Source organism: Pygocentrus nattereri, chromosome 26, assembly GCF_015220715.1.
Source record: "Pygocentrus nattereri isolate fPygNat1 chromosome 26, fPygNat1.pri, whole genome shotgun sequence".
Lineage (NCBI taxonomy): Eukaryota > Metazoa > Chordata > Actinopteri > Characiformes > Serrasalmidae > Pygocentrus > Pygocentrus nattereri.
The window spans coordinates 18,825,067-18,949,590 of record NC_051236.1 but is presented as its reverse complement, the minus strand read 5'-3'; the positions used below and the strand labels follow the sequence as shown (position 1 = coordinate 18,949,590).

Sequence of the window (124,524 nt, the reverse complement as noted above, 5' to 3'; positions counted from 1 at the left end):
CTCTCTCTCTCTCTCTCTCTCTCTCTCTCTCTCTCTCTCTCTCTCACTTTTACAGTTAACCCCTTAAAGACCATGCTGAAAATTTTATCACACACTTCTTTAAGCTAAAAATAGGTTAACCATTTTACATTGGAATCCCTGTAGTTACTGAATAATAAACCTTAGTATGATTTTAAAGGGTTAATGCTAAGTCATATCCAGTTCATATGAATGAATGAATTAACTTGTTTTTTTGTGTTGCTGTGTGCATTTTGGGTGGTGGGTAAAACATACATAAGCAACCATCTCTCTCTCTCTCTCTCTCTCTCTCTGTCTTTTGTCTATCACACATTCACACTTTTTTGCACAATGGCCTTCATACACTTTCGCTGTTCAGTTTTTGCATGCATTACAATCTTTGTAGGTGGTTGTGTGTGTGTGTGTGTGTGTGTGTGTGTGTGTGTGTGTGTGTGTGTGTGTGTGTGTGTGTGTGTGTGTGAGAGAGAGTGTGTATGTTTGCATGCTGAAAGTTGGGTGTGGTAAATACTACCTGTCATTCCAGAGGTTGCTTTGTTTGAGCTTCAGTAGGGAAAGTAAGGTCACTTTCTCAGCCATAGTGTTTAATAGCAGCCTGCAAAGCTGTGAAATGAGTCACAGTTTATTCACTCAATCTGTTCCCAAAATGTCTCATAGGCCCCTTGGACATGCCACAATCTATACTAAAAACACCTTCAACAATGGGAAAGGTCATGCATTGACTTTAAGTTACATTTGCAAATTTGAATCAGTTGTACACAGTTCTACCATCATGCTCTACAGAAAGATGGGTGCAATGCATTGCATTTGACTGAGCAGATCACAGAAATAAAAAGTTACAAACAAACTACTCAGATCTCACGTCAATGATGAAGTCATTGAAACGGTGATGGGAAATGATATGATGGCCAGGGGCAAGGTGCATGTTACAAATCAGAGAAAGTATTAACTGCTAGACACACTGGTATGATCATATGATGTAAAGTGTAAAACAGGTGTGAAAATGTGAAATCAGAAAGAGTGAATCACTGCCTTGTGAAAGCCTCAGTTGCGTTTGTGCAATGACTAATATACTTGTGCCAAGTCTCCTCTTGCAGGCTGAGCCCTCTCAAAATAAAGAAAGAGAAAAAAGTACAGAAAGAGAAGCTGCATGTCTAGGCTGGCTCCCTGGGCCATTGTGGAGGGAGCTTGTTATGGCCCACCTACAGTGAAATCATCAGGCAAGTCCTTCATGAAGGTGGAGGCGTGCAGGCCTACTGCTAGTCTTACACGTCTTAATGAACCTTGGTTTAAGTTATAGCAAAACTGATAAACTGTAGTTTAAACATTTCTGGGGCAGAATTTTTGTTAATTTCTTGTGAAGAGATAAAAGAATTTGATGCGGCCACCCAGTAACTTACAAAACAACGCACTGGCCTAGATCTCCCCACACTGTGTGAGTGTGTGTGAGTGTGCATATGTGTGAGATTACTAAGGTGTGACCATGACTGTGAAGTCAGGCATACAGTCTAAAACTCAGTGTAGTAGTAGTAGTTGTAGTAGTTGTGCATGTTTTACATGCAAATCTGTGATGGCTACATAACAAAAAATGTCAAAACATGATTTACAGAGAACAATACTTTGCAAATGTCAGAGGTCAGCCTTCATTTATTTAATCTACAGTCAGAATGGCCATTAAGTTCAGGTTACCCAGTTTATGTCTGAGGAGATGAAATAAGACAAAACAGGAGTTTCCAAAACTGGAGTTTAGGAAAATGGGATCCTAACAACTATGCAAGACCTGGAAGACCACAAAAATGTAACCCTGAGATAAACAGTACTTAAAGCTTTCATCTTTAAGAAAAAATCAAGCTCCAGTCTTCCTTCAGAACTGAAAAAACACAAATGTTTCTGCGCATTCTTCTCAACAATGTGGGTAGCAAAAAAGGTGCATAGAAAAATGGACATAAAAGAAAAAAAATTGCAAATCAAACAAAGAAGCTGCTATCTATTGTCAGAACAATGTAATGACCACCCCAGAGTCCAGACCTCAACATCATTGAAGTTGTTTGGGATTACTTAGATCGTGAGAAGCAGAAACTTCAACCAATTTCTAAGACTGAACTTATATATGCAAGTGTCCTAAAAAGAATGAAAGAGTAAAAGCTAGTGATATAATAATAAAAATAATAATAAGAAGTAGAAGATTTTATATTTACTTGTTGAGGCTCCTGTGTAATTTTCTGTTAAATATATGCTTTCTGTTTTCTCCTGACTCTGACAAACAAATAACAATAGCTGTTTGACCATAAATATATTATTAAACACATTAAATAAATAAAGAGAGGTCTTTAATTTTTGCACAGTACTATGCAGAGCATGTTAATCCACTCCTCCGAGTTGTATGTAAATATACACTATGCAAATGAAATTTTCAAATGAACTAAATGTATAATTACACAGGCATGCTTAGCAATGTGAAAAATGTAGCCCAGCCAGCTGTCAGTCAGACAGACAATAAGTTCTTCACAAACATGTTCTATCTCAAAAGCTCCCACACCCAGAAAAAGAGCATTCCTCAACAGTCTGTATTAATGTGTACAACTCTGTTTTATATTATATAGATCAGATGTAAATAATTGATAGAAATACGTGTACCTCTCCCTCAGTGTGCACTGACTTTAATGGTTTATTTAAGTGCAAAATATGCACAAGTTATCACATTTAAATGTTTAAACCCAGTGTTTATCAGTTGATCATGTTGTTTAGTTCACCAAAAAGCCTCATGGCTGTGTGCATTGATGGCACACCCATTAGATCTGATATCATTTGTGGGAAAACATTAAATCTGTGTTTTCTTTCTAATCTGTTTATCAGTGTTACACCCTAAAGAAGGTCAAACTCATGGAAAAAACAGCACTGTTCAATCTGCTCATTTGCTCATTACATTACATGAGCAATATAGCAGTCCAAACAGTCTGTCAAATGTTTGAGGAGTCTATCAATATGTTTCAATACACCTGAACATGTGATTTTCATTTGACATTAGTGTAACATACACTATATTTCCAAAAGTATCTAGACAGCATTCCAGTCAGTTGCACTTTAAGGTGCACCCATTGCTGACAAAACCATTCTAATCGTTCTATCGCCATAGAAAAGCATTGTTAATAGAATGGGAAGCTCTAGAGTCTAAGATCACCAAGCATTGGCTGAAGGGGTATAAAGCATCCTAGCATTTGGCTCTGGGGCTGTAGAACTGCATTCTCTGGAGTTTTGGTGCTCCAGCCAATACCTTTGGGATGTGTTGCGATGTGTATGTCCCAGAATCATCATCCAACATCAGTACCTGAACTCACTGATGCTCTTGTGACCAAATGCAATCACATCCTCACAGCAGTGTTCCAACATCTAGTGTAAACCCTTCCCAGAGGAGTAGAAGCTGTAGCTGCAGTAAATGGGGAACAAACTCTTTAGTGAGCAGCTGTCTACAAATAGGCAGTTTCCTGGACAGGGATTAAGCCTAGTCCTGGACTACTAGGCTTATGCCCCTTTTAAGAACAGTGTACAAGTTGGCAGAACATTAACAAAGAGCTCTTCAGGAGCAAACTCATCTCAGGCTAATTCTTCTCCGGTCACTGCTACTGTGCAGCACGCGCAGATGTGAGATGTTTGCCTTAAAGTTAGAGCGGCATGCCTGAGTTTGGTGGAGCTAATGTTGGTTTGTGTGCTTTACATAACTCTGAGATGCCACAGAATCAGCTAGCCTGAGAATGCTTGCCTGTGCTTCAGCACGGTTGATTTAACAGACATATCGATTGACAGATCAGGGTGGAGGGACATGGGTAGTTGTTTTAGTTTATCCTGATGTTTGCACCAAGTCAAAACCATGTAGGACAAAAGAGGGCATTAACAATTCTATATGCTAATGTTAGGTGCGCAAAGAGAAGCATACTGTTTGTAACTTAGTGTTTTTTTTTTTTCAGGTTGCATAGGCCACAGCTTCCCAACCCTGGTCCTGGAGTACCCTCCACAAAGAGCGAATCATGTACGGTTCCATGCCTGAGGCTTTTAACGTGCAGGGAAGGTGCGCAAATTCATGCTAACTCTCCCTCAAGGTTTTGGCACAGATAAACTAATCTGTGCCAAAAACTAATCCGTGAAGAATAAACAATTACTTAGAAAGAAGACATGTTCCATGATATTTAAAGTAAAAGCAAAAACAAATGAAGACACAAAAAATGACAGACAGGCTCCATTTGATAAAGACCCTTATCGTGACTGTCCCAAAATCTCTGTTTTTGTGGAAGAGGAAACCAATCCAGTCCAAACTATTTACTATATAGTCCTGTGCAAAAGTCCAAGAATTCCCTTTATTTAATTTATTTCATTTTTCAGTTATTTAATTTTCAGTTCAAAATGGCCTTTATGTACAAGTTAATCAGAAAACATGTTTAACAGAAAATTACAGACAAGCCTCAATTACATTTTCCAGTCTTTAGTGTGTCCACCCATTTCCTTTAATATAGCTCCCATTCTTTTCAAAGACTTGTTTTCAGTTTTCCAGAAATCTGCAAGGACATTTTTAAATACCTTCAAAGTTCAGTCTTAGTAGCTGGTTGCCTTTTCTGCTTTTCACAATCCATAATTCCAATCACAAATTCAGACTCATCAGTTTGTAAAAACTTTATTCTTAATCTCAGATGTAAAATTTTGGTGTTCTAGTGCAAAAATTATTTTTTGTCTATTTCCTTTTCTCAGTAACAGCCTCTTGACAGCTACACATCCTTTCAGACATTCAGGTGTTGAGTTGTCTTCTCACAGTGAAGGATGGACAGAAACACCTGTGGATTTTTTCAGATGTGAAGCAAGAGCTTCTCAAAGATGAAAGCACTATGAGCTGTTTACATGATGGTAACTACTAGGTCTTGTACGTTTGTTAGGAGACCATTTTTTATATCTTATAATATTTTTTAACTCCAGTTGGAGAGACTTTGTCCTTCCTTATACAAGTGGATTATCATATATCTAATCTCTAAAATATCTCCTTTACCCATTTTAGATGCACATGAGAAAGTAATATACAAAGCAGCTAAGGTATAATTGAGTTGTTGCTTGTACTTTATAGTGACTCCTTTGGAAATCTTTTGCTGAGAGGACACAGCTATAACTTGTTGGTTTAAACAGATGGAAGAGTTAAAGATGCAGTAGAGTGCAGAATAGTAATTAATGGACAAATTAAATACAGATAGATTTTAGTGTTTATGGCAATCGTGTACTTTTCTGTTAAATATAAATTTACTGCTTTGTTTCTGACACTGAAAAATGAATGATTTTTCTTTACATATGTTTGGAATGAGCATAAGTGAAAACCTAATTCCTCAAGTTATAGGTTGTGTGAGTATGTGTAAGTGTGTGGGTGTGTGGGGGGAGGGGGGTGTTCCTTGCAGGAGAAGGTTTAACTACTCTTCTTTTTTAAAGTGAGGAGCTTGCCAGGTGTGTAGCCTGAAAGAGGCCTGTTAAATATGGAGCGTGCCTTACTTGTTTGACTGCCTCAAACTTGCAATCACATGTCTGCCCAAATGGCAGACCACACTGTACACTGAGGAGTTGCCTTTAGCACTGAACAAATTACAACTAATATTTCCGTCTTCCATTGGATTTAGGGTTGAACATGATCCAAAGGAGATTTGTAATGTCATTCAAAAGTCTAGTATGTGTCTATATTTGAAGTATGCCTCAAGCTTACTCATTAAAACACTGTCTGTAGGTTAGCAGAAACTGGAGCTAAAACCACTTGCATAAGGAAGGCAGAGTCAACTGAAAATAAGTGAAAAACAAGAGTTTTCAAAAATTAAAAAGTTCAAAAAGTTATTTAACAATACACAGAAAATCCTAACATCCATGCAATACACTATCAGATAAACAGCGCTTAAAGTTTCCATTTTTGAGAGAGGAGATGATCAAACTTCTGAAAAAGCCACAGCTGTTTATGCCCATCCTTCCACTGTGAGAAGATGCCTGAAGAACAGACACAAAAAAGGAACATTCAAACAAAGAAGCTGCTTGTGTTCTTAGAACAATGGACTGACCAGAGTCCAGACTTCAGTGTTGTTGAATATATTTGGGATTACTTGGATCATGAGAAGCAGAACCTTGGAGGTGTGGAAAAAACAACCCTGTCAATTTCATTGAAAAACTAATAGTCTCCTGAAATGAATAACTAAATTACTAAATGAATAATAGCTGTTGTTTTGATTGGAAATTAAATAAATAATGACTGGTCACTGGCTTTTGTACAGTATTATATAAGTCTAATCTGTAATGTAAAGGAAGTGTTGAACCTCATATAGTAGTAGTTCTGCTATTGGTCTTTGCTATTTCTGTATTGCAGTTATCTGAAGTGCCATTTCAGATCAAATACCATTGAAATCAGACCAAATTATTATTGTGACAAGTCATTTTGGATCATTTTTATTATTTATTATTATATAAATATATATATTAGGGCTGTCAAATGAAAAATTTTAAACACGATTAATCTCAGAATTTCATGTAGTTAATCGCGATTAACCACAATTTTTAAAAATCTGCATAAATGTTATAGAAAATATGGCAACACATTTTATGCTAAATGTACTCATGTTAAAAACTGCTGGGACAACAGAAAACTAAGGGAGTTTTATTCAATCACATACTAGGCAGTAATACTGAACCTACAAAACACAAAGATTTGGATTTGTAATAGATTGGGGAGCTGTAGTCTCAAATCTAACACACGTAGTCACATACTGCTGTGTCTCATTTCAGATACGTGTAACAAAAGAAAATAAAAACTAAATAAAACTTTAACTGTGCTGAAGTTGTATTTAGTCACAGCCTAAAGGACTTCACAGTACTGCGCAAAGATAAATTACACAAAGTTGGACTTCATTAAAGATATGTAGTGGTATATCACAGTGCTGCAGCACTTTAAACAGCATGTAAACGTGCCTCACTAGGAATAGAATACGTCCATGTAAACACCTTAATCGGAATAGACTAATCCGATTGAGGTAATTCGGAATACAATTTCTATCCGATTGAACGAGGTGGGTAAACCTCTAAATAATCCGTTAAATATTAGAATAATAGTCGTGTAAACGCCTGAATCGGATCTAAATAATCTGTTAAATATTAGAATAATAGTCATGTAAACGCCTGAAATGGATTTAAATAAACCGTTAAATATTAGAATAATAACAGTGTAAACGCCTGAATCGGATTACACTCCAATCGGACGGTGTAAGAACGTTCTGCGCATGCGCGGCGCGTCACAGCGAAAGGTTTATACCGTTCAACATGGCGGAGCAGGAACTGATCTGCAGAGGAGACGAGGTTTATACTCGGAGCTTTAAAAGACGGCGGTGGGACGGACGGCCAGCTTCTGTGTCTCAGAACATGACGTCTTCCTTTATAAGTGCATGTGAAGGACGTTTTTTGAGTCTGACGTCAGCCATTAAAAACACGCGTGTGCCAACTGGAAACTCGTCTCACGGCGACTGGACCTCACGTGATGCTCGCTGTCATGGTAACGTTCTCTCTCAGCGCTGCTCCACGCATGCGCGTCACTTTGCATCGGATTACTTGTAGCGAGCGTGTAAACGAAGATTTTCATCAGACTTTTGAACAGAGTGAGAATAAACACCTCAGTCTGAGTCTGTAATCTGATTGTTTTCAATCGTATTGGCAAAAATCTTCGCATGTAAACACAGCCACTTAATCCTTTACTCTTAATGAGAGACGCCGCGCGCGGTCACGTCTCAACATGAACTACGGATGACTCGCAGGGTCAAATAGAATTTCCGTTAACAGCACTATTTTTTTGATCGCGTTAAATTGAGATCGCGTAAATGTTGAGAGAGAGAGAGAGAGAGAGAGAGAGAGAGTGTGAGTGAGTGAGTGAGTGAGAGTGAGTGAGTGAGTACATCCCTGCTCTTGAAGGTCAACTCTCAACACACCTAATGCAGCTCACAAATACATTACTGAGTTAAAGTGGGCAGTGGGCATGTTAGAGCAGGGAAAACACTAAAATGTGCTTGTGGGTACTACAAGATCAGTATTGGGAAGCCCTGGCTTAGAGAATCCTTATTTCAGGCAAACTCATAGTTTACTTTAGGGCCTTAAATCCTATGCTGTTGCTAGCAGAGCATGCTTACATTCCCTCTCCAAACATAATTTATGCTCTTTACCTGCAGCACACAATAAATGCTTTATGTGTGCATGGGTGTTGTCAGTTTGCTGAAAGCCATCTGCCAGAATAGGCCTGAAAATACCTCATCACTCCCTGTCTGTGAAAACCTGCTCTGCAGAAGAATGCATGAACCAGCAAAGTAAATACTATCAACCAAGGCAAAAATGCCTTCATGGTGAAGAATCATCTGAACAGGTCTTTGTGGCTTTACGAGGACTCTCTTTCTAAAACCAAAGGGCTATTTAACAGCTGTTAACAATACACAGTTTATCATAACAGCTGATTGCTTATACTAATGCAGTGGTTAAAACTTGGTGTGAACACAGCACACAGGCTGCACTCAAAGAAACCACTTTTTTGAAAAGACTAATGGTCAAATGTACACAGTTGCTCAGAAGAACACAGGGGTAGAGGAGTTTCATGTCTTGCATATGCCTTTTTATAAGAGCACAATGATAAATTGATAATGATAAATTGCACAATGCTCCTTAGAAAAGCGCTACATTTGCTACATAAGACAATAAATAAAAGTGATGTACAGTAAATAAGATTAGCAAAATGAATATTTTAGCAGTAAAGAGCTTTCATCTAAAGAGTTCAGAAGTTCATTATGTATGTCTGTTTTTTTCTGTTCATCTACATGACTCATTTTTCTTTTTACTAGTATGTGATTCATTCATTCTAGAAGATAGCCTACCATGAGAACTTTGGCAGACAGAAAAGGGCTAGATTTATTGCTGTCTAAGCTTTATTGCTGCTGCAGGCGGGATGTTAAAGACAGATTATATACTTTGCAATAATATGACATGATTTATTAAAAGATTACTGCCACTTGCTTGCGGCCACCCGCATCCGTTTGAAAATTATTACTACACAAAGCAATTACAAAGTGCATTACACCAAGAAAATCATGTCATAACCCACACTCTAGCTGCAGAACTGCCTTAACATAACTTCTAAGGTGCATTTTTTTTAATGTATTCAACAAGAGGCGTGGCAGGAGAACCAGACAGCACAGAAACCTGAAGCAGCATGAGCAGAATTATTCACCACCTGAAATCTGAGCAACTTCACATGCAGTATTACCGAGTGTTAGAGCTATGCCAGGTGACACAACAAGAGTGAGAGTGAGAAATAGAGAGACAATAAGCATGTTTGTGTGAGGCCTAGCTTGCCTCTGACTGGACTTGTCCCAGGTTTTGAAGACGTATGCTTTAGCCTTACGCTTTTGCTGTTGTTACTGTTTTGCCTGCCTGTGCTTAGCAACCACTCAGTATGGGAGTGTGTGTGACTTCCTGTACACGCTTGCACAGTGAGCTTTGATCCAGACACTGTTTTCACTCTCCCTGGAATTAATATCAGCAGATCCAGGGTGACTCAACCTCAAAAGATTCCTCCAATCTACAGGCCAAGTGTGGCTACTGTCTGCTGCACACCCAGGCTATAGTTCAACTATAGTTGTCTTCGGCCAAGTCAGTTTCTGTTTTTCAGAAAATCTTCCAATTCTTTGAAGAAGTATTTGCTGTTAAGTGATCACCGTAGGGTGAAGTGACCGTTAGCTGACAGGTTCTATAAAATGCTGAAATCACATTTCAAAGCAATGTTCAAACAAATGAAACTTACTTGGCTAACAAAGAATGAAAGCCAACAGTTAGCATATTGAAATATAGTTTGGCATCCAACACATGCCCTGCGATTACAAGAAGGGGAGCTGCACAGTGTGCCCCACCCCATCTGTAAAATTAATTTAAGTGTTCTTGTTTAATGATCTTAATATTGTTCTAACTTAATGTTGTTCTAACTGTGAAGCGAAAGTATGTGGATAGAAATTACTTATGTAGGCATGGTACAAAGCCAACAGCCAGTATTGGCTGGACCTGATCTTCAGACCATTAGGTGGCACTGCATTAAAAAGACACACAATTTTGTAAAAGAAGCCACTGCATGGGCTCACTTTTGAAAACTACTGTCTGAGAACACAGTTTGTCACTGTGTGCACAAAAAACTCTGCCATGCAAAGAACAAAGCATATATAAATAGACTCCAGAAGTGCATCCACCTTCTCTGGGCCTGAGCGCATTTGAATTAGATTGAGGCAATATAGGTTAGGATAGGTTAGGATGGATGGATGGATGGATGGGAGCACTGAACTAAGACATAAATATGAACACTAAGTGAGTTATTTTCAATTTATGTACTATACAGACACTGAAGACATGGAAAAAAAGTTCATCCAGAATATACATTTGTTCATATAAATAAAAATACTAATATAAGGTGCATAGAATTTTAATGGAAATGTAGAGTGTCAGAAACAGTGTGCACTTTCCTAATAGTTCCGACACAGGACAGATGAATTATACAGTCTGATGGCAGTAGGAAAGTAAGACCTCTTGTAGAGCTCCTTGCTGCAGCATTGTTGCATCAGTCTGGAGCTAAAGGTTGCCAGAGCATGCTCTCAGGTAGTGGATGAGAGTCATTGTCCAGGATGTGCAGTAGGTTATATTCAGCATCCTCTCCTCACCACAGCAGTTCCAGGGCATCTAAATTGATCTCCAGCCTTCCTGATTAGTAATTAGTTTTTTTTCAGCTCCTTAGTATCCCCAGCATTCATGCTGCTGCCCCAGTACACTGCAAAATGAGACTGCAGTCTCTACCACTGGCCCTGCAGCCTTTCCTGGGTGTAGTCTTAACAGTACACCCGTAACCTGCCAGTGTGCAGTAACAGTTAGCCCAGGGATGACAGGATTGTGGGGAACCTGCTTTTCATAGCAATATTGGAGCAACATGTGCTCCCACGCAATGTCTAATCACATCCTGCACATATTACAACAGCATGTGTTAGTAGTAAAAGAGTCCTGGAGCAAAACTGCACCAGAGGAAAACATTAGTTTAAAGAGGGTAAACCACCAGCAGTACTGGCTCACTAATGCTGCAGTGGGATGAGTATAAAATGAAACTTGAGTATAAAATGAAAGAGTATAAAATTAAACTGAGTAACTTATGCAGGAGTGACAGAAAGACAGAATATTTTTTGACTATTAAAGTTATAGTGGGAGCTCTGTTTCCACTCTGTCTCAGCTGTTCCAACACAGAGACCTTGAACAGGGTAGAGGGGGGAAGTAGCAGGAATATGCCTCAAGAAAGCAATAAAGCTAAAAGGGCTAAATGGCACCCCAATGAATGTAATCCTGTTGCTAGTCTATATCAGTATTTTATACTGAAGTAACTTTCTGATTTGTTATGTTCAATTATGTAACCCATGCATATTATGTAGTGTACACACTTTGTCCTCACAGACCACCTCCACCCACAAACCTGCACAGCAGTAAGTATAGCAGCTTAACCAGAGGGCTCAGACATTTACACATATGCATTTCATAACAAGTACTTGACAAGCCTTGAACAATGTGCTCGTTGAGTAAAAACAACAGATTTGCAAATTGATGTGTCCAACTGGTAAAAAGAATGCTTTCAATTTGTCATGTTCTGCAACACTGACAAACGTGTCATAATCTTTTAAAATGTTCAGCATGCTGGATTTTAATAGCCTTTGTGCAACTTGCATACAGTGAGGATAATGAATGCACCATGCATGAAGAACTGTGTAAGCTAAATTTACCATCAGTCATGGTAGAGTGCAGATATAAGACAGTAGCTGGCAAATTACGAAAGTATATAGAAGCACAGATTGAATACCAATGACTTTAGAGCAAAGAAAACTCAGTAACCCCCTTCTGTTTACCACCTAAAGGTTTAGATGTTATCACACCTTGGCAGATTGAATCAAATTTGAGTATCTACTTGAATCTATATTTCTCTGTAAAGACAGTCTTGGATAGATCCTCCATTTGTATTCCCTTTTGACTAGATTAGAGCATAGTTCCTTCAAATACAACAGGTTATAAAAGCTTTTTGTGGTTGTACAACAGCAGGAATGTCACTTATGCTTGCAGGGGACACTTAAGTATACCCTGGCACGCTTTTCAACCTAGACTAGTCCTGTTGAGCGCTTTGTCACTCATGAGCTTTATCTCTGTGTCACTTTCAGTCAAACTGCTTACTGATAAGTCCCTGACATCTGAAGAAAGCAAATGGACAGAATTGCATCCGTCATAAGCACAATGGCCTACTTGTTAGAGCACAGTGATCACTTACTACAACATTATATTATTATGAGCCATGTTTTGAAAACTTGACAAGTTTGTCAACTTGCCATATTCAACTGGTGCTGGAACTTAAAGGGGAATTCCACAGATTTTTCAAAATGTGTGAATAATTCAATCATTGAGATGTAAACGAGGTAACTCAGAGAGGTTGGTTGTGAAAAAGGGGCATTGTAGAGAAACATACCGGCCTGCATTTCTTTACAGTGGTAGTGATTAGAAACAGGGATCGCAAATGACTGAAATGTAAGTATAGCCACTTTATTGGCCATTCAAAGTGATAAGTGAACCTGCATTGGTTTTCAGTTTTTCTTTGCAAAGTTTTTATATCATACTGTTTACCTTATAACAACCTTGCATGTACTCTTCCACGATGAATGGATTTTGAATGTAAAACAAGGTCCCAGCCTTCAGACAATGCATTCATAATCATTTTATGTAACAGCTTTCTGTGAGGTAGGTTTTAGAGGCATTGAACTGGTATGAATGTCTGGTTCCTATAACCACAACTATGAAAAAGTCTGGCTCGAAGTTTCTCTAGAATGGAGCATTTCACGTCAAACTACTCTGAATGACTTTGGTTACATCTTACATCGGTAGAATTTCTCTTTTAAAATACCTGTGAAATTATTTGAAATGTCATCTAAATGGCAAGTAAGGTGTGTATGTGGTGCAGAATTGCTGGACCTGCTGGGAGAGTCAAGTTGTAGAAAGTTCAAATGTGTCACACCACACAGTACTTTCAATATAGCAAACATGCACACATGCACACCTCCACACCTCATGGGTGTGTCACATTTCTGTTGAACAGATACCTCTCCTCATTACAAACCTGCTTTCTTAACATACGGTTCCTTTAAAAAGTACAGTGCAGGCTACTTGTTCAGTAAGTTCTGCAGACTTTCCTTATATAGCTACTTAAAGCCTAAGGGCCTGCATGTAGTACTTCTTCATTCTCATAACTGCATAACTAAGGCTAGGGTTAGGCAATATGACACATTTCATGTAATCATTTAATCGATAACATAAATTAATCACATCGCTATAGACAATTCATGGATATCAGTATACTGACCAATTGCATATTCCATTACAAAGAGAGCATAATTAAGCCTGTTTAACTAGATTGAGCACAGCACATTAACTCGTGCTAAACTCTGTGTCTTTGATAGTATTTTTTAAATGTGGTCCTACTGGTGCATATTTGTGTCTGCATTCTGTGCCAACATATCAAACATCTGAGATATTAAATATATTTTATGAAAATGTATTAAAATAAAGTATCATGATGCTGTATATTTACCACACCTCCCACCCATAACTTAAGCATTAGGCTCATAATGGTTACTGAATGCTATGTCTTAAGATAAATAACTGAATAAATGTTTTGATTCTGATTTACTATAAGAGTAAATGGTCCTGCAGCTTCTTGGTTAATGCAGCATATGGTCCGAGATGTGACTTTCCTCACATACTTCAAACACAGATCTCTACTGCAAGTTACTTTGCAGATTATGCATAAATAAGCATTAGTTTATGCAACTAATTACAACTTTTGCTAACCTTTTTCTTTTCTTTATTTTCCTTCAGTGCACATCAGTACTGGCTATAATTTGCACAACTGATAAGTGTTGTACTGTGAGAATATGGATCAGTTAGTGAGTTGAAATTCCTGCTTTCTTTGTTTTCACAAGTAACAAACCGAACTAGACACACCTACTCAAAGTATCTAACGGCTGATATAAAGACAGAGTATAAAGACTTCTTATGCAAGACCGAAAAACTACTTGCATTCTTTGACTTCCAACGTAAAAAGGAAGACAATGACTACATGGATGATTACCGTACAAGTTGCAGTTTTAAATTATCATTTGAACTCACCATGTCTTGGAAGCCAGTGGACCAAAACTTGCAAATCCTTACATGCTAATAACATTTTGATTTCCAATGAATGCAAGAACAAAAACATCACTCTAGGCCAGGCATGTCAAACTGGGTTCCTTTCAGGCCACAGCTCTGCAGAGATTTGCGTTTTCCTCATCTAGTGTTCTATATTCAATTCACAAAGCCCTTGAAATTAGCTGATGAGTTGGGTCAGGTGTGTTTAATGAAGCAGAACACTGGAGTCTGCAGCATTGTAGCCCATGAGGACTGGAGCTTGACACAAGCCTTTTGGAAGTTCTAGTTGCAAAACTTACTGCAAATGCAACTGGTGACCTAACCAGTGCATTTCAGTCAGTTGTTAGGAACGGAAAACAGTGGCAGCCACTCTACAATAGCGCTTTTTACTGAAAACTCACGTAAAATATATATAAGATATTAACATTTGTTCTAAGCTTCAAATGAAACATGGTGAGTACTTTAAAAGCTTCAAATGTTCCTGTTTGTACATTTTGTTTGGAGGTCTGTAGCGATCGACTGCAGAAAGTTGATGACCTCTGCACACTATGCGCCTCAGCATCCGCTGACCCCCGCTGTGTCATTTTACTTGGCCTAACACTTTGTGGCTGAGTTGCTGTCGTTCCCATTCGACTCCACTTTGTTATAATACCTCTGACAGTTGACTGTGGAATATTTAGTAGTGATGAAATTTCATGACTGGACTTGTTACACAGGTGGCATCCTATCATGGTACCACACTGGAATTCACTGAGCTCCTGAGAGCGACCCATTCTTTCACAAAAGTTTGTAGAAGCAGTCTGCAGGCCTAGGTGCTTAGTTTTATACACCTGTGGCCATGAAAGTGATAGGAACACCTGAATTCAATTATTTGGATGGGCAAGTGAATACTTTTGTCATACATATGGTTTCTTCTTTGTGTTTAAGAGTTTTAACTTGCAATTGTGGATGCAGTGACGAACTGTTTTCATAGGCAGTGGCTTTCAGAAGTGTTTCTTAGAAAATGTGAGTGAGTTTCAACATTTGAAATGTTTTTGTACTATTTTCAGTTAAACATGGTTTACAATTTGCACATCTTTGCATTTTGTTTTTATTTACATTTTGCACAATATCAAACTTTTTTGGAAATGGGCTTGTACTTAAAACTTGTATAATATATAGATCTCTCTCTTATTTACTCACACAAGTAATTTTTTCACAGTAGTCTTCATCTCTGGACTGTCCATTCCATCCATTCGTGCCATTGCATCCATCCATCCATCCATTTTCTAAGCCGCTTCTCCATCAGGGTCGCGTTAAGTTAACTTAATTATTATGCTAATACTTTTAATAATTTAATCATCACAATATGCTCAATTAGTTTGCATGTTACTTTACTATGCTAATACTATCTATTATTGTATTACTGTTCTTGTAATAGGGCATATTACTGTACTGCCTTTATGTGTTATTTGCACCATTTTACTGTACTGTATGTATAGCATTGTACTGCTCTGTTTTGTTTCACATAACTAGTTTTGCCTTATTTAATTGTCTTGTGTAGCTGAACCATGTGTATTCCCATATATATAATACTATGACCTCTTCTGCTAAAGGTTGAACTCTATCACTGCTGTCAAAGTAATGTTAACCCCTGTTTACCTGCAAAACATTTCCATACATGCTAATCCCCTGAGTTTCTGTTACTACTGCTGAGGATTATGCCTGTTGAAGCTTGCGCTGAGAGCCAAAAAAAGGGGGGAGAGAGAGAGAGAGAGAGAGAGAGAGAGAGAGAGAGAGAGAGAGAGAGAGAGAGAGAGAGAGAGAGAGAGAGAGAGAGAGAGAGAGAGAGAGAGAGAGAGAGAGAGAGAGAGAGGAAATAGACAGAGAAGAAAGGGTGAAAAGGGAAAAAAGAAAGAGCAGTCTTGCTGTTCACCATTTTCAATATTTTTCCTTTATACAAATTCAAAGGATTTTCATAAGTTACTCAACAACTTACCTTAGGGGCCTGTTGGGTGGGTTTCAGGCAAACGTGTCACCATCTGTCTCCAAAATCACTGCTCTGCCCTGTTATGGAAATGTGAAGAATGTTCTAGCTTGATGTCCATTTCTTTCTTATTCCCTACCTTTCTTCACTGTTTCACCACACCACATCATTTCCAAGCCTATACCCTCACTCAGCTCTGTTATTTTAGCCTAAATGTAGTATAAATGTAAAATAACAAATACCATTATTATACGTGCTGCCTAGGTAGCTTCTCATCTCAATACATACAATGGCATGCTTCTAAACTGCAAGGAAGCATAATTATTGTCATGTTTTATGGAACTAAATTTTATTGAAAATAAGTCTGCATGAGCTTATATTCTTTACTTGTTGATATAAAGCCACTCATGTTGTAGTGTCTCTCTGGTATTCCCTTATTCTGCTGTTTTATATCCAAGTGATGCAAAAGTCTGACACAGCAGTGCTAATAATATCACCTGCACAGACAAAGACACAGTCTAAATCATGGATGTCAGTATTTTCCCAAGGGGCCACTACCAAGCTTGAAATGAGTGTTGAAATGTGTCTTTCCAGTCCAAAGAAATTTGGAGTTTGCATCATGTTTGCACAATACGATCTGTTGCAAACAAAGTTATACAATATATTCCATGAGCTGACTTACAATGATTTAACTATAAGAGTGAATTTCTATGGATACAGATATGTGGAAAAAGTCAGAGGTTAATAGTCAATGCAGATTAATGTGAACTGTGAAATTCAATGTGCAGCATTTAATAACATGGCAAGAAGAATTCAATAACAAGAAGCATTCAAGTATGCAGTTGTATGCAAAACTTTCTTCAAAGTTTAGTGCACTTTCTATTTATTTGCTGACACATCAGAAAAAACATGTTAAATGTGCCATAACTTGCCACATTTTATACTGTTTTCCCAGTATGTTAAATTAAGCAAAAAAAACAATAATTGCGCTTAAATATGTACAGAAGTGTGGTCTCTGTAGAGGATGTGTTAACTTATTGTCACTCAGTAAATCAACAGAACATGTAACGTGACCAGGGTCATGTTTTTGCATCTGACTATTAGTTATGATCAACCTATAAAAACTAAAAACTCAACTCCATGGTATTTTCTAAAGACACTTACTTAATTTCTCTCCAAATGTATGAGAGCCAGACAAGATTAGGTATGAGAAGGACTTCTGTCTGGAAGCGTAGGCTCCAGGTCTAATTTCAACAGTCTTAAAAAAAAGTTTAAGACCTAACACAATTAGATGTCAACTCAGTTAAGTCCTAAAAATGTTAAGGAATGTGCAGCATCAGTGACACCTGATTATAAAACAGTGGCAAACAATGCTGGATCTAAAACAACTGGGAAGAGATGTTTAAGATGTTTTATTGTGAGTTTTTTTCATGGACAAATAATGAATAAATATTATATAAGCCAAATTGTCACTGTAATAATTTGTTGATGACTTGATTATTTATAAATAATAATATAAATGTTGAAATTGTACCTTTATGATCATACTTGTAAAATGAAATTATTATCTAGCCAACAAGCTCCACAGTATACCTTTTCTGTTTGACTTGTATGTAAATTGTATGTTATTTGACTATTAAATAAGGCAATTCAAATAATCTGATAACTGGCCTTAATGGATTTGAAGAGTTTTCTTAGTGCTCCCTCTTCTGTTTTAAGAAGGCAATGCAAATAAATCACTTCCCTGTTAGCACACAGATGCTTTCAGATATTACAGTATGAGAATCAATTCTTATTTAAGATAGATGCTTATTATAGATTTATCAACAGCTAAGGAAAACAAATACTGGCATGTTTGTACATTTTTATCAGTTTGACTTCAAAGAAACCCATTAATCCTAATGTAATAAAAGAAAGAAATGAGATTACTGTGGTGTGTCATTGGGAACAGCTTTATTGTTGGGTTCCACAATGGAAAACAAGTTGTTGTTCAGTCTTACAGATTTTCAATCCCAATCTGTTTACTTTCTTTCTCTCATTGAATTTTTAAAACTGGAGTAAGAGAGAGAAAAACAAGTGATATAATTGCTGGTTGAAAGTGACAGTTATTTACTGTCAAAGAAATCATATCACTGGATCTAGATGCTGCACCCAGGCACTGGGTTTTAGCTGTATTGCGATGGCATAATTACAAGAGAAAAATAAAACAGTAATGGTGTGTAGAGTAATACTACATTACTATTATAATAATTTTATAATATTGAGTTTAGAGTGTAAAAACTTCAAATATCAAATAATCTTTCTTTTTATTAACCAATCGTTCAATAAAATGAACATAATCTCTACTCTGTAATCTCCATTTTTTCTTCAGTGTTTGCTTTCACATCCTGAGCTGTGATGATGGTTTTCTTGGTTTCGGTGACTTTAGTGATACTGGTGGAACTAGTGGTGCCAGCAATTTGAGGACGAGTCCCAGCACTGTGAGATGAGATGATGCTGCTTTCTAGCAGATAAGGCTGGTATTTTAAGGCTGAGAGATATAAAGCGATAGGTTAAAAGTATGCTGATAACAAGATTAAATTGCACAAAGAGCAGGAGAGAGAGAGAGACAGTAGAACTCACAGCTCTGTCTGGAGATACTGACTGCCTGGACTCCACGAACCAATCTGGAAAAACACGATCAGATAATTGTTCATTTTTCAAAGACATACAGACAAGATGGCCAACAAATATTGTTTTAGTTAATCTACTGTATTTAGCAAAAGATCTCAAAGCAGAATAATGATCCTTCCTACCTGCTTTCCTCTCCTTCTAGTAGTTTCCTGTAAGTGGCGATCTCTATGTCCAAGGCCAGTTTGATGTTCATAAGTGACTGGTACTCACGCACCTGCCGGGCCATGTCATGCTTAGCCCTCTGGAGGGCGTCCTCCAGGTCCTTAATGCGGAGCCTAGCTTCTTTCACAGCTAGTTCTCCACGCTCCTCTGCTTCTGTGACCTGACTCTCCTGATTAGAGCGCTGGAACCATGAGGGCAGAGAACAAATGCCATATAAGATGAAAACGTTCCTGTTGTCCATCTTATCTGACACTAGCAGTTGTTTTCTCATGTTTACAACCTTCTTTTAGGAAACTGCTAATGATTTATGGTTTACCATCAACCTCTGTATTCCTGAACTTTTATTAGATGTTGTGTTTGTGGACTGTTTTGTATAAAACAGTCAGAGCCTAAAAACAATAAGCTGCCTTTATGGCTGCTTCTACACAACCCACAGATATCTTGGAAAAGTCAACTGTTCTCATCATATGGAGATATTTGAGGTCCATAGAGTGCTGAATTGACTGTCCCACTAAGGTGATGCACTGCTATCTGGGGATGACCAACATCAACATAAAGAGACACCTGAATGTCTGGCTCTATACCAAAGCCATGATTCTACACTGGCCTTGCAAGAGAGTCTCTGGTGATGTTGTCCCATTCAAGATTCTTAAGAGAATAAATAAGGTAATGCAGCATCAGAAACTTTCTCTATATTACTTTGTTTCACTGTCCCTTCTTATTTATATCCACAGGCCCACTGTCCTTGGCCCTCTGCTGGGTCTTGAATTCCTGGACTCCCACCTTCTGTTCTCTCAAAGAATAGATTTGGCCTCTGTAATGAGGGCTGTCCTGGATTCTTGTTGGAGAAGAGATTGGCTGGAAAACCTGGTCTGAAACACAGGGCTTGGGTCTCTGCTAGAGATGTCCTGAACCCATGCTTAAATAGGACCGTCAGCAGCCACTGGGACTGTACTTTGATAATTTAAGACTGTATCTGAGAAGCTTATTTCAAGCTTCAGTGTTCAACAAGGGGAAGATTAGAGAATACACAAATGAAATAAGTTTAGAGTGTGTGACATTCATAACTCATACAATAAAAAATAATTACATGCCTGAAAACATCCATAACCACCGTTAGGGTAAAAATTAAGAACCTTAAAACAGCCAGAGCTCTAGTGAACAAGCCTGAAAGTGGACTCAAGTGTATTGCACTCCTACACACAGCTTGAAATTTGCAATATATGGTAGCATTTTGTGGTCATAATATCTTCAAAGCTACAACTATTTCTATTCAAAGCAACAATTTGGAAGATGTGCCAGAAGAAAACAATGTATTTCATATAACCAAAAACTCCTGGAGTTTTCTAACTGCTCCTAGTCAGATGAGACAATAATAGTTGGATTATTGCTTTTTGGCAAATATTCCAAATAATTCCAAATTTTTTACTAAAGGTGTCATTAATTATGGAGCTGGCTTTATATGAAGCAAAATGCATGTACTGCTGACCCTCACATGTATGTGTACAAAAATACTGTTTGTATACAGGAAGGAGGAAAGAGGTGGTTTTGTATAAAAGGAGCTCTTACCAGTCCCTTGATAGCATCAATCTCAGACTGCATACGTTGAACTTTGCGAGTATACTCAGCAATCTCAGCTTTAGCGCTTCTTAAGTTGTCACCATGTTTAGTAGCTGACACTTGTAACTCTTCATACTAAAAAGCACAAAAATTTAGATGGTATTTGAGTCAGGGAAAATTTTGATACAGTACAAAGTTTAAAAACATATGCATATTTCATCTGTGCTAATAACATTCCAGACTCAGACACATGAGCTCTCTTACCTTCTGTTGGTACCAGCTCTCGGCCTCAGCACGGTTGCGGTTGGCAATTTCTTCATACTGAGCACGCACTTCAGCCACAATGGCATCCATGTCCAAAGTCCTGCTGTTGTCCATCTCCACAACCACAGATATGTTCTTGATCTGAAACTGCAGCTCATGCAGCTCCTGTCCAGGTGAATGAAGTAAAATGGCTAAGATAATAATCAACAACCTTTTATCATCATGGATGAAGCAATGAACATGTAAGATATGAAGCGATGTGTATTCATGTTTTAGCTCAATAAATTCTACAAACCCGATTCCAAAAAAAGTTGTGAAAGCAGATACAATACACGAAAACAAAAAAACAAAAGGCAGTTATCTGTAGGTTACCTTTTTACAGGTATTTATATGAAAAAGCACAAAGAAGAGATATTTAATGGTTTACCTAAACAACTTGTTTTTGTAAATACACAAACATTCTAAATTTGATGCCTGCCATTCCAAAAAATTGGGACAGGAGCAATGGGAATTCTGGTAAGCTTGAATGATCAAAGCACCTGTTTTGGAACCTTCCCCAGGTAAACAGGTGAATAGGTAACAAGTGCTGCTAACATGATTGGGTGTAAAAGGAGCATGGCTCAGCTGCAAATGGTGTCCTCAGCTCCCAAACAATTACCAAACATTGTTAAAAGAGGAAAGGTGACACATTTTTGGAACGTTATGGATGTCAAATTTAAAACTAAGCATACATATATGTATGCTTATTCTTAATTTGACGTGTGTGTGTGTGTGTATATAATATATATGCTTATTCTTAATTTGACGTGTGTGTGTATATAATATATATGCTTATTCTTAATTTGACGTGTGTGTATTTAGTCAGCCACTGATTGTGCAAGTTTTCCTACTTAAAAAGACAAGAGAGGTCTGTAATTTTCATCATAGGTACACTTCAACTATGAGAGACAATATGAGAAAAAAATCCAGGAAATCACATTGTAGGATTTTTAAAGAATTTATTTGTAAATTATGGTGGAAAATAAGTATTTGGTCAAAAACAAAAGTTCAACTCAATACTTTGTAACATAACCTTTGTTGGCAATGACAGAGGTCAAACGTTTCCTGCAAGTCTTCACCAGGTTTGCACACTGTAGCTGGTATTTTGGCCCATTCCTCCTGCAGATCTTCTCTAGAGCAGTGATGTTTTGGGGCTGTCGCTGGGAAACACTGACTTTCAACTCCCTCCACAAATTTTCTATGGGGTTGAGGTCTGGAGACTGGCTAGGCCACTCCAGGACCTTGAAATGCTTTTTACGGAGCCACTCCTTCGTTGCCCGAGCGGTGTGTTTGGGATCATTGTCATGCTGGAAGACCCAGCCATGTTCCATCTTCAATGCTCTCACTGATGGAAAGAGGTTTTAGCTTAAAATCTCATGATACATGGCCCCGTTCATTCTTCCCTTAACACGGATCAGTCGTCCTGTCCCCTTTGCAGAAAAACAGCTCCAAAGCATGATGTTTCCTTCAACTCAGGTTCAGCTCAGCATTCTTCTTCCTCCAAAAACGACGAGTTGAGTTTTTACCAAAAAGTTCTATCTTGTTTTCATCTGACCACATGATATTCTCCCAATCCTCTTCTGGATCATCCATATGCTCTCTGGCAAACTTCAGACAGGCCTGGACATGTACTGGCTTAAGCAGGGGGACACGCCAGGCACTGCAGGATTTGAGTCCCTATCAGCGTAGTGTGTTACTGAGGATAGCCTTTGTTACTTTGGTCCCAGCTCTCTGCAGGTCATTCATCAGGTCCCTCCGTGTAGTTCTGGGATTTTTGCTCACCGTTCTCATGATCATTTTGACCCCACGGGATGAGATCTTGCATGGGGCCCCAGATAGAGGGAGATTATCAATGGTCTTGTAGGTCTTCCATTTTCTTACAATTGCTCCCACAGTTGATTTATTCACACCAACCTGCTTGCCTATTGTAGATTCACTCTTCCCAGCCTGGTGCAGGGCTACAATTTTCTTCCTGGTGTCCTTCAACAACTCTTTGGTCTTGGACATGGTTAAGTTTGGAGTCTGACTGTTTCAGGCTATGGACAGGTGTCTTTTTTATATATATATATATATATATATAAATTATTTTAAAATCCTACAATGTGATTTCTTGGATTTTTTTTCTCATATTGTCTCTCATAGTTGAAGTGTATCTATGATGAAAATTACAGACCTCTCTCAAGTTCAGGAGAACTTGCACAATCAGTGGCTGACTAAATACTTTTTTACCCCACTGTATGTATATATATATATATATATATATACACACACACACATATATATGAAAAAAAGCAAAAAATAATAGTTATTTAGTTGAAGCGTTAAACATGGAAAAGGTTTGTACTTCAACACAACATTCAGTGTCATATTAATTAACTCAAAGTGCAAATTAACTATGTAGACCAACTGAATTCAAATAAGAACAAATAAAACTATACCTGTTCATAGATCGTTTTCAGGAGCTGAATCTCCTCTATCAGGCCATCTAGTGTAGCCTCCAGGTCTACCTTAGCTATGAAGGCCTCATCAGCATCCTGACGCACACAGACATACAGAAACAGTCATCTGGGTCCACCCTTCATGTTCAGCCATTGCTAAAGCAAACTTTTCAGTACAAAAACTGGTAAAAACAATCCCTGTTGTACTCTGGAGGTTCACCAGTTCTGTGACAGACCTTTTTGATGAGCACAAAGTTGTTCTCACACTCAGTGCGCTTGTTGATCTCTTCTTCATACCTGATAGAGAGGTAGGTGAACAGACATACAATATATAAATCACATGAGCACATTCAATTACATATTTTCTATAGACCTCTGTTTTTAATGAAGAATTTCCTTTTAATGTAAGTTAACAAGATGAGATTTTATTCAGAGTAACTTTGGACCGTTTCTGTTGAATTATTTACATTGTGTAAAGGGCAGACATGGCATAGGTTTCCCATGACAGCGACAACATGCTCCCCCAAAGCTTTCGTTAAATATTTTGTAGGTTGTTGTGATTGCTATATTTTAAAGGCCTTCATACTTAGTTTTGAAGTCTTCCACTAAGCCCTTCATGTTGTTCAGGTCAGACTCCAGGCGCAATTTCTGGTTTCCCAGGCCATCCAGCTGTCTGCGCAGGATAGCGATGTAATCCTCATACACAGAGTCAATTTTGGAATGGGAGGTTGTTTTCTCCTGCAGAAGACTCCACTTGGTCTCCAACATTTTGTTCTGCTGCTCCAGGAAACGCACCTGTGGTGGAAGATCAAATATACATGCATACCTTTATTTATAATAGCAGATAGTGGTTCTCCATTTTCGGAGACCTCAGCCAGTCTACACTTTAATTTTATCACAGTTCTCTGTGTGTTAATGTGCAAAAGTAGCTAAAATGACAAATACATATTTGTTTGCAGTGAGCAAAAACTAAAAATAAGCACATGCTGGAGAAAAACAGTGCCATTCATTGTAGAAACGTGCAATTCACCGGGAATAGCTTAGACCGGGGCTGATCCTTGGCAACCTTGAGTAGCCCACAATTTTGCTGTTAGCTCAACTGTAACAGGTATTCTGTGTTCTTGCTTGGATTACTTGTGTTGGAAGTTGGGATGGAGTAAACCATATGGAGCATATTGTGTGAAATTTTGGTTTATACCCTCTCTGCCTTTCAGGACAAATTAGAAACTCATTGAGACAAACTGCAAATAATTATGGTACATGCAGTTATGCACTCTAATGCATGCACATTTCCAGCAAGGTGTATTTGTTCCAAAAAAAAGTTTTAGGAACAACAAATAAATAGAGTAACTGAGAAGGAGGTAGATAAGATAAGCAGCGAGAGTAAACTGATTGTGAGGCTAAGGGGAGAGGGGTGGATTCATAGTGGAATGTGCTGGGAACTCTGATAACTATGTTCATTCTTGGAATCAATTCATTCTTTCACATAGATTTTAGAGTGGGATGTGTCATCACTTGGCCTCATTGCTGATAGGGTGTGAATTTTATGGGTTACAGAGTCAGGAAAAATAAGTGTGTGTGCGAAAGCATGCATGGGTGGTGCTTTTAAGCTGATAGTGAACTTTTACAAAGATGTACAGGTGGGAGTTTATGACCAAGTGAACATTAGCCCTTTAGGTGGATGGGTGCAGTACAGGGTGTGGTGTGTCTATACAATGAGTTAGAGATTGCTAAGCCATTAACAATTAATATTGGAAGGAATGCTTGAAATATGAACAGATACCTCAGGTCAAGCATCAGTCTTCACTGTGAATGCTACTGTACACACTCTCATTACACAATATCAGACATGGGAAGCTGAATTAATGACATTAGCTGAATTAATGACATATATGAATGTTAATGAATTGTATCCATTGGAAATTATAAACAGCCAATACATTTCTCCATATTGCTTATCTTCTACTATTTTTTTCTGTGAAATTCAATATAGTTCTGCACATTTCTACCCATGCAAAAAGCAAATGCAGATCTGAATTTACGTGGAGCATCTGTCAAGAATTAATAAGGGCGAACCCTTTGAATATTGTAAAATGAATATTGTATATTGTAAGTATTAAGTATTGTTTTGCTTCAGTATGATCACAAACTTAACAGGTAAAGCCATTTATACCATTCTACCAATTTTATCACACTGGGGATGAGAGGTTATAGTTTAAATACAACATAATTGTGTTGACCAGTAATATTAGGTTGATCGATAACATTGTGAAAAATGTCCAATTTCCAGTTTAGAATTAATTCTAAGTCTTGTCATCTGTCATTTGATAATAAGGGTTGATTTAACATTGTTTGGATATGTGAGAACAGTTCTAAAATAGATTTTATTGTGTGGAACTGGACATTGCATCACATCACACTCCTTCTACTCAGACTCAGACTGACACAACCATTCATCACAAATATACATTTAAACAAAGCAATGGACTGGTCCAGAAAGGTCAATATGAAGGCAGAAGAGCATAGAGAGTAACAGGGTGAGATTTTTTTTAACTTTCTTACTTTATCGATGAAGGAAGCAAAGCGGTTGTTGAGGACCTTGATCTGCTCTTTCTCCTGAATTCTGATAGCCTGGATCTCAGGGTCAATCTCCAGGTTCAAGGGAGCCAGGAGGCTTTTGTTGATGGTGACCGCTGTCACTGGAAGGCACACAGTGGGACCAGCACCCCAACCTGCCCCACCGAAGTAGCCCGAAGAGGAGCTGTGCACATTAAAGTTCTTGATGAAGGGGTCTCTGAAGCCATAGCTGCTCTGGGAGACTGATGAAAAAGACCGTACTGTTTTCTTCGTGCTGGACATCGCCAAACACCAGAGGAGAAAGCAGAAACAGTAAGAAAGTGGGTGGGTATGACAGGAGCTCACTGGAGGAGACTTGAGCAGATGGATAGAGGGGAATGTCCCGCACTCTTTTATCTGAGGGAGGGAGGGGAATGAAGCCTGCAGATTGGTTGATTCTTAATGAGGGTGTGAATGAAAAGAGTGTAATATAAATGTTACACATTAACCATCTCACTGCAATTAGTATCAGCTACATGTCTCAAATATCTCAAATCTTATAATTACTTGCTATTTTATAGAATTATCTCCCAAAAGGTTTATAGACTATTATGTAGAATTAAGATTAATCAGCAATAGTCAGTATACAGTACATGGTATTAAAGTGACTGGGGCTTAAAGAATAATGACAGTAAACTGTGTCACACCAGGAAAAAGAAAATACTGTCACAATAAATGTTCATGTTGAATTTGTATTATTTTAAAGCAGCATTTCTAGTGAGTGCAAAACTGAAACAAAGGAGCTCAAAAGCATGTTAACTTAAAGTTTCAGAAGTGATTGGCTTTGCAGGTATCAAGTGTACATAGACATGAGATTATGCAACTCAGTAAAACACATGTTCAGCAAATGACCTTCAGTATTGTCTCAAACCTGTGTAACCATACAAGCTACATAAAAATCTTTTTTATTAATTATAGAACATAATTAATAAAAAACAGAAGCTTTTCTTCATGCAAAGTCTGCATCCCCACTAAGTTAGGATTCACACATTTTTATGTGGTTCTCTGTGGAAAAAATAATGGTTGTAATGGGTGTGTATACAATCATGTGGAGATAACAGCTCACAACCCTTGTAACTTATTTTTCTTTGAAACTGTAACAGTGGCAGCAAGAATGTGGGTGGGAGTCTAAGCAGTAAAATAAGTTATTATATTATTATATTATATTATTATATTATATTATTATTATAATATTATTATAAACGAAACACCAGCTTCACTTGAATTTTATTCAACGCATAATTATTTAAGTATCCATGAAGTTTCACAATGGGTAAAATTATGTATTGTAGCTGTGGGATGGTGAGATGCATTTTGCAAATATTTGCTAGCTTATTTTGAGCAGGTATAACACTTCAGACTTGTCTTCTGAAGGTACTCAAATGCCTGATATTCAAGTTCACTATCCTGAACCCATGTCTTCAGCAGATATTCGGGTATTCAAATGGCAGTCAAATTCAGCAGACCCATTTCTTCAAGTCACTACTCAAGTGCTTGGCACTCAAATCCGGTATCCTGGACCTATGTCCTCAGCAGATATTCGAGTATCTGGTAGTTATATCCAGAATCCTGGACTCGTCTTTGGCAGATACTAAAGTGTCTGGTATTCAAGTTCAGTATCCTGGACCCACATCTTCAGCACATCCTCAAGTACCTGGTAGTCAATTCCAGAATCCTGAAACACGTTTACAGCAGATACTCAAGTGCCTGATGTTAAAGCCTAGTATCCTGGAACCAAGTATTCAGCAGGTAGCCAAATAGGTATACAAGCGCAGCATCCTGGACTCCCATCTTCAGAATATACTCAAGTGCTGGGTATTCAAAATCAAAACCCTGGATCCACATCTTCAGCAGATATGCAAGTTCAGTGTCCTGGACCCACATCTTCAGCATATTCTTGAGTACAAAGTATTCAATTCCAGAACCCTGAAACATGTTTTTAGCAGATACTCAAATGTCTGGTATTCAAGCCTAATATCCTGGACTCATATTTTCAGCAGATACCAGGTATTTTGAGGTCTAGATTAGTTTCTGTTTTATGGATCAACAACATTCCAGGAAATGCATCAAATAGGTTTATGTAAAGGCAATAGCGGGCGCTGGTGTTTGATAGTTTCAGGTTCATAGGTTCAGAGATCATATCACTACATGGACTGTGTGTATATTTTATACAAATTTATATTTACCAAAATAGCCATTTTATTCAGCACATTCAATCATTCACACAACTATCTGTACATATTCTTCCTTTTTAAGTCAAACTCTTGTGGGTGCAGCTATGTTGATTCCATGGCTGTTGCTAGGCAGCATATGTCATAAACCGCAGGTGAGTATGAACAAACTACAAATATGACATTTTTACAGCAGAGACTCCCCTGGTCAAAGCTCAGGGTGGGCCTCCTTTTGTTTAATCTTTTATCTTCAGGTAATATGTCTACTACTGGAGCTTACAGTATATTTAAAATACTCTAAATAAGGACTTTTAGATGTATCATCTTTACAGCTACACATGGATTCAAATAATGCCAATGTACTGACAGCAATTGTGAACATTCACTCTAATAAATTATTTCAAGTGTATTACACTGTAGTCAGATAACAAAACACAACAAAAACATATCCAATAACTACATTTTAGGTGTGGAAATCAGCTAGTGTAAGTACTTAGAAATTATTATGAAATTAAGAGGCAGGATATTAGCTTTATTCTGAGTGTACGATATAGAACTCACAGCTTGTAGGGGACTGATATTCCTGACTATTGTAGTACTTGACTACATGTACAGGAATGATCCATAACTATATATATATACAACTACATATATATATATATGAGATACGGAGAAAGAATGAAGTGGAAGAAAAATGTATTTGTGTGTGCTAATCTGTGTTGATTTCAGCATAGTGGCTCAAATGTCTGACTCTGGCCTTCCCTGAATATTTTGGTGTTTTTCCTGCTTTAGCAAACCTGATCCTAGTCATTAACAAGTACCACATGAGTTGAAGTGGGTGTTTGAGAGCAGGGCTGCTCCCAGACCAGGGGTAGGGCTGGAGCCCTCTGCTGTGTGTCTAATCTGTTACTTATTCTGTCTGTTACTTATTCTGCAGCTATTTGACCACTAGAGGCCAGCAGACCTAATCTTTTCCTAGAAATCTGACCTGTCGTCCAACTTTTAGTTCATAATACAGTTCTGTACAGACAGCACCTCTCAGTGGCCGAGAACAGTCCTGCACTCTCTACTTCACTGATTTTTCTTATTAGTTGGCACACAAATACTTCTAACTCTACACACTCCGCCACTCAAGGGCTGTTACATTACTTTATTAGCTTAAGTAACATGTGGATGAGGCCTCTAAGGGGAGAGAGACAGAGTGAACACAAGTGTCCACCTCAGCAGTAAAAGTTCCAGAGATCATTGCAACCTGATGCATTTCCCTTTTCAAACCCAAACATAATGGCAGACTAAGCTGTTCATAAATCACAGCAGTAAACTACTTTAAAATGCCTAACCTTTCAAACCCATAACACTGAATTTGCTGTGCTCTACATGACTGCTAAAAGAACTTCATCACTTTATGAGCTAGCTAGTTAGCATGGTAAAGGCAATACAGCTAACAACAACAAAAACAAACCAGACAAAGCAATTATTCACAAGCTTTATGTGGGTTAAATGTGACACTTTGAATGGCAAATGTGAAGGGCAAGTACCTTCCATTTGAACTGATCTCTATACCCATGTTCCCCTTCTGCCATAAATGGCCACTTAAGTAATAATGGCCAGATGTACAACCAGGTGGTGAATCGAAGTGATGAGGAAATGTTGTAAAAAGTATTGAAACAGCGCCTTTATTACAACATATCTGCCCTTAACCAAGCAAATCTGTAGCCTCCCTTTACTGAATTCATTTCACAAGATATGGAGCTATAACAACAGTCAAGTAGCATGTTGGAGTACAGTTGTGGTATTAAAATATTCTAAAATAATGTAATTCTTGTTCCGATGGATACAGTGACTGCTAATAATTTGCATACTCATTTAAAATATTTTATATTAATAGAAAGTACCTATGGTACCAATATTTTAGTACCTAGATTTGACCTATATTTTAAACATGTACATATTGCAAATTTCTCTTTTTTGTTTTAAATCATTAAAGTGTTTATTCTTTACATAAATGGTTGCAACTGTAATAATTGCAATGTCCCTCTGGGATCAATAAAGTATTCTGATTCTGATGATGTCTACCAGTATCTACCAGTAATAAGAAACCTGAGAAGCAAAATCATAATCACAGGCAGAGCACACAAACAATACATGAAGGAGGTGACATCAGAGAAGAAAGAGGAGTCACAGTATTGGCAGAAAAGGAAAGTTTTGAGCTGGACTTTGAAGTAAGACAAGGAGGAGCAGCAAAATAATAATGGAAGCCTAGGCATAATTTAAGAGCCATGACACTAACATCTGCCCCCAAAAGTGCACAATGTAAAAGGCTACACCACCAAGACCACACCAGAACCAGAAGAGCTCAGTGAACAGGCTGGACTATATGCCCATTCAGGGCCTTGTATATTAAGAGTAAGACATTGAACTGAACATGTAGTAAAATAGGCCATCAGTGTAGTTGTTAGGGAACCAGGACAACATGAGCATTTTGGAATTGATAAGAACAAAAGCAGTGGAATTCTGAATGTGGTGAAGGTTTTTGCCGGAATGCCAATAATGAGGGAGTTACAGCAATCTAGACATATGAACTTGTGAATTAGAATAGTATTATATGAGATAATGATATGTAAAGCCAGTAATTGTTAAAAAAGACAGTAATTTGTTGAAAAAAAAAACACAAACATTAGAATACAAATAAATAGTTTTACTGAGGAGGCCCGGTTTTACAGCCATCATCCCCTACCTAGTTCAGCTAATCAGTCTTTCATTGAATTAATTGTTCTCAACTAATATATTAATTACTTTTAGAAAAAAAAAATTCTTACATTTCTTGCTTTTATGTTTATTTGTATTTATTTTACTGCTACATTGTGTTGTTTTACATGCAACAACACAGTCACTGTTGAGATAGTTTTAAACAATTTTTATCTGCCTAAAACATATAGTACAGTAATTGTTTTTCTCCTCCTCATTCTCCTTATCCACACTTGCAGCGTTTTATACTAAACTCAAGCTTATAAACGTGGAATTGTAAATGTGAAAAGTGTGACACAAGTTTCCAGTTGCTATGGGCTTCTGAATTTTTTTGCCTACTGGCACTCGTTCAAGTTGGAGACAATGCCCTCGCAATGCTGCGGCTAAATGGGTGGAGCTACAGTCAAGACTGTAGACCCAACTAAACCCCAATAAAAAAGTTCCACTGAAAACAGCTGCCAAGGACCTAGTCTGTCTCACGAAAGTCTGTATTATTAACCAAGCAGCTTGAACTGATTCCAGCGCTCAGGCTGAAATCTGCTCTCAATTCCACTTTCTTGCTGTGCTGTTAGGCTTGTAAGGGAGCATAGTGGTACATAACTTCAAAGCATGACTCACTGTCCTGCTATTTCCCCAGTTTCTCTGTCATTCATTCTCTCTTCCCTCTGCCTCTTCCTTCTGTGTGGCTCTTGTGTCTACTTTTAATTGTGGTGAATCATTCCTCAGCCTGTGGGATGGGCGGGTATGGGCTGTGGCATTCACACAAGGGCACTGTTCATATCGTACTTCTTCTTTTTGTTAAAAGATGAAGGCCTTTTCACACTAGACAGTTAAGCTGTAACTGAACTAATAGTGTAATAAGCACTGAAGTTAACATACTATTGTAATTCAATGTACTGCATGTTGCTATATGTAGTACACACTCTATAAGGATTTTTTTAGTTGTGCAAAGAAATACACAAGTCTAAGGTCTGAAATGCATTATGCACTCTGTTGCTAATCACAGTGGTTTGTATGTAATGTATGTGGTCTGTAATCTGTGCTCCACAGTGCATGGACAGCAGAGCGAATGCAAACTGTGATTTTCTTAAACTGTGCAACTAAAGCACATGAAAGACAAAAAAGAAAGAAAGAAAGGTTCCTTTAAGTTTTGACCAAAGACAGTGCCCTGCAGGGCAGCGCTGTGAATCAGCATCCATTCTGAAAGCTTCCTGAGGTCAAGAGATGGATGACTAGCTTGGTAACCAAAGCATTCTGGATTGTTCCCTAACAACGGTTTCACTAGAAACTGAGTGTTTTCTAACTATTACCAGTAAAGGCCAGTTACTGCAAGTCTTGTATTAAAATCACAGATTGTATATACAATTTACTGCATTTATCATAGCTAGTTGCTATTAGGAGGTGTTGCAGGGTGAGACAAGCTTTACAAAACGCTGGTAAAATCCCTTTCAGAATTTGTAGAAAACAGGTTTCTCAAGAAACAACTACATTGAAAGTGGGTTATTCAATTCAAGCAATATATGTTAGTATGCATGTGAAACATAACATTGCTAAGATAGATCAGGTTGCGTTTTTTGTCATGTCATGGACATTAAGTGGTGGTAAATACAATTTTGTCATTTGCATTTAGCTTCCAGATTAGTTACAACTACATAGTCCAGGTAGCACAGCATTTTAAACTAAAAGCTCATGCAGAGAGTCTAGCAAACATTGCAGCTACCTAATATGAATAATTAATGTATTTTAATTAAAAAAAAAAACTTTTGTTGTGCGCTTTGTTTTTTCATTAGGTAAAATGCAGTGTTTGCTAACATTCTGTAAAGCTTTTCCAACCTGGCAACAGTTGCATGAAAGAAATAGGTCAAGCATGTTAAAAAAGATATTTGTATATTTGTTATTTACTTATTTACATGTTCTAACAAATATTTCAACTGGCCAACTGTTTGATCAGAAACACTGAAATGTGAATAAATAAGATTTAAGATGAAAGAGTGAAAGAGAGAAAGACTGAACAAGAAAGAGAGAGAGAGAAGGGGAAGAGAGAAGGGGGGAGAGAGGGGGAGATCTGCTTTCAGGAGTGCTTTCTGTATGCTTCTCAAATTTCTATATTTCTGGGTGTGTTAGATCTTTGACTATCCTGTTATATAGATCACATAGGTACTTGAATAGCTGCTATTTATCACAACAATGCACAGTATTTAATATTAGCAATGTGTTGTTTTGCTCAACTACAGTATTCACTAAGAAAACATTAAGAAAAAAATGGGTTCCCACGGTCCAGATAAATCCTTGAGCATACTGAGAATGCTGAGTGAACTTATGCCTGTTTTTGGAAACACTGGGAGATAAACGCTTAGCTTTTATCAATCTGGAGTTTTTTTAGACCTAACCCAACACATAACTAGACAGTTATGTAAGATTTGGGTGGATACCTTAAATGGCCAAACAAAGACACACTGAAGGGCTAAATATATGCAAAACCCTCAAAACGGATTTCCAAATGTCTGATCAGTCCTATTGACCTCTCATATGTATGGATATAAGGCAGAAAGACAGAAATGACTTGCAAACTAGTGCTTACACAGGCACCACAGTGTGAGTGTGCAGACATTCTCACCAGGACTTTAAGCCTGTATTCATTTTTTTCTCCACAAAGATCTTTTTCTCACAATCCAATCCCAAATACATCCCAAATACATTAAATGAAGTTGAGGCTTAGACTGTCCATTGCTGTGAACACCCGCAGCTTCTTTGTTTGATTGTCTTCTTTTTTGTTTATTTGCTTTTCTCAGTGAGGGCTTCTTGACAGGGCAGAACTCAATTTTGAAGTAATGTACAAAAATTTAATGGAGTTAAAAAGTAGAGTTTTCCCACTGAAGAGATATTCCGCTGTAGTGTTGATGGAGTTGATGGAGAGAGAGAGATGTGAGGGGGTTAAAGAGTTGAGGCACAGAGGGCGGGAGACAAAAAAGGATATGGGCAGGGCCAGCAACAGAGGAAAAGAAAAAAAGGGGTATGTGGGAAGGGTCCTAGCTGGCCAGAGAGTGCTTTACAGTGAGAAAAGGAGGGACATAAGTGTTGGGCAGAGTATAAAAGGCTTGCATTGCTCAACCCACAGGTCTCTACATTTTCACCGCTCCAGAGTGCTCTCATTTTCTTTCACCATTCTCTACATCACTCCATCATCATGAGCTACTACATGCCTCAGGCCTCTCACGCCTCTTTCACTCGCTCCGTGCCTATGTCGTACCGTGCTGCCAGCATGTATGAAGGTACAGGGGGCCAAAGAAGCAGGATCTCCTCAGCTTCAGCCTATGGCAGCCTGCGCTCCGCTCCTCTGGGATCCTCCATCTCCTCCAGCTCAGCCTTCAAGGTGAGTTCTGCAGGCTCAGGGTCCCTCAAAGCAGCCGGGGCCTCTGCAGGGCCCATGGTGGGTGATGAGAAAAGGCAGATGCAGAGCCTGAACGACCGTCTGGCCTCCTACCTGGAGACAGTGCACAAGCTGGAGGAGGAGAACAGTAAGCTGGAGCAGAAGATTAGAGAGGCCATGGAGAAAGCAGGGCCCGACATGCGTGACTACAGCAAGTACAATGCCATCATAGATGACCTAAGGAAGAAGGTAAGACATGTTGGCAGACCTTCATCATATCCACTGCATCATCACATCTATTCATACAAAATGTGAATGAAACATGCATTTTTACATATGAATCTCTGACATTACTTTTAAAATAAAATGCATTGAAAAACAAAAAAACTATACAAAAGGGCAAATATACATGTTTAAGTCAGTGGAATAATAATTTGGCAGATGTAAAATTTTCAGTGGCTATGACATTTTAAAATATGAGTTCTACTATAAAATGTCAAAACAAGGCATTTTATGCAAAAAAGTTTTAGAAAGTAGATGTAAAACAGTGAGTAACTATGAAAAGAAAGCACATACCTTTACTTATTAAGAAACAAAAACATAGTTTTACACAGTACATTACTGAATGTATACTGAAGGTAATTTTGTGACAAACTCTAAATGACAAATCTGATTTTTTTTAAACTTGTGGAAATATGGACCATTTGGGAAATCACTTTTTTCCTCTCTATGCAGCTGAAGCAAAGTCTTATATAAGTTTGTAGAAAATGGGTTCTCAAATTTCCTCCCATTTGAATAGAGGGAGTGGCACATGACCCTTTTACTCTTTGTCTCCCTCTCCTTTTCCCCTATTTTTCCCTCCATCAATTCTATGCGTCAGTTGGAACTTCCTCACAGTTGCTAATATCTGTCACTGGGTTGTAAAGTTTGGGTTGCCATGGAGAAGTACAAAAAACAAATCAAATGTTTGTGAGCGTTTCTAGAGCATTTGCAGAACACTTCTGTGGGCAGTTCCAACAACCCCCCCGATCTGTGACTCAGAGTCATAATGCAAAGCAGATGTGGAAGGATCACGCGCTCACACACACGCAACAAGCATGCAAAAGAGGAACTGCTGCACTATTCAAAGCAGATTTTTGGTCATCCAGTTGCAGAAGTTTATGTTCCCCTTCTATACTGCTGTCAGGTGGACATTTCAAAATAGGGAAAATAGGTCTGAGTTGTATCAGACTAAACAAATGCATGTATGTACAGAGACCCTGATCTGAGCTCCGAGATCTGATTTCATATCATTTTACTGATAACATCATGACTTACTGACAGATGAGGCACATTACTCAGCAAACATAGACTATAAAGAAGTACGGCTGCTTCCTTTAGCCTCATATCAGGATGTAAGAGATGGAAAATACAACAGATGTTCTTTATGAGAGGAAACCTGGCTCAATACTCACCTCCCCAACCCATCCCCCACCCCACATTCTCACACAAACACACACACAAATAGAGGCACATAAACTCACATAATAATTGAAAACCACAGTACTAAGAACATGTTATTGTCCTCCTGGCTGGCTACTCTGACTATTATCCTATCAGAATGTGCCACACTGTTGTGTTATATAAGAAACTTCAGCAACCCTTAAACTAACATAACAATATAACTAACCAAAACAAACCATTTCTAATAAGTCTCACAATCAATAACTGTATATCCCCACAGTATATAGGGTTAAGCATATTTTGAAAACCTCATAACACCTGAGAAAGCAATCTGGTAGATTTTGAGCAGTCTCATGTCACAGCCATACACATCCAAAGTTACAGTCCTGATCAGACAACATGAGCAGCTGCAAACAAACTGGCAAACTAATAATCACTGTGTAACTGTGTCTTATGGTGGTCTGACAGCAGCAGACAATTTTAATGTTGCATGAACTTACTAATAACTGCTGATAGACATCTCAACTTCATTTTAAACTATTCCAGACTGCATATCCTGTATAACTCGATTCCACAGTTTACAGATTACATAGCTCAGTGATCAAAAGAGAAATGTTATGGTTTAATGAAATTTGCGTATTACACCTCTTTCAGATATTCGATGCCACTGTGGACAATGCCCGTCTGGTTCTGCAGATTGATAACTCTCGTCTGGCTGCAGATGACTTCAGAGTCAAGTGAGTGTCATTATCGCCACCACCTTTAAACTGACCTTCTACACAGAAAATGTCCATGTACATTCCATTAAAACATTTAATTTGGCAAAACAATTTTAGCAATCCTGCTCTGACCTCATTAAACCATTCTGAAACTGTTGGCTTTCACTTTGTTTAGCCAACAGTGTAATATCTTCAGCATAGCAAGCAAAATCCATAGACATTTGGACTGGATCAGTGCTGATACTCTTGGAAAAACTGAAAAGCTCCAGTGGAAAGTGAACAAATATCCAATAGCTGAGAGCGAATTTACTTCTCAACCCAAAAAACACAATAGGATGATTTAGATAGCAATGAGTAGTACATCTGTGTGTGTTTTGCAGGTATGAGAATGAGACGGCCATTAGGCAGTCCGTGGAGGCCGACATCGCAGGGCTGAAGAAACTCATTGATGACACTAACATTGGCCGCATGAACGTTGAGAGTGAGATTGAGACCTTGAAAGAGGAGCTTCTCTTCCTCAAGAAAAACCATGATAATGTAAGTTATCTTAAATTATATACCGAGAAACACATAACATCATTTAGAACATGAAAACTGGTCTTTATTAATATGTTAAATCATCTCTGGAATGATGTTAAGCAGTGCTGAACATAATGACCACATAAGCAAATATCCTTAAAATTATAATTTGTCTTTCAAGCCTTCTATTGTAAAATGTGTGTGTGTTGTACATTCATTTTTTCTTATTCTCTCTTTTGCTCTTTAGGAAGTCGCAGACTTGCGTAATCAGATCGCTCAGTCAGGTGTGCAGGTAGATGTAGATGCTCCAAAAGGCCAGGACATGGCTCAAGTGATGGAGGAGATGAGACAAAACTACGAGAGGTTGGCACTGAAGAACGCAGAGGAACTCAAAATATGGCATGAGAACCAGGTGCAGTACTGACTCAGTTTATCAATGTGTTTAATGTGGTACTCAACCTTAAAGTGGAAAAACAGGGCAAACTGAGGACAGATTCAACAAGTCTGCTCACCATGAGTCAAGTTTGTGAAGAAAAAATGATTACAACTGACTTACAACCCCCCCCTCTTCCTCTCTTACTCTGTCTGTAGATGGCTGATGTACAAGTACAGGTGACACAGAACACAGAAGCATTACAGGGAGCTCAGATGGAGATCAATGACCTGCGCAGACAGATTCAGACGCTTGAGATAGAACTGGCATCCCAAAAAAGCCTGGTAACACTACACATGAAACACACCCATACAATCTGGATGAAAACATATAATTATGTCAACTGATAACACCCACATGCAGGACAAATTATATGGTCACTTACACTATAGATGTCCAGACTCACCCACACTACCGACTATACATGCACTCACAAAATTACCAAAATATACCTTGGTTCCAACAATACCTGTCAAACACACACACCAGCACATCCACAGTGTTTTTTTGCAAGGCTGTACTGTACTAATCGCATACAGCTTTGTTTTATGAAGTAGGATTGCTCTGTAATTTTATCATTTAAAGGTGAATGTCCCATATTTTTTAACATTTCTGTATAATTCAGTTGCTGAAATGTAAACAAAGTCATTCAGAGTGGATTAAAGTGAAATTGAGCATTACAGAGAAACTTGTGGCCCTGGGAACGTGACTGCCTTTCCAGTGGTGGTGGTGTTAACTGGGGGTCACAATGTGTATATACAAATATAACCATTATGTTTGCTACCCAAATTAATGGAGGAACCCACCTATGTCTTCTGAGATTTTATATGCAGGATTTTTTAAAGTGAAATAGTGATAAATCTGAGAGAAACAAGCTTTCTTTAGGGGCTCCACAGTAACAGTCTATGTGACAGCGCCACAAATAAATAAATAAATAAATGCCAGATGTGTAGTTGAAGCAAAGGTTTTTTAAAAAACTGCTGTACATTGGGGACATTTAAAAGAGGTTTAGCAGTTTTCTTCAGCTAATGTAGCTTATTTCTGTATATAAAACAGTTTGTTGTTATTTAAAATTATTTTCTATCCATTCATGCATTCAGTGCCTGTTTTTACCTTTTTTAGTTTTAGAATATTTTGAATAAACACTGGCCAGTTGGGGTCATGGCAAAATGTGAAGTAAAAATAAAATAAAAACACAGCTGGCCTGCAAATGTCTTGAGAATTTTTAATATGGTTAGCTTTCGTAAATACTCCCCTGATCAAAAATCAATAAATAAACAACAATAACAACACAATGCTTATTATTCTAAGTAACAGTAATACCCGTATCACAACCATTATACATGTTATTGCAATGAAGCCATGCAACCCTATTTCAGAAAGCATCGCTGGAGGAGACACTGCGGAACACAGAGTTACGCTCGAATGCAGAGGTGGAGAAATACAACGGCATCATCCTGCAGCTGGAGGCAGAGCTAGCCCAGCTGAGGGCAAAGGTCACTGAACAGGGTCAGGAGTACGAAGCTCTGCTCAACATGAAAATGAAACTGGAGGCAGAGATTGCCACCTACAAGACCCTCTTGGACGGAGGAGATTTTAAGTGAGGACACACATTTACAAAACTGGATGCAGCTAATAACATTAACTACAGCTCACTGACTCTTTTTCTACTTCCTTTTTTTTTAGACTCCAAGATGCACTTGATGCCTGAAACATGATGAGATCGTGGATGCAGGCTGGAGAAGGAGATGGGAGAAATGTCAAAACCTCCCAGCAAAAAAACTAAAACTCATTTTAAAATGTGAAAATATGTAAAATGTTTTCTGTGAAGTAATAAGTCTACAAATTGACCATTTATAACACATTCGTGTTAATGAAACCACTGTCAGGCCTAAAAACTGAAGCACTAAACATGTGAAGGATTTAGCAAATGTGAATCTTTTGGGCAAAAATGAAATAAATCAAACCGTGCTGTAAAAAGTCTCCTTTTTCCTTCTTCACACATGTCAAAGATTTATTTATTTAGCTATTTAAACTTGAAAATTAAACTTTTTATGTCCATCCAAAAACTACATTTAGATGAATTATGGAAATATGGTATAGCTACTTTTTCAGATTGGTCTAAAGTGAAAATTTAAGAACATAAGAGGCCATGAACAGCATCATAGTTATGATTTGATTGCAATCACAAGCACAAGTTTACAGTAGATCATTACAGCCTTGATGCTATTTGTAATAACACACAAACTCGAGTGTTTTATTGCTTTTATACAACTGCAAATAAAGAAAAAAAGGGAAAAGGTCCCAAGAATGAAATGAAATCAAAAATGCTTTATTACTGGCAATTCTTTCAATCAAAAATTAGTAGCTCATTGTGTTCTGAAAACTGACACAATATCAGGTTCAGTTCAGCTTTTACAATATTCAGCAGATTAACCTGAATGTTGTTTTTGTTCCAGCCAGTGTGTAAAGTGTTTGACAGCCCATCTTGTTGTATTTCATTCATTTCTGGCTGATTCCACTTTTGTAGTCTTGCTGTCAGACTCTTCATAACCTGGCTAAACAGGCTGCAGGTCAAATACTTTTTATCTGGTTCTATTTTCAAAGCAAAGTTTTTATGACTGACAGAAGATAACAGTACCACTGACAAAAGGGGTTAATCATGTCAAAAAAGAAGACTCAATGTAGACTCAAGTAGCGTCGAGTGCATGATCAAAATCTAAAATAAAGGCATATGTTCTGACTGTATTTCAATCAAGTTTTATCTCAGTGACTGCTAAGCACTTCTCTGATGCTACGATTTTGCACGTTGGGGTATCTCAGTTATGAGCCTCTCCTCATCACACAACTTCTTTTTAAGTTATTTCTCAATACTGCAGTGTAAGCCCAACTCTGCATTCTTTAGAAGAGAAAGCAAATTCAGCCAGGACACCTTTGCAATCCTGCTCTCTCCTTCACTCTCCTTTGATCTACCCTGCACTCATTTAGCAGTCAAATTCAAAGCACGTCGTTCATTTTTCTAAACGGATTTTTAAAAAACTAAACATTTCTTAAAAGGGTCCAAATATACTTGGGCTGGAATCCATATACTTGCGTTTAACCTCTGTGAGGGAAACAATGTGAAGCTAACACTTGACCTCTGAACTGGTGTTTATTATGGTTTACTTACATCCACTAAGAGGAAGAGTAACTGTGGGACCAGCTGCAGTTTCCCCCACTGTTTGATAACCATGACAACAACGAAATCACAAACTGTCCAACAACGCAGAATTAGTAAAGGTTTCAGATCTGTCCCTCATCCCAAGCAGCTGACTAGGCAGGTTACAATAAAGCAGGTCTCTTCATGTCTCTAATGCAGTATAAAGAATCAAATTGTGCACAAATGAATCTTCTTATTTTAGGCTGAGAAAACTTCAGCTAACTGTTAACTCATGTGAGCAATCTAACTTAACTCCATTCAGATGCTTACGCTAACTTCCATGAGCTGCCTAGCTAGCACAACTGTCTTATTGGCCACTAAGAGATAAAACAGCACAGATGTGATGAACTGCATTCAAAAGCAGGAGTTGTTTCCAACAACTAAAAAGATCCCCATCCAAAAAAAGGAATCAGCAAAGTTTTTTTGCTTAATGTTATCTTACCTGAGAAAGCTCTCTGAAACTCAGTAAAATAGCTGCCTGAAGCCACTCAGGAACAATATAATGTAGCTAATGAGCACAGGCTTGAAAAATAAGTTGAATGAACTTGCATTTAGCTTGATGTTTAATGTTTCCCTGAGTTCAGAACACATTTCACATTTCTGCACTGTATAAACTACTTTAAGTAAAGCTAAAAAAAGAGGTTTTTAATGTAGAAGCAATTGAATTTTGTAAGTAAGGTTGGTTGAGTCAAACAATACTTTGTTCAGTGCTGTATTTTGGGAATTGGAGGCATATTTCAAACAGTTTGCTATATTTAATTTGCTTGTTACCACATGAAGTCCATTTACCACTTTTTAACAGTACAGAATGTCTGTGTCCCAGGGCCATGTGAGTAGTCTTGCCATCATCTTATGATGTCATGATTGACACCTTTGCCTCCAGAAAATGTAGAAAAGTTCAATTCTATTGGTATTTTTTCAACAATAAAACCAATAACAATAAATGCACCAATTAATAATAGAAGAACTGTAGGGTTAACGTGATTTTTGACAGCAGTCAATTGTAGAGGGATATCTGAGCATATGTTTGGGGGTGCAAAATTTTGGCGAAGACTGGCACTGACACACACACACACACACACACCCCAACAAACAGAAACACAATGCACAATACAGATGATGCACACATGTACTCACACACAGTGCCTGACTAATAGCATGCTTCCTGGCCATTAAAAGGGACCAGATGTTTAATAAGAATTCTCTAGAAACTTTGTCACTACTCCAGTTTGTCACTACTAATACAAGTGCTTACAGAAATATTTTTATTGCACTACGGTCTGTTTCTCTTCTCTAGGTATCAACAAAAGCTTTTGTTTCTAGTGTAACCCTCAAAGTTGAGCGTGGTTCCAAGTAACTCCAAGTCTCTTGTTCAGAGGGGTGGAAAAATATAGTCGGGTTAAAAGATTGAGGTAGAACTTCTCTTTTATTTCCCACCAAACGGCTATGGACAGTACAATAACCACATTACTGCTAACACACTTCCTCTCTCTCCCTGCGTCTAAGAGGGTGTCCCTGTGTCCGTGTGTGTGTGTGTGTGTGTGTGTGTGTGTGTGTGTGTGTGTGTGTGTGTGAGAGAGAGTGTCCCTCTTAATTGGTTCCCCGCGGTAAGTCAGTACATAGGGACTAAATATCCGAGTTGTAATATTAGCTACTTAGGAATTGTTTTTAACAGATTCACAAAGAATATGCATCATCTCACATTTTTTAACTATAGATATTTTAAACTATAATTTTAAAACTATAAAATGAACAATGAATAATAATGAATTAAACAATAAACAACTTCTTGCCCTCTTACACTAGCAATATCTGAGATCAGGGGCAGCTTTTACCCTAATCTATTTCTACTAGCAAAGATATATTATTTTGACCACAAAGCACTTTTGTAAGTCGCTCTTTATATGGGGCGTCTGCTAAATGCTGTAAATGAACTCCAGGTTAAACACTGCAAAACTGCTTAGTGCTACAAGTGTGTAGCTCAAAAGAAGCCAATACAGATTCCACAAACTGACCACTGAACACTTTGAAAATGTGATCAGCTCACTGATTTGATTATTCTCACATGTTGTCCTTCTCATTCAGAGCTCTTGCAGATTCCTGAAACTTTTGCTTTATGACTAATAATGCAGACATGCAAATTATCAGTGAAAATGTTTTTATTCAATGTCTGAAATACTTTACTGCTGTGTTAACAGCACAAACTTCCATAGAGACACATCTAATTTGACACAGACTCTACAGCAGTCCAGAATGGTGGTGACCAATCTTCTCCACAAAAGGCCTGTGTGCTGCAAATTTTCATTCTAACCAATTCAGAGCACAGCTGACTGTTATTTAATCAATTCAGTCTTGAAACAACTGAGAGGTGCTCCAGCTTTGTTGTAGTGAAAGGTTCTGGCCTACATAGGGCCCTTTGTGGATAAGACTGACCACTGCTTTTCATCAGATACATTATAGCCACTTCAAAAACAAATGATTTTGTACCTGTTGGTTAATGAGTTATAAAAGCTCCTCTAAACTTTACACTCAATTTCTGCTGCCACCTGTCATTTATTTGGTCTTGTAATTAAAATAACTACTACATATTTGTGCCTGCAAAAACATAGTCAGCCCTTTTTAAGTTTTCAGCTTTTATCTCCTCTTTATCCACACACACAAGTGCAAAAGGCTAGAACTGCAGTGCACTTGGACGTGAGTCACATGTTTTTTAAAATCCCACCACCCAGTTCAGTGTGTTGTGTTGGTGTGATTTTCACACATTCCTCTTTGCAAAAAAGTTGTGTCAACATAATTAGGGAATGTTGATGTACAACAACCCGGAACAGATTTTGAAATGATTAACTGAGCTGGACTCTGACTGGGCCACACAAGGAACTCCCTTTTCTTGTTATTAAGACACTCTAGTGTTGTACTGTGCTGGATTATTACCCTGCTGAAAGACTTCCTAAACTACATTATTACTCAGAATTCCTGCACAATGCATATGAATTCACTGAGCTTTTCCACAGAATAATACTAACACACCTACCTACAGGATATACTGAATAAAAGTATAAAGCATCCGTTTTGGTTTTGCTCTCGTTTCACAGCATTTTGCTAAAAACAAATCAAAGATTTTTTTGGTAAAAAAACATTGCATTTATATTTTTGTTCAGTACAAATGGACCACTCTACTTAATTCATTCAAACTGCACTCCCACGATGAAACACCCCCACCCCCCAAAAAAAACAATTAAAACTATTAAGTATGCAGACCTGAAATGTCTACAAGTATTATGTTATGATCTGTTGAAAATCAAGGCATTAATGGGGAAAATAAAAGCTAAATATATAAAAAGCATTATTTAAATTGTACTTTCTATTGGAAAGTGTTTTTAGTCTTCTAGCTATAGTCCATAGGCAGAGCCTTATTTTAGATACACGCATGCAAGAAGTGAGACTACAGCCTGGCCCTCATGGCCATATGGTGAGCACTTCGATCTCATTGTTTTGAAGTAAATGTGTCTCAATATCAGAAAATCAATGTGTACCAATAAAAACTATTTTCAAAGCTGTTCAAAGGTTATTTGCTAGGCATGCACTAGCCAACATTTTTGAGTTATGCTCAAAATTAGCTCACAATTCTCAAAATTGTCACCACCAAAGCAGTTGTTTCAGAGGCGTTACTGTTGTTTTGGTAGTGACAAAAAATAAATAACATAATTAAGGTACAGGGTCACTCAAAGCAAAGGGATTTTAGTCTAAATCCAAGACAGTTAAAAGTCTCAATTGAGCTTTGAACTTTGACTATAAGCCAATTCAGTACAACGATCTAGATAGGTTGGATCTGGCTTATGCATAATGTTCTTAATGTTTGGACACAAAGGTCTGCTACAGTGTTAGCAGACCACATTTATTTATCCACGAATTTTACCACTTTCTCTGCTCCTGTTTTTTGGGCTGTTGTCTATTTTGTCTGTTCCAACTTTTTCACAAACAAAAAAATGTAAAAAATTGTTAGGAAACAAAATGTCAAACTGAAGTGGGGTTTGTTTGAAACAGACCATTCTAAGACTTCTTTTGTTTTTGGTGAAGTATTCTTTCAAAAGGCAGCTGTTGTGTTTCATTTTGTTATTGTTTGAGCAATTTCTCTGCAGACTTCTGCACATTTGTCTTTGTACACTTCTGAGATAATGATTGCACAAGACCATCGACACCATCGTAAGAAAAAATTTCCACACTATACAAAGTTTAAGTACCAGCTCTATGTGTGTTTGCACTGTTCTGATCATAGTGAGTAGGAAATGTACGACCAGTATCTTGGAGCTAAGGCTTATAAATGAGAGAAGCAGTCATTGTTGCTTTGCTTCTGGGGGCATTCTCTCTTCAAGAGCTTAAATACTTTCAAGCAAAAGAGAGGGCGGGGGAGGGGAGGACTGGAATGGGGGGAGGGGCTGGATATGTGTGGCTGTTGTCACTGGGACCAGAGAGGGAGAATGAAAGAGAGGAAGAAAGAAGAGAGAGAGAGACAGAAATATGTCCTAGACTCAAGATATAGGACTGTCAGCTTGGAGTCATTGTGGATTGTTGGGTTAGAGTGGACATACGAGGAAATGAGAAGGTAAGATGCATGTGCATTTCTACTGAAATTTGCAATCCTTTTCTTTTTTTTTTTGCCTTATTCTGTTTTGCCTTATTAGAGAGAGATAGAGAGAGAGAGAGAGATAGAGAGAGAGAGAGAGAGAGAGAGAGCAAGAGTGAGCCTGAATTCAATGGTGAACTGTTTTTCTCTCCGTCATGTGAGTTGTAAAGCAGCACAGATGGTGAATGGACACATATTAACACTATCAGTTCACACACCAGCAGCACTAAGGCAAAGTCCATGGCACAACAGCATTGTGCAATGTACAATAGTGAAATTGTGTTGCTGGGTAGTTTTGGGCTGGAGGTAGCAGCTAAGACTTCTGCATGCATTCATCACATTAACCTTTAAGGCACAATGTGAGGCAGAGGGGGGCACTTAGCAGGACGGTTGCAGCTGCAACCGGTCAGCGTGGAAGCTCTTGTAGTTTAGAATTCTGATTAGAACTGCATGACTGTGTGAGGTCCAGCAAAGTAACAGAGTTCTACATTGGTGACCACTTACGTCATGACAGGAGTGTTAGTGATTGGGTAAGAATATCATACAAATGTCCTCCTTAACAGGCCATGAAGTGTGTGTGTCTGTGTGTGTGTGTGTGTGTGTGTGTGTGTGTGTGTGTGTGTGCGTGTGCGTGTGTAGAGGATCTTTGTAAATAGATCCCAGGCTGAATTCTTGGCATTCCATGAGCAGCCATTTCTTTGGGGAACAGGACTCTCTTTTTACTCATCTCAAATGTGCATTGAAGGAAGGCTCATTTTCTCACTTTCTGGAAATACGAGTTTTATGTAGTTTGTAAACCTTGTTCCAAAGTGTACTATTCACCACTCAGTCCATACAGTCCATATTTGAACACAAAGCTGAAAAAAAATCATTTTGAAATAACTTTTTGTGATGTCACAAAAAACAACATCTTTACATATATCTGCCTATTCTGTGTACAGCAGTTTAGCCCCACCCATTCATGCTGAAGTTATAAAGAGTGTTTCAGCCTGGACTGCTTTTTAAATGAGATAAATTACAGGGCAGCCAATTAGAACATAGATCATTTACGTATATCAGTCTTAAAGGCCCACTGCCTAAAGCAGTCTGTTTAATTCTAAGGGATAATGAGAGGTTGTAAAATAGTCATGTATAAATGACTTATGACTGTTTACTTAAAACCACACAAACATCATAAGTGTTTGTGAAAAAAGGGGACTATTATATGGGATACGGGCCTTTTAAAGAGAGTAATTTCAAAGGCAAGGGGAATATATAAATGCAGACAAGAGCGTTACCAATATACAGCCATATATTGTGCTCTGGATTAATGGTTTTGGAGGATTTTCTACTTTATAATATCTTTCTTAAATCCTCCTCAGCATTCTTGATAAATCCTTCTGTGTTAATGAACTGGAGCATATATTTGTACAATGCACTTAAACAAGAATTAGAAACAGCCTGCTGACCAGTATCTACCCGCCTCCACAAGTCTAATCTTTCTTGTCTAATCTGGCTCGATCTACTGAATGTATATGCTCTCACACATATACATGCACATCCACTCCAACACATTTCAGTTTCAATTTCATTTGTCTATGTGAAATGTTTAAGGATGGCATGGATTATGCCACATCACTGAGATTACTATGTCTCACCCAGATTAAGACACATTGATTACAGCCTGTCCAGAGTGCTGCATAGACCCTTATGAGGAATACTGTCAGTAGATCAGTTGGTGTTTCTTTATAAATTCTGCAGAGATCACTGTCATAATCATATTACCACATATTAATCTAACTAATCCAATATTTTACATAAACTTGTTGCTGTAAAAATAATCTCAGAAATGTTAATATTATAGGATAAGGGCCAAAAAGCATTCTTACCTTTATGTTAGTGCAATGATATGTAATGTTACACAATCAATAAGCCTACCATTTTTTTACTACCTCCTGGTATATTCTGCATGAAATGGTAATACAGTGGAAAGGGCAGCTAGCATTTCAGCACTGTCAGGGGAAAACATTGTATCTCCAATATGGTAACTTTGGCAAAGAAATACATTGTTAACTTTGAGTGTAACTTAAGGGAACAAGATGTCCAATCATTTTGGATAATTTCTATTGATCCATTCACTGTAGAATTTTAACACATTTTTTAATCTTTACAGTGCATAAGCATGGCATGTATTGCTAAATGTTGACAGTAACATTAAAAAGTATACAAGGCATTCACAGTCTCTCTCCTTCTGCTAGATGTGGTAAAGATGCACTGGTCGTCTGAGTGGGCAGAGCAACACTATGACGTCTCCTCTACTACGTCACCCCCTGCCCACCCTAAACCTCTTTCATACCCACAGACCAGTCGTCCGGGTTTCACTGGCTATTCAGATGACATCAATGCTCTGAGTGCCTCAACCCTACTGAAACGCTATGCTGAAAGATATTCCTTCAGTCTGGCCTACCCGGAGCCTGGGACTTTCCGAAGAAGTGAGACCCCCCAGGATGCCTGGTCTATGGGCTACAACTCAGAAGGGCTCCCTGGGTTAGAGGGAATAAAGGGGTCTTTGGGGGGTGCAAGTAACCTTTCAGAGCAATTCAGCACCAGTGCCATACCTCAGGATTACTCGTCCACCTATAGTGGTCCACACTTGTACCCGAAACCCACCTACTTGCCCCAGCCAGCGTTTGCCCTGCCACCTGCCTACCCACCTCCTGCACCAGGGTACACCTATCCCCCCAGTCTAACAGCCCCTAGTTCTCCCTCCCTGCTTCCCTCAGGCATACACACAGGCACACCTCTGAGCAGCAGCCTCCCAAACAACCACAGCATTCAACCTCTTAAACGGCCTGAAGAGTTCCAGGAACTTCCCCGCAACAGGAAGTTTGGATTTGATCAGCCCAAAACTGCCCGAGTGTCACCTTACGCAGTCAGGGATAACAGCGACCAGCCCATTAGCGAGGGTATTGGAAATGGTAGTGCAGATGTCCAAAACTTCAGCCATCTCTCACAGCCAAATTTGAAGGTAGAGCTGGAGAGGAAGAGCCATCTGCAGCCCCTGGAGCCACCCTCTTATGGAAGTCCAGACCAGTACACCTACCACTAAGTCTACTTGAGTTATGCAATAAATAAGATCTTTTAGATTAGAACGCTTCCACTGGATGTGCATAATACATGCTCTCCACTTGAAACAGAAGAAGGGTAGTAACACAGAAGGCCTCATTCACCAATATCTTCAATTTCACCAGTATGCTTTTTCTTAAGTAACACACCTTTGTGCTCTTGAGTATGTAGATTCTGTTCTTACTTAAGGTCAAATCCCAAATAAGAAAGCTGTTGAATGTCAGAATCTTTGTGAAAACTGTGTAAGTGGGTTTTAAGAAGAAATTTCTTCTTAAGAATGGTTGGTGAATGAGGCCCAATGTTATGCTTAGGGTCACACAGCATTCTATTTTACAGTGACCAAATTACTACTAAAGTGGGTTCCAGCACAAATCGGCAGGGAGTCTTTATGTTTATATCTCTCCATTTTCTTTTCCTTAGTCTGAATTTTGTTCTCTATCCTCCCTTTTGCTCCCTCTCTGTAATCAATCTGTGTAGTGAAGCATATCCTATAACTATGGCAAGCACTAATCCCCAAAGTCAATCAATACGTTCTAATCCAAAAGAGGGTTTAGACAGAGAGGGAGGCTTGCAGCAAAGGATGAGGAAGGCAAAGAAGGATTCGATTGTACAATTAAAATTAAAAAATAAATATTGAGTGCTCAGGAATGTATGTTATAAATCAATGCATTGCAATGTTTTGATAGATACACTGAATAAGTATTCTTGTTCATATAAAAACATGTGCACTTGCACATTAACAAAAAAATAAATATATGCAAACAGTGAGCCTCTGTAAAGAGAGGTTTCTCTGCAAGCCTCGAATGTAACTCTTTTTCTCAGGAATTGTGAATGAAGCCATAGAGTCCCAATGTTATTGGATAAATAAGGCTTTAGTACTATTGGAAATTTTATATAAGAAAGCTTACTTTACAGTCTGATAAAAGCTTGATGAATGCTTTGTGATTTTTTTCTTTAGTATGGTTCTCAGTACTGTGTTACGTCTCAATTTTAGATTAGTTATTGCTAAACGTATCATTTATAATAAGAGGTGTGATTTCATCATTTCCCAGAATGTTATTCTTCAGCTGCTTATCTAGAAATATCAGGCAACAGTTTATCCCCTTCAGGAATACTGTTTATATCACTTTTATTTTATTTTTTTTAAACGTAAAAAGTCAAAAGGCTGCTTCTCTTTGTGCCCGACAGCCATGCACACAGCTTCCCTAAGCCTCCTGACATGCATCAGTGCCTGTATTGTGAGATGGTCTGTGTTAGTGGGATACATCTAGGGGCATAGTACCTGAGGCAAATGGCTGCTAAATGAGATTCAAATAGATTTACAAATGGGTAACAAACAGTCCCAAGAGTGTTAACTGTTATGCAACTGAAATTTTTTGTCTCTGTAATTCAATATGTTGTCAAAACCACTACCTCATGTTTGCGTTTATGTTGAGGTTAAAGTGTGGGTACAAGTATGTATTTCATTTATTTCGTTTTTAGTTGTAGAACATCTACCTCAACAATCCTTTATGCAAAATAAAAGCAACTGTACCAATGCGCATGTCTTTCATCTCGTGTTTTCTTTTGAAAAAGTTTTGCTTTCCTTTGATATGACTGCTTTACTCTGATATGACGGAAATAATCCTTTTGGCTCACAAACATACCACAAAGCTGTTGTGGGGCAGAGCTTAGTGATGATAAACTATTTTAAATGATCAGCTTCATATAAGAGGCTTAATTAACGACAGTTACATTGCAGTACATTGCATTGCTGTTTCTGGGTTCAAACTTTGTAATGTAAGAAAAATGGAATACATCAGTAATAAATCATCATTTCATGCTCCTCAGACACAAGTTATTTGTATAATGTTGCATGTCTAATGTATCTGTTTTCTTCATTGTTATTTTTTCTACATAACTTGAAAACAGCAGTTGTTCTTTACATTACATTTTATGGTAAATGGACCAGCAAAAATATTCTATGAATGTGTAAATTTCTCTTTATATGAACTTGCAGTAAAGGTTTTGTATTGTACAGTTAACATTTTAGAAACTTTTTTGCAGTGATGATAAAAAACATCAAACAGTTTTAAGTTATTACTGAAAAACATAACAACAGTAAAAGTGTCAATAATGTGAAAAAAAACTTTTTTTGGCCTGTTATAAAATGTGCTCTCGCTAGCCTTGAATAAAATGATTTTCAGAAGAATATACATAGGCTCAAAGACAATCAAACCTACTGAGAGACCTCCAACCCAAGAAAGGACCTCACAAATCAGACCCCTGACTTTTACCCTCCACTTTCACACCTAATTTAGCTCTGTTTAGCTCCCAGAACCCCCATCCCCAAAACCTGTGCAGCAGCACACAGGGTGACAGATGCTCTATTATCTTCTGACCCCTCCCTGCCTCCAAACGTGCAGCCTATACACTCTAACACACACACACACACACGGTCCACAAACTGAAGCTTTCCTCCAGAGCGCTCCAGACTGGAGGTTCAGTGTTCTGAGAAGTCACATTGTCTTTATGTTGTGATTCAGGCCACATACTTCCATCTGCACACTTCATACATCTCATTTGTGAGAATCAGCTCAGGTTACTAAAAGCTTTAGATCAAGACTGGAAACAGATCTTGTTGTGAATTAATGCACTAAGTAGACACAATGAACATTTTTACTTCAGACTTTATCAACACATCAATTAGTTTTCCTTATAATCCTTTTGTAAATGTTCAAGCAGGCTAATTTACATGATAATCATGTGTGGTTGTTAAATGCGCTTAGCCAGTCTACTTCAGCCCACATTCCTCCAAGAGCTCCAATGTTAGAATACTTTGACAAAGCAAAGGTCCTGATGACTCCATTTAAATTAAAGTTTAGAACTGGGCTTAAAATAAACAAGAAAATATTTCAGTGGCACACTTTTTTTTCATGTACAACTTACCAGTCATGCGCCGAGACTTTTCCTCAGTTGAGATCAACTGAAAGAAGATCCAGTCCAGCAGCAGCAGGAAGATGCATTAGATAGCAGATAAGCTAGCTCAGTAGATAAATAATTCTGGTGGGTCAGCTTAAAGAGAGATGGTTTGCCTCTTTCAATGGATTTTGTTATTCTTAAAAAATATTTAATTCACAGCTGATGCCATCAAGAGCTAGCCATATTCCCTCTTCTTCTTCTTTATCACTATAGACATTGTTGCTTGTGGTAGCTCTTCTTTAGGATTAAGTGTTGCGTGTTAGTTTTATTTTTGGTGTTCTTCAGCTTTTACTTACTGGGATTATTTTCCTAAGGACTCTTATTCCAGGGTGCGGGGCTAGGAGCTGCCCCAGAGTGCGAGATAAGAGACGTTAGCGAGGTAGGTTGCAAAGATGCGGTTAAAGAAAGAAATCTCTGCTTAAGTGCAGTGTAGCTGTGGCCAATAACAGCTGGAAAATAAAGCACCATGGCTCATGTTAAAGCTGCGACGTCTTTTAACACCGCTAAATGCTACAATATATATGCTCATCCCATGCACAGAATCTGGCCATAGTTAACTTATTGACTCATATATTTCTTGCTTTGAACTTCCATTTTCATAAAAATAACTCTAGGATCCAAACCTTAGGATAGAAAGTTATCATTCTACACACTAATGTGAAGCCATCTGGCCTCCCTACAGTTACTCCCTCTATGCTGTAAATGAATGGTTATCTATGGACATGATCAGAGACGCTGTTTGGAATTTGGGGTCCTGTGAAATCTTCATTTAATTCTTAGTTTCAATTTACTCATATAATTCATGTTTCACCAATTGGAAAAGATCAAATGGGGAGGCTAGAGAGTATCGTCAGCATGCGTAACGGACACTGGGCTACCTTCTACTTCACCTTCCCTTTGTTCATTTAAATGGTTGAGAGAACATGAAAAGGGAAAAACAGGATATGGTGCCCACTGAATGTTTACACGGAGAGCCCTTCAGAGCCCAGTTAGCATTCAACTGCAGACTTTCAGGCACTTCGAGCTCCCGTACAAGGCACGACTCAGAATTGCAGAAATTTACTGCAAGATTATTGTAGGAATCCTTCAGAAATTAATTTTTATTTTAAGTTTATTACAGCACATAACACTATCAAAGTATATAAGAGACGTTGTAATGGCGCCGCTGGATTTAGCTAGATCCACTCAAACTTCTTTCTTAGTAACATAACTGTAAACCCAGGCCGTAAATTCCAGCAGAAGAGAGGAAGAGAACCAGCCGGACGCTCGCGGTAAAACCTAAGAAATGGCTTTCCAGAGCAAGTGTAGCACTCGCAGTGAAGACACGGTGAAGACAGGCAGGAGTCAAACCCAAAAGGCCAAAATACAGAAACAGAGAAACATAAACAATACCGGGCAACCACGGCCAAAAGGGCAGAGATAAGCGCAGCAGCCCTACTAGAACAAGTAACACCTCTCAGATAATCTAGCCTGAAGCCCGGGCTCATATAGTAAACTACAGCTTTTCATATCACCTGCATCACAGGCGCGACAAGCAAGTATTCGGGCGAGCTGGAGCGCTGATTGGTGGATCGTGGTTCCTGGGTCATGTGATATCCCAGAGAGTTCTGGGAAATTGAGTCTTTATAGACGTCAGAGCCGGGAGCACGTGTGACAGTGTAGCAGAGTGTACGGTTTTACTTTAAAATCTAGAACTAGTTTTTAAATCTTCCCTTTTCTTAGGAAGAAATGTAAATGCATCTATTACTCGCTAATTCTGTTTATCGGAGCGGTGGTCACTAGTGTGCATGCATGTGGGTGTTTCACTGCACGGATGGGTTCGATGCGGAGGTGTAATTCCTCTTGGCTAATGCTTCTGGGTTCTGAATTCACACACAAACACACACACAAACACACACTTTTCTAAGCCGCTTCTCCCTCGGGGTGGGGGTGCTGGAGCCTATCCCAGCTGTCATCGGGCGGAAGGCAGTCCTGAATTCAATTAAATTAAATTCAGTACTCGGGGAAGTTGTAACTTTTTTAGCTGTTGCTGCAGAATGACTCTTACATACTGCCAGAGGTGAGTGAGAGAGATTACTGACTCACTGTGCCTCTACTGCAGAGGTCAGTGCACAATGAGTCAGTAACCTGGCACCAGATTTTCATCTTGATTAGAGTCATTTTAAATCTGCTTGTGTAGATGATAGGCCTACATGACGTCATTGACTGATTCTTCTGAATACTGAACATTTCTTTTCATTGTGCTATTTTTTTAATTAATGATGATTATTTATAAATCCAACTGCCGTCATTTCAAATTCCTCATATATTTGTATGACTTTATCAGTAATGATTAGTGTATTTGTTTTAAATTCGATGCTTATTCCACACACATTTAAGCACTGCACAAATGTGTACAGAATCCACAGAGGACACTGTCTCAGCCAAGTTTAAATAAAACACACACGCACTCTCTCGTAACTGGAAGGCTGCTTTATTGTTTGGAAAAAGGTTTCGTGCTCAAATGAAGACAATCTTTCACTGATTCTCACTAAGTCCAAGTGGTTGTGCAACACACCCTCTCCTTTCCAACATCAGTGGCAAGAGATAAGAACAACGTTGTCAACCGATAAGCACTTTTGAATTATTCATATTAGCAAATGAGAGAAATAGCATCTCAGTCATGCTACAAAAGAAAACATACATAAATTAGTACCGATAGAAAAATAAAGAAATGGTCAGAAATGAACAGAAGCTGAGCACAGAAGGCAGACTGCTTATCTCTCCACAGACTGAACCATTAAGAGATTCACAGAGTGAGCACTTCAGAGTGTACACTCCATCACTTCAGAGTGTGCACTCCAGCCATCTATACTACAACCTCTGAGGATGAAGTCAGGCTGATGCCAGTTAAGGTTTTTTTTTTTTTTTCCATAGATGTCTCAGACATCCTTTAGAACTGTTCTTTTTTCCCCAGTGCTCATTTTAAACAAGCTCCACTTGTTTAGGAGAATTGTAATGCAACATCATCATCTAAATTTTCATCCAACAAAATAGGCAGCAAAAGGCACCTGAAACAAACATACACAGACAAGAAACATCTGAAACCATAATAAAAAGCCTAACTTAATGTAAAGATGCAAATTGCATTGCTGTGTACCTAGGAGATGAGGAAGAAGCTACACTCTAGTTAAGCTGCATCACACACACTTACAGTGACCAAGTTATTACATACAATCGTCCACACACACACACACACACACACACACACACACACACACACACACACACACACACACACACACTCAAATTTTGATCAAAAGATCATGAATTTGGTGTCTATACCAGTCACAAGATTTATAGGGAGGAGAATGTGTCATTGTATATTTTTTACGTATATGTGTGTGTGTGTGTGCGCGCACCTGCATGTATGTGTGGATGTATGTGTGGTGAAGGGCAGCGTGAGGGTATGTCATCTTCACACAAGATATAGGTAGAAAATGAGGTGCTGGTAATGCATTCCCCTCCCAAATATAGGAGACATAAGCAGCTAATACTTCACCATGCGCTGAGCGTTAGGCCCACAGACCCACACAAACACACCATCAGGCATGCACTCACACAAACACTGACTTTCTCCCTCTGTCCCTCTCACACAAACACACACATACACACACACATGCACACATCGTGGGCCAGGCCAGAGTTTTGGTCGTTCACTGAACGTATTGCACAAAAAGAAATAAGAAATGTGAGCAAAAGACAGTCAGTGGTGCTTCCCCTCCACTCCAAGCAGAGGTCAACTCAGTGGAGGACAGTGTTCTAATGTCACATATATATACATACATATGTATATGTGTGCATATATATACACATATGTACATATACATGTATACATAGATACATATGTAGTATAGCTCTATATATGCCTAGATTTATATATAGATTTATATACTTTTTGCATTTTAATATATATTTGTATTAGATTCCCCTCTTTATTGTGAAAAGTGTCTCAAAAATCTACTCCTTCTAACAAATGTTTCACAGTCTACCAAGTGAGACCTGGGCAATGAGTGAAGCCATTCTATTCAGGTTATTATTCTTCTTCAGGATTAGATTAATAGCATTTTTTTAAGTATTTCCGTATTTACACAAAACTATGCATGCCGTTAAAATAAAATTATATATTACATTATTTATAGACTCTTAAAAAGTTCATTCTTAACTTTTCAGCATTTTGTGCCGTTTGCAACATAGCCTGTACTGTACAATATCGTTGCTGTTTTTTTTTGTATTAATTTTTATTTATTTAGTTTTAAATGGATGTATGATCTGATGTTGTGTAATTTATACAGTCTATCCTCAATGTGCTGTGGAAGTGTGAATGGTGTTAGTTTAGCTGAGTGAGCAGTTTTTTGTTGTTTTTGGTTCAGGTCAACGCCCTCACTGATCACACATGCCACAGTCAGTTCCAATTAGGGGCTTGGGTTTCCAAACTTTGTCACTACACAACAGAAAGTGCAACAGCTCTGTTGTAGTGGCTGGTCTGCTCACAGTAGATTGCCCTGATGGCTATTTCGCATCAAGTTGGTGGTGACCTAATGAGAACTATGGCTGACCAGGGGTTTAGTTTTGGACAAAGGTCCTGTTGTTTTCCCACCACAACAGTGGAGTGAAGTGGTAAATGATATTCGATTGACAGTCAGACATCTCACATCTAATCTCATTGCCTCACAGTGATTTCCTCCCTGCAATAGCATGCACCACTTTTATTACTGCAGTTATTGTTTGTGTTTGTGTAGATGGTAAACATTCAAATCTCCACACGCAGATGGAAGCTGCTTTGGGTGGTGAGAGGAGCTCGGCTCTGTGTCTTTTAGCCCTGCAACTCCTGCTCTTTCAGTGTGAGTGTCAAGACAGCACACCCAGTCCTGCTCTTCCAAAGAAAAAAAATCACATTCTCTGGGCCTTAGGCACACCCTTCCTGATGACATCAGAGTCATTAGAATGATAAATCTGCATTGTATCCTGAGAAAAATGGGGGAACTCAACAAGCATCAGTCTGTCTGAAAGCATAAAAAAACAGGAGGGTAGGGGTGCATTCCCATCCCACTCCTGGGACATTCTTGAAACTTTCAGACCAAACTAGCACACACTGAATAGCAAGACAGATCTCTTTGGCTTCTCCTTTTACAGCTGTGACACCCTCTCTCAGGCTCTCCCTCTGATTGGCATTCCTTCCTGCCCCAGCTACAATCATACCATTGCTAAAGATGTGATGGCTTTATACATACATAAAAAAAGCACAGTTCATACCTTTGGCATGAACAGGTCAAAAAACAGACACACACACATCACCAGAACTCTCTAAAGTAATATAATGCAACACATAAATAATATCTCTGTAACAACTTCTGCAAAATAAAAAAAAATGCCACTTTCTTAAAAACAGTAATAGCCCATCTTAATCTTACCCCTGATGAGGATCAAAAATGCCAGTCGACTTGCTACACCCCTCATAGTGCCCCACCCTACACCCACCCTTCCCTCCAAACCAACCTTGCACTCACCTACCATGTGACCCAAAGTGGGCCTGCGCTGTAGGCAAGCTAAGCGATATTGCTGCATACAAATAAAATAAGAACCTTTTAGGATTTACAGTGTTCTTTTTTCCTAGAATCATTTCCCATTCCAATATTCCATTTGTTCATTCACAACCTCCTGAGCAGCAAAAAAAATGGGATGTCCCTCTTTAGTCCCGTTCACCTCACAAATGTGCCACACTGCTATCAATCATTTCATCAAAAGCCACTGATTGTTTATAGGCTCTCTATAGGTACTGAAGCCAAAAACCCCAAATTGATCTATTTTATAGTGTAGTTAACAGAAACAAGTAAAGGACACAATGTAATTTAGTGTCTTCAGCCAATTTAGTTCTCAGATTATACTCAATTCCTGGTAGTAAATTTAGCCAGTGGACAGCCTTTAACGTATTGTCAAGCCACTGTGGTGGTCTGTATTAGTGTCTTGTGGACTATGATTACTCATGCAAGATTTCTGATCAAAACATGCCATCATGCAAGTCATTTCTATGCATTGAACAAGCACAATAATTTATTATTCATTTGGAGATGTGTATTGGAGGCCCCTGGTAATTGCCCCCTATCCTATCAGTGTGAAAGCCCATGTAGAAAAAAGCCTTTTGATGCAAGTATAACAAAGATATGATGACAGAGTTACTGAGGGTGACATGGGCAAAATGTTGAATGTTGATTTTTTTTGTTGTTGTTGTTGTTGTTCCTCCCCTTTTTCGCCGCTCAAATAATGTAAAGACCATGTAAAGTATATTTAGTGCTGACAAACACAAAGATACCATTTGCATCAGCCAAGCTCTAAGTTTTGTGTATCACACTCTGATCCCTGCTCATTCGTACAATCATTTTTGAGTTCATCCACATATTTGTGAAATGAAGCGGCACAGACTCGTCTGCTGTCCGCTTCTGGAAGCTGATTCTTCCATAATAAGCAGTGTTCATTTCCTTGACGGAAATTCCATAGATGCACTGCATAAGCACGGGATTCTCCGGATGTGGGGAACACCATGCTGTGAATCCCAGTTTTCCCTTGGTTTCTCATTTTCCTGCTTAGTAACGAGTTCTGTCCTGAAGCGCAGAGTAGCCCTCTAATACACGATATCAAGTATCAATCCTTTGTTAAATTCCTATTTGATGTTTAAATCAAGTCTTGATGCAACAGTGTCACACAGGAAGCTGATTATGTTTGGTTTAACTTTTAAGAGTCAAGCTTGAAGAAACCCCGCTTTCCACCGCATCCATACAACCTGTGAAGTTTGTAAACAATTTTTTGTTTTGTTCTTTTAATCTTAGATTTTTTAAATATCATTTTGTTACTTGCAAATGAAATTAATCTGTACATCTGTGTAGTTTGGTTCAGGGTTTCCATTTGTCTTGCTTGAAATAGAGTTGTTATTGTTATTCTATTATCATGACCGTTGTTAGTGTTTGTGTGTTTCACTGCTGCAGCTTTAACATTTGGATTCCCTGACATCTTTTTGGTTTCGGCCCTTCTCCTTACGCCCTTTGCCTTCGTTGTTGTCGTCTTGCTTCTCCTTCTCCGGCTTGGTTACGCTATCGTAGGATGGCAGGGACGCAGTAGAGGGTGTGCTCTCCCTCTTCTCCTGATTTGTCCCTCCGTTTTCCAGCTTGTTGTTGGCAGGCTGACGTTTGCAGACGAAGCCTTTGCGAGCCAGGTGGTCCCGGTACGCCCTCTGGATGACCACGGCTGACACTTCCTCCTGCTTGCGGCGCAGTGTGGTGGTAATAGGTTCGTAGGAAACTTTGGAAGGATTTGCCGCCACAAAGCGCTCCTCCATTTGTTGACGCATCATGTCCAGATCGCCACTGTCACCTAGCACACGCTTGGTGAAAGCAAACAGAATGTCCAGGCAGTGGATGCGGTCTCCACTGACCATGGGCAGATCCATGGCGATCAGCTCGATTATATTGGGCTTAGGCACACGTAGAGGGTGCTCCAATGTATCTGCAAAGTCTGGCAGCTTGGCAAAGGTGATAAACTGTGAGGCATCTGGGTCAAATTTCTCCCAGATTTCATAGAAGGACTCAAAGTCATCCTCACACAACGGGTCAGCGCTCTCTTCTGTTGCAACGCTGAAGTTCTCCAAGATAATGGCAATGTACATATTTACCACAATCAGGAAGGACACAATGATGTACATTACAAAGAAGAAGATTCCCACTGAAGGGTTACCACAGTCACCCTTCACTGTGGTTCCTGGATTTTCCTTGCTAGGGTTGCAGTCAGGTGGGTAGTTGAGGATGGGCGCCAGCAAGCCATCCCATCCGGCTGACGTGGTGATCATAAACAAGATTATCATACTGTTTCCAAAAGTTTCAAAATTGTACATGTCGTCAATGCCAACCTCCCTTTTTACATATGCAAAGTTGGACATGCCAAAGATGGAGAAGATGAACATGACCAGGAAGAGCAGCAGGCCAATGTTGAATAGGGCAGGAAGTGACATCATCAAAGCAAACAGTAAAGTCCGGATGCCCTTGGCTCCTTTGATTAAACGCAGGATGCGGCCAATTCGAGCCAGACGGATCACCCTGAACAGAGTAGGTGACACAAAGTACTTCTCAATCAGGTCTGCCAGGAACATACCTGCGATATGGCAAAGAGACAGAGAAATGATGAGTCATTCAAGTTAAAGAAAGTGTGACTAAAAACTAAGGCAAATTTAGAATTATAAAAATACATGTTTTAAAGGAACAGTTTGGCAAAAAGTCTGATTTTCATAATTTTCCCCTCACCCCAAATTTAGCTGATCAGCAAAAAATTGTTAATGTTCAAAGTTTTGTAGTACAGCTATGATGCTAAAGCAGCTAAGTAATAATGATAAATTGTAGTCCACCATTTCTTACTCTGGAAACTGCATGACTAACCCTACAGGTCTCCAATGAAATTAACAGGATGTGGCAAGACAAAGTTGCAAAGGGGCACATACACTTAGAGGCAATCGCACACTTGTCTAGAGAGATTCTGGCAGTGTATGACATACTGAGAGATCAGGACAAAAGATTATTACTGAGGGAGGCCTTTTGGATTGGTCCTAAAGGTATGAATGAGGATCTTAATCTCAATTGTTTTCTATAAAAAGAACGTTTTTGATTAATGTATTATTTTGAAATGGTTTCGGATGTTTTTGTTGTATTTGATTTTTGTTTTTGCAACTGAGCGTATCCTCTTTTTGGTGTACTGTCACTTTAAGAAGGCCCTAGCAGAACCTACACAGGTGCAGGAGTCTTCAAAAGGAAGCAGGGAAGTAGGAGAGAATTGCTTCAAGAGCATGGATGATAGCAAAAAACTGAAATGTTTGCTCAATTTGTCTTGTTTTTTTTACTGTACTCTATTTAATGGAATAAAATATATATTTTTGACTTTTCAACAGTTTGCAGGCAAAACTCTTTCTACTCTAATACTGTTATCTTTAAAAATGAACAAAAACAGTACCATCATTCTACATGACACACTGTTTGACCTTCTACCAAACTATTACTTTAGAGAATAAGTAAATACAAAAGTAGCACAAATTAGAGAACTATATAAGCTCTAAATCAAAAATTAATTATAAATTGTCCCAACAGGTTAGGACCACCTACCTACGTACATTTAACTCACCTACAATGGATAAAATCACCACAACGCAGTCAAAGATGTTCCAGCCATTGGTGAAATAATAATGACGTAGCGCAAAGAGCTTCAGCACAAACTCTCCAGTGAAAGCCACAATGAAAACAAAGTTGACCCAATACAGGATGTTCTCTGTCTTTTCTGACTGGTCATCTGTTTCCACCATCATAGTGACCATGTTCAGACAAATGAGCATCATAATGGAGATGTCAAAGGCTTGCTGCGTGACAAAGTCAAACACCATACCCTGAATGTTGTTCTGAAAGACAAAAGGAAGGCAGGATGTTAAAATACAAAATGTATTTATTTGCCTTGTTTTTTTTAAGTGACCTATGACACAGGTATGGCAGTTGGCATACCTGTGGTCTGGGGATGGGCTTCTGGGGTTTCTTAGAGCCCAGTTTCTTCATAGCATTGTAGTATTTCTTCTGTTCTTCCGTCATGAAGATGTCCTGGCCTCCAAAGTATGGGGACAAAACAGCACTGGTTACAATCTGGCACTTTACTTCTATAATGACACGCGTGCCTGTGGTGCTTCGTTAGATTTAAGCAAGTAAGTTCAAAGTGATTTTAGTGTCTCCCACAGAAAAAACTCTGACACTGACACAAAATGTCAATTTAAATGAGCACATTCTTGAAGATAGACCAAGGCCTGAAAGAGTAGAGAAAGGAGATTACATCAAGGAAAACAGGTGTAAAGAGATAAACACTTATCTTTTTCTTCTGTTGGTTGAAATTGTCAATGATGACACCAATGAAGAGATTAAGTGTAAAGAAGGAGCCAAAAATAATGAAGATGACAAAGTATATGTACATGTAGATATTGTCTTCATAGAGTGGCTGGTCTTCAACCTGGAAATAACAAAAACCAACAACTTACTGAAGGCAGTTACTGACTACATATTTTAATCAAGATTGCTGTGTGTCTTTACATGAACAACCAACTCAATAACAGATTTGGCAACACTCAAATCAAACAAATGGAAAGCTCACTGGACATTTTTAAACAAATACATACAACAGAAATACAAGGCAGAGCAATAAGGAGATATTTTTACCTTTCTAGAATCCACAGCTGCATACATAATGTCCATCCAACCTTTGAATGTGGCCTAAAAGAAGAGAAAGATAAAGGGGTCAGTTAGTTAGTGTTTTAGACTGTTAGTTTCTCACATGTTCCAGCTTGGACTTACTAGTCACGAGAATTTAGCTGGCCAATAATTTTGTGCCAGAATCAATGCATTTTATCACACAATAACACACCACCCTTCATTCAACAAAGAAGCTGCTGATGTTGTCAGATCAATGGACTGACCACCCCCAAACCTCAGCCTTACTGAATGTGTTTGGGATTATCTGGATCATGAGAAGCAGAAAACGCAACCAATTTCAGAACTTTGAACAGAACTTTGTAGGTATGGAAAAAACATCCCTACAGATTTCTTTTAAAGCAAGTCTCCTGAAAATAATAGAAGCTACAATAAAAGCAAAGAATGGACACATTAAATACTGAAAAAATGATACTATATTTAGATGTTGAGGCTCCTAATTTTCTGACAGTAACAAAATGAACAGCTTGGCTGTTCTGAAATTAGAAATGACATGAAGGGTGGCCTCTGCCGTTTGCATAGGAGTGTGAATAGCTATTTATACATGGCCTCAATAGCATACAGGGCTATATAGCATTTACATGCCTTTAATAAAAAAGTATTAACAAAATAACACATACCACTTGCAAAAGTGCCAGGTACCCAGCACCCACATTATCGAAGTTGATTTTGACGTTCTTCCAGCGAACTTCAGTGTGATTTGCATTGATAAGTGCAAAACATTCCGTCATGTTGTTAACATCCGACGGATCAAAATACTCCTCTGATGTATCGTTAAAGCAGTAGTTGTACTTTCCGGCAAACAAGTTGACCCCCATGATACTGAAGATGAGCCAGAAGATAAGACACACCAACAGCACATTCATAATGGAGGGGATGGCTCCCACCAGAGCATTCACCACAACCTAATACACAGGAGGAAAGAAGGAGCGGTGGAAGGAAGACAGATGGAAGAGAGAGAGAGAAGTCTGAGAATAACTCACAACAGACCATTCTGATCTTTAAATCTATGTCCTGCGTATACCCATACAACAGTTGTATAAATAAACCAAAAAGTCAAGGGAACCTAACTCATTTTTTATCTGTAATGAAATTATCGCTCTCTACATTATGTGTCTGAATCTATGGGGTTTGATCTTATATTGTTCCTCCTGTCCCCTGTTCCTCTGCTGGTTTTATTTGAAATTCTCTATGAACAATGTCTGATACTGATTAAATAAACATGCATGGAATATCTTTGTCTTTTAATAGCTTTATGGGGACAAAGGTTTAGTGAGCCAAGAATGAGTGAAATTCCCTTTAGTTTGTAACTGTGCTTAGTACCTAATTATCTACACGTACACATAACTTTGGAGAAATCTATACATTTAAAAAAGAGTCATTTAACACACAGCTGCACACTGAAATGGCATGTCTCTGATTTGATCTGAAGTCAAATACTGTTTAAAACAAGGTCCCACAAAAGGTTGTCTGAACAATACCATGGAAGAACCACTCTTTGAAAAAAAAGTCTGAAAAAAAGATCCGTAAGTTTGAAGAACATTTTAAAGGTTTTAACGGTTCTATACTAACTGCAGAGTTCTCCGTAGATGTCTTCTAAGTTCTTCACTCTTATACATAACCTTCACAAAAAACAGTTCTCTAAAGAACTAAGATTCTTTAGGGATCTAAAAGTGGTTCATCTATGGCACTGCACATAAACCCTTTATTTTTAAGAGTGTAGTTGCTGAAGAGACTGGGTGGAAGAGTGATTATGGTCATTTTATTTATTTTTGTCTAAAGAGACTTTCTTACAAAAAAATGGTTTTATTTTTAGGTAAGCAGTAAGATATTTCCATAATATTAAGAATATTACATAATCTTAGTTTATTTTTAGCAGCCTTGTTCATCCTTTGTCCAGAACTCTTGGCTTAACAGTTGCTAGCACGCCCCCAACATTACGGATCGGGTACTATCGTTAGATCTACCATATAAGTAATTTGCTCTTGAAGGTTTTGACAATAGTGAATACGCTCAAACTGAATACCAGGCCACTGTGAAGAAGTTCCAGACCTGATAGCAACAAATTAAGCCAAGGCAGGCCACAGAAAGCTGAGCAAGGATTTTATCATATATATATACACAAAAGTTGCGTAAAGTCAAGTAAAGCCAGGTAGTTACACTACATTTGTGGAGACCATCATCACAGGATTATCCTCTGAGAATCCACAAAACTCTGAGAATTTCCACCACTTGAATCTCCACATGTGTACACTCTTGCCATACCAGTATACTGCTTTTGAGTTTTGAAAAAAATCATTTAGAGAACAACTTCAGCCAATGGAGGAGAGATGTGTCCAAGCTTCACCTCCCCATATACATTCTTATGATACACACAAAAGCGATGATGTCACTGGCTGGCTGGATGATACTCTGACATGGCAGGCTAACAAATCATGCAAAGCCATCAGCAGGCCGGAGTGCTAACTGCTACCATGTTCCCCTCTGGCACATGGCTATCTACCCAAGTTTACCGGCTTGGCTTGTGAGGAAAATAGATATGATCCATATCCAGTACTGCCACAGCCAACCAAAAAAATCATATATAAAACATATTTCTGTTAATTCAATATATTTCTGTAAAAATCTTTCTGCTAAGGTAAACAACTATGTTTCTCTCTGAATAAGGGGATGGCACTTGTTTTTCATTCATTCAGAGGTAAATGTACTAAAATACACACCACAGAGGGGAGCATGTTTTTTTGCTTTAAGCCATGTGTATTGGGAAAAGCATGCAAGTTACATGACATGTATTAACAGAGTGCAGTTGAAATTAAGCTATAAACAACTATGTTCACAAGTGTAAAGCTAATTAAAAAATGTTATGCTATTATAACTGCTTTAAAAGTGATCACCTTGATCAAATTTCAAACCCCATATTCTTAACAAACCATTTATCATTTTCATTAGCGATAACTATATCTATAGAAGTATAGCATATAAAGATGTCATGTCTGTATCTTTTTCATGCTCCTCCTTTGCTGATTCATAATCATGATCACAACCTCTTGACAGTATTAGCACTGTCATGAGTATTTCACAAATATTACATGAGATGATGTTAATATATAAGCTGGGGTTTGCCTCCATTTTGAGATGTCTGAATGTAGTTCTGTGGTTGCAAGGTGGGTGAAAGTGAGTGCTTGGGGAGGGGGTTGAGTAGAGCAGAACAAAATATGGGTGTTGAAGTCAGGCTGGAAAGGGGTGGAGGTGAGGTGGAGGTACTACTCTAACAGTAGACTGCTTAGGCAAGTGGACGTTTGACACATCATAAACAGACCTTGAACTAATGCTGTGGCATGAATGACTGTTTTCTCAGCTCGACTGTAATAAGAGTACATCTACTGCCATCTATTTGTGATGAGGCAGCGTTTAACCAAAAACTAAACCAAAATGATAGATTAATTTAATAGTTACTTTAAAGTAAAGATCTTAAAAATACTGCATGTGAATGTAGCTGTATTCAAAACTAGAAAGTGTAACTATCTAGCAAATTGTCTAAATATTTCAGCTGCATCATGACGCAATGTTAAGAAAATTTACATGCCAGTGTTTCCAATATACATGCATTTAAAGAGCATCTTAGCCACAATGGTGTAGCACTGGTGAATGCATATCCTCTACATTTATTGGGCTTTTTTCTGACTACGCTTTACCATTTTTGCGTAATGATGATTCTTAGCATGCGGTAGTGTTGTCACAGAGTGACGGGCATGCACTGGGCAGCTCTGTATCTTACCCTCATGCCCTCAAACCGGGACAAAGCTCTCAGCGGCCTGAGGGCTCTTAAAGTCCTCAGGGACTTAATGGGGCCCAAGTCTGAGTACCCCAGCGCATTAGCTATAAGGCTGACTATAGACACCTACACAGAGAGAGAAAGAGAGGAAAGGATAGAAAGAAAGGGAGAGAGAGAGAAAGAGAGAGAAAGAGAGGGCCAAAGTGTTAGAGTCAAGGAGGACTTCGGAGAGAGAGAGAGAGAGAGAGAGAGAGAGAGAGAGAGAGAGAGAAAGAAAGAGAGGACCCTACGTTGATATTAATCTGGAGAGTTAGAGACATAACAGATATATGCATACATAGATAAGAGTGTGTTTATGTATGTATGTATATATGTGTATATAAACACACAAAAAGAGAGAGAGTAAGGTTAAACGTAGGGTTATCCGGTCAGAAGTGTTATAGGGATGGTGGATGCCCCCAAGCTTTTTCTTTTTTTTAAGTCTTAGTATGTGATCTGCTTTGTTATTGCAGGCAGACGAAGCTTGGAAAGCGGCTTAACAGCAAACCTGGAAGGAAACGTGGTTGAGATACTGGGAGAGAAAGAAAGACCAGACAAAGAGAAGGTGGAGGAGGGAAACGTTAAAGAGAAGAGGCATAGAGGTGTGCACAGACTTTACAAGCACATCCACTGTACTCTGAACAGACGAAATACACACAATACATACAAACACGCACCGCATACAGTACACACAAGACTAGTAGAGTCGTTAGGGTGGGAGGGCGGTTTTGGGAGAGCAAGGAGGCAGAGAGAAAGAGGAGCTCCTGTCAGAGAGAGAGTCCTAACAGTGACCTTACCCTGGCCCCTCACTCCCCGGCCCTCACAGGCCCCTCAGTGCCTCTGGATCCATCAGCGCTAAAGAAAAACAAGGTTACAGTCACCTATCAGAGACATAAGCCACATCAATCTGTACACAGCTTTCACGCATGTACACACGCAAACCTTTGCTCATTTCAATCAATCAATGAATAGAACTGACTTACCATCAGCCTCCTGAACTCAATCAGATTTGCTACATGGTTTGACGGCTGCTTTTGCAATTTAAAATGCTGCATGTGCACTGAAAAGCACTGAGTATGTCAGTACAAACTGATTGATATGTTGCCTGTCAAAAGTTTGATGAGATCTAGCATTTCAAAATGTTTTTATAACATGTGCGTCTTACTCAGTTTGCAGTAAAGACTAACCGTTTTTATTTTGAGGAAATTAACATCACATATGAGGATTTGTGATGATATCAAAAAACCCCAAAAACCATAAACAAAGCTCCCCTAGCAGTATATTGCTCATAAGAATAGACAGCAAAATTGACATCTTTGTATGTCTGCAGCAGCCATAAAGGATGTAACAATTTCAATACGGTATCAAAAATCTAAACAGTATACTGAAATTTAAACATCAATCACTCTCCTGTAGGCATCTATAATTGCCAAATTTTGTGCAAAACAAAATCACGCACACATCCTATCTATTGTTCTGTATGTACTCTTTTTAACAACAGCATGGTACTTTTGGAAACTTATTTTGAAATAAAATTTGTATTGAGCCAAACCAATCTGTCTTATATATAATGATATCTCTGTACAATAAAGATATTTTATATATATATTAACCTAAACCAATAGAGAGAACTTATTTATGAATAACAGTTTTTTGCCAGGTATGAGGTGTCACCAAACATTTGACAGGCACTGTACAACTCACACAGTGCTCTATGAATTTCTTCCATTAATCATACTGTGTAGTGCTGGCAAATTTTTCCTTTCAGTTGTCTTCACAGACAGACCATTCATACTTTTGATCAAGTGCTTAAAAAGCAAGAAGAAAAGGACTAGAGTCTGCAGGAGAACAATGGAATAAGGCCAATTATTCAGGCCTCTGTTTCACCAAGGACGGGTAAAACTGTCCTTTCCAGAACATGAATCTTGACATGGTGTCCATTCAGCACCTGTCACTGTGTAGAACTCAACAGGAAGAGACTGGCGTAATAGAAGATGTGGAATGATGACATAGCAGTTTCTATCCAACCAAACCTCAAAATGTCTGCTGGCAATGACATCACATGTCTGTACAAACAAATTTATGAATGCTTTTGATTTCCTTTAAAAAATGTTGTCATTAAATGCATTTTCTGGCAACTGTCTTTCGGTGTAAATTGAGCAAGCATATATAATAAGTAAGGATACAACACATTAAAATCTTAAGAGAACTGCATGTCTATGGATTAATCCACACATTAAATTAGTGACGTTTGATAACATTTACTGCCATAAGTGAGCACTGATATCCTAAAGTCTTATCAAATTTAGACTGTTCTATTTATATACAAAACCCTAAATAAACTGAAATAGGTTTTTGTACGATAACAGGTCCAGAGAATGTAACCCCTAACTTTTACCGACAGCAGTGCAATTCGATGGAATTATTTTTACTTAAAGGGAGGTGGGATAACGTATCTTTTCCAATGTTTCCTCTTGATTTCACCAGCTTTTACTGATTATGAGGTCAACCAAAGAAATAATCTAAGTAATGCTAATCCCATGCAAAATGCCATATTACTAAATATTCTATCATATCATGTAGAAAAAGGGGGTTTGTGGTTATTCTTAAGAATGGAGAAATTTACTTGTGTTTTCTGAGACTTAACTCAAGTCAGTATTGGCCTACCTCATGTATGACTCCTAACATTAAAACGTAAAGTGACCACTAGCTATTAATTCCCATGGTAATAAAAGAATCTAATGCCACATTGCATTTCCTTGAGACAGCTAAACAGACAGTCTACTGTGAGCAGCCAGACATACTGAATGTGGAACTTTTTTGGTGTGACAGCAATGCGTAAATTGAGCAGACACTCCCATCTCGGTAATTTATACTGAGATTTCTAATCCAGTGCAAAACGCTCATAAACATTACAGACGTCTTATATTAAAATGACATTACCCCACTCCCTATGTAAAATGACTCTCATCCACATTGCACTAAAGTTAATGAATATTTCAATAGCTCAATCAAAGCTGTAATGTGTCATATATGATACAAGTGACTAGCTTATGACTCTAGAGACTGTTGAACTGACCACAGAAAGAACAGGAAACCCAATCAGGCTGAGGATGAGACTACATTAATTAAAGGAGTAGTTCAATCAAGCTGGCATGTTAACATGGCTAACAATCAGTGAATGCTGGTTGATCACAACGGCTTAATTGTGCTAATTGATAGATATGACATTCACTTTAAATTAACCATGTTAGCATGGTAGTGAAGCTATGCTATAAAGCGCCTTCCTAAACAAATATCACATAACATAAAACTGTTATATATCATCAAAGCAAATGTAAATTATTACACAATAAGAAAAGTTAATATGCATAGCGAGTGTTACAATTTCACATCAATCTATGCCTGAGCAACAGAGAAATCTCGGTACTAATGAGCTAGCATGACTCATTTTGGGATTAGTTTGCAAAGTAAATATGACTAAAAGCAGATAGGAATGAGTTACATTTGATTGCTTACCAGCCACACTCATACTCTCTTGATAGCCCCAAAGGTTATTATGTAAGAATAAATGTGTCTAATAAATTTATTTAAGTAAAAAAAAATGTTTAACAAACAGGAACCTTCAATGAATAAGCAAAGAAAACATTTGTGGCTGAAGTAAAGTCTTGAAAAGTGAAGAGATGAGCTCTGTTACTCAGGTTTATCTATCATAGTGACAACTCATCGGCTTGTTGGACGTCAGCTTAAAGAGAGAGGGACAGAGAGTGATGGGCAAACAGAGGGTGAGATATTGCCAAAATATAATGGGAGATGGATGAACAGAGATACTTACATCCACAATGAAGAAGTCCAGCCAGCACCAGGCATTGGTGAAGTATTTGACAAAGCCATAAGCCACCCATTTCAGCAACATTTCTAGGATGAAGATGTAGGTGAAGACTCGATCTGCATATTCTAGGATGATCTGAATGGTTTTCCTCTGTTCAATATACACATCCTCAAACGCCTTGAAAGAAAACAGATTTTTTTCATATTATATTTTTCATATTATCATATTCATATTTTTATTATTTGAAAAAGATTATTACTAAACATGTATAGATGTCTGTGCTACACCCAATAATAATTAGATGATACCATAATATTCATGTGTTGCAACACCTCATGGATGGAAAACAACTACAAAATCACAGCGCAACCTTTGTGATTCATACATCTGCCACCATGTCTAATGTGTCCTAAATGCATGCTTGTCTGTGTTTTTTTTGTTTTTCTGCATGTTTTTTTGTTTTTCTGTGTGTGTGTTAAGAGACTGAACTAGACTGTAATCAGTCATTTGGCTACACTCCCTACAGCTTCACCACAGAGTGGCACTGCAACCTCACTTACATTAACCAACTCTTCCACTAAGATGTCAGTTTGGCCACGGTCCCTAAGAGTGGCTGCAAGAGATGCTGCAGAATCCTCTGCATGTAGGGCTTTTTCTACATCATTTGGCCACAGTCCCTTAGAGCAGCCCAAAGATACTGCAGCCTGAAGACAGACTGCTGAGCTACAGGAGCCAGTACAGTGCACTACAGCAGCAGCCATTAGTCAACTACACATCATACAGCTCAAAGCATCCAAGCTCACCTCTGTTCCAGTGTACAGTTGTTTTTATAATCCCCAAAAATCATTTGTTTCACTGTTATTTTAGATATGCTAGCTAACTGCTTATGCTGTTATTTGGTTTGACTGCTATCAGACAACTCTAATGTTTTGACATTTGTGTGATGCTACGTGCACATATGGGCATACATTTGTATATCCTTACCAGAGCCCCAGAGCTGAGCAGGATCATAAAGATGATGAGGGTTTCAAACCAGTTGTGTTCTACAATGAGGTAGCAGGTTTTTCTCAGGTACCACCAGTACTTGCCCCAGCCCTCAGTGATGGACACATCGCAGCACTTATACCGCGCCACACAAGCTGAAGCACACATACAATTTTACTATACTTACATATATATATATATATATTACACATTATATATATATATATATATATATATATATATATATATATATATATATATATATATACATCATTGCACAATTGTGTATAACAGTGTTTTAATGTGACATACTGCATCTTCTCAGCCACATATTTCATCTCTCAAAGGTGAAATCATTTTATCTAATGGCACTGTTTACTGTTTATCTGACATTTTTTCTATATCTTTATAGTTAATTACAGTTTTAGAAACATTTTCACTTTTCTTTTGACTTTCCCTTTCCTTGTGCAGTTGGATTATCTTATATCTAATCTCTTCAGAAAAACTCATGAAAATGTGATGACTTGTACATAATGGCCACTTTGACTGGAAATTAGTAGATGATGTATGATCTCTCATTTTTGCACAGTACTGTAGGTACAAATTATCTACCACAGAGGTCTAAAACACACGTAATTAGTACACTGGAAAAAAATAGCAAAAAGAACATACATTTCCTAAATATATTTGTAGTTCAAATGATTTAATGAATTATCACTCATACATTATAGTTTAGGTGCAGTCTAAAAACTGGCAATATTTTGTAACAGCTGGCAGTTTACTAATATTCAACTGCCCAAGTGGAATTGTTAATTAACTACAAAGTATACCATACTTTATAAACAGAACAATTTTGTTTACTGTTTACATCTGTTACTTACACAAAACACTACTGTTTACTGTTTACACCTGCTACTTGATGCACTTTATGAACAGCTGCTCTACATATTTGCACATACGCACGTGTAACTTTAATTTTATTTCAACTTTGCACATACTGTACATTTTTACTTTTATTTTTTACTGTTTTTAGAGTTATTCTTATATGTTCTTTTTTTATTCTCTTAAGATTATATTTGGTGAATGGAGGAACAGCAAACTAAGAATTTCATTGTACAGTGCAACTGCCTGTTCTGCTGTGCATATGACAATAAAACTCTTGAATCTTGAAACTTGAATAAATGGCAGATCTTGACCCTGCTGTAGCTTACCATCAGTCCAGCACGGCTCTGGATCGAGGTATTCCTCCACAACCTCCACGGCTGCCACCTCCTCCTCATCAGGCTTTATGTCTATAGTGCTGCCCTCAGAAGAACTGGTGTCATCCAACTGAGATAAAAAGAAAGAAAAATAATTTCAAAAAAGAGAGAAAGAGTTATTGGGAGATCATGCTTGTGCTGCTGCAGGAGAATTCTGGTCCACTTCACCTTTGGCCCCCACGCAGACTTGTTTTAACTCATTTATTTATGGGGGGTTTCAAGCATGAATGACTTGGCTTAGGTTTTGCCGTTATATGTCCAAACCAGATCATCAAACACTTCACTTCTTCATTTCTTCTGCTCAAGCCATTCCACTCTAAGCACACTTGTGCATTTTGGATCATGACCTTATTGCTCTTGAGAAATTCTTTGATATCAAGCAAAATTATTTTTCTTTGGCTGTGTTGCCCTATGGGCCAGGTCCTGACAGTGTAAAGCTTCCTCAGACCATCACCACTTCCAACTCTGTACTTGACCACTGATGTTTTTTCTACTGCATACAGTGCTTTATTTTGGCTTGGTGTACACATGTATAAGCAAAATAACTCTCTGAGTCTGACTCCATATCAGTCACCTTAGTAATCTTTAGAGTCTTCAGTCCAGACAAGCAATTCTCACAGGGAGAGATAATGGAGCACTATGTAATGCACAATGATGGCCAACTGATATTTGCATTCCTAAATGGTGTTGGTGTAGTTACTCAAAAAATGAACCCATTACAAATGGATTACTTTATTTATTCCTTCCTGAAAGAAATAATTTCACTACTTACTACTTTACGTCTTACTCTAAAACCCATACAAATCTGTACAGATTTAAAAGTGGAAGAGATAACCCAGTAGTTCTTTCAGTACATTATTTAGAAAGGACTAGCCAATCACTTAAAAGGCGTTTCACTATCCCTGCCTTTGCTCCTAATAAGACAGCCAGTTATGCTGTTTTAGAATTATGAGTGTCTAATGCTATTTAAAAAATATAGATTCTAGTCTGTAGAAACAGTCTCCAAACAGCCACCTTGAAATAAAATCTTCATAAATAGAAACATAAAAAAATAAAAAATTTCTATACAAAAATCTAAGCTGCTAAGGTGAGGTTGATGCTCTTGTTTCTTTAGCATGGAGACTTTTACAAAACATTCCATACTACAATGAATTAAACGACTGCCTGCTGAGTTTACAGCAACGGAAAGTTGCCTGTTCTCATGCTGGTCATATTTACAATCAAAGTCTCGTTTTTAGCTACCACAGGTAGTATGTGCATGCACACATACATAGGACAGGCATGGATGATTTATGTCTTAAATGCATTGTGCAATAACTGATATTCACTTAGAGACATGAGTAATGAATAAGTAATTACCTGTCCTGAAATTTGAACACCACTTTTTCAAATATGAAATATTTTGGATGTTAATTTTATTATAACTTTATTCTCAATGCTATACAGCTTTGTCAGACATTATGGAGCCATCTACAGCTCTGTTCATAATTCTGAATGCACCAAAAATGTATTCATTTTTACAGCCTCCTACAAAATAGCTGATGCACTTGCGACAAATTGGTTTTATATTATATGCTATTTTGCATATTGCTGTTGTCAGAAGAAATCACTGCACTTTACATTGTATATAAATTTCACGATGAATGGACCAAAAATAATGGCTCAGAACAACTTGGGAAAAAAGTCTGGTTCCATCCACTTACATTAAAGGTAATGTAGGTTTTATGCTTCTCCTGTAAAGTTCTCATTTTGCAGATATGCTATACATATGCTATTTTGTTGGGTTTACATTATATAAAGTGAAACAGTGATTACTAACTTTTGAATGGCAGCGAACATTATTTAACCCTTACAAGTCTAGAGGTGTCATTGACATTTTGATGACACATTTGTCGCATTACTTATTATTTAAATGTAATTAAATTTAAATAATAAGTAATAACACAATAAAAGACTATGCACAACACTAACTTTTAATCCAATGCTGATCAAATGAAAAAGTTCAGAATCCCACTGTGTCAAAGAAATATGCATAAGAAACACTATAAATTTACAAAATGCTTTTGTTATAGCTGCCACTTCTAAAGAGTTTAATACATATATGTCACATACACAGGTCTCATAAAAACTATTACCTGACATGGACGTAATTTAAGTTAATATGCTAACATGCTGATCCTCTCATTAACGCTGCCATGCACACCTTGATCTACCACAGAGGTTTACTGGAAAACATATGAGACGCTTCAGGCACAATGCACACTTCTAGATACGTCTATAATTTAATTTGAATGGATTATGTAATTGCATGGATGAGTGACTGTAAGAGGAGGAACCACCACAAGCACAGAATCCTAACCTCAGCTATGTCAGCAAGCACACACACACATGGGCACACGCACACACAGTAATACATTTTGAACTCTGGAACCCACAAATAAAAGAGCTGCCAAGTTCTGATCACAATACACCAACCAAGCACACATTCACATACAAAGTCCATCACAGCTGAGTCTCCACCAGTAGGGCCCAACCCTGATCTGAGCAAGCTGGGATGACGCTGCAGTTTTTAAAAATCCCTGTCGTCAGCACACACACACACACACACACACACACACACACACACACACACACACACACACACACAGATACACGCAGAAGCAGTAATAGAATCAAAGAACACTCACACAGCACCACTGCAGTCCTCACTGACCCATCCCAGCCAATCACAGACTCAGATCCACCCAGCCGTGCCCCGACTGGCTACACAGCACTACCTGCTACAACATCATTGGATCTCTATTCAGCACTTGGCACGTGTAGTCCAGCGGTACTGGATCTGTCCCTCTAAAGTGGGTCAAGGTGACCTAGACATCACACAGACACCCAGACTATGACAGGAAACCCTCTGTAAGAGGAGAGAAAGCGAGCGAGAGAGAGTGGGAGATGTGGCGAACACACTGGAGGAAGACAAAGGGATGCATACCATTTCTAGGTCTCATCATTCACACGTCCATCTAAGAGTCTTTTGTAAGTCTGCCTATGTGCTGTCATCTTGCCCACACTTCATTTCTGTTAGCATATTCTATTCATGTATTAGTCTCGGCATGATTACTAACACTGTATGTGCTTTCTTCTTCCCTGTGTCACTACTGTACAAATAGTGTGTACAGTAAATCCACAACAATGAGCGAGCGCACACACACACACGCACGCACGCACGCACGCACGCACACACACACACACACACACACACACACACAGAAGAAATCAGACCAATAAGGAAAAACATTACATCATCTCCTGGACTGCATCTATTCTCTGGCTGAGTGGATAAGCACTCAGCAGTAGCAGGGAGGCAATAAATCACGGCAGTACCCCAGCTCAACACTATGGCCATACAGCCTACACAGCATGAATCTACCCATACTACCTTAATCTACTCATACTGACTTCACCTTTTCTTATACCTCACATTCATAGTGCCTTCATTTGGTGCCATTAATTTACTGACACAAATTGTATCCCTTGTGGTGTGTGTGTGTGTCTCTCTCTCTCTCTCTCTCTCTCTCTCTCTCTCTCTCTCTCTATATATATATATATATATATATATATATATATATATATGTATATATATATATATATATCACTAGCGCTACATCATATGAACAAAACACCATAATCTGCTTATATTACAATCAGATACATTGCAATTGTGATATACCTTGCACTATATTAAGGTGCTATTGGTGAACCATTTAACATGGTTAAAAACAGGCTTGTATTATTTTGACCAAAATGATTTACATTTATTGGATATGCAAAAGCCCTGATTCATCCAAACACCCACAGAGCCTCATCTGGGACATGTGAGAATAGGTCAGGATAGTACAGCACACCATTAAACATTCAGAGATTTGTTCAAGGGCCTATTTGCAAAATGCCAGCCTTGGTGATATCACTATTGTGGAAATGATTAACAAAGGACATTGTGCAGTCCAAAGTCATCACACAAGCAGACAAGCAAATGCCCTGTTTCAAAGGCCCTTTACCCCACAAACAGATTCACTTTGGACTAGACGATGTGGTTCAAAACATTTATCCATATATTTTTCTGTGTTTTGGAGATAACATATATTGTGGTAAAAAAGCATTTTGGAACACAACCCTTCAAATATATATTCAGATGTTTATGCATTCTCTCTAAAATGGCTCAAAAAAGTGATTATTCAGTAAAAAGAACCAAAATGTGGGCTAAACATACTTCATTAAATGCAATAATTATTGGCAATAAAAAAACTGTTGCAGAGTAAATGTGTTTAACTGTTTACTGCCATAAGAGATAAAACACAATACAAAATTAAATAATCATCACTAAATGAACACAAAAACAAATTGTACAACAACTCTATTTTGTTTTTATACTGCAAGGGATTATGTGAGGTGATTAGAGAAGTCTTTCCTTCTTCACTCTCTTCACGTCTTTCTTTCTACAGTACATTTATGTTTTCAGTAAACACTCTCATCCCAAGCAGTTTAATATGGTAGACAAGTGCAGCATTTGATGTCTGTATTCCTGCCTGAGCAGGGAATTGAACCCCGATCGCCTGTGTGCAGAGCAGCAGTGTCATTAACTGCTTTTCAACTACTTTACATGTTGAACCATCACTTCTATTTTGATCACACAGTTCATGCTCAAACTCTTGTGACAAAGAGGGGCCATGTGTCACAATCTTTGGAACATATGTGTCCCATATTATGTGTGTAGTAAAATAATATCAGCACAATTTTTAAGATGTTGCCTACAATAAAATATAATTGCGAATATACTGCAAACATTAGACACATTGGCCAGCTCTAGATTCACTCAAATGAAAAGCTGCCTCAGTTATTTGGAATGATAATTTGATTACTCCATGGATTTAGAGCCATGACTGTACCAAATCATTCACAGTGGTCAACACCAGCCTATTTTAGTATTTCAATAATCTGCTAAGATACACTACCCCATAAAACCTTAATCTAGTTCTTAAACTGACTATCACATCTCAAGCCTTCTTATTCTTCTCATGACATATTTATTTAATCTCAAATTACACCTTTCTCCTTAGACTCAATACAGCTTTAATCTAAAGCTGGATGATTACGTGTTCCCCTCCATGCCGGCTCACCTAAGCAATGTATGGAGGCCAGATTCCCTTAATCACCTCCTCAATTAGACTGTCATATCAATATTATGCGGTTGTAGCTGTCTTTGTTTTGAAGAGTAACTGTGCTTGAGGGGATCGTCTGGATAACCTCTTTCTAAACAAAATTGCTTCAAGCATTTTTTTAATATAAAAAGTGTTGTAAGCACCACTAAAGCCCTTTTCAATTCCATGTAGAATACTGAACACATAGAATTTTTCCACAAGCATAATTTCAGCTGATACAGAAGTCAATTCAGCAACTAATATATATTATGGTATTTCAGTTTTCAGTTTTCCTGTTCAACAACCTCACCTTTGCAAAGACCTTCAGCATAATTTGCAGCGTTTTAAATATAAACAATAAATCAGGGTGGACATCCATAGAGAAGCTGAATACCGAAGTGCTTTAGATGACTAAAATTAACAGCCATTTATGGAATCCAAAATGTTTAAGCAATATCACCACAAACTGTTTTCTCAGGTTCAAACACTAGAAGACCTAAGCCTAAAAGTTGTACATGGACAAAACTATATATTTTTGACCATAACCTGATATATTACAACTATCATTAAGTCTGATCCATCTGTTTGATCCATTTATCTCCTCTGATTCAGTGCAAATTCAACAAAGAAAATCCAAAAAGGCATATTATATTATATTATTAACCACTGATTAGTGCTGGGCAATATATCATCTATACCAGTGTACTGGTATTAGTGCCTTTTGTCCCACATCAATATGGATTTTTATTTTAATTTTTTATTAAAAAATAATGTATTGGCCCACAATATATAACACTTCAATAAAAACAAGCAAACATGTCAAGTTTGTAAGACATTCTTTTAGCATAGAGTATCTTGGAAGTACTTAGGGGCTCATTAACTTTATTAAACTTAAATGTCATCTAATACCATTATATCCAGGCATATTAACCAACAAACAAGGTAACCAACAGTAGGTCTGTCTAATAGATTGGATACAGTGTATAAAACCTCAAACAGCACTGCTGTGTCTAATCCACTATCACCACCACTGCAGCACTGAGAATGATCCACCATGCAAAAAATACCTGCTCTGTGGTGGTTCTGACAATTAAGGAACAGGGTGAAGAGGGAGTAACAAGTAATGCAGAGAAACAGATGGACTACAGTCTGTAACTGCAGAACTACCAAGTACATTGTGGATCTGATAATGGACAAGGAGTGTAGATACAAGTTAGGTGTATCTAATGAAGTGATCAGGGGTCAGACAATGCACAGGGAAGTACAGCACAATAAAGCACACTGTCAAGTTTAAAGGCAATGTGTTGGTGGCGAAATTTTGAATCACAAAGGGTCAACTCATATACATCAACAAATCCCCCTTTTACTACAATATTCATATTTCCCTCATTATTTCAATCATACCTCATAATCCATCATTTCACAATGCTCTCTCTCTCTCATCCTGTCTCTCTCTCTCCTACTCACCTCTTTGCTGTTCTCCACGTCCGACTCGCTGCTGAAGTCTTCAGTGTTCAGATTCTCAAAGTCTGACTCACCCACAGCAATGGGAACCCGTACGGTCAGGTTAGGATTGTGGATAAAGGACATGCGGTCCTCGTCGATCATGTACTTCCCCACACTGCTGCCTATCCCACTGGTCGTGCCGTTACCATTCTTAGCAAAGTCAAGGTCGCCGCACTTTATGTCCACACCTGTGTGGTTTCCTATGATGTTATGTTTCTTTTCATACATGTCATCCAGAGGCTTGTCTTCATCCTCCAGAGGAGGCTTCTTCAAAATATGCGCCACCAAGAGTCGTACATGCACTTTTAACCAGGCGATGCCCTTCTTAATGCGAATGACTGAGATCTGCAGGTTGTTCATCTCCCCGTCATCATCTGTGGCCGCAAGGTTATCAGCACTGAACGAGCTGAGCAGCAAGGCCAGGAACAGATTTAGCACCTAGCAGAGAAGAGGTGATGTTTATCCACACTTATCATGACACATTGTACATGTAATATTCAACAAGTGATAAAAGATAAAAAATTGAACAGAGAAGAGACAAAAGTTTGCACATTATCTGTTGGCTGACATCACTGACTTTAAAAGCTAAGCTGCTCCAAACTCCAAACACACTTCTTGGGTGTTACATTTTCTGGGCAATTTATTTTTTATTCCATTTCCATTCTCATTGTTGGCCATTTTTATCCACTGATGTTAAATAGGGTATCCAGCAATCACAGTTAATGCAAGGCAAATTAAGGCTTTGGAAAAAGGCCTGCTCTAATTGGAGAAAAAAAATGTGGCCTATCTGAGTTTAATCATTTGCACTTAATGCTCTTTTCAAATGAGCATGCAGATACAATGACCTATCTTCAATATCAAAATTAAAATAAAAAATAATGCAAACACATCATACAAAATATCAATATTGGTGAAAGATTTGATTACCATCCAATTTGAGAGCTCAGAATAGCAAGAAAAAGGTGTCAGCACCGCAAAGGGAAATAAACAGAGATGGGAGAACTCACCACCAAGTTTCCAATGACCATGACCATCATGAAAACAATGAGACACATGGACTGGCCAGCCACCTCCATGCAGTCCCACATGGTCTCGATCCACTCTCCACACAGCACGCGGAACACAATGAGAAAGGAATGGAAGAAGTCATTCATGTGCCAACGTGGCAGCTCGCAGTCCTGAGCGATCTTACACACGCAGTCCTTATAGCTCTTTCCAAACAGCTGCATGCCCACCACAGCGAAGATGAAGACGATGATGGCCAGTACCAGGGTTAGGTTACCCAGGGCACCCACTGAGTTTCCAATGATCTTAATCAGCATATTCAGGGTGGGCCATGACTTAGCCAATTTGAACACCCTCAGCTGTGGGAGAACAGAGCAGAGGAGAACTCTAGTGATGGAGGGGATGGGAACTGATTTCATGATGCTTAAGACTATATAAACTCAAATTCAAAAAACATTTTCATAATCTGCATTTAAAAAATCTATTTATTCCTACATTTGAAGTATATTAAACCAAGCTAGCAACCTATTCTGAAATCTGCTGTCAGAGGACCTATGGCACATGCATGTTCTTGTGGGCTACAGTGAGACAAGGCCCACATGTTAAATCTGAGTTTTAAGCATGAAACAGTTTATCACTGTATGAAAGAAGCACGAGTAATCCTTTATTGATGGATCTGTTGTGATTTTTTAAAGTAAGAGTGCAAGCTCATTCAGAACGCAGTCTGGATCAGTAAGAGCTTATTACAGCTTTATTTAATTACAGTAAAGTTAAAACACGACTGACATGTGAGGGATTGTTAGATGCAACAACAGCTCTAAGAAATCACTTGATTAATAAAGAAGAGGAAATTAAACGGTAGAAAAAAGCCACCTTTTTGAGTCTGCCTTAAAGGGTTAAGGATCAAAATGGCAAATGACTGTGATCAGAGCCAAACATGCAGCATCAGTGACATGTGTGACATCTGGCACTTTATATTTTAATTTCACTTTTTAGATAGCAATCACATAAGAATTAAAGAATATTCTTAATACGTTACAAATGTCTGCAATTCTTTGAAATTGTTAAAGCAGCAAGTAGCTCCCTTTTAACTGTGAAAACTGTACTTGAAAACTGTAGAACCTTAAGTAATGATTTTTACTGACTTGCTAAAAGTGAACACACACATAAGCAGACTTACCAATCTGAAGGATCTGAGCACTGACAATCCTTCAACATCAGCTAGTCCCAACTCCACCAAACTCAGGCTTACAATAAAGCCATCAAAGATGTTCCAGCCCTCCTGGAAGTAGTAGTATGGATCCATCGCTATCAGCTTCGCAAACATCTCAGCTGTGAAAATACCTGTGAACACCTGTAACAGGGAATTAAGAAAGCAAATAAAAGGACACTCTGTAAGGATAATATTCTCCACCAGACAATCCACTTTTCCGCACAATCCGCATTTCTATACTGATAACAGTTTCAAAGTTGGTTGATACGTTAAAAAAAATGGAATTATTCATTAACAACCTATTCACTTTTTATAACTCATCAATTAATATAGCAATATGGACTCCCTGTCATCCTTGCAATATTGTAGCAATGTAAAAAAGGCTTGTATATTATGCATAGTCATGTGTGACAAGGATGGTAGGAAAAATTAAGAAACCACACAAAGACTGATGGAGAGAATACGAAGACAAGCTCACTTAAGACAAGACACTTTTTCAACGTTAGTCACACCAGACTTGACACATTAACACGTACAACAGCAGGGCCAATTCAGAGACAGCAATATGGGAGAGGGTACATTAGTTACACTAAAAAAGTAAGAAACTAAATAGAAAAAATATGAAAAAACAATATATAAAATGACTTAGAAGACAGCAGAGAAAAAAACAGAATACAAGGAAAAAACGCTAAAACAAGTGGGTTAATTCCAATTTATTCTATAAAAAGCCTTTATGACAGAAACTGTCTGCTGGTTTGGTTTTGCCCAGAGGACTGAAAAACTACTCATGCAAATGGCTCCATCACATTCTGGCTTTTGGGGTGAAACCCTAACCCAATAAGTTGCTGCCTCCTCTCCACACAGCCATAGTCAGTAGAAAGACAGCATCACACACCCACAGCAACCTGAAATCAGTAGAAGCTACCAAAAGGTCAGTGCTTTGAACTGACACTATTTTCCAGCCACCTCAAAATCCCTCAGATAATGACGAGAAACCAACTAATTAAAAGGCTTACTCAGGGTGCAGTGTAAGGGACTGTTTCTAGATATGGTCAAGAACGCAGTAACAGCAATACACTGAGCCTGTCACTCTAACCATGTAAGCTGTGACCTACGAGCGGTAAGCACCCAGTCCATGCTTAATAAAAGGACCAGACATGCTTAATAAAAGCAAGTCATACAGTACTTTGGCATGAAACTCATTTCATACCAAAATTATTTGAAGCAAGCAGACAAATTCTGTGAAGATTCTTTTAATTACTACGAAATACGTCTGTACATTAAGGTTAAATGTAAATGTTATTTGGCAAATACCCAATCGCATTTAAATGTTTAAAGTCAAATGAAAAGACATCTAAGAGATAAGCATAAAGTCAGCCACATAGAAGAAAAAACTTATTTTGTACAGAAAATAAGGAAAATCTTACCAGGTTTCCAACACTCAGCACTTCCTCAAATTGTTCTGTCATAGGGTAGTGCTCCATGGCCATGAAGACGGTGTTCAGCACAATACATATTGTTATGGCTAAGTCTACAAATGGGTCCATCACTATCAGGTTTACTATCTCCTTAATTTTCAACCAAAGTGGACAACACTCCCAGATCAGAAACGTGTTAGCGAACTTGTACCAGCATGGTGGACACTTCCTCTGAGACTCCTCCAGCTCTGTATAAAGAAAAGTAAAGAAACAGAAGAGTCAAAATTGCTGCTTGGAAAAATGAGAGATGCCTGTTTAAGGAGAAGTCTTAGCACAGTACCCTCCACCAGTGTGTTAGTGATGACGGTCATCACACTGTTAGCTCGTTCTTTTCGTCCAAAAGATGTATTGAGCTGGTCCACTGACACCATAAGAGAGCCTGAGTGTTTCCTCTTCATGTCCACCTCAGTGGTCTATGGAGCAAGGGAATGAGGAAGAGGAAAATACAGAAGTGTGAGAGGGATGAGGCCAGCAACAATAAACTCATGCACCACTACATACACTACACATCACTACACACAACATACATACCAAACAACACTGTTTCAGCAGCCTAAGATTTACCTGCTCCATTGGACCAATCTTGGACCAAGATTTGGGATTTTTGCGCAGCCAAGCACACTTCAACCGTTGTCAGTGCCTGATTTTGCGGACCAAACCTGATTCTACATCCTACACAAAGCCCACACCTGACTTCACAAGCTGCAGTACCACTAGCATAATAGTACTCATAGAAGTAATACTCGTATTAGATCAATAATAATGATAAAATACCACTGATTGGAAAACATTTCAAAAACTACATTTATCTCTTCCAATGCAAAGATAATAAGACTGGGCCTTCAATCTTGGCACACATTAACATTAAATTTGAATATTAAACTAAGCACTTTTTCCAAAATTAAATCTAAGACTTTACCTACATTATATTTCTTTTACATTTTAAATTGTGCCTTCCTCAAAAACAAATGGATCTTTCAGACTTCTTTCAGACTTTTACTTTCTATTACAACTTCAGTTGATATCCTCTATCATTCCTAGCCTTGTTGCCAAACTGAGAAATGGATACTTACAGTCAAATATCTAGACCACACTCCTGTTCCAATCACAACATCACCATGCATGGACATGCACACAGTAGGAAAAGAGGCAAATTCAAACACTGCTCAAGACTTTGTGGCCCAGACTCCACTGCCACAACTGACTCCATCAGGCTTGTTAGGCATAAATACTAGTTTTTCCTTTGCAATTTATGTGTATGGTCTTTACATTATTGTCAGGAATTTCTGGTTACAAGCAGTGCAACTTATGAAACGCACAGATAAATCACAGGAATTTCCTAATTTTTCATCCTGTTATACAGAAGTTGACTCCTTTCAACAGACCTGCTTTTTTTGTGTTTGTTGTGCTTGCTGTACTTTCTACTTAACAATCTTAAATAATGACATCTCACATCCATAAGGTAAAAAGTTTTCCACAAAGTTGTTGCCTAAACTCAATTAATTGCACTGTGCAGAGAAGATTCAATCAGATTATAGACTAATACAATTAGCTGTGTGGCGACAGTTGATAAGCTCTGTGAAAGCTGGGCCGAAGATCATGCGTCAATCAGAGAAGATAAAGGCAAAGGCTGGATAGAGAGTATAAGGATGTCAGTCTACCATGCTAACTAAGATGAGGCATAATGCTGTTACTGGAAAGGTTAGGAAAGGTTTCTCTTGCATCACGCTTTATTTAGGGATAGAGAGAGAGAGTGAAGACTGGAAAAAGAGGAGAAGTACTGAGGACTGGTCCTGAACTTGCAAGTCCATGGAAGAGGTGGATATGGTGGACGAAATGAGAAAAAGTAAAAAAAAAAGAAAAAAAAAAGAAAAAATTGTGGATTTAGTAAGGCTGGATGGACACTGGTAGTATTGGATAAATGAGCACAGGAAGGTTAATGATAACCAACTTCACAGTTTATAGAGTTCAGCCCTTGTTAGAAATGTTAGAAAAGAAAAAGGTTTATTTAGGATGGGGGGCATAAGCAAAAAGGGGACTCTGGAAAGCTCTCCTGAGCTGTCTTTTTTAATTGGCTGTGCCATTCTCAGCAGCACACTGCAGGCAGGGTTTGGGGACTGGACGGATTACTCAGAACTGGTGATTTAGATCACAATTTACATGGGCAAAAAAAAGTGTGAGAAGAAGAAGAATGTATCAAAAATAGGAGAAGTGGGGACAAACTAGAAGGACCAGAAGGACAGGACGGAATCAAGGCCAAAAGGGAGAAGAGTAAGGAAAAAGGAATTGGGATAGAGACCAGCCGCTACTGTCATGCCTATACTGTAAACCTTCCCCTTGTTGACGTCCTTACACTGTCGTCAGTAGCTGCCTTATCTATTTTCACCTCAGGCAGAAGCCGGCCAGTCCCTGGCCCGATCAGAGACACCACGCCGTTGCAGTCAACTGTGCTGTTCCTCTTGCAGCCAGAGTGAGGTGCTAGTGGGTTGATGCGTGAGGAGCCCTGGCTGTAGCCACTGTAGCTGTTGCGTCGGTATGGGATGAAAAGGGAGCCGCGACGATCCTCACTCTCCTCCACTGTGCTATGCTCGTCGTCTGCAAACTCATTCTCTGAGCCCACATCCCGTGAGCGTCCTTTATAGCTGAAGATGCTGCTGCGACTGTTATGGCGAGACATGGGTGAGCCAGGTATACTCAGCAGAGACTAGGAGAAGGAGAAAGAAAGAAATGAAAACAGTGGGGCAGCATTAGGGCTAGGCAATGTGACAAAAATATTGTTATTGTGATACATTCTGTCACAAAACAATACAATATAATTTTTGTATTGAATGTTGTGCATATAATCAGTACTTGCAGAACAATGACCAACTGCAGTCCTGGTAGATGGATTTAGTGCAACACAGTATGCCAAAAACTAAATAAAAATCGTTGTGTCCAGTTAAAAATAAATATCATGATATATTGTATATGGCAAAAATTTCTAGAAGTATCACAGTAATTGTCCAGCTATACCTATATATTAAAAACTTAATAGGAACAGCTAGGTCTTTCTTAAAAAGGACTTTCCACCAATATTATATTCCTTTAGAAATGATAATGACTACCTGCTGTAATAATTTGTTATATTGTTATATTATATTTTTTCATTTGGTCTCAGTTCATATAGATTCTCACACGTTTGGTAAACACTGTAGTTGAACACTTAAAGTAGCAATATTGTCTACCACTTCCTGGCAAAGATTTGCTGCTTACTCCCCACTGAAATTCACAGATGACCCAAGGTGCTGGATGAAAATCAGTGATATTGCAGAGTGTTAGCAGCTAGGTGAAATTCACTGAGAGTGCAGAATGCCAGCTGCTAGCGCAGGCACTTTCACTGAGGTGGGTCTGAGTGGCCTCTCCCTAATGGAGCGGTTGACCACTGCAATCTAAGTACAGCAGAGACAGCCCAAGCGCCCTCTCAGCAAAGGCTATTTCACTCAGTTCACTTACAGAGAAGAGTGGGATTGATCTGGTAAAGTGGACAGGCCTGCACTGCTGCTCTAGCAGATATGAGAGGAGGTATCAAGAAACAGCCTTGGCTAGTACATCAGGACACAATGTCTTTGTGCTAATAATCAGTCATTGTGTCTGTCAGTATAGCACATATACAGTTTTACGGTCTCAGTAAAACAAATGAGTTGTGGGTTTAATTGTATATATTGGTTGTGGAGCTGGACTCGCTGATGGCAGTGTCGGAGAGGAGGACGCTGCCTAAGCTGCAGGCCATTATGGACAATGGCACTCACCCACTCTACGACACGGTGATGAGACACAGGAGCACATTCAGTGCAAGACTCATTCCACCGAAATGCACCACAGAGCGCCACAGGAAGTCATTCTTACATGTGGCCATCAAACTCTATAACTCCTCCCTCAGTGTGTAATTCACAAGTGTGGGTCACCTGTGCAAAACTCAGTACCAAACAGTACTGTTCATATGTGTAATAATAATAATTATGTGCAATAACTCAGAGGTACAATAATTTGAACTGCCTTATACTAGATGTTTAATATTTATTATCACAGTCACTGCCACTTTACTATATTCATAAGAACTCAAATATTGTGTACATAATGCAAATTTCTATTTGTTTAAATTATTAAAGTGTTTATTCTTTTACATAATTGGTTGCAACTGTAACAAATGCAATTTCCCTCTGGGATCAATGAAGGATTCTGATTCTGATGTATTGCTATGATTTACACATAAATATCCAAAACAAAATGCAAAAATAAACTTTTCAAAAAGACAAGGAAGAGGCAGAGAAGAACAAATAATATTCATGTTCACAGTAGTGGTTTAGCTGCTAGGGGGGCCTAAGCAGGCCTAGGCTGCTCCACATCAAAGCCTCTCTTTAGACCACCACAATTTTTTGGCGAATGCTCCCACCATGGCAGCATTTGTCAGTTACACAAAAGTACGGAATGATGCCTTTTTTAATGGTAACTTGCAAACACAGCATTAGCTCGCGCTACTGTTTTGCCAGGTGGTGAGAACTTAGCTTAGCTCTGCTAGTTTCTATAGACTGCTGGACTGCAGTAAAGTAAAGGATCAATTCAACAGGAAACAACAAGAAAACCATAGTCTTTAACCATCCATACTAAAAATCTACACCTAGTGCTGTAAAAGGCAGCACACTGATTAATCGGCCTTCACCCATTGTTTTATGCTGTGAGCTGTTATAGTAACTAATTAGACATGTAAATGTGAGGTCAGTAATCACATGTTTAATATTAAAAAATGTTTAATGTGTTTAGCATTCAAAGATAATTTTCCCCTAAAATTACGGTAATCACTAGATGATTTTCTAACAATTTAACTATAATTAAGTTGACCAGTTGCTGGTCATCATCCTCTTTCCAACAATGTCTATGGGCTTTAATGCTTGCTAACTGGCCCCCTTAACCTGTAGCCACCCCAAAAAAAGATATTCTGCTATGACACTGGTCTGAAGTAGTTCCTGTGGGTGGAGCTTAGGATGTGGCCTCAGCCCATAGTCTTCCAGGAGCTCAACGTCCTGCCAAAGCACAGGCATATTACTGCTCTCAGCAGAGGATGAAAGATTTATAGAAGCCGGATGAATAATTCAGACAGGGCCAGTGAAAGCATGGCGTCCCAAGACCGCACCCCACTCCTATCTACAACAGCATACACAGACAGTCTAGCGTTAAAAACAGGTGTCAGTAATGTCATCTAGCAACTACCTTTAAAAATCTGGACATTTACACAGACAAGTGTAACTACAGCTATAACTAAACTGGCCAATGACAAAGAGAGACAGGAACAGATAAATAAATTAAGAGGCCTTTTCTCAGCATGCAGGTAGAACCATCTATAATTTTTTGACCACAATGACATTAAACAGGAAAAAAAAAGTGAGAGAAAGATGGAGAGATAAAACAAAGAAATATATATAGTGTAGATAGATAAATGGGCATAGGCACTTCCTCTGATCTCTGGGCCCAAGGCTGGTGCACTTTGTCTAATCACAGTGGTGAAATGGACGATGACTCAGCAAGAAAGGGGCAGTAACTGCACAGCTCAGAAGGCAGGAGAAAGAAGGCTGGGCTGGGACTGGCTGGGAGTCACCTGATTTTACTACAAGCAACTGACAACAGCAACTATTAGTCATTATCAGCTCACAAAATGCAGGGACTGCAGGAGAGACAGACCCCTTCCCACCACTACAGCCATAGGCAGGGATGTGAAAAGCCATTCTGCATCAAAATTATAAAGTTTTTCCCATTCATTCTCACTTCTGAAATTTAAAATCTTTAAAATAATTTTCTCAAAATAATGCAAAACATTTATATATTTACATATATATGTTCTTTTATTTTATTTACATGTATTTTGCCATTGATGTTTTTGCATTTTGCACAGCTCTGTGAATCTCCTAATGGTTGATGCCTTTATCTATATTATTTTAATACTTGCTTACCAGGTGTTCAATGCCATGTCGTTTCTGAATATTTCTGCATTTTCCACTCCTGTTTTCCGAATAATCTTTACATTTCAACACTTGTTCTCAGGCCAGTAATCTAGCCTACTGCATGACCTCTGTACTTTGTACAGTTTTAGGACAGTTTTGGCTCACCATTGAATACATTAAGTAGTTCATTACAGCTAAAAGTATATCTTGAAAAAGTGAGTGAAAGCACTCTCTAACAGACTCTTTCAATCAATTGGACATACACATTTTAATTTGTTTCTAATTATTTAAAACACCCAATTTCAAGGCATATGAATGGATGCTTTACATTTGTTTAAACCAAAAATATAAATAATGAAGCAGATGGCAATTTATGAACGTTTACAAAAAAAAATTAAATATATATTTTTACCACCCCCAAAATAAAAATTGTCTTTCATTTACCTGAACCATATGCACAACAGCCCCTTAACAGTTAATATGCAGAGAATAGGCATTGTCTTTCTTAAGATGTTTCAACCACTCAGTTGCGTTGTGTGTGGCAACGTGGGTGTAAACATCCTGGTATTTTGGTAGAAAGGCTATATTTTTGACTGAATTACAATCTAATAATTTTAAAAAATCTAATGTAGAAAACAAATATAATAAAAAAAAACACTCTATGAGCATACACGTCCAAACTTTTGACTGTAGGTTGATGTTATTCTTATGCTAATTATGTTTATAAATATATATATATATTTTTTTTAACAAATGTATTTTGTGTGGTTGTGAGCACGTGTTGAGCATGTGCACTAATCCCTGCTCTCACCTGGTTCATGATGGAGGGTTTCCTGCCCAGTCTGTTGTCAGGGAAACGGAAACGAAAACTCTTGCTGCCCTCGTCTGACTCTGACTTGACAACCTTCTCGCTGTCCCCTTTCTCCTTTTCCTGCTCTTTCTTCAGCTTTTTCTTACGGTTCCTTCGCTCCTTGGCACTCTTGGAACTCAGCTTGGACACCTCTGAGGAGCTGCGAGACAGGCGGCCTCCTCCATCATCCTCCACAGCATCCTCTGATACAGTCCCTGCTGAGGTGGCCATGGCATTGGCCTAATGTTTGAGAGATGTTTGAAAGATACAAAAAACAATTAGCAGGTTTACAAAGGGAGCAGAGAATAAAAAGGAGGGCTTAAGAGAGCACATATGAAGCTGGATCTTACAAATGGCCTTGAGGTATTTTCTTCTTCTTCAACTGTGTACATGCATGAATGTTTATATTAACGTACTGTGATGGTGAAGATTCAACTGAATCAATTTAGAACTATAGAATTAAATTCCGTAAGAAATCTTAATATTTTTTATGTCTACATTCCTTTGTTAATAGTGTCTCAAGCCATTTATGTATTCAGTGTATTTTTAAAAACAATTCTGCATTGTACCATAATAATCTTATCCATTTATTGATTTTGAATCATTTTGTATAATTTCTTAAAGAATCATAATTGCATTAAATCACTGTGAGATCTGAGACTTACACCATGTGTGTATGTGTGAGTGTACATACATGTACAGAGGCCAAAGGTCTGAGACCACTGGTGAAAACGTTTTCTTTTTCATTAATATGTTTTAATTAATATTTATTCTTTTTTAAAATACATAATTTTTATTACAAATTATATCATCAGCATAACAAATTGAGTCAAAAGTAGAATCTTTAAATGTTAACATGAATTTCAGAATGTCTTAGTATTTAACATACAATGTCCCCCTTTTGCTTTAATGAAAGTGTGCACTCAAGCTGGCATGGACTCCTTAAGATCGTGCAAAAGTCTCCGATCAGTAGATCAAATCTTCCTGAGAGTTGTCTAATTAAATGTGTGCAAAGGCCTTAACATGGTCAGTTTCCCAAATTTGCTTCAATTTGAGTAGTGAACTAGAAATAGTGCAGAATCTGCAATATTTATTCTTCATTTTAGTTGTCATAACTTTTTTTAATCTCATGTATTTCTAAAACTTTTTATTTAGTTACAGGTTTAAATGATGAAATCCCAGATTTTCAATGTTGTCTTTTTGACCTTTGGACCAAACTGAACGTACCTGTGCCTCCTCTTGCTGTTTCTTGAGCTGTTCAAGCATAGCTTTAAACTCTGCCTCTTTCTGCTCTGCCTCCTCTATAGTGGCTTGGTTCTGCTCCTCATAGGCCATGGCCACCACAGCCAGGATCAGATTCACCAGGTAGAAGGAGCCCACGAAGATCACCAGCACAAAGAAGATCATGTATGTCTTTCCTGCTGCTCGCAGAGTCTGTGAGACCAAAAAAGTAAGGCAGAAAGTTGTGGATTAAAGTCCATAGGCTTCCAGATTAAGCTATAGTATTGTACAGTGAGGGGAAATAAGTATTCTGATTTTTTTCTTTCCTTGTAGTAATTGTAAATGTCACATACAATGTCTCTTTGTACTTCTAAATATGAACAATAAAGTATGTATTCATAAGTATAAACTAAGATACTGTATGTTAAAAAAAAACAAAGTACAAAGTCAAAAGACATTATGTGTATAAAGCTGAAATGAATATATGCACTGGAAGTATTTTAAGTAACAAACAAGTAAAAACATTTGTGAATTAGTGTATATACTTACTCTCATGATGAACCTTCTATATGGTATATGGTAGCATAACATCTATATGGTAATATCAAACATTAAATGATAAAAACTGCATTTGGGACAATATGTTTAACTCCTGCATTTTGTCTCCGGAAACTTTGTGCATCTGTCACATTATAACTGTGAATTTTCAACCGTATCTATGTGACAGTAAAGGTTAGTAGATAGGTGTTTTCTTTCTAAAGAAACTTGGAAGGTTTTTATGGAGAGGTAGAGGAAATCAATGCAGTGGAGGGAGGTGAACACACACCAGCTGATAAAGGTTTTCCCAGAAATCCTGTGTCATGAGCCGGAAGAGAGCAAGGAAGGCCCAACCGAATGAGTCAAAGCTGGTGTACCCATAGTTTGGATTACGGCCTGCCTTCATACAGGTGTAGCCCTCTGGACATCGCCTGTACACACAAATATTCCAGAAATGTACAATACTGAAAGCATTAAATTGCAGTCAGGTGTACTGTAACAGTCCATTTGGCTTGTTGAAAAAATGTTTGAACCACACCCATTTCTAATTTCTTGCTTTAGTTTTCTTGATAGATTGTTTGTTTGTTTGTGTGTGTGTGTGGGTGTGGGTGGGTGTGTGTGTGTGTGTGTGTGTGCAAGGCTCACCCAGAATCAGAGCTGTTTCCACACAGCAAAGCGTCTAGCATTCCCGGCAGGAAGTAGAAGTTAGCTGTAAAAAGGAAAGTGTTAATTACACATTAAAAAAACATACATTCTGCAAAGTAACTTTTAAGGAGACATACATAGTAATGAACATGAAATAATGATTGTTGTTCAGTTAAATGAAAGCTACTTTTTAGTGGGGAGACACATGTATTTTTAAGTTAACTGTAAGGTACTGCCTGAAGGGCTACTTTTTATTTCAAACTCAGGTGCTTCTACTTACTCTCATTCATGATATATGCATCAAAGTCGAAGCCCTTGCTCCCATTGGACAGGTAGGTGACAGTGAGGTTGCTGATTGGCCAGAACACACACTTTTGTCGAAGGTTACCCATAAAGAGCTGGAGGCCAATGAGGGCAAATACACTCAGACAAAAGACGGTCAGGATCATCACATCAGACAGCTTCTTCACAGACTGGATCAAAGCCCCCACAATGGTCTTCAGTCCTGAGAGGAGATAAACACACACACACACATACAGCCGTGTTGTACCTGCTCAACACACACATCTTTGTGGTTGCCTGGCTTTGTAATAATACTGGCACACGCAGAGCATCTTACTGTACACACTCACATACTTACCTGCAAAGAAACACACACACATACACACACACTTAACTGTTCTAATCTGATCTTCTATAATATAAAAACACTCAACATTAGAGTTGGATACTAATCCAAATTCACTATTAAATTTTTTTTATCATCGCTGTCCAAAGAAAAACAAGAATCTCAATCACAATTATTATTTTTCTACATGATTGGAAATCAGCAGCTGCCCTTTTTATACTGTGTGAAAATGAAATGCTGGGCCTGCTCCAAAATTGCTTGATACTAAATCGTTTTACATTAAAAGGTATTTAATAAAATTACATTTAAAAGTACAGAACTTTCCCTTTCCTGTGAAGTTGCTATTTTGGAGATATTTGCTTTTCTTTAGACAGGTACATTTTTCTAAACTATATTGTGTCTATTTATAGATCCTGTGGTTCATTATCCCTTCAGGCTTAGGAGTGTAAATTTTATAGTCAGGTGGGGTCTTATTTTTGAAAAGAACCAATTTGGTTTGTAATTTGGGTCTTTAGTTCAAATCTCAAATCTCCTACAGCAAAAAAAGCGAAAGAACTGGACAAACAAAGGAGTGTAAAGCAAAAAATCAAATGAATAAAGCAAAAACAGCTTGTATGCGAAGGGACAATGTGGTGGGGTGTTTTTTGTTAGTTTTGTCTTTTTTTGGCATTGTAGTCACTGTGAATTCCACCTGCTAGCTAGGTCTCCCATGATATGCTACAATGATTGGAGAATTAAGGCTAGCACATGCATCCTCTGCTACACGTAAAGCATCACCGCATCTTTTCATCTTGGACTCCCAGCCACGGATGGCTGTGGTATCACCTGGCATCTCCCAATCTTCCAGTAACATGGCCAAAGCTAACCTGGCAGCATACTATTAACATGATTTACAGCAACTTCAGCATTCTAATTACCATCTAAATCATCATTAAGATATTTCATATAATTATTGAGATTTCTTTTCATATTGTCCAATTCTATAGCTGAGTATTAAGACAGTATTAGAGCAAATAATAAAAACAAGATTAAAAAAAAGATCTTATTTCATTTCCACTACAAATAATCTTTCTCTCACACTCACTCACACACATAACACCCAGAGGGTGACCCAGTATATACTTTTTATTATTTCTAAACAGAAAAAACATAAAAATATGGAGTTCAGCCCCTCCTCGTAGATTCCCCACACAAACTGATTTTGCAATATGAGAATATTTACAAAGTTAAAATCTAATAAAAATGTCCCCCCTCCCTCTTTTTTTAAATACAGCTCTAGCCACTGCTGAGCTGCTGGAATCTATTCGGATCACTGCATGTCCCCAGATTTCCTCAATTAGAGGATTTTTTCAGTGAAAGGAATATTCCAATGGTTTAGTTATTCATAAACTATGCAGACATGGAGAAATTCATCAATACAATTTTCCCCTCTGTGACTAATCTGAAATTATATTGGCCTCACAAAATAACAGGAACACCAGACACCATATGTATAAATACTTATAGGCTTTCAATATGCATATTAGGTCAAGTACCACATGGTTTGTATTAAACCTGCAGGGAAAATCATCTACTTTAAATATACAATAAAAAAACACATCTGAAATCTGCACTCCTGTAACATAGCTACAGTAATGTCTAGACTAAACTGACAATACAGCTTTTAAACAGACTCCTACAAATCTGCAAATCAGGATTGTTTTCTTTATATAGGAAGCTGTCCTTACAAACCTACACATACATTTCATTATATATATTCCACATTTAAAATTTTGTTTTATATTATTTTATAGTTTTATATTTTGTAATTTTATGACACCTGCATGATATATACTTAAAAGAGAAATTGCATGTACACTAAGGTTGAGTTAACTTTAAAATATTAGTGTTTTCATTATTTTATCTATTATTTTACTTGTAACTTTGGAGACACTGAGCATAAATAAAGTGTGTCTAGGGGATCATTTAACCTCCACACAAAGTGACGGGTGACCTAACTACTGGGTGGTTACAACATATATGTAATTTATGTATGAGGAATAAAAAGGTTTGTAATTTTCACTGAATCACTTGCTTTCTAAACTTTTGCGAACAAATTATATTTTAAACATCTGCTGGATGAAGGAATTATAGGCACTGCAAGAAGAGACAAAGGGACACAAGTAGTCTCCAACAAGTAGATTACCACTGATTATTAGTAAAATAAAATAGGGTAAAATGATGATTGTCATTGGTATGCCTTTTACTGCTTCAGATGAGAGAAAAACAGCTAATTGCACAGCATTCCATTCATCAGGCTAGGTTAAAAAGTACGGCTCCACATTGCACACAAAGAGGACACACTGTACTGGGAGATTGTTTTCACTTTACATGGTTTAACTGACCCTAGTACTATGTTCAGCACCAGCATTATGGACAGCAACATTGCAGGAAAACAGGATTTTTTTCTGTAGCTAATATAAGAAGTATGACAAAAAAAATCTGAAACTCTACCTCTCCCACACTCCACGAACAAAAACAAAATCATGGGACTGACCCTGTCTAGAAATAAAAGAAATCCTCTGTTTTCAAAAGTACTTGAAGTACATGTTGTTCCAAATGTGATGCTGAACCCTCTACTACCTGGGGGTGGGGATTTTGCTGTTTAAATGGAGAATTCCAAAGCAAGCCAGGAACAATTATAATTTGGTTCGGGTCATAATTTAAAATCCCTATATGTGTGTGGAGAATCTGAGGAGACACTCTAATACATACATGTACATTACATTCAATATTTAACACATATAAGCAAAATAGGTAACAGAGCAGCGCCACACACATAAATGCAGAGAGCCAACACAGAGAGAGGAAGAGGAAGAGGAGGACAGGCAAAGGGAGGAAGGGATGCATGCAGGTCATTTAAACGCCAAGGCTGAAGGCAGCAACATCATCATCACCTTATCATCATGGTGACAATGCCTTTAAACCAATCATTCATATCCAGAGAATGCTTAACATCGCCCTTTCCGAGATAACTTCCCATTGTTCGAGAGACACCAGACAGATGAAGAGCTCTGGCGTAAAAAAATGTTCATAGTCAGGTGGAGGCTGCAGATTCCATTCAGTATGCAGTATGTGTGCATATGAACGGAATTTGAACTACAATTACAAAATCACACACTGCAAATTCCTCCAACGTTAGCCTGATATTCTGATGTCTCTCTCTTTTACGCTCCACTCCGAGTTCTTTAAAATAAGAAAAAGGAGGGATTTAAAAAAGTTAATTTTGGCAAAAAATATCGAAAGGATGCAGAAATCCGTGGAAAGCCAGTCATAAAATAAATAATAATAATAAAAGAAAGACAAACTAAAAAGCGGGTGTCTCAGAAAGCATCATGCAGCAGAAGTGTGTCAAACTAGGCTTGGCAGTCTTGGTGAGCAAACTAAATTACCCAGAAATGTTTGCTGCTGACATATATTATGAGCTCCAGTTGGAGTCCTAATGAAACTTCGAAAAGTATGAAAGCTAAGACACTATGAAACACACGTACAAAGGCTGTTATGCTTTGATGATTTGATTTTATTGAGTTTTGTGATGTTTTACTGAAACTGAAATTCACAAAAACTCAACATGGAAAACAAAGTGAGTCATCTAAAGCTAAACAACTCATACTGTAACATGATAACATATACAATTTAAAGGTGTTTTTATTGTTTGTATTGTCTGTTTAAGTGCTGTGCTATGCTTTAACCTGCAGCAAAAACATTCTTTTACAATCAGTGCCTTCATCATACACAATAAGGTGCAGTAGTCATAGAATAGTCAGAACTGATACCTACAGGAAACTTTATTTTAGTATAATTGGGGGAAAAACAAGCAATGCACACAATTAATGAGCAAAATTAATGTAATAATTGGCAAACTGAGGAAGCTTTTCAGGCTCCTTTAGCTGACCATCTGAGTTCAGCGGCCTGACAGCAGACTGCAAAGCCTATCAAAAATGTATTGCCACCATTTTTGATTGTGTTGGTAAAAAATTAACATAAATTTGAAACAAAATAAAAATACTGTTTCTGCAGCATCCTCTTAAGAAAAAAAATACTGACAAGTACAAAATGAAGAGTATCAAAAACACAAATAAAAAGGGTAAAAATAGTAATAATCATAGTAATCAAGAATAATTGTTTGCATCAGCGTGGGAAGCAGCTCAGCCTTCGTGTTTAAACGCGTTCTCACCTGGTATGACAGAAATAGTTTTGAGAGCTCGTAGAACCCTGAAGGTTCTCAGGGCTGACACATTCCCCAGGTCCACAAACTCTGTTATATATCTGCAACAAGGGAGGATCACACACAGAACAAACACTATGACACAACACACACACACTTACACAACACGACAACACGCACGACACGCCACTACCACCAGCACCACCACTGAACTGGGAGGAAGACATCATGGACAGCCTGTCCAACGAGAGGAGAAAGAAACGAACGGAGAAGAAAGGAAGAAGAGGAGGAGGGGCGTGGAAAAAGAGACAGCGAGCGGCGCCCTCTGTTGGCCCCTAGGCCTTCTGGACTCTTACCTGGGATCACAGCAACAGTTTTCAAAGCCCTCAGCACCCTGAATGTGCGTAGAGCTGACACATTGCCTAGGTTTACAAACTCTGTTATATACCTGCAGAACGGATCGCAACAGTCACCAGTTAGAAGAGCGAAAGAGAGAGAGAAAGAGAGACAGAGAAATATGGGAAGATAGATGAAAGCAGAAAGAGTGTTGTGAGAAAAAAAACAGGAGCATCATGGAATTATACAATATTCTTTAAAAAACAGCAAATTTTCTGTTACATGCGCAGTACTGTGCAAAAGTTGGTTTAAAACTATTTATCTGGGCCGTATGTCCGTTAAAATACTATATAACAATAAAATAAATGCAATCAAGCATTAATGTAACAGTTCAATAACAAAATTTTGGAGAAAGTAGGTGATATCTTGTGAGCTACACAGATTTGAGTCCAGATTTCTATTGGATACCCCTTGTCATCATAAACATGTGTTAAATTCCATTACCAGCACACTTCATTTAATTTAACGAAGTACTCTTTGGCCATACTAGGTACAGGACGATAACCACAAATAATACTGGCTAACATAAGGAGAGGTGAGGAAACGGATAAGCAAACACATTGGCATATGCAAAATCCTACTTTCTTTAATAACTTTATCTGTATTTACTCTAATATTAAAGTTTTTCAGAACAAATAAACAAGTGCTGCCCAGATAAACAGCTTTTTAGGGTGTGTCTATATCTTTCACAGAACTGTATAATGTTCTACAATCAACTGTGTAAGCTACAACCATTTTCTTTTTTAAGACGAATAATGACCATTTAATGGCCATCTGTGCATACTAGACAAATCATGTGAAATGTCATGTCTGTCTCAATCTGAGGACAAAAAATATTAAAAATAACTGTAAACTGTAGCTTCAAGACTTTTACACACAACAGATTTAGAACTCTTTATCATAAACAACATCACATGGTTAAACAGATGAGATATGAAAGAAAGAAAATATGTCTTTCTTTTGCTGTGGGGATGCACTGATATGGGAATTGTGGGCCTATATTTTGATACTGATGCCATGACATAAACATTTCTAAAATGCACAAATTACTAAATTACTAGATAGAAGTAAGACTAGATTCACCCGGCTTTGTCTTCTAGAGAAATGTAATATTTATTTCTTTAGGGTTACAAATGCAGTAAAATTTTAGTAAAGTAGCCCAGTGTTGCTAAACATTATTTCCAAGGCAAAAATAAATATGTCAGCAAATTTAAACATCTGTTCGATGCCAATGTTATTCTGATATCATCGTGCATCCCTAGTTTGATGTTTTATGCCTTAAATACAAGAATTGAAAAATGTCCAATAACAAACTTGATAGTAAAATGTCTGTAGTTATGGAGGGAGGGCAAAATGGGGAGAGAAGGAGTAAAGAGTAAAAGACACAAATAATGGCCACATTGAAACAGGGATGGACAAAGAAGCCTTTTTCAGTTGTTACACTCCCACCTGTGAGAGATGGGACAGAAATCATACACACACTCACTTAATCACTCACTCCCCAACACCCCCCCCCCCCCCCCCCCCCCCCCCCCCCCACACACACACACACGCAAAGCAATACACATCCTCCTGTGTGCAAACGAAGACCTCAGGGCTTCAGATACCTCCAGTAACCTGTGCAGAGGTCACAGAGTCAGTGTTGATTTTTGGATTGTATTTCAGGTTGCACAAAGCCTCCGCCACTGTGCTTATGTGTCCTTCATCTGCCTAATCCTCTGTCCTCATTGCCATGAGACTACAACACATCAGTGTCAGTGGTGCAGTCTAGTCTGCAGTAGTGGGTATACTGTAAATAGAGGATCTGCTTACAGTTAGAAAGACTAGCCTAGCTAGCACATAGCAATGTAACTGAAAAACACTTAGCTAGCTATAAAAATACCTGCAACTCCTCACTCACTAACAATGCATTCAGGGTGTAATCTCACTTCAAATATAATCCCAAATGTTTTTTTGCTAAGTATAGTAAGTATTTTTTCACTTAATTTTCCCTATGGCTAGTTAAAACAGCTATTGTTAGTGTGAGCTCACAAGGAGGAAATATGTAGGCATGTGCACATGAGTGTCTCACTCAGAGATTTTCTCACTGCTACTGGAAATAAGCATTTCCCTGCCAAACTTTGAGAAGAGGTCTGAAGTCAATCAAGTGGTTTCAGCTTGACAAGGAGGGAGAGGGTGTTTGATTTCCATGGCAGAATTGTTAATTCATTACTTTCTCGTGCCAAAATATCACATAATAATGGTCAATTAGATAAAGCTCTTTTGTATCACTGAATTTTTTTCAAACTAATATACTCAAATCCTAGTGATTTCTTAGTGGGTATACAGCACATACCACCACACAAGTAGCCTACACCCATATAACAAGTAGGCTACACCCACACTACACCAGTATATAACAGAATAACTACAAAATGAGCATACTGCTGACATCAAAACATCAGAAATTCCCACTGAGGTGAACGCTGCACACAGAAGTGTTTTTCTTTGGAAACCATCACATGCAGTATCTAATGTGTGTGATGCTGCAGTAGGCCTATACTTACGCCATAGAGATGACCATAAAGTCCAACCAGTTCCAGGGATCTCTGAGAAACGTGAAGTCATCTATACAAAACCCTCGAGCCACAATCTTTGTGAGGGACTCGAAGGTGTAGATCCCTGTGAAGGTGTATCTGGGAAACAGAGAGAGAGTGTACATGTGCTTGAAGTGCTTTTTATTATGTATGAAATCAACACAGATATGAGATGTAGAAAAATACAGAACAGAATAGAACAGAATACTCACTCTACTTGTTTGGACCATTCTGGGGGATTGCTGAAGGTCATGAACACACAGTTGGTCAAAATTGTACACATAATGATCATGCTGAAAACTGTAGGAAAAGGAATTAAGGAAAACCTGGAATAGAACACACAGCCCAACCCAATCACACATACTGACAAACTGGGCACAATGTCTGAGAGCTCCAGATATACATTAAGAGAAAACTACACATTGACTCAGCACTAAATAAAATGTCATTACTACTTTCTCAGGTCAGAGGTCAAATGGAAAGGAAGTGTACACTAAGGACATTGATTGGTGCTTTCCCCATGAGCCATCAGTAAGTGAAATGGGCACAATTTCTGCCACATTCCTAGAACACGTTCTGGAAGCACTTTGTGTTGTCAATAGTCTGACAAAATCACTGAGGCTCAATTCTTGAGAAAACAAACTGCCATTAACAATAAGTGAGCAAGGTGAACAAAGGTTATCATATACATATAATTACAAGTAGAACTGAAAGATCAATTGCTTTTATATTAAAATCTCAGTGAAAAAGACTGTGATTTTCAAAGTGCAAAAGCTACAACTTTGTTTGTAGCTTGCATTATCAGCAATGTTATCTTAAGTTTCAAGTGTAATCTGGTGCAGCACACAGTGGATATGCTGGTGTTCTTGCACAAAATTTCAACTGCAGTCACAATAAAATATATGTATATTTTCCCCAAATTGTTTACATAAATTTACATAAAATCAAGTAGTTTCATAAATGCTGAAAAGGAAATAAACTATAAATAAAGGTGTAGCTGCCATTTTTACATGTCATTACATAATGTCAATACAGAAGACAAGCAGTATGGCTGGGTGTGAAGACATCTGCAACAACAATCATGACACAGTGGAAAAAGTAATGATGTATGAAGCACTGAAAAGGATATGAATGTATCAAAATTTTAATAGCTATTCGCCTGAGCAGGCTAAAAGGGCTAATGATATACAATGAGGGCGTGGCACTGAAACGGAAGAGCGTTTTCCCTTTGTTTAGCACTATAAAGGTCTGCACAGGGAGAGGGAGAGAGGCAAAGGGAGAGGGGGAGAGAGAAAGAGAGAGATTAATGAAATGCATAGCAAAAATACAGAAGTATAATCTGTTCACAGTTTATGACATTTTGAAAGATACAGTATTATTATGAAGTATTTCACTGCATGCACTCAATTAAAAGCAACATTCATTCAAACAGTAAATCAGTCAAATAACTTTGGAGCATGGGTATTTTTGAACACAGGTGTTTTGTGTTTGAAAACAGTATTTTTTTAATAGTAAGAATGAACACTGATTGAATCACCACCAAAAAAATCACAGGAGCAGTACAGGAACAAAAAAGGGCTATAATGGCAAAGAAGTGGTAACTGAAAAGACTTCAAAATTAATAGTGTCATTGTTTTTACTGTTTACTGAGGCACTGTTTTTCTTAATTTTTTCCCCCATGTCAAGGTCATTTGCAAGGATTGCCTGACCAGTGTTAACTACTTAAGTGTTACGTTAATAACTGAAAGAGAGCCGCAGTGTGCTCTGGCAAAGAGACACACCACTTACTGGAAGTCAGACAGTAACACTAACGTTAACACTAACCGCTAACATCACCATCCATCAGGAGCAGGAAATGCTGACTCCAGAGAGAGAGAGAGAGAGACACACAGAGAGAGAGAGAGAGAGAGAGAGAGAGAGAGAGAGAGAGAAAAGCACTGCAATGCTCCCTTGAGTGAATGTAGTTCTACCTACAGTAGAAAAATTCACTTGAACCACATCCTTACCTCTACTGTTCTTCACAGTAATGAAATTTAGCTTCACTTCACATCTTCACTTAATTTCAGGTAGTTTCTATGAGGAATATTAGGGGAACAGATGTGGCATACATACAGCCTACAGATACACAGCAGATTATAGTGGGAAACACCACAGAGACCCATGTAGAATGAGAATCTTCCTGAAATCTAATTGGATTAAAAATAGAGGCAGCAGAGCGAGGGAGGACAGAGTGAGTTCTTTCCTTCACCTCGGCCCATCCCTCCTTCCTTTGCTCTCTCGGCCCATCTCTCCCTTCTCCTTTCTGCTTCTCTTGCCTTATTTTTATTTATTTATTTATTTTATTTGGGTCTCGGTCTAGCTACGCATCTGTCTTTTTTGTCTCTTCGCCATGGTGTAATTAAAAACCCACAACACGTTTGAGTAAAATCTAAAATTACGAGACTCATAAGCCAGACAGTGCACAATATGTCCTTCATTTAAAGACATCTGTCAGTGAAATCACTGAAAGAATGAATCCTAAAGGCTGTCACAGTCAAAAGAAAAAAAATAAAAATAAAAATAAAAAATAAAAAGCTGTGAACAGCCCAGCAGGGCTCTGTGTGCTACTGAATACTGAGTGCTGGCTTCCCCAGGGTCTCTTACACACACGCACACACACATACACACACTGCGACAGACTGTGGGCCTTCTCTGCTTGCTCAAGCTCCCACACTCACAATACTGCTTTACTCAAGGAGGAGAAAGCTGCAGAGCCATCCATCCTTCCCTTCCTCTGCCCTAGAAACTGGAAAGCAACCTCAACTTCAGCACCAATCACCCACCGTTCACAAACATCACATGGAATGTACTTTATTCAAAATTGTATGGTCATTTCCACATGAATGAAATATACTATAATTTTAGGGATGCACCAGTAACAAAATTTTATGGCCAACTGTGATTTTGACTTCTTTTTATAATGCCAGATTTGTTAGTCTGAATTTACTGTATTAGACATTTTTTAACCTGAAGCTCACAGTGTGTCGGCTAAATGAACCCGAGAAAAAGTATGTATCAATATAAAAATTTAGTATCATGATAGTTAACTTATTTTGTCACATTTTACGATATTATTACAATATGAATTAAATAAATTTAGATCTAAATTTAGAAGCAACTGGCTATTTAGCATGAATGGTAAAGGATAATCTTGCTAGGACATTTTGGTCCAGGTCTAGCAGTAGCACTCAAATACAGCACAAGTGTTCTTACCTGCCTTGTGTCATAAAATACAACACAAATCAGCCAAAATAAAAATAATATATTAGTCGATTGCCAATCAAGCGTTAGAGCAAAATCTGCCCATTCAGGTCCTGGCACATTTCAACTGTGCATCTCCAACACTTTTTCTTTCAGATGATTCGCTTTTGGCAATAATTGTGTTGATTCATGTGGAAATAATAAACATTTGAACCAAATAAATTCAATGTATCACTTTTTTCAGCGCACTTGCTAAAGGTAATGAAAACATCTGATAAGCTTGATTACGTTTATCTAAAATGTCTGTTTTATGTTTTAATCTAACTTCTCATTTATTTAAAGCATAAAAAAGATGATCCAGCCCACAGCAATGTTATTTCAATGATATGAATGAAATCATAATAACATAAAAGCTTCTTTTGAATCCTCTATAAAGCTTCAGATGATGTAAGTGATTAGCACATTTGTGATACACAATCAGTGTATCACAAATTTCACTCTTAGGGCAGAAGGTGTGTGAACACTAATATGGTTTAGCATATATATATATATGTGTATGTACACGCAAACAATGACAGCCTATCCGTCCTCGTTCCTTTTAAAAGCGTGAATGATTTGCTGCAGAGCTACTGAAATTTTTATCATCTACAAAGAGGAGAGCCAGAGAGGACAGAGGAATAAGGTGGAGGAGAGAAAGAGGGAGAGGGTGATCAGACAGAGTTAATCTAAGCATCCGGTCTACTCTACATCACTGAGAAAACATTTAAATCATCAAACTCAGAACAGCCCAAACACGCCTCAAACATCCCACACATAAGCTGTCAGTACAATATAAGGCTAGTCAGTGCACTTCCAGTACACGCAGTGCAACACCCTGTGATTCACTTCCACATCATTTCCTGACCACTGCTGTTTGAGATTATACTTTAATTACAATTCAGTAGACATATCAAATAATTCAATGCATCAATTGTAACATTTCACTATTAACAAATTGCAAATTTGAGAACTGCACCAACTGCATTCCTATAGTGCCTCACATTTCTCTATAGACTCTATTCCCTGTTCCACTCTTAACAACGTATGAATGCTACATCCAGCTACTGAAGAAGAGAAGAGAAGATGAAACAGAAGAAAACAGAAAATAAATAAGAGATCAGAACAGAACAGAAAAAAAGGCAAAGAGGAGAGAAGAGCAGTAGAGAAGTGAGCAGAAATGGAAAGAGAAGAGAACATTTACATTTACAGTATTTAGCAGATGCTCTTACCCAGAGCAACTTACAAGAAGTGCTTTGTCTATCTAGAGCAAGTATCTTTGCTAGTTACCAATAGGTTAGAGAAAAAGACAGTCCTGAGCTCAGATACTGCTAGAAACAAGTCACTGTAGATACCCAGAAAAAAGGACCAGAGTTGAACACAGAACTACAATACAATGCAATACAATACAATACAATACTACAATACAATACAATAGAAAACAATACACTACAATAAACTACAATACATTGTGCAATATAATAAAATACAATATATAAGTGCAGCACAATATATTGCAATCAATACTTAATTCAATGCTTATTTAAGTGCTGTGTACAGAACAGAAGAGAAGAAAAGAGAAGATCAGAGAAAGAGAGGAGAAAACGGAGAAGTGAGAGAGAGTAAAGGCGATTCAGTGTGTTTTATAGCCAGTCCGTGTGTGATCAAAAAATTAAATATATATGAAGTGTTTCTTTCCATGGTGTATCTAGTTGGGAGTGGGCTTTACACATACAAGAATTATCAATATTGTATTATGCTTAATGCCACCTTTTATAAGAGAAATAAAAATGTGGTTTCCATTATGTTAGCCATTATTCTTTATAACATTGTTATATCCACAACTGCGACAAATTGATATACAACATTTTGCAATGAAACTCTTAAGGTATATATCTCTGTGTACATGTGTGCGTGTGTGTGTGTGTGTGTGTGTGTGTGTGCGCATGTGCGGGTGCGTGTGTGTCGGTGTGTGTGTGTTTATGTGTGTGTGTGTACGTGTGTGTTAATGGATCTTTTTTGCTGAGTTCACTCTGCAACCAGTAAGTACTCATATTCTATTACACATCTCAACACCAAACTGGAGACTGGACCCCAGTCACCTCTGAGACCACACAGCAGAGCAAACAAAACAAACACGCACTGCAAGTATTCATTCATGCTCTTTTTGTTCCTTGATTTAGGTGGATGTAAAGAAACAGGAGACGACTAACATCTAATCGCTATGTTATGTTAACTACGATTGCACTAACATCTGATCGCTATGAACTGACCATGGAAAGCTTGGTTACATTCATATCTGATCTGTCCTCAACTACCTTGGGATCATGGCAGCTAGACCCAAACACATTCTGAACACAAACACAGTTACACCTGTTGTTTATAAGGACAACCTCCAGATATGTGACACATTTTAACACCAAGCACACCAAGCATAAACAGAATCTATGTTACTTTAACTAATTGTACAATGTACTGTTTGTTAATAACTGTCATGATATTGGCCTTTGCTATACTGATATAAGAGACAGCTGTGATCCTATGTACACATCTTTTTAAAGAGTGTTTTAAGGAATCAAGTTTTTCATAAAATCCCCAAAACAAGCAGATTCATGGTCAAAATAACACATGCAAATGTTTAACTTGAGCACATCATTGGTTGGCCAATGCATTTTAAAAATATTGCAAGGCACACTGCAATACTGCTAGTATTCTGTTCATATTGTGCACCCCTAATGATAACAAACTACTATGCCAGCAATAATTCAAAGCCATGTCATATCTTCTGAGCCAACTCACTTTCAGAAGCTTCTCTTTCAAAAAAATTCCGAATAACATTGGAGTGGGCAGCCTGCACAAAATAAGACTGCCCGAATAAGAGATATGCAAGAATAATGCAAAAAAGTCCATTAGTGTGGAATGACCTGAGAAATGTGAATATATCTTACTCATGACACACTGCAGTAAACGATAGATCTCTTGTTGTTTTCAATGTTTTTGCCACAAAAATAAAGAAAATGCTGCACATAAACAGATGCATTCTGAGTTTTCAGAAGTGAGAGGACTGCAATGCCACCAAATATTAAAGCAGCTGGCAACCCGTGCATGAGCCTATAGTTGTTCATATAAACGCTTATGAGGATTTATGAATCCCTCATCAGTCAGCTGGTTAGCCTGCCCTACGAGTGTATTACCCCACCCTGAAACAGATCCTCTCCTCCTGAGCTTAAAGCAAATCCTCCCTCCTCCCTCCAAGCATATATTTATTCTTCAGTTATTCAGCTCTGTTGTAGCTTTAAGACTTACAAAACAACTGCAATAATGTGTACTGGGCTAAGCTAAGCTTCTCATTAGCATATCTAGGGCTGAAACTAAGGCTATCAGAAACATGCTAAACGCTCCAGCGCACCACATCTTTCATTTACCACACGTCACATATATACACAGTAGAAAACAACAATTGGACTAACCAGTTTTTTGGTTTACTTGTCTGTTAAACTTGCTAATGCTAGTCTAGTAACATGCCTTTTCTTCTATAATCCTTAGTTACTTAAGCAATTCTAACAAAGATCAATTTATTTGGATGAAGAGCCTTTTGCCCAAATATTTTCCCATTATTCTTAACAGAATACCAGGAAAGTCTTAAAGTTACTCAACTCTTATTTTTCAAATTTTTCATTGTAAAATGTTATTCTTGTGTCATAGCATATTCTTATGCTAAAATATTACGTTTGGATGCATTTTACATGTTTTTGTTGTTCTTACCATGATGGTGTTTTGTGTCCAGGTTTACCAGTTCTACCAGTACTGCACATAAATGCTATCAGGTGATATCAGCCCTTAACCAGAACAGCAAAATACACAAAGCCATTGTAGTCTTTAGAACTGAGTGACTTTGTTCATTACTGCTTGAAATCACCCAGTAAGACAATGGACCTGTTTCAGTTGATACATAAGCTGGACATCAAGTTAACCTAACTAATTCAACACTAAAGACAACTTTAAAAGCAGAGTCCTGCCAGCTTAATTAAAACTATTAAAAATGATTGGGCTGCCTGAGTTAACCCCTTGACATTCCAGGTATATTACTATTAAACACTAAGGATTATTATTCAGTAACTACATGGACTACAGTGCAAACTGGCTGAGTTATACGTAGGTGATAGAAGTGAGCAGTAAAACTTTGGATCTGCTGGTGGGTTTCCTGGCCATTTCCTTACTTGCACAAAAGTGTGGATCACTGAAAATTAGAAACTAATAAATTAATATAAAGCTTTTTAAGCTTGAACCTGTTAAGTAACTTAATTTTTCTGAGGCAATAGGTTTGCATGATTTATGTTTACAGTATAGGCTAAACATTACCATGTCAGAGAGGAGAGAGAAATGTTACTGCAACTGGAGTGTAAAAAAGACATCTTTAAAGAAAACAATAGGCCTTTGTGCAAATGCTTTTATGTAATCTGTAAGGCTCAATTCTCAAATCCTCCAAGTAAACCAAACTCTTACAAGTATTACTCTTACTTACTTCTGTCAATGGCAAACACAGACTAATAATAAAATTACATACATGAACAATACACATGTTGCATGTATGAAGCTGTAATTATGGCTTAAAACTAGAACTTATAATTACTGACCACTAGAATTTCTTAATACCATTACTACACCAAAGCCCAAAGAAAATACTCAAGAACTTACTGGTTCATGGTTAGGATAATAGAATCTTAATGCTATGATATTCTTGTACCCTTAATATATACATATATATATATATATATATATATATATATATATATATATATATATATATATATATATATATATATATATATATATAATATTTCCATCCTTTGAAACTCACACAGCCTGTTGCTAATACAAATGGTCAGCTAACCTAAAACCAGTGTCAAGTTTGAGACTTGTGCAACTGCACTGTACAACTTAATATACTGCACTACAAAACTGTATTTTGTAGTGTATTTTTCATCACTGGATGTATCACAATTTCATCACTGGATGTATCACAATTTCTTGACAAGAGAAAGAACAACCCTACTGTGTATAATGACATGATGCGTGAACAAAAATATCATAAAGGTGTGATGATTATGATGGAATATTGAAAAATTTAAAAGAGTATCACCTTTAGGACCTTCAGTATCACCTTTAAGATCTCCAAATTGAAAATGTGTATACAGTTACAACCCTAATATCTCAAAAATGTTTTTTAACATTTGACATAACCACTGCAGACCCAATAGTGAAACACACTAATTTCAGCACATACTGTTGTGAGCACATACAACAGTCACACACCAGCAGACAGAACTTCCTTCCAGGTCCTTTAAAGCTTTTCAAATGCATTGCCCTGCCCATCAGACCTTTAGCTACTTCTCCACATGCTTCTCTCCTTCCCTCTCTCTCGCCTCCATTGCACTCCAGGACCTAAAACCTGTACTTTGGTCTTCCATTCACTTTGCAGCAGACATGATGTGGTAAGGTCCTTACCACCTGTGGGGAAAGTGGGGTGGAGGGGGACAAGGACTGTGTCAGGACAGGCAGGCACTGATAGCTCACTCACTTTCTTGTTCACATAGAAGGGGTCCAAGTCCTCCAGAGGCACTGCCACCATCTCCGAAGGGACGTCCCCGTAGATGAACGGCAGACTCTTCCCCGCCTCCAGATCGCTGTTGGGCTTAGGGCCACTGTCGTCATCATCATCACGGTGGCTGCTGTCTGATCGGGGCTTGACAGGTTTCTTCTTCTTCTCCTCTGCGATACGCTTTTCAATGTTGGCCAAAGTTTCCTGGGTGAACCTCTTGAAGCTGTCGGGGCCTGGGGGTGCGAGCAGCGGTGCAGCCATATTGTCATCCTGCAGCAGAGCCCTCTTTATTTAGAAGCCATCCAGGACAGCGAGCTCTGAGAATGGGGTGAGAGTAGCAGAAAAAGAAAACAGGGAGAAAAGAAGGGATGCTGTTAGTTATTACTATTATGCGACGTTTCATCATATAATTTTCCTTTGTAAAAAGTTTGGTCTATTTGGGCTGTATATCAAGAACAAGCAAAGACATAAGAACAATCTACAAAGAAAACACACACATTTTGAGAGCACTCAATTGCACTACTTCTTTAAGCTGATTAGTCACAACACAGTCGTAATACATACCTTTACCCCTTCAGGTTTACATTTAAGGCCATTCTACCTTTGGATTCTTTGCATCCGTTTTTCATGATCAATTATTACATATCCTCAGATTCAGTACAGCTACAGCTAACTTGACATGGCAATCTGCATATATTCCAATACAGCTTAATAAGACATATTATTCCATATAAAATGGAGCACAACATTCAACAATGTGTCTACATTACTCTATACATCATCAACAAAGATTACAGGTGAAAATTGATCTACACAAATTAACAGCACAAGCCATGCACAAGGTAGCTGCCCTTATATCTTATATATATCTTATACCTTATTTCACCCAGAAAACTACATCTCTTTGACACAAAGAGCCAAGACGTAGTGATGCTCTAAACTTGGAATTCATCAAGCCAACAAGAAAGCTTGCCTGACACGTTTACGTCCTATGCTGGATACTGAAACGTAATATATTATAATATCATCACTGTCAGAACAAAATCTTGTATATACAATAAAAAAATTACTGAAGAAGGCAAAAATTTCTTAACTTTCAATCTAAGTTACAGTAACAGAATATAATATTTCATTCTGGACCACTTCTATTGGTCCGTTTGTCATTACATTTTGACACAATGTAATAGCCAGTTGGCTTTTCATGTCATGTCATGTTCCAAAATTCTGGTTTCACTGACTTACATTAAAAGTAAAGTGCATTTTTTCTTTCTCCTGTAAAATTACCATTTTGGAGATACAAGGTTTCGATCCTATAGCAGCAATAGATATATATGTGTGTGTGTGCTTGTGTGTGTGTGTGTGTGTATATATATATATATATATATATATATATATATATATATATATATATATATCCCTTGCACCTACAAAACAATAACTTTACAGGAGAACAAAAAACCTACTTTACTTTTAATATACGTCAATGGAACCACACATTTTAAAAGTCATTGTAGGTCATTTCTTTTGGTCCATTCATCATCAAATTTATAGACAACATCAAAGGCAACAGGCATATTCAAAGTATGCCAAAAAATGAAAACTAAATTAAATATACAATGTGTGTGTGTATATATATATATATATATATATATATATATATATATATATATATATATATATATATATATATACATTGTATATTTGCATATATGCATATTATGCATATATGACAAATGTGCGCATTTTCTTCATATATGACTCACAAACTTTAATACACTTTAACACTGTCCATTAATCTTACTCTCAGAGCCCCACCCCCAAACACTTTCTGTCTCATGCGCTCACACTTTCATTATATCCATTAAGAAGTGGATGACCAAGCAGAATGATACCCAACTCACTGTGTGTGTGTGTATGTGTGTGTGTGTGTGTGTGTGTGTGTGTGTGTGCAAGAGAGAGAAAGAGAGAGAAAGAAAAGACAGAGGCAGACATAAAGAACAGAAGAATAAATTAGTGGGTTAATAACTGATAATCTTTACATCAACAGTTTATCACATCTGCATTTACATGTTACCTATCTAATATTCCAGCCTAGATATCCAAGCCTATCTAAGAAAATGGCTTTGAGTAGGACACCTCAGCAAGACATATAACCAAAAAATACCTTCAGTGTTTGATGGACCACTCGCTGGGTTAACCAAGAACAGTGAATGTCCCTAACTAACTCAATGGCTAACTGACTACCCATACTTTTACTAATACACTGAACATAACAATACATTGTTTGCTACCATGAAGCGGGTCCAATATTCACAGAAAGCTAGTTATATAAATGGACCACATTACATCATGATGATTTTCCCTAACATTAGCTTGTTTCAACATTTAGAAATAGTGATTAACAGGTCAGCCTGCAAGCTGACATAGAAGGTAGAGTCCAAATCCCTTTTCCAGCAAAACTAGGCTGAACTACTTTGACAATTACAAGCACACTTCTGCCTATGGCACATCCTGATAGCTCAAAAGCTATTGAAGTTTCGCCTAAGAATACACATCCTTGAGAGTATGGTTTGGCATTTGGGTAGTTTGAGTTATTAATGACTGAATTAGTAAAGAGTATTACTAGTTTACGAAGCCATTAAAAACAGTTAATGTTTGCTATATAAAATATTCAGCAATCAATGTTATTTAAGGTACTTAAAAAACCTTTAGGAATTAGCACAGAAAGAAGAACTGATGATGAGCCAATGGTCAGATCAATGGTAGCCTTTGTTTCTATACAAATGCGTTGGACACAGGGGTGGGCAATTTATTTAACAACAGGATTTGCCACATGCCACATTTCATATACCTTTGAAAAACTAAAAATGCAGTGATGTTAAATGTTTAATACTCTGTTGCACTAAGTACAATTAAACAGGATAATAAGTCCTGACAATATCCATAATATGTTCAAAAAAACATTGTGATGTATATTTGTGATGTACAATGAAATATTGCCATATTGCCCAACGTTAGCTGGAAACGTACAGTTCTTGGTTCAGATGTTTCAGTATGTCAGGATAAGTCACATCATCTATATTAATCAATCTGGTGGCCATTCAGCCTCGCCTTAGTGACACTCTGAAGACAACCTACCTAAAAGGGCTCAGGAGTGGCTCTCCAGCTACTCATTTCCTGACTGTGCTGAGACTAAGCTGGCTCTTTAATTAATATACAATAGGGGTAGAAACCACTTAATACTATATTGCCAAATGTATTCACTCTCCAATCACTTCCATGATCACAGGTGTATAAAACCAAGCACCAAGGCATGCAGACTGCTTCTACAAACATTTATAAAAGAATGAGTCGCTCTCGGGGTTCAGTGAATTCCAGCATGGTACTGTGATAGGATGCCACCATATTCCACAGTCAACTTTCAGTCGCAATTAGAACAAAGTGGAAGTGATTAGGAAAGACAGTAACTCAGACACGAAGTGGTAGGTCACGTAAAATGACAGATATCAGAGGATGCTCAAGCGCATAGTGTGCTTCATGTGGCCTTCAGATTAGCTCAAGAACAGCACAGAGAGCTTCAATGAATGGGTTTCCAAGGCCGATCAGCTGCATCCAAGCCTTACATCACCAACAGCAATGCAAAACGTTGAATGCAGAGGTGTAAAGCACGGCCACTGGAGCAGTGGAGACGTGTTCTCTGGAATGTTGAATTATGCTTCTCCATCTGGCAATTTGATGGATGACTCTGTGTTTGGCGGTTGGCAGGAGAACGGCACTTGTCTGACTGCAATGTGTAAAGTTTGGCGGAGGGGGATTATGATGTGGGGTTGGTTTTCAGAAATTGGGCTTGGCCCCTTAGGGACTCCTAGGGACTATTTCATGCTCCCAACTTTGTGGGAACAGTTTGGGGACAGCCCCTTCCTGTTCCAACATGGCTGCACACCAGTGCACAAAGCAAGGTCCATAAAGACATAGATGACCGAGTTTGGTGTGGAAGAACTTGAGTGGAGCTGCACAGAGTCCTGACCTCAACCCGATAGAACACCTTTGGGATGAATTAAAGCGGAGACCGGGAGCCAGGCCTTCTTGTCCAACATCAGTGCCTGACCTCACAAATGCACTTCTGGAAGAATGGTCAAAAATTCCCATAAACACACTCATAACCCTTGTGGAAAGCCTATCCAGAACAGTTGAAGCTGTTATAGCTGCAAAGGGTGGGCTGGCATCGTATTAAACCCTATGGATTAAGAATGGGAGCTTACTCAATTTCACATGTGTGTGAAGGCAGATGAGTGAATACTTTCGGCAATATAATGTATGCACTAATGTTTTTTTGACATTGGGTACACAGCTGCAGGGATGGGTCAAATGCAGTTGAGTATAGAGAGTTCAGTTTTGTAAAGAGATGAAAGATCATAGCCTAAAACTTGACTGACACTACTAATGACTGAATCTTGAAATGTCTAGCCCAAATATCTGTAATCTGAGTAAAAGTCTGATGGGTCAGACAAAACCAGGTTAATGCAATGAGTATCAATAGTGATGAGTGTTTTTTGTTGCTGTTAAAATCCAAGAATGTCATCGGCTGGGCCAAGCAAAGCTGCTGATGGGACACAATGTGGGCTGCCCTGGTGTATAATGCTGCCAAGCTTGTTGACAGGGATGATTCCAGCCAGAAGCATTATCAAACCCACAGATTCAGTCAATGATATGCTACAGAAAACCCAACAAGCCTATATTTCAACTGTCCAGTTAAAGCACATTTCTGTATTTAAGATCCAGATTCTGTGTCCTAAAAGGCAAGCAACTAAAAGTAGAAAAAAGAATAAAATCATATGGCAATGTGTGTCTTTTACACCTTTAATCACAGTTTATAACAAAATACATTCTAAAACATGTTTACACATCTCTGCTTGTGCCTAGCAATGCAGTAGCCTAGCCATTTCAGGTAATAAATTAATTAAGCATGAGTGAAGTCATACAGGAATAACGCACTAAAACTTTTTCCCCTGATGCCTCTGCTGCCTCAACACCTTCCTATTGATCAGTTGTACATTCCCAGATCACCACCACTCCTAAGCTGTTACTCAGTCTTTCCACTTGTGCTCTCCATGGGCCCTTCAATGCACTGACTGAGAGCCAGCTGTCCATGTTAACTGAGAGACGCATCCCATTCCTCACTTTGGTAAATCTGGACAGCCCAAACCTAATTCCCAAGTGGCTTCTTGTTGGACACACAGTGCACAAGTTGGGTGCATTATTTCCTGACCTATGTGCAGCCATGTGAGATTCATCCTATTTTTTCATGGTCACGTGGTCTAAATGACGTAGCAAGTCACCAAGCCATCAGGTAAACCAAGCTACTACTCGGACAATCTGCAGTGGGCCTTTTAAAGCTGGCGATGACAAATTACTGCACATCAGTAACTCGTGAAACACGCGAGGCTCACAGAGCCATGCGAAACGGAAGAGCAGATTATACAAGCGCAGTTTCAGGTTACAACCGGGCCAGTGCCAACCTCCAAATCTCCTTCCTCAGTCTCCAGAAGGGACGGCATGTTAAAGGAGCCGCCGCTCAAGGTGATACATGAGCAACACGCTGGGTCAGACAAGATCTGTCCCTCACGATTATACTCACTTCAACTTCACCAGCCTTTCCTGTGTCGGTATTGCAGTGCTGTATCACTCAGTCGCCAACTATGATGCACTTTTTATGCTCTTTCAAACAGTCACCTTAGCCATTCGCGCGTTCAGCCTAAGCAACATACAGTACACAACTACTGGAGGAACCACTGCTTCAGACATCCAGGGCTACAGGCTACTCACTTGTGCGCCCAAATTGCTAAGCCAGTGCCTGTCGTCGCGCCGCGTGAACGGGCAGCGTCCGAAAAAAGTGAAAGTACTCCGAATTACTCCGAGGTTTTTGGGTTTTACCACGACGAAATTCCGCCTCAACTGTTCAGGTCTGGGTTTACACGGAGCGCGCTGAATCAGTGACGGCGGTGACCCATACAGCTCCAGCGTTTTCTAGATGCCGTCTAGATCTTGGGGTCCTGAACGCCGCTCTGTGTTTCAGCCAGTGACTGTATCTTGAGTTCCAGCAGCATCGCTGCGCCCCCCGTCCATCACCACCGAAACGCCCATGTAGAGAGCCTGAGAGCACTTTAAACCTCTCCGCGTTCACACTACGGTCCGTGTACAGGGGACAGCAGGGAGGGGGAAAGGCGAACGCTCAGCTCCAGAGCTTCAAAGCTTGTGGAGAGATGGTTGAGAGAAGGGGTAGAATCGATTGGGGGTGGGGGGGGGGGGGGGGGTGCGGGACGAGCGGGGGAGGAGGGGGGGGATCTTATCCCGCACAGAGAATAGCCTAAAGCCCTCAGCACAGAGTTAATCACTCATACTGGGCTCCAAAGTAAACCACCGTTCCCTGCTGCTGCTGCTGCTGCTAACGAAGCTGCTGTTCTTTTTTATGTTCCTGCTAAAAAATGCGCTCTTTCCAGCGCAGGAATCGTGAATGGGGGGAGATATGAAACCTGCAGCTAGCGCCTCCTGCCACGGGTCATTCAGGGAAACGCTCGTCATCACTGCCTGGCGAAATATCGGTTTATATAACAGCGCACAACTGCCTTCACCTCTGCAAAACCCTTTCTTTCACAGACTACACCGCCCTCCTGCCCCCACCCCCTTCCATTCTCATCCTGGTCATTTGCGTGCACTGTAATATTTCACGAGCTTCTACTTCAACGTCGTTAGAAAGCGCTGACCCTAGCAGGTGCGTGTGCGTGCGATTGTGCGATTGTGTGTGTGTGTGTGTGCAGCTACAGGCTCCGGCGCGTGGGCCACAGCCTCTGGACTAAAATACTGCAGTGGAGCGGAGGGGAGGCACGAGCCCAGCCGGTGGAGCTGCGAGACATCCGCGACTAGCCAATCACGGAGAAAACCCAACGCTACTGGAAGAGGGGAGGGAGGAGAGGGGAGAGCGTTTCTCTGCCTGTCGCTTCTGCAAATCTTTTCCATGTGCGCTTTGGCATGAGCACGCCAGGCAGGAACGACTTTATTTTGGCCTGAGAGTGTCGCACCACACCCGAGCCGAGCTGTACACCTGCCCACCACATTTACCCCACAGTATCGGGCACCAGCAGTGAGGGAGGGGGTGGCTGGTGCTGGATTGGGGAGGGGGGGTGCTGCTGTGTGAAGCACGGGGTGGTGGCCCCCCAGTTTTCACGACACGAAACCCATCCCAAGACTAAATAAGTATGGCGAGGGTGACTGAGAGGCTGAGAGGGAGGAGGGATGCAGGAGGGATGCTGTGAGTGAGTGCAGGGGGTGCTAACACAGAGCTGCCACGCTAGAGTTTTTGGAATACTGCGCTGCATATACACATGCGGTGCATGTCTTCCACGCCGGGCTCTTTTCAGCGCAAAGTGTTCACACACGCAACAAAGTTTGCAGCGCCCTGACTTCGCCCGTCCCACAGTATGCGTATTCCACATTTGAGCGTGCGCTAATATCAGTCCGTCTCCGCCGTCAGGCCAACACCCTCCGTTCGCCGGGCTCACACTATCCATCCCCAGCCGCGTCCACCTCTCCTGACTCGCCTCTGCATCATGCACTGAGCGCGGCCGTGCTGTCCGAGCCGTTTTCCTGCGGCTCGCTGGCAGTGAGCCTCACATCTCCGCGCGCTGAAAACATGCTGCTCTGCGGCAGAGGCGCACAGGCGCCGCGCGGCTCGCAACCACCCCGAAACGAAACCTTCCCGCCGGTTTCTACAATGAATTGACAAGGTCTACTCACTTTTCCCGCATTAAGAGAGATCCATACAGGTTGCTGTGTCGCTAAGGATGTCGACGGGACCCGGGAGAAACTGCGGATGTCGCCATATTGTTGCTGCTCTATCTTCCTGGCCAGTGCGCGCGGCGAGCCTGCATAATTGATGACTCTCAGCAGATTCTTAGGGAGCGTCTGCAAACGTGCCGCTTTACAGAGCAACGAAGGGAGCGAGCAGATTCCACTGAGCAACTTCAGCCTTCTTCATTTCTTCAGTTAGCTCAGAATGATCTGCGTAGCTACCTGAACATCTAAGGATAAACTAAAACTATAGTTAAAACTATTATATTGGAGCCCTTATCACCACTATTATGACCTTTAATCAGAGTGTCCAGTATGATTCACAAAGGGCCAGTGTGGATGCAGGTTTTCATTCTAATCACGCAGAACCTGATTTCAACTGTTTAATCACTTGGCCTCGGTCTTCAAAATGGACCAGTGCTCCTGCTTTGTTGGAATGAAAACCAGCAACCCGGTATGGATAACTGACCAGACCAGAAGGGCCAGTGTCTAGAGGCCTCTGACTGCCTGGGGCCTCTGGGGTCCTCATAATCACCCCTCTGAAGGCCTGAAGGCCGGGGAAAGTCAATAAAATCACACAGCATGGCTGCTGCTTAGGGTTGTGGTTAGGGTTGTGGTGCTAATGAAGTTGAAACCACCAATCTCTTCAGTCTCAAACGCTGAGCGAAGCCTGCTTGATATTATCCAAGGTTTGAGAAACTGTCTGGAGTGAACTGTGCAGAGCAACACTGAATTAAAATTGTGCTGAAGTTGATAACAGTCTGTCAGTTCCAACTGTCCTTATTTAACTATGCCGACTATGGCAACATGAGTACCCATTTACATTCCGTCACCTATAACCAATAAGCCAAGAGGGCATGCATCATTATGATTTTATCACCCCCTTCCCTGCAAAATATCACAGTAATGTATGCCCTTGAGTGGCTTATTACTTTGATAAAATAGAGGCCAAAATGATACAATGCTCAATTTGTCAGTAATAATTTATCATTAATAATAATTAACAGAAACAAATATTCCACCAAGAATGTCATTCCTTTATCTTATGGTGCAATGCAACCCTGAACAAAAAAAAGAGTCAAAAATGCTACCATTAACAGCATGAGGATTTTTGTGTTGTGGCGCAGAAAAACAGAGTTCAGTTGCATATATTGTGGATTTTACAATGGCTTCAAATACCGCTCAGCCAATGTAGAACACTTTCTTCCAAATACATTCTTACACTTTCTCCAATGACCAGAGGTCAGCCAACAATTTCAGTAGTAAGAGAATCCAGCAATTTAGGCTAGACTCTGTGGCTGGTCTTGGTAATTTCCATAAAGAATCTGGCATCGCCTTAGGTTCTAACTCTCTACTTACTTTACAATGCATGATAAATGAATTAAAAAAATGATTGATTCATTAAAAATGCTTATTTTTTATTTAAATAAAATATTAACTTGTATCCAGTGGACTGATATTGGTCTATGATATTGGATTTCTATGTATCACATGCTCTGAGTTACACACTGTACACATTAAAATTTATTTGTGGCAATAATTTCATAGGCGTTCACCTAGGTGGAATAAAATGCCAGGCCTCTACCTTCTGCTAGTGATAGCTTATCAGCTTGTTACTATCCAATAACTTTTATTTCTCACTTTTTTCCAAACTACATTGCCTCCATGACCCACCTCCAAAATCATATAGTGTCGCCAAATGGCAGCAGTGAGCTGGAACGTGTAATTATTATAGCTGACCAGTGACACTATGACTTTGTGCCCAAAATTTGAAGTTGAACTTTGGGTTTAAAATGAAACAGTTACTATGAGGTTAAAGTACAGAACGTTGGCTTTAATTTGACTGTATGACTGATTTTGCATATAAATCATGATATACAGTAATTTTATGCAGTCATTAATACAACGCAATGATAGCAACTGCATCCAGATATTCTCTGGTACTAGAAATACATAAATACATGCTCTGTGTCTGACTGAATGACACGTTGTCTTCATAACATTTGTAATAGCTATTTCACAAGACCTTAACAAAGCACAGAACTCTTGAGTGAAAGGATTGTTCTGCCTTTTGATACGTAATTATTTATTACACAGATCAAAAAACAATAACTATGGAAAAAGCAGAGACCACCCTCTTTTAAAGAAACCTGCAGTTGAGGTCTGCACTTTGTTCTGAGAACACCATCTCATCTTTGTCTGATTTGCAAATAGTGGTCTGTGATTTTTGCTAAGTACTGTGTCTTATGCAAATATGTGGCAGGTGCGAAACATCAGGATTTTTATAAACATACTTTAATAAAAGTGATCAATTGCAAGGGTTCAAGATTTATTTCTTCAGGTACTACTTCGTTTAGTCATGGCAGGTGTTTTATTGTGTATTTTTAAACCCCTCAATATCTAAAGACTCATTAAGGGGTCCAGACTTCAGTTCTTCACTCTCGTAACTACGCAACTTACATTGCGACTGTGCAAGGACAATAGGTACACAGTACAACACAGATGAGTGCTCTACTGAACAAAAGCTAAACATGCATTTGGCGTTAGGCTTATTTAATGTAATGTTTATAGTAAACAATCATGATGTATTTAAGGTGAAAACATACAGGAGAATGCTCTGAACTCTCAAAACAATCAACATCCAGTTTATTTCACTGCTGTGGTCAACAGCCAAGGGTGGGAAAAATGTAACTTTTGAGCGAATGCTGATGGTGGTGGCAAAATGATTTGCCACAGGACGCATGCTCTGCACGCTCGTTCTGTGCTCGGTTAAAAACACTCCTAAGGTTATCCAGGAGGCCACAAGAGTCCTGAGACCGGTAAGCAGGTTACTGTCCTCTACTAAATCCTTCATGATATTCAATAGAACCACTGCCTTTACTGGAGAACCTTTAAAGAACCATCTTTTTGAATGTGTAGTTGTGGCTGTTTGATCTTGTTTACAGCACTGGCTCCAGGTATGTTCAGCGTGTTTAGCTCAGATCTCTGGGCTACGTTTTCGTGTATATACACGAAAACGTAGCCCAGAGATCTGAGCCAAACACACATATATATATATATATATATATATATATATATATATATATATATCGTTGTTGTGAGAAAAAACCTTGTAACTCCAGAATAGTAACTTTAAAGGAGAAGGACAAAACCTACTTTACTTTCAGTGTGAGTCAACGGAACCAGATTTCTTCCCCCCCAAGTCATTTTAAATGGTTTCTTTTGGTCCATTCATCATGAAATTTACATACATTGTAAAGAACAACAGACGTTTTCAAATTATGACCAAAACTGAGAAACAACAAAAATGGACATACAAGGTTTTCTTCCGATAGCAGCGATATATATATATATATATATATATATATTCACACACATGTTGGTATATAACTGTAAACATCTGTAAGAATACATATCCATATATATTTCCATATGCATATTTGGCCTGTTATGATTGTACATCCACCCACTCACGTAATCCAGAGACTGGGGTAAAATTTAACCAATAAACGTCACAAAACGTCAGCAGAGCATAGTAACTTTACACTTCTCTTTTACAAGGGTGGAGTGTTCCTTTTCTTGGAGCATGTGGAGGCCGACCCCTTGACTTGGTTATACTTCTTTCAGCCTGTTTTCCACCCTTTAATGTACTGAACGCACATACATACAACTCAATGAAAATACTTCAGTACACAGATTGATTTGTAGGAGTTTAACAATGCACAAATAGTATTTAATGGTTCTAAACGATTTCTGATTCACAGCAGCTCTACAAAAAGGCTATAAAGTAAAGGAGGTTAAATTGGGCCAGAGCAGAACTGTGCCACATTTGTTTTATCTTGGGCTTCTACCTGTACTTGTACCTACATCACTAGCCATTTTATGAGATATGACTTAAAAGTGCACTTTGTAGGTAGATACTTACGGACTGTAGCTCATCTAATGCTACACAATTTGCCACCCATCTTCAATGAAAAAGGACCATCATAAGATAATATTTGGGTGGTAGCATGTAAGCATGCATTGCACTGGTATGACTGTATTAGACACAGCTGAGTTGCTGGAGCTTTAAACACTGTACGTGTTCTATTTGTTTGACATACTTTGTTGATAGCCTTCATCTTTTTCCATTCACTATTTGTGTTACTTGCTCTCTTGTCCACTGGGAACATGGAGTCTCCTTCACATGCAGTGAATCTGTCACAGTATTTATTCACAACATTTACCAATGTTATGAAAGCACACATGTTCCAAAGTTTTTCACAAATACAGATAAAATGCGAAAACACAGGGCTAGTAAACTGCTAGCTGTTTGCTTTTTTGGCTCGTGGCCCACTGTGAATCTTACAGTGAAGAATCAGATGGAGTCAGTAACTGTAAACCTGGAAAGTGTACCTATATGGTAATTGCCTAATAGAATGGGCAGTGGTTGTAGGTACAAGGCAAGTGTGCCTAATAAACTGTCAAATGGTTGTATGTCAAAGACAAATGGAGCTTTTTGATGAAAATGTTCATCATTTATCATACAGTATTTATACAAACTAAATATTTGATTTGATAAATTGTGCTGAAAGGGAACTGCTAGACAGCTACACTCTCACCCACTCACCCTTATGTAATGGACCATAATCATGTTTTTTGTTTTTTTGATCTTGCATATTTTGTGAAGTGTCACATTTTCAATCCTTTCTGCAGTTTCATTGTTTCAATTTCTTGTATATACTGGTTCATTATGGCTCAACCTTTAGCCTAGACATTTCTACTCTCTTGCTGTGATATTAGACAGCTATAAATTGCATAGCCAAATTAAATTATCTCCACTGAAGCAGCTAAATGAAACATCTTCCTACATTAGATCCATTTCAAAATAATGGATTTTTTAAAGTGGATGGCCAACTTGTAATTACAATGTTGTAATCACTTTTCACATTTTTTGAGGACTCCATATAACAATAATAAATTGACAATCCTTAACCCCAGTCTAGCTTACAAGGGAGAATTATGCCATGTCTTTGTGTGAATAAACAGACCACTAGACCAACATTTGTACAGCCAAGTTTTGCCTTTTTTAAACATGAAGATACTGTAGCATTTGACTCTGAATGTGTTTATGAGATGCCTGTTTTGATTGTGTCTTTAGGTACTACTTTGGTGATGGCTGTGAGACTACTCGTACCACCTGGAAGCACCTAGAGGCAGCTGGCTTCTCCGACTTGCAGCTTCGCCACTTTCAGGCTCCAGTGTTCGCCCTCATCAGACCACACATTGTTGGTTACGGTGTGAAATAATGGCAGCACAAACCTTCAGTGCCATGGCTGAGTGGATTATCAGATATTTTTATATCACATCTAGTTTAGTCACTAAAGTACTTCTAATGTTTATATTTACTATCAGTAAAAATGTTTTTAAAAATGAGAAAAAAAAAACTAAGATGTCTGCGTGATCAACTACTAATATGTAGTATTTCATGAGATTTATGCAAAAGCATTTCCCTTATAAGGCTTACTTGAGACATGAATTCAAGATTTGTAATGCATTTCACTTAATTTTGAAACCGGAAATACCACCAAGTCCAGTCTGAAGTTATCTGTTTTGGTGTGTGAGAGGTTATGAAAAGAGTTGTATTGCCATCTAGTGCCCAGGAGGCATAACTGTGAATTTTTCCAGATAACCGCTGCAGCAAAGCACAGCACACAATCTTAAATACCTTTGATGGAATGCCGTGTTTACTGTATGTCATTACTGTACTACATGTCATGCAGTAAGTTGTTATTAATTTCTGAGAACAATATAGCCAATCAGCTCATACACAGTATTGAATAGAGCAAAGTAAAAGACAATACCCTACAAAATAAAAAAAATTACAGCAAAGCATTGGTTAATATAAGTAGCATAGTAAAACCAAGCCTCATTATACCTGACAAATTATTAATTTTCAAAAGTGATTTATTAAAGTTTTTTACCATTTAGAGAAGCTGAAAGCCAATTTATGAGGTTCTTGACAGACCTTGTTTTTTAAAAAGTTTTAAAAAGAATTTTTAAGTATTGTATGTGTGTATATTGTATGTGTGTATATTGTATGTGTGTTTATTTTATGTGTGTATATTGTGTGTGTGTATATTGTATGTGTGTATATTGTATGTGTGTTTATTTTATGTGTGTATATTGTGTGTATATTGTATGTGTGTATATTTTATGTGTGTATATTTTATGTGTGTATATTGTGTGTGTGTGTATATTGTATGTGTGTATATTGTATGTGTGTTTATTTTATGTGTGTATATTGTGTGTATATTGTATGTGTGTATATTTTATGTGTGTATATTGTGTGTGTGTGTATATTGTATGTGTGTATATTGTATGTGTGTTTATTTTATGTGTGTATATTGTGTGTATATTGTATGTGTGTATATTTTATGTGTATATTGTGTGTATATTGTATATGTGTATATTGTATGTGTGTATATTGTATGTGTGTATATATTGTGTGTGTATATTGTATGTGTGTTTATTTTATGTGTGTTTATTTTATGTGTGTATATTGTGTGTATATTGTATGTGTGTATATTGTATGTGTGTATATATTGTGTGTGTATATTGTATGTGTGTATATTGTATGTGTGTATGGTCTACTGGGAGCAGTGTTGGTTGAACAGTCTCACAGCAGCAGGAAGGAAGGACCTGCGATAGCGCTCCTTCACACACTTGGGGTGAAGGAGCCAGCCACTGAAGGAACTGCCCAGTCCTGCCAGAGTCTCACGCATGGGGTGGGAGTAGTTCTCCAGCATGGATGCTAGCTTGTTTAGCATCATCCTTTCTCCCACGGCCTGCACTGGGTCTAGAGGAGTTCCCAGGACCGGCCCTCCTGATCAGTTTGTCCAGTTGGGAACTGTTTTTATGAACTGTTTTTATGATCCTTTTACAGTTTTATATGATTGTTAGCAAGCATTTTCACTTTTTTTCACATTCTTCATTTTTTAAAACTCTTAACACAGTTAGCACAGCAACACCCTATTTGGACTAAACCATTAACTGTTTTTTTCCCTGCTTGAATACAGTATGCATTCAGTGACTACGTCTCCCAGATTCTTTCATTCAATAAACTGCATATCAGCTTTCTAAGTATTATTATTATTATTATTATTATCATCATATTGGCCAACAATCAGTGGTTATTAGGGATGTAACAGTACATAAAATCATGGCTTGGTTCACACTGCAGTTTGAATGTCATGGTTCAATACAAGGGAAAAAAACACTAGGTTTCATCTATTTTGAACAGACAGTTGCGTAAGTTGCAGTTTGATGCACCTGTCATGTAGTCCTCCCTCAGATAACATTAGTTGGGACAGCCTGTAGTGTGGGTCATCTGCACTCAAGAACTGTTGGCTAACACTGAATAATTTGTACAGTGATAATTCAAGTTCAGATTTTGTAGTTAGGAGCAGGGAAAATAAAAATCTTGCAAGGTTGAAGGTCTTTGCAAAAATACTACAGGCTGTGGATAGGAAAACATCCAGTTTCATTCATTTAATTTCAATCTGTGTGTGTGGTTTAATTCTCTCCATTTTTATTTACCTCAATAGCTCCTCACCTCACCTCACTGTTCAGACACCTCAAACTCATATAATGTCACACCCCTAGTGGTTATGGAGACAAACTGCACATTGAACATATGTAAATAAACTGATCACAACTGATCCCCATCCTCTATAAAAAGCCAGCTCTTCTAGAGGCATTTGGGGAATTGTACACTTAGGGCCCAACATGGTGTATAAGCAAAAGAGGACATGTGGCCAAATGATGCAGACCAGGTAGACTAAGCATTCCTCTATCTGTGAACGCTTGTCTATCACTTCCATTTGTTCCTATTCAGTAGAGATGGCACTCTGTTTAGTAATGTTTTTCTGATGCAATGAGCTTTTAGAGGAAAAAACCATGATCATTCTTTACTACATAGATTTACTAAAATAGTGGCTGTGCCCTATGCTGAATGTTATTAATAGCAGGTACAAGTATGCTTGTTGCAGGATAATTAGTGTTGAAATTTTTATAAAATTAGTATATGTTGGAACATATTTGCAGTGTTTTTATAACTGTAGAGCAGTTTGTTAAAATAACTGTTGTGCCAAGCAGCAAATTGCTGTAGAGAGGTGTGCAAAGACTTAAAATTCTAAAAAAGGATGTACATAGGTATACATATAGGTACATACCAGCGGTGTTACTGGGGTCTTATGGGGCTGGATGCAAAAAAAAAAGAAAAGAAAAAGATGAATGTAAGATTTCTTTTTCTCGATTGTCAAAAATTATGTCACAACAGTATATGCTTTTCTGAACATATAGTGCTTATTGTCAATATTTGTAGAACACTGGCCTACTACCCGTTTTCATTGTGAAGACAGAAGAATTTGTCCCGTTTAACTGAATTTAATGCAACACAGTATGTCAAATATTTAACAAAAATCTTTATATTCAGTTTAAGGTAGTGAACGTTGCACTTCTATTTCTTTTTTATGCATAAGTAGTGTCAGAGGTCCAGTACAGGCATTTGAGGTCCAGTCATCCAACCAACTGCCGCAACTCAAGACCCAGCATGGTTGACCCAACGGCACTGCAGGTAGTTACACCTCTACAATTGTGGGCTACATTTATCCAGCTCGGATCATATGTTTCAATCAGGCAATGTTTACTCTGGCCTCATTCACCCACAAATATTCAGACCACTGTTTGAACTGACCTCATCAGATTAACACTGGAGTACATGTAAACATAAAGATTGAGGATAAAGTTTAATCTGTGATGGTTATAAAATGTTTATGTGAATTCAAGACAAAAAGCCTCAAGACTACATTTTCAGGT

General features: G+C 38.4%; 4 protein-coding genes across 8 annotated transcripts; 2 read left to right on the top strand and 2 right to left on the bottom strand.

Annotated features, from left to right (window-relative positions):
* Positions 1-18,191: 18,191 nt before the first annotated feature.
* On the bottom strand, positions 18,192-26,347 carry zgc:158846 (uncharacterized protein LOC100009654 homolog). The gene is made up of 9 exons (XM_017720157.2): positions 25,957-26,347; positions 23,981-24,189; positions 23,631-23,691; positions 23,395-23,490; positions 20,918-21,082; positions 20,663-20,788; positions 19,054-19,274; positions 18,881-18,924; positions 18,192-18,788 (listed from the first exon to the last, which is right to left on the bottom strand). Exons 1-9 carry the CDS (start codon positions 26,251-26,253, stop codon positions 18,601-18,603), a joined length of 1,407 nt encoding a protein of 468 aa, XP_017575646.1. The 5' UTR covers positions 26,254-26,347; the 3' UTR covers positions 18,192-18,600.
* A 7,695-nt stretch (positions 26,348-34,042) lies between these two features.
* krt18b (keratin 18b) lies at positions 34,043-39,393 on the top strand. Its single transcript, XM_017720169.2, has 7 exons — positions 34,043-34,548; positions 36,397-36,479; positions 36,842-36,998; positions 37,228-37,392; positions 37,572-37,697; positions 38,793-39,013; positions 39,100-39,393. Exons 1-7 carry the CDS (start codon positions 34,117-34,119, stop codon positions 39,122-39,124), a joined length of 1,209 nt encoding a protein of 402 aa, XP_017575658.1. The 5' UTR covers positions 34,043-34,116; the 3' UTR covers positions 39,125-39,393.
* A 5,665-nt stretch (positions 39,394-45,058) lies between these two features.
* On the top strand, positions 45,059-49,881 carry si:dkey-195m11.8 (fidgetin-like protein 2). Its single transcript, XM_017720183.2, has 2 exons — positions 45,059-45,215; positions 47,474-49,881. The coding sequence occupies exon 2, from the start codon at positions 47,485-47,487 to the stop codon at positions 48,322-48,324; it is 840 nt and encodes a 279-aa protein (XP_017575672.1). The 5' UTR covers positions 45,059-45,215; positions 47,474-47,484; the 3' UTR covers positions 48,325-49,881.
* Positions 49,882-53,759: 3,878 nt separating this feature from the next.
* scn8ab (sodium channel, voltage gated, type VIII, alpha subunit b) lies at positions 53,760-115,752 on the bottom strand. Of its 5 annotated transcripts, none has more exons than XM_017720130.2 (27): positions 115,612-115,752; positions 107,797-108,134; positions 100,069-100,187; positions 99,152-99,241; positions 98,910-99,038; positions 96,324-96,415; positions 91,413-91,637; positions 91,133-91,196; positions 90,777-90,918; positions 89,957-90,163; positions 88,691-88,969; positions 84,258-84,608; positions 82,185-82,317; positions 81,854-82,092; positions 80,394-80,567; positions 79,216-79,572; positions 78,170-78,646; positions 71,463-71,580; positions 70,252-70,406; positions 69,271-69,444; positions 65,400-65,522; positions 62,242-62,526; positions 61,571-61,624; positions 61,227-61,364; positions 60,872-60,976; positions 60,501-60,771; positions 58,327-59,483 (listed from the first exon to the last, which is right to left on the bottom strand). In XM_017720130.2, exons 2-27 carry the CDS (start codon positions 108,076-108,078, stop codon positions 58,327-58,329), a joined length of 5,940 nt encoding a protein of 1,979 aa, XP_017575619.1. In that variant the 5' UTR covers positions 108,079-108,134; positions 115,612-115,752. The 5 variants fall into 5 exon arrangements, with proteins under 5 accessions (XP_037390943.1, XP_017575619.1, XP_017575611.1 ...); XM_017720122.2 differs by lacking the exon at positions 96,324-96,415 and adding an exon at positions 95,977-96,068; XM_017720136.2 differs by lacking the exon at positions 96,324-96,415 and adding an exon at positions 95,977-96,068 and having other exon boundaries at positions 84,291-84,608.
* Between the last annotated feature and the right edge of the window lie 8,772 nt (positions 115,753-124,524).

What these genes read in the sequence shown, in the direction of transcription:
- zgc:158846 (XM_017720157.2), bottom strand. Translation starts at nt 26,253, where the DNA reads ATGTCCAGCACGAAGAAAACAGTACGGTCTTTTTCATCAGTCTCCCAG. An exon ending in TTGCTTCCTTCATCGATAAA is followed by an intron (nt 24,190 to 25,956) that starts GTAAGAAAGTTA and finishes CTTCCACCACAG; the next exon opens with GTGCGTTTCCTGGAGCAGCA. An exon ending in TGAAAACGATCTATGAACAG is followed by an intron (nt 21,083 to 23,394) that starts GTATAGTTTTAT and finishes TCACCTGGACAG; the next exon opens with GAGCTGCATGAGCTGCAGTT.
- krt18b (XM_017720169.2), top strand. Translation starts at nt 34,117, where the DNA reads ATGAGCTACTACATGCCTCAGGCCTCTCACGCCTCTTTCACTCGCTCC. An exon ending in GCAGATGACTTCAGAGTCAA is followed by an intron (nt 36,480 to 36,841) that starts GTGAGTGTCATT and finishes TGTGTTTTGCAG; the next exon opens with GTATGAGAATGAGACGGCCA. An exon ending in TGGCATCCCAAAAAAGCCTG is followed by an intron (nt 37,698 to 38,792) that starts GTAACACTACAC and finishes ACCCTATTTCAG; the next exon opens with AAAGCATCGCTGGAGGAGAC.
- si:dkey-195m11.8 (XM_017720183.2), top strand. Translation starts at nt 47,485, where the DNA reads ATGCACTGGTCGTCTGAGTGGGCAGAGCAACACTATGACGTCTCCTCT.
- scn8ab (XM_017720130.2), bottom strand. Translation starts at nt 108,078, where the DNA reads ATGGCTGCACCGCTGCTCGCACCCCCAGGCCCCGACAGCTTCAAGAGG. An exon ending in AACAGCAAGAGGAGGCACAG is followed by an intron (nt 88,970 to 89,956) that starts GTACGTTCAGTT and finishes CTCAAACATTAG; the next exon opens with GCCAATGCCATGGCCACCTC. An exon ending in ACCTGGCACTTTTGCAAGTG is followed by an intron (nt 61,625 to 62,241) that starts GTATGTGTTATT and finishes CTCTTCTTTTAG; the next exon opens with GCCACATTCAAAGGTTGGAT.